The sequence below is a fragment of the Mixophyes fleayi genome, chromosome 6 (assembly GCF_038048845.1).
Source record: "Mixophyes fleayi isolate aMixFle1 chromosome 6, aMixFle1.hap1, whole genome shotgun sequence".
NCBI lineage: Eukaryota > Metazoa > Chordata > Amphibia > Anura > Limnodynastidae > Mixophyes > Mixophyes fleayi.
In genome coordinates this window covers 172,933,178-173,061,111 of record NC_134407.1, presented here as the reverse complement: position 1 = coordinate 173,061,111, position 127,934 = coordinate 172,933,178, and the positions used below count along the sequence as shown (strand labels likewise).

Genomic DNA, 127,934 nt, shown 5'->3' with positions numbered 1-127,934 from the left:
CCTATAGTGAGAATACGCTCTCACATCTGACTTGCATACAGATTAGTTTAGTCAGCACTTGCTCTGGCATCACACTCTGTCTTGGGGGGAAAAGAAGTGGCATGAAGCTTAGTAAAGCATTTTCTTGAGGTTGTCAAGTGGTTCAAACAAAGCGCATTGTGTTGTAATTAAAACCGATCTACTTGCAAGAGTGAAAAACTCTTTGTAGGTGTGTTAAAGGAAACACGTTGTATTAACTTTTTCATGTAAAGCTGTATTTGGCACCCCAATATTCCAGCATCAGTTTGACAGTAGCCTCATTCTGTGTTGTTATAAAGGAAAATAGGGACAGGTGTCCCAGGCCCTATTGCTAGGAGGGTCCTGCATGAGCCCTGAAAGTGCACTACTGTTGCTATCTGCAGCCAGTGCTATGGGCCCACATGTTCCCCTTCACTAGCCATGTACTGTTGGTGGGTCGTACTTAGTAATAGTGCTCATCCCTGGAGGCACCCACTACTTGTTCAGACACCGGTGCCTTCAGCGCTCCTTACTCCTGTATTTTCTATGCACGTTACAGGGAGGGTCCGAGCACAGTAGAGTGGGGAAGTTGGTGGGCCCTCCATCACAGTCTTTTTCCATGATTGCTGTTGTCGGCCCTTTGTTCTAGCAATCACTAAGTTCACCACCTTCTCCATGTGTCCTTTGATTTGTAGAATAAATACTTCATAGCGTGGATATAAATATTCCACACACCCTTTTTCTAAAAATTATCTATTTTTTTTTTTTTTATCATTTGAATAGTGATAATTACAAGGTCACATTAAAGGTGGAAAAAGGTCTGATTTATCTTTATTTCAGACTTTACATCACAAATGGCTTTCACTGGTTCTTCCGACCTTTTAATCCACAGTGAGACCATGAATGGAGTTTCATTTTGTATGTGCCAACCCTCCACCCCCTGGAGTTGTGGTTATTTTGCCACTGGTAGGGCATACCTAGCATCTTCCATTATTCCCATTTAAATGAAGGGAAAGCATACTCCCAAAACTTCAGGACACAGAATTGTGAGAAATTTGACCACCTCTCCCGATCCACGCCTTCTTACTGTTGGGCCATACTAAGAACAAGAAGGACGCACCCCTTTTAAAAATCCCACAACATTGAGGGCTATTGGCAGGTATAGATACAGGTTACAGCGTCCAGACAATACATTCTCTAATTTCACTGGGGGTTTCAAACAACCAATGCCAATAGCTTTCATGGCTTTCCAATATGTGCACTGATTTGGACACCTGGCTTCCTATGGACATATTTTGCCCTGTGTCTACCTTTATCATAATATATTAGCTGAGCAGTGTGCACGTTAAGTTTGGCACAATAATCTATCCAGTGCTCATCTCACAATATGCTGTTGGGAGGTATGGTCTTAAGTGATTCCACCTCTTATCTATTTTAACTAATGCTGTGCCAGCCTCAGTCAGTTACAATTATGTCAGTGCTTGTTTACACCACAGTGCCCATGTAGTGCTGTTTGACAGTGCTCAGGCCACCCCGTCTGCATGCAAAAATAGAGCACTTCTGCACTGTGGCTGTGACAAAGCCCTAATATATCTGTAATGCCAGGTTGCCTCACCATTAACATACTAGCACATGATTATATATACCTCGTTGTACAGAATGTAGCATTCCCTGTGCAGTTGATTTACCACATGAGAATGTTAATGGGGGAGGGGTACCAGTATTGATAGAATTGATCTGGGTACTGTATTTTCAGTGCTCAAGTAAAATAAAGGAGGAATTGAGATCTTTCATTCCACTGCCAGTGCACCTCTCCAGTTCACAAATGTGTGTGGTAACATCAACCATGCATCTGTGCTTTGGAACGCTAAGGAATGAACAAGCACGTAGGTCTTGTTCTGCATGCTCTTATTCAGCCTGATGTTTCAGCCTATAAGTGGTCCAAGATATCCTATATGGAAAATATCTGTTTCTTGTGAAAGGGAGAATTGGTACTGGTCAAGTGTCTATTAGCGACTAACTCTATATTGGCACTGAGTGAAAGTGTTGTACACACTCCATGGGTCTGGTTATAGCACATGGGTTCATTAGTTATCGGGGACTAGGTTATCTGATCACTTCTAACATCAGGGGGGAGATGTATCAAGCTGAGAGTTCTCCAGCGGGTTTGAAAAGTGGAGATGTTGCCTATAGCAACCAATCAGATTCTAGCTAGAATTTTGTAAAATGTACTAAATAAATGATAGCTAGATTCTGATTGGTTTTTCAAACCCGCCGGAAAACTCTCAGCTTGATACATTTACCCCCAGATCTAAGGCTTAATCTCCTCAAAAAGTGCAACTACAAGGGCTCATGTGCATTGAAAAACAAAACTGATAAAGGGACTAAACCTTTGAATGATCTGTTAAAAGCAAAGACAAACAATGTCTGTTCTCAAAGCTTCCTTGCAGAATAGGGTACTACATACTTAATGAGCATTACTATTGAACTTAATTATATTGTACAGAGCGCTAACAATGGTGAATGCTGCAGGCACTGTTAAAATGAAAGCAGACTTGTCAGAAAGTGTGTGTACAGGTCTGTTTGCTGACATTGTTACAATCGGCATCAAAGAGGAAATAAGAGGAGTGCTACCCATGCACTTTTGCCACTCTAGGAATGGGCATGTGTGGCCTTCCCACCAATCGGGCTTGGCTAAGCCCACTGAAACGGCTTTATAAACATGCCTGTTTGCTTGCCATTTAATGTCTGTATAGCAAAGGATTACAGCAGAAGTGCAGACCTTTCTCCTGCCAGAATGTAACACTAGTTTGCTCTGCAGGTTATATAGCATTTAATGGTCTGACATAAAATGTAATCATTTGTCAACGTTCAAGTCTGGCTAAGTCCTTTTTTCAGATGCGGTATTTGTCAGTGTAAAAGCCTGTCCCTATGCTGTGAGTCAGACTCCGCAGTGAGTCACTGAACACCAGAACGTCAAGACCTCTGCTCAGTACATGAGGGGAATGTGTAATTCCATGACTGTTAATGTCTGTAGCTCTGCACAAACTGTTGGTTTTACATTGCCTTTACCACAGTTTGAATGGAGCATAAACATCTCTCTCAATAGAGATCATTGGCAATAGGCATCTCGGTGCTTCCCAGCACACACAAATATTTAATATGAATGCAGTGTGGCATGCGAACATATGAAAATAGTGCAAACCTAGGCCTTTCACCTTTATAGAGGTTTCACGCAGATTTGACTTTAATTTTTAGCTTGTGCATGTGCAACTTTAACAAAAAATCTTATTTTAGATTTAGTACTTCTCTTTTGCATGTAGCCATGCATATATCTTCAGGCAGAGCTGTTTATTTTAATTTCTGTGGGATATTATACAAAGTTGTCGTACCCAATGCAGATATCATAGCAGAGTTGTGCCATAGCTGGTGACAAGAACATAGACATCGCTACCTAATATTTTTATTACACTACATGGCCAAAAGTATGTTGACATCTCTTCTTATTAGTGTACAGGGGCAGGCTGGACTGGGGGCCATCTGCCCACCCATAGGTCCCATAGTGGGCTATCTTGGACTGGGTCATCTGCCTTTTTTTTTTTTTTTAAATGTTCCTAATAAGCAACTGAGTCGAGTTTTACCCCCCCCCCCCCCCCCAGGCTAAAATTTGCCAGCCCTCTCCTGATAGTGTGCTTGGCCATTTCAACCACACCCATTGCTAACAGATGCATATATTGAACATACAGACATGCAATCTCCATAGTCAAACATTAGCAGTGTAATGTGTTGCACTATGGAGCTCAGTGACTTTCAATGTGGTACTGTCACAGGATGCCACTTTTCCTTCAACACCATTAGTTATATTTCTGCCTTGCTAGAAGCTGACCAGATCAACTGTAAGTGCTGTTATTGTGAATTAGAAACATTTAAGAGCAGCAACAGCTCATCCACAAAGTGGTAGGCCACACAAGCTCATAGAAGAAGACTGCCCAGTGCTGTAGCAAAATCATTTGTCTTCTGTTGCAAAACTCACTACAGAGTTCAAAACTACCTCTGAAGCAACAAGAAGTATTCGTCGGGAGCTTCATGGATTGGGTTTCTTTGGCCAAGCAACTGCATACTAGCCTCAGATCATCATGCACAATGCAAGTGTCGACAGGAGTGGTGTAAAGCACACTACCATTGGACTCTGGAGCAGTGATGATGTGTTCTCTGGAGTGATGAATCACGCTTCACCATCTGACAGTCAGACCAACTAATATGGGTTTGGCAGATGCCACGAGAACACTTCCTACTCGAATACCAGGAATAATGGTCCCGCACTGTTTTTCATGTATTGGCCTGGGCCCTAAGTTCCAGTGAAGAGAAATCTTACTTCTACAGCATACAATGTCATTCTAGATAATTGTGTGCTTCCAACTTTGTGGCAAAGGTTTGAGGAAGGCCCTCTCCTGTCTCAGCATGACAATACTCCTGTGCACAAAGTGGGCTTCAATAAAAAAAAATGGTTTCCAGAGAACTTAACTGATCTGCACAGAGCCCTGACCTCAACCTCCTCCTGAAACACCTGTAGGATGAATTAGAACGCTAACAGAAAGCCAAACCTTATCAACTAATATCTGTGCCCAACTTCGCTAATGCTGTTGTGGCTGAATGGATATAAATCTCCCCAGCCACATTTAAAATTAAGTTGAAAGCTTTCCCATAGGATTTTGAAATTTGATGTACAAGTGCATATGAATGGGATGTTTGGGTATTCCCATACTTTTGGCCATGTAGTGTATATGAAAGTGGCTCAGGAATTTGAGAAGCTTGCCTAAAGAGATTAGTTGTCAAGGAGCATTTGGAGGCAAGGGGAAATTCTTGTTGTGCCAGGGAGTGCACTCTTTGGAGAGTGCAGCCTGAAAAAGTCCTGTAATTGCAAATGAGAGCAGGTAATGAGTGTGAATGACAAGTGCAAATCTTGGGCAGAGTGGACGGTTTGAGCTGGGAGATAATCCCCACATGCTGTCTTCCACGAAGCTTTAAAAGCACATTGCCACTCTTTTTAAAGATCCTCAACCTAAACGTCAAAGAATTGGATCAGTTGGTGGACTTTCTTGGGCACAACATCTGGGTATCCTCCAACTTGCCGAGATCAGCAAACTTTTAATGCGCCTCGAGAGTGGCAAACTGGCTGAATTAAATGGTAAGAATTTGGACGAGATGGACGTTGATCCGGATGGTAAGTTAGAAATCTTCTGTTTGATGTGTGGTTTTGACTTTTACCTCGGTAATTTACATATCTGTTTCTTTTCAGAACTGGTCCAGCTACAGAGTGACAGGCCGGATGATGAGCAAGCCCCTCTGACAGAGGGTCAAGCATTGTCCATGTCCGAATAGAGACTGTGTAGGGACCCGGCAACATGGCACTTAGTGCCTAGTCAGGACTTACAGTTTCATTATGCATAAGCACTTTGCCTTCTCTGTATTTTGCAGATTCATAATGGATCACTCTGCTTCATTTCAGGTTGTAAAGAAGTGCGGAATAAAACCTGAGACAGAGAGGAGATCCAAGCTGTGGAGAAGCACATGATCAAGTTTATCCAAACATACCGAGTGCCTGAAAAGTGTTACTACGTCGCATGCCTCATGTCTGAACCATCAACACTGAAAGATCGGTAGTGGTTGGGGGTGAAATTCTACATAAAGAACCACATAACAGCTTTAAAGGTAGATTAAACTTGTTGAAGGGACCTGACTCTTGCTTTAGCGACGATTTGTCTGGAGCTACGATTCTACAGTCTGAATCCTCCAATGTCCCTGTGCTGGCAGACCACTTGACCTTTTGAATGCTACCAGCACTAGTTACAAAGTGCTGGATAACAATGACGGGTCAGCTGAAGGATATCCCCATGGCATGAGTGAATTTGGTCAGGAGACATGATCAGGGTTTTGTGGAGTTAGGGTTTTTGAATGGCATACCCACTGATGTGATCCACAGCAATGATTTAGGCCATGTCATTGTCAGCCAGTTTGTAAAATAATTTATCCACAACCAAGTCCAGCAAGAAACTAGCTTGCCAGCAACCTGTTCACCAACAGTACCGGTGTATCCAGCACAGGAGTCTCTGCCATCCAGGGAGCAATGAGAGGTGAGTAACCCTCTAATTGGCATGTCTGAATGTGGGGTAGACATGGGGGCAGAGTTTAGCACAACCCAACGAACTGACACCGACAGGATAGTATGGGAGGACAGAGTGTTGTACCGAGTGGCTGATATGCATTCCCCTCGCAAAACATGGACAGTGATATTGCAGCTAGTGGTTGCCTGACAGTATCGCTCTCAGATGCTAGTGCTGGTTCATGGCAATCTGGGTAGCAGGCACTGAAGCATCAAGAAAACTAGTGTGAGATTTTAATGCAGTATCTTCTGGCCAGGGATTATGCAGGATGTAAAGCGCTTTAGGGCCATCTGATGTATGCCAGAGGTCTTCTGTGAAAAGTTCCAGTCCAACCCATGCTAATCATAGGAGAACTGTTTCAACAGGTAGTGGCGGATATTGTTACTCCCCCTGCTCAAACCTATCCGGGTAGGAAAATGATTGCTTTGGCTGATTCTGTTACTGAGTATCCTGATGCGGTAGCTTTGGCATCCAGAGATACCAAGCATGTCCCTCAGGTCTTTATGATATATGGGATATATGTAGACAACATACTGGTGGGGCGATTGTATTTTGCCCATTGCTATTCAGATTCTTATCAATCCAATGGGAGGTCTCCTGGACTGTGCTATCCAGGGTATTGTGTGGGGTTCTGCGCAATTGGGTAGGAAGATGGCTATGGGTTTGCAACAGTCTTCCAGGATGACAATAGCTTTTCTGTGAACATTGTAACACTTTTACACTGTGCAAATAATAAAATATCAAATTGGAGACACAGCTACATTTAAGAACCTTCTGGGGATGGGCCACAGGCATTCTTCCTGACAAGAGGGTGATTGCAGGTGCGCTTAACCTTTACTGATCCTGCTTGGTCACATCCATGAAGGCTTGAAGTCAGGATACACTAGGAGTTACGGCTTCTACTGGATTGATCAAGAAGTGGAGGCTAGAAGAGAAGGACTGCAAGGACCAGAGACCTTTTTCCTTCCTCATTCCCTGTGGGTTTAAGCCAGAGCCTTGTTACCACCAGACTGTGCCTTAGGTGGATACCCCAGGGGTTGGCTATAGAGAGACAAGTATTTTAATGTATCATTTCCCTGTATGTTGTCTTGCAATGTAAGTGATCGCTTTAACCCTTTCATAAAAGTGCTATAGTGCTGTTGGTGATTTGCGCTAAATAATATTTAAGTATTCTTTATTCAGATATTTGCCTGCTGGTAAAAATAAATTTCACACTATGCGCCTTAGCAGTTGTTGACTCCACTCTGTGATTTTACGTGTTCTTCGGTTTCGTGGCTGAGTTGCTGTTCCTAAATGCTTCCTGTGAAGGAGGTCGCATTGTGTGTATGCGTGATGAGCGTGCGCACACGTACATTGTTCAACTGCGCATGCAGAGTACATACAGTGCGCGTGCATGGCCACACTGCAACTGTTGGTGCATGCACAGTTACATACCAGGATCCAACTGTGTGCGCTGATTTTAAGTTGGTACGTACACAGTGGGGAGAGATGTCAGAGGTGATGGCACCATCACCCCTAGCCACACACACAGCGTCCACGTGTATATAAGGATATACTATAGGGATACACTACATTACAGAAAATATATATTAAAATGCACTCAGGGGCTGGCTGGCAGACTGTAGCCCTGGGGGGCAAGCACATAGCACTAGCCCATAAGAAGCGGTCCATCCTTAAAGGGTGGATTTCGGTACAATATATATTTATCAAGATGAAAAGAGGCTATTTTAGTGTTGCTTAACCCTGCGATACCCTATTCTAAATCTTAATGAAAACAAATAATGCAACAAAAACAAACCTTTTTTTTTTTTAATATAGCATTTTATTTTATATGCTCTTTCTCCCTACAGCACTATATATGGTATTCAATTACAGTTCTGAACACTGGATGATTTATCAAAATGCAAAAAGCCCTTTTACTTTAAAAATCTGATGTTTTTTGCCAGTAAAAGAGGTTCCTTTGCTTTGCACTATATACTAATGGGGTTATTTGTTTAAGGGTTAACCTAAAACAAATATGAGGGATGCTTCTGGAAGGAGGAGCAGAGCCCTAGGTGTCAATCTGATACTCTGGTCCAGAGCTGGATTAAGGCTCTGGGAGCCCCAGGGCACTTTAGATAGAGGGGGGCCCTATGATGTAACATTGTTATCATTTTAGACAAATACACTGGTAATACTGTGTGCACTACTGTTAGGTGCACGCAGCTCTGCCTTCACGAGCAGTACAGTGTGAAGCGGGACATACCTCCCAACTATCCTTCCGGTTGGACCAAATCCTGACTAAGCGAGACAGTCACCCAAATTTGGGTCTGCCCCACCAGACTCGGGACAGTTGGTAGACTGTCCTGCTTTCTCCTACCTGTTCTTGTTACTTTCACCACCTGTGGCTCCTGTTTTGTTTAGATCAGTTGCTGCTTGCCTGAATCCTGGAATGTTGGAGGCCCTATTTGGGATAAAAATGGGTACATGAAATTTAGAAAAACTTCAACCAGCCCCTACATTAAATCAGTATAGCACCCTCTTTTTATAATTAGGCTTCCCTCCAGCACCAACATTAAAATAACAGTATTCACATTTGATAAATAGATATTTTCCCTCCAACTAGCCTGAGATTGAATTAATAGCATACATATTTAATAAACAAACAGCCCCAGCAATAAATTAAATGGCATTTACGTTTAATAAATATTTCCCACAACTATCCCAGGCATTAAATAATTAATATTCACATTTAATAAATATACATCATTTTCCCCCAAACAGCCCCATGTTTAATAGCTCCCAAACCACCCCAATATTAGATTAAATGTCCAATCACCCCATCTTAAACTCATAGTCCCCACTATTAAATTAATTTGCCCCACCATCACCCCACAAATAAAGTAACACCCAATAATTATCCCCCACCTGCACTCCACTATTAAATTAATAGACTGTCTTAGACATTGTATTGAGACCCCCTTCCCTCACACATTATATTAATGTACTGGCACACCTCATGCGCGCACACACAATATACTGGCACACCTCACAATGTACTGGCATATACATACACACAATATACTGGCACACCTCACAATGTACTGGCATATACATACACACAATATACTGGCACACCTCACAATGTACTGGCATATACATACACACAATATACTGGCACACCTCACAATGTACTGGCGCATACACACACAATATACTGATCCCCCTCATAAAACACTGACCCACACACACACACTATACTAGCCCCCTCATAAAACACTGACACAGACACTTAGGGGCGTATTCAATTGTTCCTCCGGCCGTTGGAAAAACGAGCGCTCTAAAACTATTACCGTTAATATGGTAATTACTCGCTGAATTTCATCTCGCAGCTCCCTGAGCTGCGAGATGAAATTCAGCGAGTAAGCTACCGTATTAACGGTTTTTACGCACAATATTACCGTATAAACGGTAATAGTTTTAACGCGCTCGTTTTTCCGCCGGCCGGATGAACAATTAAATACGCCCCTTAATATTCCTCTCCTGCACTTACCTGGTTCTATCTACGTCGTGCGCTGTGTAGTCTTCACACATGGGATGGCACCTGTCGTGGTGCGCATCCCATGTGACAGCAATTGGAAGCAGCATAGTGGAAGGAAGGAAGGAAGGGAGGGAGGGGGGATGGCCCGCGGTCAATGGGAGAGGGTGGCTGGTCCCAGAGGAGGGGACAGGTACCAATAGAGACTGGGGAGGGACCGGCCCAAAATAATCTTCTCTTTTTTTTTTTTTTTTTTCTTGGTCCGACACTAGCGCATTTGCCCCCTTGCCTAGTCCGCCCCTGACTATACTATAGGAATACACTATTCTATAGTAATATACTATACTATAGAAAATATACACTACACTACAGAAAAGGACTGCAGGAATGTTCCTTACATTGCAGACATAGAATTGGTTCCACGATACAAGGATTTGATAAGTATCATTGATGATATAAATCTATAAAGCTGTAATGTTGATTTATCTATTTATATACATATAACTGTGTATCATTTATCTGTGATAGTTAAATCAATATTATACATATTAATTCTTATTAAAGATACATATGTATCGAAAATACTGCAAGGATAGTGTCAGGAATAAAGGTGGTGAATCTAGGGTTAAATGTATATTGATATACTATGTTATGTTGAACAATGTTATGATATATGTGTGAACTGAATGCAGAGTTTTCTGTGAACTGTAGAATACTTTGATTTGAATACATACATATGTTGTGAGTATTGGTTATTTGTAATGAATATATATTGTGAAGTATTGCTGAGAAACAGTGGTTATTGGATAAATAATTCTGTAAAGCTTAAGTGTTTAGTGTGGTCAAAAGACTGAGTAAGGCAACACTGTTTAAGAAAAGGTGCCAAACCATGTGAGTTTTTTATAACGAGTGTATCTGAGAACAGAATAAGAGGATAGAGTGCGCAACAAAGGCATAAATATGGGTCTTTTAACACTTCCACTTTCTAATAATATCGCTTACAGTTGATCGTAGACTATACAGCAGGGATAAAATTTCACCAACCATCTTATTGCAAATGTGGCATCCTATCACAGTATCACGCTTGAAGTCACTGAGCTCTTCAGAACGACCCATTTTGTATCACAAATGTTTGCAAATGGAGTCTGCATGGCTAGGTGCTTGATTTTATATACCTCTGGCAATGGGTCTGATTGAAACACCTCAATTCAATAATTAACAAGTGTGGCCAAATACTTTTGTCCACATAGTGTACATACGCCTCTTCAATAAATGTATAAATAACAGATAATAAAAGATAAGAGTTGCATCTAACATGCCAAAATGAATTGTGTCTGATAGATGGTCAATTTTGAGAAACGGAAATAGAAATAAAAATTTCAGGGACACAACTTGGACTGCTCTTGGAAATTAGAAAGCATCTATGCTTTGCATGGTACACTATTTACTATCTTATCATATGTGTTGTAATTATTCCCCTAAATAGGTTCTATGGCTCATGTTGTAAAATATATTTTCAAGTTGGCAACTCTGTTGAACGTGTTCTCTCCCTTGGAAGCACAGCCCTCCGCTATCTTATTTCTCACATTCCCTCCTTTTCCAGCAGGACTGGGCATTTCATGACAGAAAAATACTGCTCAGGTAACCATGGAAACCAGCTCTCGGACTCAGCAAGTTCCCAGAACCTTCTGCGGTGGGATAGACGAGCGTGAGTGAAAATAGTATAAAGGGAAATGGAAAAAAATTGCTACATAAAAAGAGCAGAACCAACTTATGGGCTGGCATCGCTGGGAATCTTTTTTTTTTTTGTGTGTGTAATGTGCAAAAAGTATTTGCTCTTCAGACCAAGAATCATTCTATATAATATATATATATATATATATATATATATATATATATATATATATATATATATATATATATATCATTTTCTGTTTATGTACAACATCACAATTTTAATGTCCGTGTGATAATATTCTGCTGTGGCATTGCTCATGATTGCAATTACTTCTCTGTTAGTGAAATGATTTCTAAAAACATAATAAAGGGGGGAAAAATACAATTTTAACAAAACTTATTGACCTCAGGCTATTGCAATTGGCCATTAAATGAGAAAAGCATAAGCTTAATATTATCACGGTGTAATGGTTCAGGATGGTTATTGTCACAATATTGTGACATTTGGAATGTTTGGATTTGCAAAAGCTGTTCCACTCTTTAGTGTATTTATATTACACACAGTACATTCCAGGAACAATAGTATGAAGTGAACAGCTTGTAACAATCCAGGCATTCAAATGTGACAATAACTAGATCCATCAAGGTTCACTGATCATATAAATAACCTGTATGCTGGTGAGCTGTTGGGGAGGTGGCTGCTGCTTTAAAGAGATGCAGGCTTCCCGTAGCCACGCCCCTCATTTGCAAAGCACGCCCCATCCACCGACAGAAACTATTTTTAGGCTGTCGGGTCACGTGACTTGGGGGGTGACGTCACTGAATGTTGTTGTTGGTGGAGAGACTACAAGAAGGAGAGGGAGAGACATCAGGTTAGCGGGTGATGGACAGCGGTGCAGAGTGAGCCAGGTAGCCGATCCTCTACTAGCAGACAGGTGACAGCCGCTGCCTGATGTATGTGGCTTGGACACTCCCCTTAGAGAGACAGCAGATGAGACGGGAGAGACATCCATGCACTGAGAGAGGCAAGAGCATCCATCCACCGAGACAGTCCAGAGACATCACTTGCAGAGACCAGAGTCAGCCTCTGCAAAGATACACACCTAATGCAAGAGACCAAAGGCACCACTGAGGGAGGCAACGGATATCTGAGACACCCAGCTCCTGTAGGGTCACCTCACCTTGGTGCTCAGAGACTGCAAAGAACGCAGGTAACACCTGTTTTTGGAGTCAAAATATTATGAATTATTAATGTATGTAATCATTATTGTAATATTGTTGTCATTCTCCATTCTGTTTATTAAATTGTATCTATACAATGGATGTTGCCTAAATAGGACAGTATTAATTGTAAATATTTAGGAGAGATTGTGGCATTTTGCAGGGGTTTACGGCTTGTTTATGCATTGGGTCTACAAAGACCTGCATGGGCTGCATTGTTATAATTAGATAAAAACGTGTCGGTGTTAATGTCAGGCATAAGGTTATATGGATGAGTTGCATTAGGATTAGTGTATGAATAATTATATAGGACTCGTATGGATATTGCAGGAAGTTATGTCACAGACCTATGGTTATTTCAGGCTTACAGTGTATCATGTGGATGATGTAATTGAGTCTTAACATGCTCTGTGGACAGAGATAAAGTTGGTGGTACTGAAGTTAGAATTAACACTGATGAGTGGCATATTTTTTAGGGTTTTAATGGTGCAAAGCCAAGACTTATTTACACATTTCTCAATTAAAAGGTTTTTTTTATAGGTTTCGGCATCCAAGGAAAGGCCATGAGGACTATTGTAATTGAGAAGTATTATAAGGTGTTCTACTTCTGATTAGTAATATGGTTGCTGAGGTTTGTATGGATGAATATGTAAGGTTAAATAGTTATAGCAAGGTTATAATGAAACTTCAGTGAAACATGGCGATGCAGAATTACAGCATTTTCATTGACTATGGTTGAAGAATTCAGGATACTAAAGTAAACCCCTTGCCTACACACAATGGAGGTAGCCATATTGTGTTCTGAACCAACAATCCTGACATATACCTTTTATTAATTTAATGCACTTCATATGTACTTGCTGACGTTTTGTAGGCCCACTCCTGGAGAGGAGGTCCAGGTGAGAAGTTAAGGACGTCATCACAGCCCAATGTCTGCTACGCAGTACTGCAATTTGCATCACTGTGCAGCAGGGGTCAGTCACTATGACCAACTGCGTTAATCAAGCACTCCTTCCACTTTAGTGATGAAGAGGGCGGGTTCTGAGAGGGTTCTCTGCTCTTCCAGGAGTCCGGGAGAATTCCCCAAAATTTGGGAGTAAGCAAGTATGATTTCATGCCACTTGCCTCAGTAATGTCACTAGTTACTAGTGACTTCATAAGCAGAATATTGGTTCATCCTTTAAAATGGCTGCCCAGAGTGTATAGTGGTTGATCTACTTTAATGTTTGGTTGGCTTAGAGATGCAAGGTGTATAAAGTAATGATTCTGTTAATTGAATTTAATAGATGTGCATACATAAGTATTGTAAACTAACATCTATTTCACTATATGATCATCCCTTTCTTGCACATTTTAAGCTTTTGTATACAGTTTCTCCATTTCTGCTAATCTGTTTCATTGAAACTGCAGACCTCCTCCACCCATATTTTTACAGGCATTCAATTCTTCCATAGGTTCTCTTCCTAAGCCCACCCACTGTTATATTTAATGTTTATTTGCCTAAGGAGATGTGGTACTCATTATTATGTTACAATATTTTTATTATATCCAGTTTTCTAGTTTGAGTCTAAAGATAATTAATGTCAGTTATTGTTACCTGTTTAAGGGATACCTGTCAGAACAAGTGCCTGTGAGACTGCAACTTAGCAATTCCCTCGGATTCAGTGACATCAGGGGGTAAATGTATCAAGCTGAGAGTTTTCCGGCGAGTTTGAAAAACCAATCAGATTCTAGCTATCATTTATTTAGTGCATTCTACAAAATGACAACTAGAATCTGATTGGTTGCTATAGGCAACATCTCCACTTTTGAAACCCGACGGAAAACTTTTAGCTTGATACATCTACCCCCTGGTGATCTTGCGTCATTATGAGATACAAACAGCATGGGAATACGACTTTCTGTGCAGAATAAGTTCTACCCTTTTACCAAACATTATGCAAATTAATATGAAATTAAACCTTACTCATATGTTTAGTATATTTTTTTTCTTTAAAAATTTAAATGAAAGATGAGAGACAGTATTTTGGGCTTTTGTTGTTGTTACAACTGAGATAGTCCCTGTTTAAACAAGTAGACAATAGAGGTTCTTGAAGGGGGAAAGTTTACTTTTGTAGAACTTTCCTTCATTGTAATCTGAGCCCCCTTATAGCAAATGGGTATTGTATTGAGCTATGTGAGAACAGGGTGCATGGATTTAGTTTCCATGTCCTGTGAGCAGGAGCAGACTGGGCAGGGGGGGGGGCAGTCCCATAGTGGGCTACCTGGGGCTGGGTCACTGGGCCACCCTGAATTTTTTTACTTTAAAATTTTCCTACTAGTCTGCTGAGTCGAATCTTGCCGCCTGGGCGAAACTTTGCCAGCCCTCCTCTGCCTATGATCACATATGCTGATCAGTTTGTCGCATCCGGGAAAATGGAGGAAGGGAGGGAACCCCCAATGTGTCACATGTGAGGCTAAAGAGGGGAAGTTCAACAAAAGTGAACTTTCCATTTAAAGGTTGCGATCACCTGCTCCTAATAATGCATACTATTAGGGAAATTGTAGTTATATTGCTGATCATTAGAGTAAAGATTTATAATATTGGTGTTAGGGTTACATCAGTCATGCTACAGTTACAGAAGACGTAGGAACGATTTTATTAAGGTTATTGGTGATATAATTAAGCATACATGAGTTATGTAGGTGATATCATTAAGTCTATCTAAACTGCTGTAATTAGGGCTGCAGAAGCAGGGCCGTAACTAGGGCTGTGCGATAGGGGCGACCGCCCAGGGCGCAACGATGAAGAGGGGCGCAATTTAGGTATGTTTTAGGTTAATTTGGCTAAAATTGAGGGCTAGAGGGGCGGCATTTGTCTTTCTCGCCCCAGGTGCTAGAATTCTAAGTTACGGCTCTGTGCAGAAGTAGTGTATTTAGTGTATAGTGTATTTATAGTGTATAGTGTATTTAGTGTATAGTAGTGTATTTAAGATTACAGGAGTTATATAGAGGATATCATTAGGATTGCAGGAGTTATAGATCAGTGATGGACAATGTGAAATAGCTGGAGAGCTGTGTGCACAGAGGAAGGTGGAAGAGCCCAGCGCACTCCCTCCTAATCTGGATGTAGAGGAGGTCACGTGACGTAAAAGTCGGCTGCCCCCGTTCTGAAAAGAGCGGGAGCAGCTGTTTGGAGGGCCACAGAGGAGGGTGCGACGGGCTGCAGGCCGCCTATTGCCCACTGCTGTCATATATGGATAACCTTAATGTCATAGGATGTTATATATGGATGTTCTTAAAGTAGCTAGATTTATGTACATGATGGTACAAATGTTAGAGGAGTTCTATATGGATGATGCCAGAGTTACAGCAGTTTTTTTTGAACAAATGTTTATTGACTGTCAGATAACATACACAGTGAGAACGAAGAACATTTTACATCCTATAGAGTACATTAGTTGAAGAGCTCTCCGTGTCCCGGAAAGGACAGAAGTCAGATTCTATTCAAGATATGGAAAAAGAACGATCGGTAGTTTTTTATTTAGATTATGAAAGAGACCGAGCAAGAAAAAGAAAAGAAGAGCAAAAGAAAGAGATAGGAAATGAAAGAGGTCTGTAGAAGGGTAGTATGGCAGGGACCACCCCAGGGTTAGGGGGGTAGAAAGCATAAATGGGGAGGGGGGGTGAATGGAAGGAGGGTGTGACCTAAGTAAATGGGGAGCGGTACTGGAAGTAGGACATCCAGACTTTGTTAAAGGTTTTGGAGGAGTTGCATATAATGCTGGTCATGTACTCCATGCAGTGAGTTTGCCAGATCCTGTTAGTCACAGCGATGATAAAGCGACCTGCCTCCATTCAATGGCAATTTAACATGTGACCGCAGAAATAATGTGGTGAGCTAGTTTGTTTTGGTGTCTAGTGGCTGAGGGAAATCCAAGGGGTAGAAGAAAAATTTTAGGATCAAGAGGTGGGGAAATTTGAATCACAGTTTCTATCGGGGATTTAGCCTCACGCCAAAAGGGGATCAATTTTGGGCAGTCCCACCATATGTGTAGAAATGAGCCTACGCCAGAGCATAAACGCCAACATCTGTTGGAGGAATCTGGTAATATCTTATGGAGGTGTATAGGGACGTAATACCATCGATAGGAGTTTATAAATGCGTTTTTTTTATTCGGACACAAATTGAACTAGAGGCCGGCATTGTCCCCTATTTCTGACCATTCCTCATCTTCAAGTGGGTGGCCCAGGTCCCGCGCCCATGCCATTTCGTGAGGGTTACGAAGAGGAACAGAAGGGGAGGTTAATTCAGAATAGATAGTGGAGATGAGACCTGATGATGCTCGGCGCAGACACAATGCCTCGATGGTTGTGCGTGGGCGAGAGGTAAGGCGAGATTTGATGCTAGAGTGGAGGTCGCGAATTTGTAAGTATTGATAAAAGTTCTGTGTAGGCAGACCAAATTTCGCTTGAATGTCGGCAAATTGGGGAAATAATGTGTTACAGGTGATGTCATTTAAGAACTGTATTCCTCGAGTGTATCAGGTAGGGAACGAGGCATGGAGCATTCCTGGAGGAAACTTTGGAGAGTTGAAAAGGGGGACTAATGGGAAGGGATGTGGGGAGATACCATGCAGCCTGGAAGATAAGTCCCATATAGCCATGGAGAGGGAAACTGTGGGATGAGTTGGCTTTTTTTGGGACAACGTGCCGTTGGGAGCCACAGAAGGGAAGCAGGTGTGAGCATTCCCAGACCCTCAGCCTGAAGAGTTACAGACCCTAGCAGATGTAGGACTGTTCCATAGGACACATTGAGCTAGTTGGGGCGAAGCGTTACAGCAGTTTCATGTGGATGATGATATAATTTAGGTTAGAATGGTTGAATATACCAACAAATGTATCTAGAAGTTAAGAGCTGGGGTCAAAAGTCAGTAGTTGGCAATATTGTCATTTTAAAATTTGCGAGCTATTCAAAAATTCTTATAAGTGGGAGCCATGCATATGGACAGTGATTACATTCCGGTCCGTACCCCCGCAAAATTATTAATTATAAACAAGCCTATTTCCCCAATAAAGCATTACACACAGCTCACATGTCCCATTTGAAGCATTATAGAAAATAGCTTTGCACAGCAGCCTGCCTGTACCCACATAAAAGTTCATAAAACCAGCTGTCAGGATTACAGTAGTTATTCACATGGAATAATTAGCATTATAAGAGTAAACAGATGGAGTTCTAGGGTCACAGAAGTCCTTTAATGGTGGGATTATCGTAGTTCTAAATGGCTGACAATGCATAAAAAATAAATGATGGATAGTAGGAGCAACAGCAATTGTTCTAAGAAGATCCAAACAAAATCTCCCCATCCAGCTTAGCCCAACCCCTCTCGCCCCAGCAGCCCAATGCCACAGAGCACCCTCACACCCTTATCTCTTCCCTGCATGCTATTGACCCCCAGCCTAGCATACCTGCAGATTTATGGGCATTATTTGGGTTTTTGAAATCACTTAAGAATATAAGCGTTATAAAGATGCAGCTATGAGGGTCACAGGAGATTTACAGGCTTTACAAACAATTGCTCCTCAGTAGTTGATCATGATTAGTTATGGCAAAGACAACAGCTTGACAAGCACTTGTTTTAAAAAAAAAAACGTGGTGGTGTAAAAACCCAAACCGCATGTTTGTTTTTTAGCCATACGGCATGCTAAAACGTGAGTGAAACATCTGGTTTTTGTGGGTGGTTTGCAGTTCTTCGCGAGATGGCACATATCCAGCCCCACAGCCCAGACGCGTGCCATCCCAGCAGGCAAACCTTTTTAAAAATAGATAATTTTAAAAAATCGAGCAACGTGCCCACCCAAAAAATCCTCAACCAGCGCTAGAAAGCCTGGGCTGGCTTTCATTATAACAGTAAGAGGTGGTCTTTCTGTAGTAGAAACTAGCCCTAGGCTGATCAGTGCAGAGATCAGGCCTCTAAGGGAAAAGCGAGGGCTGCAAAAAAAAAATGTTTGCCCCAATTCCTGCTAGAAGTCAGATACCCCCTGTGCTGGATGAAGAGGGACAAGATTGAGACCCCAGAGTGGCAGACCGTGCCTCCAAACCCCTCATTAACCCAGTATATTATAAAATAAAATCTTCTTTAATTTTTCTTGAAAGCTGTAATCCAGTAGGTTAAAAAAAAAAAGTCTTCTGTCTTGATACGCTGCAGTCCAATTGGTTAAAAAAGTACAAAATGCAATACAGGCTCTGCCCTTTCACAGTGATTTATTACCACAATGACCAGCACCAGTCTATAGAGTATCAACATTTCATGATGCACCAGAGGTGGAGGGGTTTTTTTTTCCCCCCAGATTTTGGGAATCGTCACCTCCGGAAATATGTGGGGACAGCTACAGCTGTGCAGGTGGGGGTCAAAGAAAGAGGTCCAGGGGCATAGCGACTAATGCACTTCTTTTAACCTGAAAAACCCTGATTTGTCCCTAGTTACAAAGTGCTGGAAAACTGGATGACCATGGCCGAGGACAGCCGAAGGATATCCCCATCGTTTTGCAAAACAATGCCTTGAAAGCCATTCCTGCTTTAAATTTCCCCTGTAAATTCGCCGATACATTTACCCCCAGTTGTAATAGTGTGGTAGAATGGTAACTATAAATGGAACACATGATTATCATGGTGCCATTTCACTTTTCCTTCTTGTCAGTTTTGAAATATGCATACATGTAATACATAGCATGTACAAAAATGTTGTATAAGAATACCACACTGTATAATAAAATACAGTTTGAATATGGGTGCTATGCATCCACCCTGCAAGCTGGTGGTACTTTGGCGATTGTGTATTTTTTATTTTTTTTTAAACCTTCTGAGAATTGTTTGGCCAATATTTCATTTGTACTGGGGCGGGGGGGCGAGGGGGGTGCCGGTTCCTGGAATATTCGCTGCTCAATATATTCCCCCCCCCCCCCTTCATCACACTGCCTTGCTGCACCCCTGCGTCACCCTGTGCCATGCTGCTTTTACCCCTTTTCACACTCTGCCATGCTGTTCCCCCACCCCTTCATCACTCTGTGCCATGCTACTCCCCCCTCTTCTTCATCATCACACTGTGCCTTTCTCTATCAACCCCCCCTTCTTCTTCATCACCACACTGTGCCTTTCTCTCAACCCCCCCCCCCCTCCTTCTTCTTCATCACCACACTCTGCCTTTCTCTCTCAACTCCCCCCTTCTTCTTCATCACCACACTGTGCCTTTCTCTCTCAACTCCCCCCCTTCTTCTTCATCACCACACTGTGCCTTTCTCTCTCAACTCCCCCCCCCCCCTACTTCATCACCACACTGTGCCTTTCTCTCTCAACTCCCCCCCCTTCTTCTTCATCACCACACTGTGCCTTTCTCTCTCAACTCCCCCCCCCCCCCACTTCTTCATCACCACACTGTGCCTTTCTCTCTCTTCTCCTCCCCTCTTCTTCTTCATCACCACACTGTGCCTTTCTCTCCCCGCCTCCCCCCTTCTTCTTCATCACCACACTGTGCCTTTCTCTCCCCGCCTCCCCTCTCATCATGCTGTGCCTTTCCTTCGTTCTTTTACTTACCTTTTTTTATTGGCTTCTTTCATCTTTTCTTTCCTTCTGTTTTCTCTCTTCTATGCGCCGCTCAATCATGTCACGCCTGACATTCAGTGCAAACGGAGGAGGTAAGCCGCCAGCACTGCAGTCATGTGACTTTTTGTATACTCGCATGCCTCCACCCCCCTGTGCAAAAATAAAATAGATAAACAGACTAAAAAAAAATAAAGTTAAATAAACAAAACAAACGTCTGCAGTGAGGGCCTGGGCCCGGCCTTTAGTACCCCCCTCCCCCTTCTCGGCGGCCCTGCCTATGTTCCATAGAGCGCTACGTGCTCATCAGAACTCTGTTGCCCCCACGTCTTGCGTGTAAGGCAGTATAGGTTTGCTAGAAGCTGGTGCAAATAAGAGTTTTGGAGGTAGAACTTTTAAGTTATAAAAGTGACCTAAGGTGTAACAAATAGCACAGAAATACAATACAAAATTGTCAGGTACAAATCTAAATTCAGGGCTGGTGGCAAACAGAATAGTAGGGGTCGCAAAAAATATGGTCAGTGCAGACGGTAGATAAGAATGGTTAACAAGGTCTTTAACAAGTGGGGTACCAGCCCACAGCATAAAAAATCTCTCTGTGGCAACGAGTATGTGCAGCTGGTACCCTTAAACCGACCTGAGACCAATCCCAACAAATCAATCAGCCAAGCCATCACAGCAATAATGAGTGACTGCCTAATACCTGTTCACCCCTTGAGCCAGTAAAGGTCTCCAGGCAACCATTAAACAATTTAATTGACCTGAGATGCTGAGAACTACTTATTCATACCAATTGGAAGCTCACAAAAAGGGAGCTTCTTATTCATCTCAATGGGAAGCTAACGGAGAGGGAATTTCTTATTCATCCCAAAAGGGAAGCTCACTGAGAAGGAATCTATTTGTCCCAATGGCGCGCTCACAGGCAGGGAACTTTTTATTCATCCAAAAAGGTAAGCTCATGGGGAAAGTAATTATTTTTCACAAGCAGGGGACTTCTTATTTATCCTAAAGGGATGCTCATGATGAGGGGAGTCCTTTTTTATCCCAAAGGGAAGCTCATGGATTCCTCTCTAGTTCCACAGGTGGGGAGAAAAGTTTATTGGAAAAATCCTTCATGGAACTCTCCTTTAAGTTCTTAGCGGGGTGTAATATTTGCACTTCAATCTGCACAATAATCTGTTGTAAATCAACACAGTTTGTTAAGTAGTTTCCAGTACAAATGTACTGCTAGCACGTCTTCAGAAAATGCAAGTATCTCACTGCAAAAACTTAAATTTATACACTTATAATTTCTGGTATTACAATTACCTTCTTGCTGGTCTTTCCCTAACTAGACTTTCAACGCTGCAATCTACTCTTCTACTGACACTCAGCTCTGACAGTCCCTACTTTGGTTTACTCTACTTTTATCAGAGTCCAATATAAAATACTTCTGCAAACATATAAAGTTTTTAACACAACTGCACCATACATGTCTTAACGCTCAAAATACCTCCAACTCAATCACTCTGTGCTACCTGTGATCTTCGTCTCTTATCCTCTTATTCCCTACTGCCATTCCTGGTTACAGGACTTTGCAATTACCTGACTTGTACAAAATACTTTCTCCTAGTCCCCAAACCTTACAGCATTTATTTTAACACACAACAATCTAGGTAAGTGTATCAAATTCCTGAACTACCTTTTAACATCCATAAAATGTTTTATTCGGTTACCTCCACTCTATATAATTTACATAAAGCTTAAATTTACTTTCCTTTTATGCTCAAAACCACCTTCTGACCTCAAACCAATATTGCTGTGTGCTTGGATCATATAGCCTCATTAAGCACATTTTCCCGTCGCACTATGGCTGAACCATTTTGCAGTCTTTTGCACTTATCCTCAACTTGGGAGCTGGGCCCTCTTTGGTATCGACAGACAATAGCCAGTCTTGTTCAGAGGGCAGTAGAGTATGCTTGCACAATATAAATAAGTTAATAATAATCCCTATACAGAAACAACCTTGCTGGAGGGAGTCTGGTAAATTTTCAAGATGAATGTATAGAATAATGATATTTTTTAGGTACAGGGTATATGTAAAGATTAGGCATTAGAGTAGGAGATGTAGTGAAGTTACTTTCTTCTGCCCAACTGGCATAACGACAGATGTCCTATACCCATGTCCTCTTACTTAAGATACTTGCACCTAACTGTCAGTTCTTTGGGGGCTGAACAATGGATCCGTTGCTCAGTGAAAATATATTTCTAACGCTCATTAGACAGCACTGCAGATTTAGGCGTTAACAGAACGTCAGGGAAGGGGGGCGATTTAGAAACGTATTGCCAGAGTTCTCTTTTAATGCTCCTTTAATAACATTGTACACATACACAAATTTGCTGCAGCCTCTACCTGGGTAATACGGGCTGCCCATATATAAGTTCCAGCATTCTCATTAGGAGTCGTCTTCCCACAATATAGGGAGAACCGTGGTTTGTTGTAACTGATAATAGTTAATCAGGAATTTACCATGAAAGTTAAAACTATCTGGTTGCTCTGGGCTATACATTTTGCTATACTCTGTTCAGCATATTAAATGAGAATTTTTCAGATATTGTACAAGATAAATGTCTTGACATCAAGAGGTTAAAGAAAGGACTAGCCTAATTCTGTATAAAACACCTCTCCTCACTTTAGTTATTGTTGCCACTAATCCGTTCTGTCTGAGCACAAATGAAGGCATTGATTAATCCTTCTGTGCTTGTTGTTGGCACATGTTGTGACTAAAGTTCTTACTGGCACTTCAATATTGAAAATATTCTACCTCTGCTCAGAGAGGATGTGGTCCATCTCTCCACATAATTATCACCGGAAACCCCATGCACACATACTTAGTACTGATGAATGGGCAGCATGACGCAGATCACTCATGTCTGATGACTGCATACCACTATCGTGTAATAAACACTTTCTGTCGCTTTTATTGTTTGGCTGTATAATGGCAATTACAGCTGGGACCAGTAGGTCCAGATTTAAATGTTTTACTTACTTTATTGTAACCCTTTTCATTGCCACAGAGAATGTCCCTACTGCACCACATCCCATAGGCCATGTGTAAAACAAATCCGTGTGTGTTATAAGTAATTACATTAATTGTTGTTTTTCATGCTGGAAACTATAGTAAAGGAAAAATGTAGTATAGGGAGGACAAAAGACTGCTGCCCCTGCAAGTCTGCCACCCTAGGCTTGGGTCTAAGTAGCCTTTCTATAAATCCAGACCTGAGTGCAATAATGGAGCTGCTCTAGTATATCAGCTGTTTTTGGAAATTGGCCATGATATCTTAATTGGTGTGGCCTGAAAACAATTGAGTGAAAACCATATATTACTACAATTAGGTTTGCTAATAATCCAATGTAATCCGATCCCATGATTATCGGGTATGTTGGTAGATGCGGTTGGATGATGACCTCAGAACAGTCCCAGTCATGCCACCGGTGACCTATGCATGGGGCCTAACTGGACAACGGTGCTGGGCTGGCCCTTGTGTGGCCAGCTTATCGCTCTTGCAAAATTAATGCAATATTGTATTAGACGAAAGTGTAGTTTACCTGTTAAAGGGCCATAAAACCAACCTGATTAAGGCCGCTATGGATAATGTAAGCTTCAAGATGCTTATTTACACTAAGGATATTTAATAATAATAAAAAAGTTTCCCTGCGTACAGCAAATTTCCTGTCAATGAACTGGAACATGGAAGTAGCTTGTACTTAACTGTAAAATAAAGGTAAATACATTACCAAATATCAGTCAATGTATACATACAGCTGCTGCTCGTCCTTCTTCCACTGCTTATTTCTGGAAATTTGTTCTAGTAAACATTTACAACCTATGTTTAACTTGTGTTTTGGTGTGATCTGGCTACACTGGGGGCTTGTAGACTCTACCAGTCTTGACTGGTGCTCAGGAGCTGCTGGGCTGGGGAAAAGGGGGGCATATGTCCCCCAGGCTGGTCCCTTCGTGGGCTACCTTGGCCTGGGTCATTGGGCCACCTGTTAGGCTGCTGGCCCTGATCATCAACCCACAGAACTAGATGACGGAGATCTTCGCCTATAGCAGCCGCCTTTCCCTTAGAGCTTGACATGCTCACCGGTACTCGGATGCCACCAGGACTTAGCTCCACGTGTAGTGTGGGTTAGTAATGCAGCGGTGGGCCAGGAGACTGGTAGAAAGCAGCGGGTAGTCAAACGATAGCCAAGGTCACAGGCAAGCAGGGTAATTGATAAACACGCCAGAGGTCGGGGTCCAGGCACGGTAGCAAGGTCCAAGGGACAGGCAAGAAAGGTCAGGGTCACGAGCAAAACAGGCAGAGTCCAATAATCCAAGCAGGGGGGTCATACACAGGGAATCAAACAGAGTATCCACAGGACAGCGACTAGGAAGCAGGAGCAGGTCAGCAAGACTGGAACAGAGAAGCTATAACCGGCAGGGAGGCTAAGCCCTCCCTGCCTTAAACACAGACTGGCCAATCAGAGCCTAGCTCTGTAATATACCCCCAGCTTGTGCCTAATACATTTACTGGACAAATCAGCCTACAGGCTGAAACGTATTAACTAAAACCTACTGTGCACGCGCGTGCCCGGCTTCCTACATTGCCAGGACGCGGCGCTTGAACTAGAAACCGTTGCCTTGGCCAGAAATGACGTCCCGGTCGTCAAGGTGACGCCAGAGGGCACAAGAAGCGAGCCATGGCGGCTGTGAGTACTGCCGCGGCTCGTGACACCACCTTCATCTTTTTCCTTTAAAATGTTCCTAATAGGCTATTGAGTCGAGTCTTGTCCGCTGGGCTAAAATTTGCCAGCCCTCCCCTGCTGGGGAGAAGCTGGGTCCAGGAGTTGAACTTATAGTGTCCCCCTTTTGCAACAAGGGGAATAACAATTCAGCATGCCAGCAGTTGCAGCAAATACATTTTTATTATATCATTACATTTAGTAATCGCCAGCATAATTTGCAGCACTATAAAATTGGATGCTAACACAGGAACAGTCCCACAATATGAAAACTAAAATTGGGAGCGTTTGGTGGTGCTAGTGTTGGAATGCTGAGTTTCCTAGAATTTAGACTCTAAAATGACACAACCATGGTAATTGATGTGACAATTTTGCTACATATTGTACAAAAAATAAGTAAGGGTTGGCTGAGCCACTGTAACGTCATTCGACCTGGGTTTGGAGATTCACAAGTGAATCATCTGTCGCACACTCCAGAATGAGCTGTATTGGATATTCTTACCATAGCTCCTAAAACCTCTAAAGGCAGTATAAATCTTTTGCTCGCTGCCTAGGTAGCCGCAAGAAAAAGCCTGCTGAGTTGTGGGTCTGAAACGCCCCTTCACCTTTCTCGCTATTCCAATAAAAATTGTTTAATATTTTCTTTGGATGGATTGGCTGGAGGAATCATTGCACAAAGAAAAACAATCGCAAACATTTTTTGAAAGGTGGGAAAGCTTTGTCGTTACTCTATCTCCTTCCATGAAGGAACAGGTCTGGAAGTACTGTCTGGAATGTAACATGCCTATGTCTACAAGTACCTTCAGTGACTATAAATACTATTAGTGACTCTTAAATCTTGGGTGGCTTCCACTGGTCCCTCATAGATTGTAAACTGTCAAATTTGAATCCTCAATTTTAGTGTAAACGGAACATAACCCACAAATGTCAAGAAACAAAATAGTCCTGTTTCTGTACATTGTAAACCATTATGTTAAGCTCTGACAAATGTTTCCTGTTATGCATGAGAACACTGATACACTTGTTCCATATATTCCATACGGTTTAATAATTATTTGTAAACGGAGCTGATATGTCAGAACCTATTTCCTGGGTGCTCCACCCGGCTCTTGAAGCCCAACAGTCCTATTATACTAGGAGAAACAATGGTTTATTCTATTACAACATGCACTATGTGAGCACTACAACCAGCAATGTGTGTTAGACCACTGACCACCAGTCCTGGCAGGTGTGGGCAATAACCACCAGCTCATATGTATTGGCAGTATCAAGAATGAGCGCTAATGTACACCAGAGAGCAGCCTAAGTCATCATGAGAGGAGCCACCTGCTCCCCCAAACAAATATACACAACAAAAATGATCACTTACAGCGCTGAAAGGGTCACACAAACAGGAATGCCAGCATCAAACAGAAAGCTGTAACATAAAATTAAAATAGACATAGAGCAGTAAAGTTCCAACAAATTAATGGGGGTATTCAAATAGTTTGGCAGAAAAACCCTCTTCCAAGTGTGTTCCAGGTAGTCAAGTATAGGATAACCACGTGAAGGGGCCCCCCTTAGATGTATGCTTACAAACTGGTTTCTTTAAACACAGCACGTCAATCAAATGGTCGGTGAGGATGCCAACTGCTGACTTCACTGCATACTCCAACGATAAAACATGTGCACAAAGATAAAATCGTAGCATAATACCATTTATTGGATAACAATAAAATATCTTAATAAAATCCACAGAGTTGGTCTGCTTCTAGGAGCGTACCTCAAGGTAAAGTAAATACAGCATATATTGTAACAGGGTAAATTACCCAAAGTCCGATAGACTTGTAGCAGCTGCCGTTATCCTCAGGTAGTCCCAGCAATCGTCTCCCTGTTAATCCAGTTGGCATCCTCACCGAACATTTGATTGACGTGCTGTGTTTAAAGAAACCAGTTTGTAAGCATACATCTAAGGGGGGCCCCTTCACGTGGTTATCCTATACTTGACTACCTGGAACACACTTGGAAGAGGGTTTTTCTGCCAAACTATTTGGATACCCCCATTCATTTGTTGGGACTTTACTGCTCTATGTCTATTTTAATTTTATGTTACAGCTTTCTGTTTGATGCTGGCATTCCTGTTTGTGTGACCCTTTCAGCGCTGTAAGTGATCATTTTTGTTGAATAACCACCAACTGTTTTCAATATTATTGCAAAGTATTACATCTGCCCCCACCTGGCTACTTCTCAATGCCACCCGCCTGACAAAATTTTCTGGGGCGAACACTGTATGCACTGTATACTTTTAATATGTAATGTGAAAACGCATGTATTAAACTTGTTTATGCTTCAATAAAAAATAGTGACAATGACAGTGTTTAGGTGCAAAATATGGGTCTCCACCTGGTAAGCCCAGATTTTTGAACATAAATGAGCTTTAGTCATCTTCAGCAAAAAACACCTAGCACTTATTCGGACACGATCTGACTGCTTGGCCCCTCTTAGCCAGTAACTGTGATCACTGGGCATTGTTCCATATAGTTAAATGTTTTAATCCCCTTGTCGACTTAATTCGTGAGGGGGTATAGGAACAACGGCATCCTGATGCTTATGGTGGGGAAAAAGCACCGCACTGACGCTTGGGGTGAGGGAACAGCGGCACACTGGTGCTTGGGGTGAGTCAACTGCCGGAGAGTAACGTTTTGGGTAAGAGAACAGTGGCACATTAACTAGCTGCAAATAAAGTTGAGCATCACTGCCAAATAAAACTAATAAATGCTATGCTATCAGATATACATAATATTAAAATAAGATGAGGAAACAAGAGGCAGCCTGCCGCCCCTGTTCTGCTGCCACCCAAGGACTGGTTTATGTGGTCCTCCCACAAATCTGAGCCTAACTGTTTCTCTTTCACTTGCAGAGACGTTATTAGATAATTCCAACAACAAAAATCATATGTTATAGGGCTACATAACCTTAAAAGAAGTTAGCCTGCAATGATGAAAAGTTACCTTGTAGCATTCACAAATATGTATAACAAAATTAAGGATATTTGTAACATTGACACTACTTAGTACTATAATACTTGCAAACTTTGTAAACATGTCCTCTGGGGTATGCAAAGAGATGGGAGATTTGTGTTACCATGGACTGTCCACCGTTGCATTGCAACCCCCCCCACACACACACGTTCAATGATGTCATGATGTCCCTGTCCATGCCCACCTCCCCAGCCGTCCGGGAGAGTTTCAGACTGCGAGAGTTGGCATATATGATTTTTATATAATGCCAATAGGATATGCTATTTTTGCTAATTAATAGTTACTTGTTTTGCATACATGCAAAAATTCTAAACAAATGTAATTTTTATAGCGGCACCACATTGCGCAGTGCTTTCCAGAAAATATTGAATTATTCACATGGGAGTAAACCAGAGCACTGGAAACAAATCCACACACACTGAGAAAACATACAGATTCCACACAGATAGTGCCCTCTTTGCAATCAACCCTATGGCCCCCATCCTGTAAGGCCATGTGGGAACACTCATCACCATTTATTTATATAGCGCCAATTATTCCACAGCGCTGTACAGAGAACTCATTCCCATCAGTCCCTGCCCCATTGGAGCTAACAATCTAAATTCCCTAACATATACACACACAGACAGAAAGAGAGACTAAGGTCAATTTTTGATCGCAGCCAATTAACCTACTAGTATGTTTTTGGAGTGTGGGAGGAAACCGGAGCACCCGGAGGAAACCCATGCAAACAGGGAGAACATACAAACTCCACACAGATAAGGCCATGTTTGGGAATTGAACTCAAGACCCCAGCGCTGTGAGGCAGAAGTGCTAACCACTTCGCCACCGTGCTGCCCTATGTACATTATTTAAATTTTCTCTAATATGGTTCATATTCCTAAAAGGGGAAGATAAAATACTTTGCTATGCTTGAGGAATGGACAAAACAATGAAGGCTGCACATTAATTCTAGTGTAAAGTCCTGTTTTTGGGGAGAAAAACTCTTAGGTCCTGCATCATTATTATTATCATTGTAGATTTGTAAGGAGCCACAGTGCTGTACAGTAGGGAAAGAAGGACATACATAAAGCAGGGACATACAAGGTAGATAAAATAAATGCAGACATGATAACAATGGGTAGGGAGGACCCTTCTCATAAGAGAGCTTACATTCTAATTGGAAGTGTGCACATAAGCGGGAGTAGGGTAAGCTCTAATAAAGAGATGGGTTTTCATAGAGCATCTAAAGATTTGAAAGTTGTGTGAAAGCCTGATTGGGCGCGATAGGGAATCCGTAAGTGGGCAGCAGCACAGGAGAAGTTTCATAGGTGGGAGTGAGAAATGACTACCAGAGACTAAGACGAGGCACAGGCAGAGGTTGATTTAAGAGGGTGGGAGGGAAAGTATTTTGAAATGAGACGTAATATTTATGAAGGGGTGTTGTTGTCAATGGTAAATAATTTGAATAGGATTTTGAAGGACACATGGAGCCAATATAGGGATATATTGGGGGCCAAAGCTACAGGGAAGAACTTGTTTTTTCAGACTGTTCTTAAGCAGGTGAACAAAGTAGTCTACAAATAGTAAGCAGTGTATAATTCTTTATTACATAGGCAGGGATTTGCAATAGGAGCGAGATCTTGATTCCACTGTTCTGAACTTTAGTTAGAACTCAAGCTGCTCATGCTGCAAATATAGGGTTGTCTCCTATTTACCCTCATGGTATTGGGTCCCATGTGACTGGCTACTGAAGGCCAACTAGCCAGATCTGGGTGACCAGGTTGGACGTGTCTGAAAGCTCCGGCATCTGGCTCACACTGGGACAAGTACATATGATTGAATGATAAGCGCACGTACTAGCAGATCATGGTCATTTGCAGACTTTATTTTCCTGAAACTGGGTAAACTGGAATATATTAGGGATAGTTAGTCATGCAAACATTTTCGCCAATTTGGTTGAAAATGACCATATGGACTGGCCATGCATCTGCCTGCATGGGCAACATTAGAGCTTTGTGTTCAGTGTTGTTGGTAAAATAACTCTGGTACAAAGAAACTGCAAAATTGGTGCAGAGTCTTATGCACAATCATGAAATGCTTAATATGCATAGCTTGGTGGAAAAGGAGGGACTTATTTGAAAATATCAAAGGGTATTCGCAAGATTAAGTAGAGGAGTTTTTTATAAGAATAAATAAAATTTTCAATACAAGAAGACACGCTCCAAAATAGTGGGTGGAAATTTGGGATCAATGTTATTATGTTATTCTTTTTTTCTAAGTAATATGTTCTTCATACAAGCTCCCAGCAGATGTAGTTAAACGAACAATAATGTCATTTAAACATGCTTGGGATGAACACGCGGCTATTCTGATAACATGCTATTTATTTCAAAGAAAAGGAGACAACATGGATCACATGGTCTTAAAATTGCACCTAATGTCCTATTAATTTGATTATTTTAACTTTTCTTTTTAGATGTTGGTGATGTTTTAGGTTTGCCCCATCTGCACAGGTTCTATATTTTATGACCTGATTCCCAACTGATTCATTCCCCAAAATGGCTGTCTCCACTGTGTGATTCTAAAAGTGCATCCATGGTGCCTTTAGTTCATACTTACCCACTTTTGAAGGCAGCTGTCCGGGAGGGGGTCCGTCGAAGGGGCGTGGCCACGTGTGGTGCACCGTTAGGCTCCGTCCCTGTCAATCTTATGCAATTTTGGCTAATCACAGGAGGGGGTGGGGCCACGATGACGAGTTTAGCCCCGCCCCCACCCATCTTCAACAACGGAGACAGCTGGATCCGGGATTTTTGCCTGCTCTCTCGGGAGTCCGGGAGAACTCACAAAAATTCGGGAGTCTCCCGGACATTCCGGGAGAGTAGGCAACTATGCTTTAGTTCCTAGTGCATTTGTAGCTTGCATTCTTATGGTACTGCACTGTGTATATTGCAGGTAACACCGTATTAGTACTGCAGTCATCTGGATAAAGGTACCCAGCTACGAATTGTGATTGTGGCTCCAGAAATTCTATATGCGTAACATAGAAGAGTGAAGCCAAATGAGACTGGGATCCAAAAATGATGTTAACGTAGAATAGAATATATCTGGCATTTGCATTTTCATATTTTTCCATGTATCTAAACCCATGAACTTTTAAAATGCCAGAAGAGCAAGCTTACATATGCGAGCGTATATCTATTTATATGCACCATTGACGTGTTTATAGCATGTTGCAGTGACTGGAGATACTACATCAATGCCTCCCTCTTTATGCGTATGTCACAGTCAAGGAAATGTCTTCACCTACAATTATTTGTGCTCCACTGTCCGCAGCTTTTTTCTTGTTTTTCACCATATCTTATTTGCCTGTTTATATACTCTGGTCCTCTAATTTTGACTCTCATTCATTTTCTTCTCTGTCTTTCCCCTTCTGTCTGTTTCTGATGCATGTCCATTCATGATTCACTCTGTATTCCATTCATACTTTTCTCTCTCTCTCTGTTTCCATTCATACGGCGCTCTCCCTCCCACACTGCGTTTTCTGAATGCTAATGACTGTGCTGGTGCTGAGGGTCACAGACGCATGGAGACGTGATCTCCAAGCAGTATGGGGGTGCAGGCAGTCTTAACCCTCCGCTGCTAGATGAATACAACAGCATTGCAGAGGGACAGTTGGTGTAATTCAAATTGTTTCATATAATGGTCCACAATATGTTTGATAGTAATATGAAATAATGAAATATTATAAGGTACAATTTGTATTCTACTCCCTAATTCTATCCCTCACTATTTCTCTTGTATTAAATATCCTTCTAATAGAAATTCTCTAGATATCACTCCTGTCCCCTTCTGCTGCAGTAAATCATATATGTATATGTACTGTATGTATATCATTTCCTTATAACCTCTCACTGCAATATTATCCTGCAACTCCTCCTGTTACTCCATATATCCTCTGCCTACAGCTCCTCCTATTACTCCATATATCCTTTGCCTATATCTCCTCCTATTACTCCATATAACCTCTCCCTATAACTCCTCCTATTACTCCATATATCCTCTGCCTATAACCATACTTGCCAACATTTTTTTTTCCTTTTCCGGGAGATGCCGGCTGGGACGTGGGCGTGCAGGGGGCGGGGCTGCGAAATCGCGTCATTTTGGCCCCGCCCCCGTGACGGAATGACGCAAATCGCGTCATTTTACAGTGGGGGCGGGGCTAAACGCCGCGATTCCGGGTGAATCGCGGCGTTTAAACTAAATTTTTCCCCCTTCCTATCAGGGAGATTGCCACACTCGTCCGGGAGACTCTTGCAAAATGCGGGAGTCTCCCGGACAATCCGGGAGAGTTGGCAAGTATGCCTATAACTCCTCCTATTACTCCCTATAACCCCTCCTATTACTCCATATAACCTCTCCCTAGAAGCCCTCCTATTACTCCATATAATCTCTCCCTAGAAGCCCTCCTATTACTCCATATAACTTCATATATCATGTCACTATAATCCCACCTGTTACTCAGTGTCCATTGTACTTATTGTAGTATGAAGTGGTGATGTAGATAATTACTGCTGCTCATTCCTTGATGTTTTCCTTCAACTTTTTATCTTCAAGAAATTCAAAGAGAAATCACAGTTTATTATTACCTTTTTCTTTCAATTATAGGGCAGCACAAGCCGAGGGATGTGCCCAGTGGACCCATTCTGCTAACGCCGCAATTTTTGTTTCACCCTAAAAGAAGTCCTGGGCATTGGAGATCCAAGGTGGGGGTTCTTGTCCCCTCTTCATGTCTGTCCAACCATTGGACATTGGAATGAACCTTCCAACCCAGTCAGGTAAGTGTTGGCTAGGGGAGGGAAGGCTAAAATTATTATTATTATTATTATTATTACTACTGCTATCTTCCTTGATATAATACCACCATATTCCGCACTGCTGTACTGTTATAGATCATTTTTCAGTCAGGCACACTAAGTCCTGCCTCACTCTAGCTCACAAAATAATCTCCCTATCACAGCCTAACAAACACTTAAACACGCAGCAGCTTATTTAATCAGAGACCAATTATAACTCACTAGTACAGAACATACAAATGCCACAGAGAACATCCTTGTTGTTTTCTAGCCCAGGATCACAGTGCTGCGACCCAGCAATGCTGACCACTGTGCCAATGTATGTCGCTTCTAAAGCACTTACATGTTTCATGTACATTGCTTCCCAAAATCCAAATGAGCAAAGAGAGACTTTACATATAGACATGAATTTATACAGTTCTCGTGTTCAGGTGGCACCACACACGCTTTCACACATACCATTGTACAGGGCATTAATCACTGTAAATCTCAGTTAGATACAGATAATAATAATACAGTGTGAGGACACTGAGTATAGGATCCAGAAAGACAAATTTAGGATTTATTTCATAATATAGTGCAAGTAGAACACAAACTGTAACCTGTAATAACCAATCAAGTACTTGCTTTCATTAATGTGTCTACACAAACTGCTAAAGACAAAACTCAATATGAAAGTGACTATTTTAAAAGGGAATGAGTTGGGTTTTAGTTGGGGGTGTTGGAGGATTTTTTTCTCCATAAAAGGACAATGAGGTATGTCATGTATTAAAGAGGTGTTAAGCAATGAAGGATTATATTTTAGGAAGAAAGTTACAAGACTCTGATCCCTTACATCATACAGACAATTTAAGGATGAATACAAGGGCTGAAGTACTTGTTTTTTTGGACATTGGTTTCTGTATAACACAAAATATTTCTTAGTACATTATTAGTCAGTTGGTAAGAAGCAAAATTGTGAAACTTAGTCATCAAATCAGAAAACAAACAATAAGAGTAGTATCATCATCATCATCATTAGTTATTTATATAACGCCACTAATACTTTTTAATGCCTAAAAAATAAACTGCAATTGTTCTGGAAACAAAGTGTCAGCAAATATCTAATGCTGGCTGCATAAGTTGTGAGATCTGCTGCAATTCACCCCATAAGGCAGGGTGCGTGGCCACGAGACCCTGCTAATACCTGATGATAATCCAATAGAAATTGGTTGGATAATTTTAGTTCATAGTGGTTAATATGGTGCACTGATAAATCCATTAGCCTATCTGGGTGGTCATCTGCTGCCCGGCCACTGTTATACCGATAGTGGTTGTGCTGCTCAGCCTAAGGATAAATCTTACCCACCATGTGTGGCTAAATTGGCCTCTGATCCTGTCACTCAATGTTTGAGTCGAGTGGCTGGGTTGTTCCTTATGGAGACAGCATTACAAATGATGATGAAAATACACATATAAAGTAATGACATATTTCAAATGATAACAGGACTCAAGTTATCCTGTGGGTTTTGTCATTGTATGACACTTAAGAACATTGCTTACACAGATCAACTGACATCATCGGCTTACTAAACCAACTCCCAATTAAAAAGACATAAACATTCACACTCCTTTGATCTATCTTTAGGAACATTTTGAAGCAATAGAACCTTGGGTGTAAATTGCTAATACAATTACAACCACCATTGGTTAGATACAGTTTCTAGTAGGGTGTATCTAAGAGTTCTTGAATTTGATAAAAACCCCTCATTTTAACAAACCATTCACAGTAACATTCACTGCAATTTAAGCCCACTTTTACAAGTACATTTCTAGACCAAAAACATTTGTTTCTTATTTATGAATTCTTTGTTAAAGGAAAGATTGTGAAAAAGCTTGTCATAGTTTTGTGAATTACAATTAACGTGTTGCCTAGCTTAATACCATGTGCTGTCTTACTGCAGTATGATCTCCAGAGGTATTCATCACAATAACGGAGTTAGATCCTGAAGGGACAAAGAGAATTATTTAGAAGCGGTTTGCTGTTGGAAAGACAAACCTATCCTTTGTTCTGCAGGGAGAGGTTTAAATTGAGACTGTCAATTCTGAGACAATTAGTTGTTTACAAAGTACCTAACGCACAAGTGATTTCTCAAGCTGCGTCCCACACGGAGTGTACCTCCAGCAAACTGCTAGGGAAGCAATGTGGCATGGACAGTAGAAGCAGTGCTGTATAGAGGATCAGTGGATATCTATCCCACACTATTTCTTTGCTGATTCCATTTAAAACGCTGCTGGAGAAACTGGTCTTGTGGACAAGTGTAAGAAAAGATTGGATTTTCTGTGCTTTTTTTTGCTGTGGAGAGAGCATAGAATAACAGCATGTCCTGTATGCAGATATGATGACTTGGCTTGAGAGTTGTGTCATACTGCTTTATCCTCACTCCCTGGTGCCTTCCTCCCTGTGTCACAGCTCCCCCACTTCACAATCACTCTAGAAACATAAAAGCTGCTCGGGAGCACGTATATAGCGTTACTTGCGACATGTCTCAATCTGTCACAGCATTTGCATGCAGAGCGTGCGAGTTTTGTATGCTTCTTTACAAGTAAAGTGGTACTGTGTAAGGCTGATCAGTTTTTGATTGCACTAATGCAGTATGTAATAACAAATTGCCTGCATCGTGACAAGTGCTATTTAGGATCTAGGTCCTGCTCAGTGGTATTCCTTGGCTATGTAGCTATAGCCTCTGATGTCATGAGACTCCCCTCTTCTGACACACGGCAGCTTGTGCGTTGTCTGCTCGTCGCTCTCTACACGTTACAAGCCACAATGTGTCAAAATAAAGGAGCCCGTTAGCTGTCAGGAGGGGAAGTATTTTCCAATTAACAAGGGCCTGCTGTTCTGACATCAGTGGGGTGGGGTTTACCAGTAAAGTGGCTCTCAGGGTGGACATCTCATCATCATCATCATCACCATTTATTTATATAGCGCCACTGATTCTGCAGCGCTGTACAGGGAACTCATTCACATCAGTCCCTGCCCCATTGGGGCTTCCAGTCTAAATTCCCTAATATATACACACACACACACAGACACAGAGAGAGAGAGAGAGACTAGGGTCAATTTTTGCTAGCAGCCAATTAACCTACTAGTATGTTTTTGGAGTGTGGGAGGAAACCGGAGCACCCGAAGGAAACCCACGCAAACACGGGGAGAACATACAAACGCCACACAGATAAGGCCATGGTAGGGAATTGAACTCATGACCCCAGCGCGGTGAGGCAGACGTGCTAACCACTTAGCCACCGTGCTGCCCATTATTCAGTAATGGGTGGGTTTCATAATGAAACATTATATACCTGTCATTCTAAGCCACCCCCATCTGATGCTGTAAGTGCGTTGGTGTTCATCAGTCCCTCTGCGTGAGAAGATCCCATGTGTGGCCCTATAATGACATGTCAATAAATGGTTGTATGCCCACTTACCTATAGGCATCATTCTCTATCTGTTTCCATCATATGTTTCTTCATTTTATAACTTATCTGTTCCGAATTGTTTCCCTCTATGGGCCTGATGTAGAGCTGAATGTAATGATGCATCAATGCTTATGAACAAAAAATAAATCTGCACACTTACATTTTCATGTCTGTATCAAAGATGCATCTTTCTTCCATCATTAACTCCAAAACGTGCTCACCGTTTATGTAGGCGCAAAATTTACCACTTATAGCTAATATTTTCCCCAGATCCGTTTACCTCAAAATATGATGCATCACAAAGTTGCGCAAATGAACTTACGCGCAACTCTAGTTTCTAGATAAGGCTCTATCCTTTTCCCAAATTCACTAAATCTATAGTGCATCTCTCAGTTCTGCTATCCTACACTAGATGGTGTTGTTGAGAATAAAATGTTTTCCTAGATATGAACTCATCCTAGTAATGTAGGCACATCTGTGAATATCTGCATGTCCCTACCCTATGCCGCTACATCTGGCCTTTGAATATTATGCATCTGCTTCCTCCATGGCTTTTCAGTAGGAGCCAGGTTTTAAAGGGATCTAGTGAAACAACGAGTTTGCTTGTACAAGTCCAAGCATTACCTGCCAGGGAAGAGTCAATGAGCAGGCATAATGATAGGTAATGAGGTGTTTAACCCTGTGTGCTGGACATGGATCGTTACAGGTGTCAGTGTAGTGAGATGCTAGTCACTGCTTCCCAGGTACCAGATAGCCCTCTTCCCTATTAGTAATTGGTCCCTCTGGATTGCAGTTGCAGTTACTTGTCTGTCCTCCCCACTGGTCCCTTGTCATAACCACTGGTCCACGTTGTTTCACTGCATGCTGACAAGACAGGATCCTGCGCTGAAGCTCTGCAGGGGACAGGAGAGTGAAATGTGCCAGGTCAGAAGATTCGTATTGAATGCAGCACCAAACAGGAGCTGCAAGTACCCATTCCGGCACTCTGTTCTCACACACCTCCTATTGATAGCACAGTGAATCCTATGAACAGTCGGGTCTCCCTACTGAAGGAACTTGTCTTGCCAACAGTCGGTCGATGTGGAGGTATAAGGTAGTGATGAGTGTCACAGAGTAGGCATCTCAATACTATGCTCATAAACAGTGTTCTGTATAGTCACACAGAAGGTCAGGTGGATATATCAGATTGATGTGTCACCTGTGTGGAAGACTTTAAAACATGCTCTGTTCATGAGGTCTGAGGCTTGGTTTGAGAACCAGTGTACTGAGACAGTCATATCAATAGCTTTAATACCTTTAAATAATATTTACCCTACTTCACCATTTCACTGCTATGATCTCTGCTCCACCTGTACTGTGTCAGTGGCAGAGATGGACAATAAAGTGATTTATCATGCTGTACCCCTGGGAATCAGTTCTGAAAATGTATAGCTATAACCTCTTTTGGGTCTGCACTTGGTCCTGGTATATAGAGAAAACATGAGGGCACTACCATTTAGCAGACTTTTACATGTTGCAAAAAGTAGGGTATGACAATTGTGGTTGTGCGTTCCCCAGTGTGGCCATCGCTTTACAGTTTCAATATAGATCCACTATAATTATCATGACTAGTATATAATACAGAGATGAGCCCATTCTGGTGATCAGTATATAGCAGAGGGGACCCTTTTGGTGTTTTTATACAACACAGAGCCCCATCTTTTTGACCAATATACATATCCAAATACTTAAATAAAAGATAAGCATTTGGAGCCCTTGTTACTGTGGAGTCCTGTGTAGCTGCTGTATTACTGTGTATGTGTAACTGACCATTGTTCCTGTTGGTATCAGTGTATTGTTTACATGAGTCTTTACCTCTATTACGTGGTGTTGTTATATGACATTTAATGGTGACCTCCAGTGTGCATATTTTTACTATCTATGTATGATAATATTTTTTTTAGGACTGCCCTTGGACTATGTTTTGTCTGTAGGATACTGAAATATTGAGTCCTATGTTAGACTGTATAGGTTGTAACTTTTTCCAGTTATATCCGCTATATTTGTTGGACCCTACCTGGTTGCATTTTTATATGCTGTACCATTATTTTTAATGATTTATTATTAGTTATAGCTTGTCAACTATTGTATCTCAAAGCTGAGCGCACGGGATGTGAAAGAGTGAAACGTTTAATGTAGTATGGTCTTCACCCCTCAGTGCTGCATTGCGAATCTGAGATTTACTCTACTCCATGGATTGTAACTTTGGTCTATAACACTACAATTTCCAGTTTGTTCATCTTACAGGTGATAATGCTTAAGGAGAGCATATGTATGTTTTTTTTTTTTTTTATTACATTGATTAAATTCGTTTTTGCTTGATAAAATTACAACAAAGTTCTGCTGTGACACCTTTTTTTTTTGTTGTTGTTGTTAAAAATACTCATTTGTCTATGGCCCGAGAACATTGGTTGTTCAAATCTTCATTTCCTACTCATCGAGGTCTGAAATGAGCCATTCTAGAACCACCTGTGGTCAATTAGAATGTTCACAGCAGCATAGAGTATTTCAGGAGACAAATGTGCTGATGTGGTGGGATGTGATGTCCAAAAAAATAACACTAGAGGACCTGGTGTAAGGTCAGCTGTAAAGTAAAAGGGATCCTGTAGACCAGGCCTGTCCAACCTGCGGCCCTCCAGATGTTGTGAAACTACAAGTCCCAGCATGCCCTTCCAGCTATCAACTGGTTGTCTGCTGACAAAGCATGCTGGGGCTTGTAGTTTCACAACACCTGGAGGGCCGCAGGTTGGACAGGCCTGCTGTAGACTATGGTCCTGTGGGGGATGGCTGAGTACCCATGGTGCAGCTTCAGCACCTATGGTATAGTAAGCTCCAATCAGAATCAGAAGTCTGTCATTGCAGCTTCTGATTGGTCCTTACATTCACTTACAAGCCTATAGAGCAGTTTTTCTCAAATCCAGTCCTCAGGACCCCCTAGCAGTACCTGTTTTCCATATCTCCTTGCTGGAGCACATGTGTATTCATTACTGACTGACACAGTGTAGCAGGTGGTATAATTATTTCACTGGTCACCTGGCAATCCTGCACTGTTAGTGGGTCCTGAGGACTGGATTTGAGAAACACTGCTATAGAGAGACGCATAGCTTTTTTCGCCTGGATCTATGAGTTGAACCATGGTGCCCAGAAAATAATCGGCTGCATGTAGCAGCCCCCGGGACTCTGTGGAGGTGAAACCACCGGTTAGGGGATAGGTAATAATGCAGCTTTATGTAATACATTAGAATGTTGCTCCACTTTCAATGTTTCAGTTTCTCAATATTTCACACTTATTGTAATTTTACAGTCAAACCTATGTTATTTTTTCCACAAGGGATCAGGAAAAATTGGTATAAAATCCGATAAGGTGTAAAATGAAGAAAAGGTAAAAAATAGAAAAGTTAGGAAAGTAACACAAGACATTGCACTTGTCCAATATGATTTATTGTGCTTAACAGTTTGTTTATACTTAATTTATATAGTCTAAGGCCCCCACCACACACAGGTCCATTTAGTCCGCAGCAAATTAACCTACCTGTATGTCGTGTGGGAGGAAAACCCATGCAAACATGGGAGAACATAGTCTCCACACAGAAAGGGCCATGGTCTGGAACTCATGACCCCAGTGCTGTGAGGCAGAAGTGCTGCCCATATTATTATAAGGGTAGTATAATTCGGACTTGTGTCAGTGCGGATAGTCCTGTTTTTTTTCCCTATCCAAAACATTTACCTTACAATAACTATTTTTCCATCATTTAAACTCCAAATGAACCCAAAATAACACTATTAGTGGGGAAAGGTTTCTGCATCAGAACAGGTACTAAAAATTGCACCCAGCAAAAGGAATAATGAAGTGTTACTGGGCAAATGCGCACTTCTCACTATAAAATACAGGGACACTGTTAAGGAGAAGGACCTCAAAATCTGGGACTGCTAGGAAATTAGGCACAACTGATAACTATGCTTTAATGAATATATGACCTGTTTTTAACACCTTGGAATAACTGTAAAGTGGACCTTTGTTCTTATGCAAGCAGACATTTTGTGGGGACGACTGACATTCATTACAATGCAGCCTAGTTTCTATGATTTGATAAGCTGCAGCTTTATGAATGCTGGTTCAGTCCACAAAATGTCTGCCTCTAAACTGGACTTGTCGCCTACAAACAGTGATTAATATTAACCCTTTGGATATCCGGGCACTAAATTAACTGTACAAACTTAGACCATCCTACACTGCATATACGGTAACCTGGAAATGTTCATCTCAGGTGCTCCCTGTCAGATATATGTTTATACTATCCTCTTATTTATGGTAACCCTGTTTCCAAAGTGCTAGCAGGTCACACTTCGCTGTAATGCCATGTTTCTAGAATGAGATCCCAGCTATATATACTTGCACTGTGTCTAATAATACATTCATCTTACTATTTATGTGGGGGGAATTCAGAGTGACATCTTAATGACACGATGCAGATCAGTGCTCTGTGTATTCTATCTGCTAGTCTGTATTTCTCAGTGTGTAAAAATAGATACATGTTTTGTACTGCTGAAAATTATTAAGTATTTATACTGTGACAATTTATTTTTTATTGTTTTCTTATGGTCATCATTAAAGGGGCTTTCCAGATGATTTCATTGTATTTTACCTTGCACATGTTACAAAATACATTGCTTTATTTTTTGGGGCTGCCACATTAGGCACTATGTAAACAACAAGTGATCTCAGAACTGACAGGTTCTCTGTCAGATGTGTATTTATATCGTTAGGCAGAGTTGCCTGTTTCTGTTGCCCTGGGATAGGACACAGAGCTGCTCTCTGGATACAGTCATGTCCTATACACAAAGCACAGCAGAGCTGTGTGGTATCCAAGGGCAAAAGGTTTTATCAATCATGGCTAAGAATATGTAAAGAAGTCAAAGAAAAATAAATGTATTTAGTAAAAGTTGCAGAACATCTAAATGCCAATAAATGAAGTTATCTGAAGGTGGAGAACCTCTTTGATTATACTAATATAATAACATGTTTGTAGTGTGTATAGAGCAATTTATAATCTAGTGTCAAATGTAAACCCTCTAGAGATTTGTAAATGCATAAATTAAGCTCTGGGTAGTTAGCTTTGTGTGTGATCCTGTTAATATGACCATGCATTTGTGGGCTACCATCAATCCTACGATCAGATTAAGATCCTGTAGGACCATAGCATATCATTTATGGGCAGCACAGTGGCTAAATGGTTAGCACTTCTGCCTCACAGCGCTGGGGTTTATGAGTTCAATTCCCGACCATGGCCTTATCTGTGTGGAGTTTGTATGTTCTCCCCGTGTTTGCCTGGGTTTCCTCCGGGTGCTCCGATTTCCTCCCACACTCCAAAAAAAAAAAACATACTGGTAGGTTAATTGGCTGCTATCAAATTGACCCTAGTCTGTGTGTGTGTGTGTGTGTGTGTGTGTGTGTGTATGTTAGGGAATTTAGACTGTAAGCTCCAATGGGGCAGGGACTGATGTGAATGAGTTCTCTGTACAGCTCTGCGGAATCAGTGGCGCTATATAAATAAATGGTGGTGATGATGATTTATTGGATAGAATTCTACATGGTCGGCTAGTGGTCACATTGGAGTATGTATGGAGTTATCCAAACTTCACAGGGTCCCTTAGGACTAGTTGTTACAGCCCTAATGCTGAAGTACCATTCACCCACCTCATATTCCTGTTCACTCTCTATTCCCAAAACCACAACATACACTCCCACCACTTAGACACTGGTTATGGAAAATGTAGTGGCATTTGAGTTGAGGGTGATGAAGCCCTTCAGGCCAGCCTTGAACTTCTAAAAGATATTGACACTCCAGAACAGACAGTCAAACATAGTGTCCTAAAATACACTGCTTAATATGGGGGAGGAGGGGGTAATCATTTGTTTAGTTATCCCCTTCTTAATACACCCTTAGAGCAATGATGGGCAGCAGGCGGCCCTCCAAGTCTTCACCTGCAGCCCCCAGCTCCTTCCTGCTTTATTGTCAGATGTGTTTGTCATACCTTGTAACACTTCTTTAAATTGCCGGCTGATATGTTATTACAGATAGGTGTCTCTGTCTTTGATTAAATGCATTGTTTTAAATTATTACTGAGATTAAGGGTAATGTGTGGCTCTTTTATGGTTTAAAGGGCCGCTCCTGCTCACCATATCCTTACACGCAGCTCATATTCACTCATCCACCACTCACTATGCTGCTAGATGCGGCTTACATCCATACCCGCTCATACGCTCTCCTTATCCCCCCCAATAGACCCCTCCACATTAACTCCTAGTTCATTTGCTTCTCTTTCGATCTTTCCACCCCACCAAACCAGTTCTTACTATCTCTGCTAAAACTTGTTTTATACACCCTGCTCCCAAAACCTCCACCCCATGCGAAGATTTTCACTCCATGCTTTTAGATAATCTGTCCCAGCCACCTCCTCACAATATCTTCCTACGACACAGTGATACTATTGTATAGTATGATCTCTACACTCCCCTCGCTCGCTATTTACTCTCACAATTCTCTGCTCTCTCTCTGCAATGCTTGCACACTTATTCTCTTTCGAGTTTGCATGTTTTCTCCTATACACTGTACACTCTGCCTCTGCAACACCTGCACACGTATCTTCTAGCCAATTCATTTCTTGTATGTATTTTTGCATTATTTTCCACTTTTTACAGTTTATTTCTTTTCTTTTAACTCTGTTATTTTCCCTCTCATTCACAATTTATTCATTTTGTTTTGTGACACACATTATCTAACTTTTCACCCCCTTTTATTAATGTATTTTTTTTTCTGTCTGATTTCTCTTATTCCCCTGCATTTCTCTTTGTGTCTCTGTCTAGTGTGACACTTGGGCTCTGTTATTCCTGAGCAGTCTTTATGCTCCCCCCCCAGCTCTCTCCTTTCTCCCTCTCCCTCGTTCTGTCTCTCCTGTCTATTTATATCTGACTCCTCCTCTCCTGTTCTATTTCAGTCGCTCTGCTGCAGAACCTTCCACTTGCAGCCCAACGTTCACTAGGCAGAAGGGGGAGGGCAGGGTACAGGCCTAACTAAACCTCCTAACACCTCTGGCTCTGCCACCCACCATCCCGCTGCCACCTCCCTCCCTTTGGATATGAATGATCTGACCTCCATAGGTGCCCTGACCCTCTCTTAAAGAAGAACCAGAAGTGGAGGAGTCGTTTGGAACAGGGTGTGCTTTCTTGGGAAGAGAGGGGAGGGGAGGTCGGCTGGTTGTTGGTAGCTGGCAGCAGAGGGGGGTCTGGGAATGTTGCTGGTTCCCAGAGCCCTGGCGCTGCCTGACATGCTGCAGACTATTTATGAGACGGAGCCCTGTGTGTCCTCTGCAGATGGTGTTAAGGGGCGAGAGCCAGCGTTGGAGCTCCTCAGCCGGGCACAGGGGCACACAATGCCTACTGCAGGTGAGAAGCATTTCCTTATTCCACTCCATCCATACGGAACCTCATGCCTGTCATCCATCCACAGATATCACTAGTATCTGATTACCTCTCCTCATCTCTGCCTCCACTTGAAGGGACCCTGCTCTCCACCTTGACTTGTTTTTTTTTTAGAACATAATTCCCACACTTCTGTTACATTACAGCTAAAACATTAAACCCATACTGATACTGCACCTTCATCTCGAGCTTACTTTCCATCCTCATCATATCTTACACATCCATCACCTTCCAGATGGACTTCTACCCTCATTCTTTGAACCTTTTCTTCCTCATTATTTTTGCAGATCACTTATGGTGATTTATTGCTATCCCGTCTTTGTTTTGAAAGTCTTTTTCTCACGTTCTCACCTTGCTTTTATCCATCTTTACCTGTCGCCTCTACCAGTTTAGTTACATCATGGTTGGTGGGACCTTTATACTGTACAGCTCCTCTTATCGGCCTGCTTGATTTTCACATATTTACTTATTTGTACATATATGCTTACACTTGTTTGCTGTGGTCTCTTTACTTTAACATATCTTATCTTATATTCTATATTTACTGTTACAGCCTTATCTGTATGCTCTTACCTGTATTCTTTAAAAATAAAAACTTAATGTATTTCTTACCTACTGTTAATACACATACACCAGTACAGATACCTTTGTTATCGCCTAATACACACATCAGGGCATATACCTCTCATCTCCTAATATACAGACATCTTGGTGTATACCTCTCATCTCCTAATATACAGACATCTTGGTGTATACCTCTCATCTCCTAATACACACATCAGGGCACATACCTCTCATCTCCTAATATACAGACATCTTGGTGCATACCTCTCATCTCCTAATATACAGACATCTTGGTGCATGCCTCTCATCTCCTAATATACAGACATCTTGGTGCATGCCTCTCATCTCCTAATATACAGACATCTTGGTGCATACCTCTCATCTCCTAATATACAGACATCTTGGTGCATACCTCTCATCTCCTAATATACAGACATCTTGGTGCATACCTCTCATCTCCTAATATACAGACATCTTGGTGCATACCTCTCATCTCCTAATATACAGACATTTTGGTGCATACCTCTCATCTCCTAATATACAGACATCTTGGTGCATACCTCTCATCTCCTAATATACAGACATCTTGGTGCATACCTCTCATCTCCTAATATACAGACATTTTGGTGCATACCTCTCATCTCCTAATATACAGACATCTTGGTGCATACCTCTCATCTCCTAATATACAGACATCTTGGTGCATACCTCTCATCTCCTAATATACAGACATCTTGGTGCATACCTCTCATCTCCTAATATACAGACATCTTGGTGCATACCTCTCATCTCCTAATATACAGACATCTTGGTGCATACCTCTCATCTCCTAATATACAGACATCTTGGTGCATACCTCTCATCTCCTAATATACAGACATCTTGGTGCATACCTCTCATCTCCTAATATACAGACATCTTGGTGCATACCTCTCATCTCCTAATATACAGACATCTTGGTGCATACCTCTCATCTCCTAATATACAGACATCTTGGTGCATACCTCTCATCTCCTAATACACACATCAGGGCACATACCTCTAATCTCCTTTTACAAAGATATCCGTGTGCATTCTTCTCAACTCCTAATACACAGATATCAGTGTCCAAACCCGTCATCTACTAATACAGCATACCTCTCATCTGCTAATAGGGCAACAGGGTACATACTACTTATCTCCTAATACAAGGCACATAACTCCTCTAATAATACACAGAAAATGGTCCATATCTCTCCTCCTAATACACAGACAACGGCATACCTCTCACCTCTAAATACACAGACATCAGGAGCATATCTCTCCACCAAATACACAGACATCAGGAGCATATCTCTCCACCTAATACACGGACATCAGGAGCATATCTCTCCACCTAATACACGGACATCAGGAGCATATCTCTCCACCTAATACACGGACATCAGGAGCATATCTCTCCACCTAATACACGGACATCAGGAGCATATCTCTCCACCTAATACACAGACATCAGGAGCATATCTCTCCACCTAATACACAGACATCAGGAGCATATCTCTCCACCTAATACACAGACATCAGGAGCATATCTCTCCACCTAATACACGGACATCAGGAGCATATCTCTCCACCTAATACACAGACATCAGGAGCATATCTCTCCACCTAATACACAGACATCAGGATGCGTATCTCTCACCCCCTCAGACTTCAGTGCAGATATGTATATGCATTTTTGTACGTTTTCATCTTTCTCTCTTTATGAGTATGGGTGTGTAATGTATTTATGTGCATATCTAAAATGCCTATAAATTCAATTCGTATATGCAAAATGGTACACATGTGTGTTAGAGATTGTCACACATCACACAATCTATATATAATTCCATCTGTGTATTTTTAGCTCTACTGAAGTCTGCAGACAGAAGGAATGCTGCACGGACACTGCTCCCACTAACCCCCTCCTCTGGTGTGTGTGTGTGTGTGTGTGTGTACACGTGTATGTGTATATGTATGCATGTATGTGTGTGTGTGTATATATATATATATATATATATATATATATATATATATATATATATATATATATATAATATATATAATGTGTGTGTATGAATAAATATAATAATGTGTGTGTCTGTACCTTTATCTGTTTGTGTGTAGGTGAAAGTGGCTATTGCTCAATTAATGAAAAAAAATGGGTAAAGTAGTTACATGTTTACATTTAATAAATGTACAGCAGTACTCAATAATTGAATGCAAAGAACATAACATTTATTTTAATGATTGCTTCTGTTCGGAGACCAGCTTCAGTGCTCCGTAGCAAGCAGCAACTTATAGTTTGCGATCTGGTATGCAAGCGAGCTTGTCATATTTTATTTTAACCCATTATTCAAATGATATGTTGTGTCTCAGGCTTGCACACGTGTGCTTGCATATACAGATATTGTACAGGATGCAGGTGTATCATCTTTATACCTTTACAAACACACACTCTGCTCACTAACATTTACAATACCTCAATACCTGTCTTCACTCCCCCCATTCTTTTCCACAGTCAATATTTCTCACACTCTCCATGCAGCTGTTTTTCAGTCTATATTTAGCTCTGTTTTTCAGAGTGATCACAATGAAAGTGGTAAAAGGTGATTAGCACGCACCCTACAGGCTCTCTGCCTTCCTTGTATCTCCCCCTTCCTCTCTCACTTCCACTTTCTCTGCTTATCCTCATCCCATGTCTCTTACACAAAATCTTTATTCCCTCTTCACATTTTATATGTCCTCTAAGCTTGCTATTGCCCATTTCTGATTTTTTTTTTTTCTCCCCTCATTTTATTTACGGTATGTTTTTCTATGTTTTTATCTATCTTAGTGCTCATGTCAACTAGGCATGGTGGTGACAGCCATTTTGTGGGTTGAGCCAATGTTCATGGTAATGCAGCCTATTAATTTACTAGGAACTAGTGACATTACTGATGCCTCCGAGATGTCACTGGCTCCTAGTGAATTGATAGTTTGGACCCTATTGAATATTGACTGAGCCCACAAAATGGCTCCACTGTGTTCCTATATGGGCTTAGTTCACAAAATGGCTGCCTCCACTGTGTGCTTGCATGAATATTGGTTCAATCCGATAAAAGTAGGTGACAGAAACACTTTCAAGTATAGTCTATGACTTCACGGAAGCCTGAGCTATGTCTTTATGTTAATGATGGGCAGCAGGTGATACTTACATGCAAGTGGACACAATGACAGGATTTGTGCTACAGAACAAAGTAGTATTTTGCATTTGGACAGTATAAATAACAATGACCTTTCTAAGCATTTGGAGACCTGTCAGGATTGCTCTCTGTTCACCGCAGATCTACAAACTGGACTGTTACATTCAATTACAATTAGTTGGTTTCTACTATTGAGTTTTCAGGATTCTTTGCCAGCCAATGACCCATAATGAGTGGAGGACCAGAACTTAGCCTGCAGTTGTTGCCCGTTCTAGAAAGTACTGCACCTTTTAATAATTGCATAGGACATCACAGGCCAGAATTAGCTATAACACAGCAGTTTATGATAAAATGTAAAAGGGGAGAAAGTATAGTAGGTGGACCTGCTAGATAGAGCCCCATCTGCATCATATCCGATAGTGGCTTTTACTACAACCATCCATCCCTTTAATTTCCCCACCATCAAATCTCTTTGTGTATGGGAAGGTGCACTCTGTATTGATGCAGCTCCTCAGTCTCCATCTATCTTCCTGATGTACTACTAGGGAGTGTTTACTTTTATTGTCATTACTAGTGTTGAGTTAATTACATTGACATTTCATTGGACAGCAATAAATTAAAGCTTATTAAGTATTTGACGATCATTAGGTCATGTTCCCCACTGTCCCTTTCTCTAACCATCTGCCTTTTATCTCTTCCAAACAGTGGAGGTAACCCCGCTCCTCTCTGCAGCGGTGCCCTCTCCCAGCAGCCTCCCCCCAAGTCCCGGGGAGTTGAGGCAAGAGCCACGGGCAGCTAGTGGTCCTGGAGTGCCGATGGACCCTGTTAATCGAGAGCAGCAGCTGCAGCAGCAGCTTCTTCTCCTAAAACAGCAGCAGCAGCTCCAGAAGCAGCTTCTTTTTGCTGAATTCCAGAAGCAACATGAAAACCTGACAAGACAGCATGAGGTCCAAATCCAGAAACACCTTAAGGTAGGAAATACTGTTCTACACGCCATCTTCACTAGCAATACCTCTCCAGTATTTACAATACTAGTCTTGCTGATTTCTGAGAGCCATAATCATTGATGCCTCCCACCTCTCTCCAATGATAGCCCGTCTGTTTTACTGAAATTACAAGTGCATGCCATAGGCTTTTCCCATTGTTCTTTCTTCCACTCCTTTGCTTCCCTGCCCCCTGGACAGTTTACACTGCATGGTTCCCCACCACCATAGAGACTACTCCTGCACCTCATTTTACTATATAGATGATTCTGCCCACCCTCCACTGCAGACACTGTCATTACCACCCCCCTTTCCCCCACCATACCAACTCTTCCTTCCCCAATCCCAGCCTTCAGAGAGACAATCTGGTAACCCTTCTCCCACAGTTCTGGCCATCCTCCATGCTAGAATAATGCTGATCCTCTGCAATATACTTAAATTCTCAGTACCATAGAGTTTACTCCTCCCATGTCGCCTCCATGACTTTATCTGTCTCCTGACCAGCACTTTATTCTTAATTACATAAGACTGATCCTAATTCTCTATAAACTAGAGACATACCGTATTCCCACCTGTCAGCGTTCTGTTATAATATATACTGTTCTCTTTGCCAGAGAGAATGTCCTACCCTATTTCCCTGTAAACCCTGCCACTTGTCCTTTTTATTATCTCTGCAACTGAAAAGGACAGTTGTTTCATACCCTGAAATCTTGTTATCTATTTATCACTGTAATAGACATTTTAATCAGTTAGAACAAAACCATGGTTTAGTTATTTCCCCATACCCTTTACACCATGAAGACTGCTCCTATCTACCAATCTGTGACTACTTATATTCCTCTTCTAAAGTACATTGTAGTAGATTGATCTACAACCCTTACACCACATATATCTTGTCCGTTATGCCCTGATGACCATTGGGAAGCCCTCTCCTTTGCCTCAACAGCCATTACAGGGATCTTCTTTTCCTCAGTCCCCGCAGCAGTTACCAACTCCCCCCCCCTTCCCCCTGATAAGTTCCCAACCAACACGCTTCCCTTGTTGCAGTGCCTTGGTGTATCGCGCTCATTGGGGAACATTCTATAAAAGAGGAAGAATGGAAATTTAGCTTGAAATTGCCTTTTGTATTGTCCCAGTTTGCACTCCGTATTGTTTACCGTTTTTCCTTCCACTTTCTCCTCCTGTGTAAAAAGTGGGTGTGGTTTAGTCAATTCCACAATAAAAACATCACTTCAACAATGCACATAATTGTGTTTGTTTAATGTATTTTTCTCTGACTAAATCAGAACTCCACGTCACAAAAGTAGAACGTTTTCATAGAAAATAGAGAACTAAAATATATAATGTATATGTATGTATTTTCTTAAAAAAAAAACACAAGAAACATTGCTTGTTTAAGGGATAAAAAACTTTACATCCTACATAAATACTTGTTAATGGAATGTGGTGTAAAATTGTTGGTACATAGACATGTTTAAGCACATTTTCCGAATCCTCCACTTTTATACAGTAATCCCATGGACTTAATGCCTGTAAATCAAGTCTACACCTGTTATCCAGCACTTGCTCTATACCCTGATCCAGGAACATCTTTTTTACACAATTTGGTATATCCCTAATTTATACCCTCTGCACTATGTCAATGTTTAATCCCTGCGATCTGCGAGTTATATCTTCTCTGCTTACTCCAAGAGGTTTCCACTCTCATCTATCGATCAAGGGCTCATTCCCTCAACCATTTCCCAGTGCTTTTCTCCCACACCTAGTGATAATTCTTTATTCATACCCAGATCCAGACACAGTGCAATCCATTGACTGTCTTTCGGTTGTGGTCTTCTTCACATCTGTTCTTACATCCTCCAGTGTCTGTGTGCACTACCCTTACCCTGTCTGTCTTCTTCACATCTGTTCTTACATCCTCCAGTGTCTGTGTGCTCTACCCTTACCCTGTCTGTCTTCTTCACATCTGTTCTTACATCCTCCAGTGTCTGTGTGCACTACCCTTACCCTGTCTGTCTTCTTCACATCTGTTCTTACATCCTCCAGTGTCTGTGTTCTCTACCCTTACCCTGTCTGTCTTCCACATGCAGCAGCAACAAGAGATCTTGGCAGCCAAGAGGCAGCAGGAGCTGGAGCAACAAAGAAAGCGAGAGAGGCAGAGACAGGAGGAGGCAGAGAAACAGAGGCTGGAGCAGCAACTCCTGATACTGAGGAACAAAGAGAAGAGCAAAGAGAGTAAGGGAGAGTGGAGAGACAGAGGTGAAGTGGGGGACTGTTTCAGAACGGGGGTTACAGGTTTGATGTTTGTGCTATGGTGTTCTTTAACCTGTTGTGTTCCTTTTGTTCTTTGTGTCCTTCCAAGGTGCCATAGCCAGCACAGAGGTGAAGCTGAAGCTTCAGGAATTTCTGCTCAGCAAATCCAAGGAGATGCCAGGGAGTGCAAACCATTCCATCCTACAGCACCCCAAATGTTGGTGAGTTGGTTACTGCTGTCTTGTACTTTCCTTATTCCGGTGTTATTGCCCATACACCTTCTTTTCTTATATCTTTTTTTTCTTTTTTTCTTTCTTATTCCGTCTTTTCCAGTTTTCTTTTTCATGCTAATTCCACAAACCTTATTGCTCCTTCTCAGCACTTTCCCTTCACTTCTCTATAAACCTGCTTTTTGCTTTCTATCTGTGTATTCCTTCCACTCTAACATCGACCTCTGTGCCCCCTTACGTTCCTCTCTTATGCTTCACCTGTGACTTCTTCCTCTCAGTCTCCCATCTCGTCCTCTCACCACCTTTATGATAATGTCAACATATACGTCTTTCTTTCCAGGGGCACCCACCATACCTCACTGGACCACAGCTCCCCTCCTCAGGTCGGGTCACCAGCTACTCCCCCCTCTTACAAGCTGCCTCTCCTGGGAACTTGCGATGGGCGAGATGATTTCCCCCTCCGCAAGACTGGTAATTAAGGAGGGGAGTGATTTGATGTTGGAACTTAAGCTTTGCTCTTTTATATTTTCAAAGTTCTATTTTAAACAATGTTCACATATAAAGTATGTTTATTTTTAAAACGTCTGTTTTCTTGATTTTCAAATAAAGTACAAAGTATACAAACATCAAAGTTGTGTCGATCAGGCACATAATGTATAAGACATTCAAAACATGTTCAAGCAATAAAATACTCAAGATTATTGCGACACAATGTTCAAAGGGAGTGACATCATTATATCTCAATCCGCGTCACTTAGAAATAGTGAAACACTGATGCCATGGTCATAAAATATGTTTTTAAATATTTTTACATATTAAAAAAAACAACAGCTTTATATTATGTTGTGATTGTGAGAGTTAATATGCTCATCTTTATGTGCAAGGATGAAGGATATATGTTCAAAAGCTGCTTCCTTCATCTAAAACACTTTTTTTTTTCTATAGTGAACTTGTTCTGTAGATTACTAGTAGAAAGTCTTTGCATGTTTCATTAATGAAATAATAGCAGTGGATGGTAATCTTTAACAATATTGTTCTGTTCTACTATACACTGAATGGTACATTCTGCTCTCTTTCTCTTCCAAGTGTGTCAGCCTGTCAGAATCAGCTCCCACGCAATCTCACTTCCCCTGCACACAATTGTACATAAGTGCCAATCACAGACACCGAGAGGAAAAGTTCTAAAAGACTTTATTTGAAACAATTATTACAGTGTTCTACAGTAAATCCATCAATTAATCACTGATATGCTTATACGATGTTAGTTATTTCAATTTGCACTGCTTCCTAACATAAAATGACATTTTACATTTAGCTAGGATAACCATTATTAGCATTATTAGAGACCAAGAGGAAAAAAAAAAGGATACAATAAAAGAAAAAACATAAGCCTATATTTCTCCTTCCTTGCCTGTCTCCCCTTTCAGCCTCTGAACCAAACTTAAAGGTTCGCTCTCGGTTAAAGCAGAAGGTGGCAGAAAGACGCAGTAGTCCTCTTCTCCGCAGGAAGGATGGAACAGTCATCAGTGCATTCAAGAAGAGAGCTATTGAGATTCAGGGTATGCATCCATCCTCCTTCCCAATTCTAATGGCTTCTTCCCACTTTCTGAGTACTTCATTATGTTTCCCTTTGCCTCATTACGTATCATGTTTTACCTACAAAACTTTCATCATTGATGTATTGTAATTCCCCTTGCAGTTTCCTCTGTATGTAATAGTGCCCCAGGATCAGGACCCAGCTCCCCAAACAGCTCAAATAGTGCCATCTGTGAAAACGGGCTGACGGGGAGTGTGCCGAATATTGTTAGTGAGGTAAGTGAGAGATTTCCAGGAGAAACAAAGGCTCATAACTCTATAATGATGGGAAATAATTGAATAGGTTGCAAGGCGGAATACAGTTGGGAATTTTGGGAAAAGTTTTGTGACATTTTTTTGGAGAAGATCATGAAGTGCCTGGTATTAGTGTCTAATGATTGGTCAGTAATAGTGCTCTGCTCCATGCTTACCTGCACTTGCTTCCTCAGCAGAGAATTCTCACCTTGGATGGAACGGGAGGGCCTTTAGGGCTATATACGTCTCCGTCATTACCCAATATATGCCTGCAGGGAAGTGCCAGCAACCTCACTGTGAGTACCTGTTCCATAGGTGCTTGTTATATGATCATGATACATCTTAAAGGATGTTGAGAGAAGAAAATGGTAATGGTGGATGACATGGTTGTATTAACTATAGAATCTCTCTTCAGGGCCAGTTCACCTCCCAGGAGGGGACAGAGCGCCAAAGCCTACGGCCTGGTGGTCCTTTCATCAGCACTACGCCACTTCCAACCCTGGATGGAGGGGAGATAAGCCTGGGGGCTCCTTCCCTCCTACAGCATGTACTTTTATTGGAGCAAGCTAGGCAGCAGAGTGCCCTTATAACAGGTTGATATTCCTCCCAGAAATATCTTCAGCATTTGAATTTACTCCTAATATTTATAATTTGTCACCTTTTATTTTCTATTGCCTCATTTTCATTCTCCTCCTATTAATGGATCATTATTTTCTTTTTCCCTTAAAATGTTTTCAGTTTATTTTTTTTCATAAGTCTTTTTCATTCACTGCTTTTCATATATTTCTTTGTTCACTGTCTTCTTTACTTTGTTGATTTCACTCGGCACAATGTCTCTTTTCAACATACCTTCTATTCATGTCTCAGTCCCGCTGCACGGTCAGTCCCCCCTGGTGGGGGGAGAGCGTGTGTCCAGTTCACTACGCTTGGTCACAAAGGGCCCCCGACATCGTCCTCTAAGCCGCACACAGTCCTCCCCTCTCCCACAAAGCCCACAGGCCCTCCAGCAACTGGTCCTTCAGCACCAGCACTATCTTGACCAACAACAGCTCAGCAAGGTATTTGGGGTTGTATAGGAGCGTGCCTTTAATGTCATTTCCACTTGCGTCTATCCCTGATACAAACTTTTTCTTTCCAACAGACTGTGGAAGGAATACGCCAGCCACCTACCCACCCAGAGGAAACGGAAGAGGAACTGACAGAGCAGGATGGGGGGGATCGGTGTCGTGCTATCTTCACTCTGGATGGTGGAACAGAGAGTGAGGGAACACAAGAAGAGGAAGAAGGAGGAGAGGATGAAGAGGATGATAGTGAAGAGGGACAGAGCAATGGTTCAGAGCATGCATTCAAAAAGGTGGGGACTATTCATGGAGAATGCAGCAATTCAAAATAGGAAAACTATACTTTATTGAGAAGTAAGGTTGGACAAACTAGCTAGCTTGATTGACTTCTTCTTTTAGCATAAAAAAGGAGTTACTTTGTACCTGGGCAAAACCATGTTGCATTGGAGGGGGAGGTAAATTTAAAATGTGAGGACAGATTTATAGTTAGGGTAGGACATGTCATCATCATCATCATCATCATTTATTTATATAGCGCCACTAATTCCGCAGCGCTGTACAGAGAACTCATTCACATCAGTCCCTGCCCCATTGGAGCTTACAGTCTAAATTCCCTACTATAGACACACACTCACACACAGACAGACAGAAAGACAGACAGAGAGGGAGAGACTAGGGTCAATTTTTGATTGCAGCCAATTAACCTACCAGTATGTTTTTGGAGTGTGGGAGGAAACCGGAGCACCCGGAGGAAACCCACGCAAACACAGGGAGAACATACAAACTCCACACAGATAAGGCCATGGTTGGGAATTGAACTCATGACCCCAGTGCTGTGAGGCAGACGTGCTAACCACTAGGCCACTGTGCTGCCCCTAGATCATCTTTAAATTTCAGTGTAAAAATAAAGCTATCAAGTATTTGTGTCCTACATGACAAAGTAGCTAGTATTTAACTTATTGCCCTCCTTAATGACTCAGGCCCATATTGTCTATACCAAGTGCAGGGAGCCATTATATGTGGTAGTCCAATTCTCATGACAATTGAGCCTACCAATAGGTTGTCTCCACTGTGAGATGGCAACAGGTACATTAACCAGGCCACACATTTTTGACAAGGCATCCCCAAAAATGGAAATATTCTTGTTTTGATTGGAAAATCATGTAAAGAAACATATACACCCACACAAACACTGGGACAGTATACAGATAGGTAACAGGTTGGAAACAAACTCATGACCCCAGTACTGTTAAGTAGCACTGCTAACTACTGTGCCACTGTTATTATAAAGTCCCAAATGGCTATAAGGCAATGTATCTAGGTAAAAATATGGATAAAGTGCGGAGAATGTTTTACATGATTTCATGGGAAAGCAGGTAACCCTGAAAGAGGAAAAAGAGGGAAGGAATGAAGGTGAATTTTCCACTTTGTGAATAATGTCCTATAAGAGAAAAGAACAAATGAGGGAGAGTAGCATGTTGTTGACTTCTGGTCAGCGGAAGCGTTGTCAGAGAAACGGAAGGCAAGACTGAGGTTGCAGAATGCAGGACAGCTCTTTTGAAGTGTTGTAGGTGCATTTGACTAGGCTCCGAATACCTTTTCATTTATCAAAACTGACGGCACATCCAAAAAGCGCGAGATAAATGGATGGGAAAAGAACTGTCTGTACCAAATCAGAGCTTTAGAATACTAACAGCAGTACACAGTATTTCAGTCTGATCAACTCCCACGTGTCCTTGTGTAGCCAGGTTAGGAGGGACTATGCCAACATGTAGCCAGTCCGAGAACCTAAACTTTAACAGCACAGCAGAGTAGAGATATTTTTTTTGTTTTTTTGCATTAATTGAGATAACCAGCCTTTTGGAAATGGATGACATGCTGCCACAAATTGGTAAAACATATTTCATATAAATATCCTCAGGTGTGTTTTATTATAAGGTAAATAAACAGATATAGGCAGCACGGTGGCTAACTGGTTAGCACTTCTGCCTCACAGCACTGAGGTCATTAGTTCAATTCCCGACCATGGCCTTATCTGTGTGGAGTTTGTATGTTCTCCCTGTGTTTGCGTGGGTTTCCTCTGGGTGCTCCGGTTTCCTCCCACACTCCAAAAATATACTAGTAGGTTAATTGGCTACAAAGAAATTGACCCTAGTCTCTCTCTATGTCTGTCTGTCTGTGTGTGTATGTTAGGAAATTTAGACTGTAAGCTCCAATGGGGCAGGGACTGATGTGAATGAGATATCTGTACAGCGCTGCGGAATTAGTGGCGCTATATAAATAAATGATGATAGCGACCACAAAGGTGATAGATTGCAAAAGGAAATAATAGTGTTCGATGGAATGTTCTGCGGTTGCATGGCAGAAGGCGGAATGTTCTGCGGTTGCAGGGCAAGAGGAGGAATGTTCTGCGGTTGCAGGGCAGTAGGAGTAATGTTCTGCGGTTGCAGGGCAGTAGGAGTAATGTTCTGTGGTTGCAGGGCAAGAGGAGGAATGTTCTGCGGTTGCAGGGCAAGAGGAGGAATGTTCTGCGGTTGCAGGGCAGGAGGAGTAATGTTCTGCGGTTGCAGGGCAGGAGGAGTAATGTTCTGCGGTTGCAGGGCAGAAGGAGAAATGTTCTGCGGTTGCAGGGCAGAAGGAGAAATGTTCTGCGGTTGCAGGGCAGAAGGATGAATATTCTGCGGTTGCAGAGCAGAAGGATGAATATTCTGCGGTTGCAGGGCAGAAGAAGTGATCTGCTGGAGAAGAGAGGGTGCTTGGGAAGAAAGATTGGAGGAAGAGATGTTTGCAGTACGTACCCTCTGTGTTTTGATGTAAGAGCACAGTTCATTGATGAGGAGAGCAGAGTATGAGTCATTCATTAATGACTCACCCCCCTCCTTCCTGTGAGTCAGACTGTACTAACACCCCCTTCCTCCCTCTTGACCTGCTCTGAAATGCCATGGGGGGTGCTGCAGGTTCTGAGAAGTAAAGGAAAAGTGACATATTAGAGGTGAACAGTCAGTGGTAGCTTTTTTTTTATCAATGAAACAAGTGTTTATTATAAAGCACATGCAAATGTACATCATCATTATAATTAAAAGCTATAGGGTTCCATAATGTGTGCGGCTGTATTAGATTCATGAAGGTTATGCTGACATAACATACCATGTGTTTTTATAAATGTTGGTACGTACCATAGCATCCTTCTCTGTGATACAACAAAATGCTGCTTTGTGATACATAATTGACAACTGTCGCCTACATGCAATGGAGACAGCCATGTTGTTTACCTCGTGCCTCAGTGATAGGATATTACTAGTGAATGGATAGGCTGAATATTGGTTCAGCATACAAAGTGGCTGCCTCTGCTGTGTGCAGGTTATACATCCACTTGCATTTTGTCTGTAAGTCTCTATCATTATCTTTCTGTATAATGCATGGGTGCATAGTCATCCAGAAGGGATATTAAAAATACAAAACAATGTGTTCCTTATGCTTGTACAGAAAATGTATTCATATGTTGGTAACGATGCTATATACTTCTCTTTATACCGTATGCTGTCTGGCCTACCCTATGTCTCTATATTACTCTGATATACCATATTAACATAAGTGAAAACATTAGTAGTGGTCATTAAAGGTTATTTATAAACCAGAAACAAATGGAGAGTACAAATGCCATTACTTCACCTTTTATAACCTCCTTCTGCTCATTTGCGGTCATTCATTCAGATACGCTGATTGCTTAGTGTATTCAAATGGCGACAAATACAAAATATCACTTCTTCCTGAGGGGCTGAGGCGGGATGTTCCCATTTCAGGGTGGCGTTCGCTGCTTTTCAGTCCCTTAAAGTTCATTTGTACATGTCGTCTGAGACATTTTGGCAATCATATCTTATACACCATTCAGGAGTATACAATATTGTATTTATATGCACATTAAATATAATATTGCAAGATCTGGCATGATAATTCTGAGATACCCTCATGCTTAGAAAGTAGAAATTGGATTCCAGGGGCTAGAAGCTGTGTAGGAATTAGTGAGCAGAATAACAGTCCGTAGCAATCGGCAGCGTAAGATCCAGAATGGTCTGAAATCCACTGGGTTCAATGGAAAGAGGAGTCTGTAATTAAGCCAGGGTCAGAGAGCTGGGAAGGTTCGTCGGGAAAAGGCAAGGCCATACATTAGGGGGTATATTTACTAAACTGTGGGTTTCTGGAGATGTTGGCTATAGCGACCAATTAGATTCTGGTTATCATTTATTTAGTAAATTCTACAAAATGACAGCTAGAATCTGATTGGTTGCTATAGGCAACAGCTTCACTTTTTCAAACCCGCAGTTTAGTAAATATACCCCTAGGAGTCAGAGGAAAGTTGGATCAATGCTGGAAGCGCAATCATTGGCAGTTTGGGTGAGCAACAGCCAGACGTATAAAACCCCGGGAAGCAGGGGATTGGCTGCTTGCAGGAAGTGGGTGGATTGTTGAATTGATCATGCTCAAGGAGAATGTACTGAGCATTCTGCACTGAGGGCATAAATGACCTCTGCTGCTGTGGATCAAGTCCCACGTAGTAACACATGAAATAAGGACAGAGCTAAGGTTTACCTACCCTCTTGACTTATTTAAGACATACATGAGTTTCTAATTTTTGTATTCTGGAAAAAGTTGTAATTAATTAAGGTGGTGCAAAAGTGATACTATGCAGGACACTGAAGTGATGATTTTACCTTTGCCTCCATACGCTTTGCTGTGAGGTACCTCAATCCACCAAATTGCTGAGCAAAGTATCTGCATGAACGTAGAAAGTGAACAGTGGGAGTGACCTGTGTATGCATATGGTGCTTTTTCAAAGCCTAAAAGGAAAAAGCATCTGAACGAAACGCGCGTTGGCGTTTTGTTGCTCTGCTTCCTCTATTATTCTCTGTATATATTTTTGATCTCACCTAATTCTTTGATCGCTCCCGAGTTTATTATAGCCAGGGACCTCTCGCATATCTGTGATCTAGGTGATACATTTTGGAGGTTATTACTTTATTAATTTTTATTCTGGCGCCTGCAGCAAAGATATCTGGCGTCTCGCTTTAGACTATCTATGCTTTCTCTTTGGTGCCATAGTCTCTTATTGTTACTCAGAGACTTCTTCTATTTCAGATCGCTCCTCAGCTTTTAATAGGCAGGGACTTTTCACATATACAGCGATCTAGGAGAAATAATCAGGAGGATATCAATTTATCCATCCTTTATTGTGGCACCTCGTATTTAGGTTACCCAATGTAACCCTTTTGTGATCAGATTTGTCTATTCAGTCATTTAAACCTCCAACTTCAGGTAGAGAACAGCAATATATATTTTTTAGTGGTATCACACTGAAGATATAATCATTTCACCACTAAAATTTGTAACGATCAGCGGACTATATATATTTTATTATAGAAACATATTCTGATTTGTTTAGAGGCAGCAGAGCTATGCAACTTTGTTTTGCTTCTTTAACTCGTGATTAAACACATTTTAACCTCTTTATGTTTTTAATTATTTCGCTTTAAAAAATCTGCCATTTTCCATTTTTTTAATGCATGCTCAATACAAATATAAATTTTATCATTTGTTATCCCGGAATGCCCCAAAGTTAAACACACCTTTCTGTCCCTTTCCAATAAACTTCTACTTATGTAATTAAGATGATTCCTATGTCCCCTAACATATAAATGAGACTAAAAGGAACAGTATTTTATAGGGCTAATGTGTTAGCAGGTTGGATGCTCATACTGTTTCCATCACGCGCATTTTTCAAAGCATCTTAAAATGTGCTTGCCTGACAAGAAGACACACTTGTACATAAAAAGACTGTGGACTCTCAATGCTTCTTTATAAGTCTGTAAATGTCTTATTGTATTAAACCTCTAATGTATAAATAAATGGTGATGATGTATGAACATTTTTTTCATATAGCGGTGTAGTGAGACCACAATGTACCCCATCTGTGTGACAGGAGCCTCACAAATACTCAGTACTGTTGGGGACCTGGCTCCTGCCACTATTTAAGTCCATGGCCTACTTACCTTCATTTCCTCTATCATCTTGGCACTGCCCTTACTAACATAATCACATGAGTGGACAGGTCACTACCTCAAAATCAGCACACTCCTGCTGTGTTTTTTCCGATTAACTGATTGGCTATGCTCTAAACATTCCGACGATCTGATTGGATAATAAATGTGGAACACTAGGACAAGCATAAGCTAAAGGATATATGCAATAAAGTTGTCAGCACGTGCTGTCTGGCAAATTGGGACTGAGTTGGTTAGTATAAAGCATTTCCACCATTGTAATGATATTAACATATTTCCAATACACAATGTTGATGTATTTTGAACTACTTCTTAGAGGTGGAAGGCTGTACATGTCTATGTGCCTATATAGACACCATCACCTCTTCCTTCAAACTTATTTAGATTTTTCCATATAAATCAATCTGACTTATTATATATTATAACAAACTTCTCTCTGGTCCCCAGCTGTTCCCAGACACCCTCCCTCTGTATCAAGGTTCTCTTCCTCATTCGGCTTTAAGTCGTACACAGTCCTCTCCTGCTGCTCCTCTCACTGCCTGCAGTTCAGAGCCGCGACGCAGAGTCCTCAGCACCACAGGTTTGAAAACATATCTTAACATATACATGGCCTAGGATTTGACTAGTAGCCTTCTCTTCCAGCTTCTAAAGCTAAAGACTGCTAGATGAGGACAGTAAATCACAAAACTCCATTGTCTGATTAGTTATTGATATATAGTTCGCTTCGCATGTTAATCAGCTGACGCCTCCCAAATCAGTTATTTTGAAGGGAAAGACAAATTCAGGAGGATTGGAGGCTAAATTGTTCTGAAATCCAAAGTCAAACTTAAGTGTACACTGTATAAGCAACAGGTACACTTAAGCACAAGTGTGGAGGGCATATGTGTACTATACACCGTAAAAGTACATGTAAGAACATTTGTATCACTATATACCAGACAAAATAAAAAAAAAGCTGATTTGGCACATTTCTCCCGCCTTGCACCCAGGTACAAATCAAACGTATCGGATGCTAGAGAAAGTTATTTTTCACATTATTAGAGCTGTTGTCAGAATGACTTGGTAATATATAGGATAATATACCCCTACTGCAAATTATATATAATAAAATCACAGACGATATAAAGTCACAAGGTGACGGGCAGAGTGTTTTAATAGAGGGTTCAATATAAGGTGAAGGAGAAAATTTTCCCAAATAGAAGCTTCCATAGGATGTGCGTCATTTGTTATCCCAGAAGAAGCTAGGGTCATCTCTGTACGTCTGTTGTATGTGACTCCATACGTCACTACAGGCATCCCCAACTGACAGCTGATAAGGAGCAGTGGCAATAATCTGCAGTACTGCCAACTGTCTCCCACATCTCCCTAGTGTCAGTCTGCTTTATAGTGCTGACCGCAGTAGTACCACATCTCTCCTCGTTAATGTTAGTGGCTGGAGCTGGTAATGTTCTAGCTGTATCGTATTAATGACTACTGATATATAGATATGCTGTACATTTAGATAAACTGACCTACACGGCTGATATCTACGTAGTTAGTATTGTCATTTGCTAAACATTTCATATAGTAATGTCATTTTGATACAATTTTGCAAGCAGCAGTATCCACACAACCATTGTGCTGTAGTCTGTCTGATATACACAGGAACCGGTTTGATTTTATTCCTGGTTTTTATACTTCATCTTGATTCATAAATCTCAATAGCAGGTTATAGCGTGATCATGTTGGTTGTAAACGATTTTATTTTAATAGATTGACAATTATTGTTATAAAATGAATTTCCCATTACATAATTTAACCTGTTAACAAGACATCAGACACACATCCTATGAGTGCTTCTGTTTGGGAATATTTTTCTCCTTCAGTTTTCACTACATTTCCGTTTAGCACCCCTATCATAATTATTAACTTCTAATACTATGATGGGATTTTATAGCATAAATTATATACAGAGGTTTAGACATATATTACAGCCAACAATAACTGGATTAACGTTCGCTGGCATTTCACACTGCTATGTACTTAAGCTAAATAATTACCTGTTCTGTCTTAAAAACTATAATCTATTGTTAGCCACAGAAGGCTGAATAAGTTCCTCTGACACTGGAATCTATTTTTTTTGTAATTGCACATAGAATAATTTGACAGTTTTCTCCCATAGTTTTGGTAACTATAACAAAGTTAAAGATCTATTTCTTATGACTTATGGCAATTACCCACCCATCTATTTTACGTTTACTATTTTTCTTATCCGTCATGCTTTTACCTTTCTTCTCAGGCTTAGTCTATGACACTCTGATGCTGAAACATCAGTGTACATGTGGGGATACCAATAACCACCCAGAGCATGCTGGGAGGATACAGAGTATCTGGTCCCGTCTGCAGGAGACTGGTCTACTGAGCAAATGCCAGGTAATTTATTGGGGTATATGAACATTGGAGTTAGGAGGGTCGTGTGAGTGGATGGGTAGCACTTATCAGTAATATAAGAGGACGGAACGGGATGGGTCACTGAGGGAACTGATGTAAATAGTAGAGGGTGCGCAAATGATGAGATATGTTTGGCATGTATATATGGCTGTCACTGAGTATATGAAGGGATATCTTAGGGGCGGTCATCGGGGTGAGATACAGTAAGAGTGACATGATGTCCCTGTCACAGCGCGTGCGGGGCAGGAAGGCCACGCTGGACGAGATTCAGACGGTACATGCAGAGCATCACACCTTGTTGTACGGGACCAGCCCACAGAGCCGCCACAAACTGGAGAGCAAGAACCTACTGGGTGAGGGGGTGAATACGGAGGGCCTGGTTGTTGGCTGGGAGATCCCAGGGGCATCAGAAAGCTTTGACCTGGGTTGGGGATCTGGGTGAATTTAAAGGGAACCATTAAATGTTGGGCAATAAGGGGACAATGAAAGGAATCTAAGGGCACAATAGTGTGTGGGGGTGGGCATGATGCAGAGAAGGGCAAATAGCTTATAATGGGCAAATAGAGGATGCTGAAGTCAGATAGAAGTTACAAGAGTACTAGTAATGATATTATAATGTGTATATGTGTTTATATAATTTTAATTTATAGAGAGCAAGAGAGGTGTTAACATTTGTATGTTCGTAGAACTGTTTAATGGTGGGTGACATGTTCTTGGTTTATTCTGCCCTAAAATCATCTCTCTACCTGTAGGACCTCTCTCTCAGAAGATGTATTCAGTGCTGCCCTGTGGTGGCATTGGGGTAAGTCATCAGACACCACATCTCCTGCAGACACTAATTCTGTTAGTTTGTACCTTCTTTGTACCTTCTTTGCCAAAATCCTTTTAAGACCTTCTACAAAAGATATTGTCAAGGCTAATGACCCCTACATCCAAATTTTACCCCTAATACTCTTTATTGTCTTTCATCGTTATATATGAAACATTGTGTTTTGGGTAACAGGTAGACAGCGACACTGTGTGGAATGAACTCTACTCTCCGGCAGCTGTGAGAACGGCTGTAGGCTCCCTCCTTGAGTTGGCAGTTCAAGTGGCATCTGGAGAACTTAAAGTGAGTGGCTATGGGCAATGTAATACATTAAGGCATATTAGATATTCTTCTTTTGGTAACATGTACCTGCTAACATCAAAATTATGTATTCCTATCATTCCATTGGCCTTCATTCTTTGTAACTTTAACTTCTATAGAATGGATTTGCAGTTATTCGTCCTCCAGGACATCATGCCGAGGAGTCAGTTGCCATGTGAGTGTGATGAGGAGGGATCCAGATATGATGGCCCTGCCTCAGTAATTAGAGACTCCTACATTACTTGTATTTCTCTCCTGCCTTTATTGAAACCACTTCATCTCTTTATATTTCTACTGTTTTTCCCCTCATCTGCTCTATTCTGTCTTGCATTCATTTGGGTATATTTATTTGTCATTCTCATTTGCTAGCTATGCCTTCCTTTCTCCATCTGGATGCCCATTACCTTTCTCCTGTTCCACATTGACCAGCCACTGACCATCTTCCCCTCCCCTCTTCCTTTAGGGGTTTCTGTTTTTTTAACTCTGTAGCTATCACAGCCAAATTACTCCGTCAGAAGATGAATGTGGGTCGCATTCTGATAGTGGACTGGGTGAGTTACCGAAAAGTGAGAAGAGGTCACTGGGCACCTGAGTGACATTAACATGACAAGCCATTAATATCACTAATAACATACTTTATTCCCCTCATAGGATATACACCATGGTAATGGAACCCAACAAGCCTTCTACAGTGACCCCAATGTTCTTTATGTATCGCTCCACCGTTATGATGATGGAAACTTTTTCCCTGGCAGTGGCTCTCCAGAGGAGGTGGGTTAAGGAGGAGGTATGGGGTGTCTCCCAAAAGGTAAGTTGATGGAACCAGTAGATAACTGTACAATGTTTCTCTGTTTCACAGGTGGGTGCTGGTTGTGGAGTGGGATTTAATGTGAACATTGCATGGACAGGAGGAGTGGAACCCCCTGTTGGGGATGCTGAATACCTGGCTGCTTTTAGGTATTTTCCAGTTTCATGATTGGAAATCTCCATGTTTCTATTTCCCTCCAGTTAAGGTGCCCACACCAACTGAAATTCTGCGGGCCAATTAGGTGATTTTAATCCTAATTTCCTGCCAATCACAGTGCATATTGGCCCCGAGAAAACACCAATCCTGATCGACATCTGATTAAGATATTTTAGACATCAGGACAGTGGAAAATCCATTTGGGCAATAACCACATCTGACTGTGGACATCATTTAACCTGATGAATTGTGTCCCGTAGTATCTGTGTGTACATCCTAAGTAATGAAAGCCTGGGTATTTCCTATGCATACATACAGCCACGTAGTGCTCAGGTAGCTTGGCAGAATCTGCTTTTGTATGGACATATCTAGTGTAAATTCCCACTAGATTATTTCCTAACCACACAGTTATTTTGTTTTCCTCTTCATCCTTCCCATCCTTCTTGTCTTATCCCTTTGTTCTTTACCTTACTTTGTCAGATAATCGTTCCTTAAAATATGTAATCAGGAATAACAATGCTTTATTGTTTATAGTAATAGGCAGTGGACAGGAGTAGAGCACCAGCTGTTGTGGAATAATAAGTGCCAACATTCGCCACCGATTGTGCCCTAAAGAGACCCGTTAAAAAACATAAAAGGGTGTGGTATATGAACGAGCATAATCTCAAAATGAAGACACTTTATTGTTTGGGATTACCCATAAATTGAAGTGTAACTCTGTATCTGCATCTTGTGTAATGCCAGTTCTCCACAGAGCCTACAGTTCCACATTTCAAAGCAGACCATTTTCTTATCTCTTCTAATGGCAATAGTAGCGAACAGAGGTGTCACTTAATCCCATCTAGTCTGCATTGAAGTTTATGGGAGCCCCTTACGTTGTTTGTTTTCAATTCAGAAAGGGCTCAAGCTCACAGGTGGGTTGATTTGCACTACATTGACATGCGTTTCATTCACCATCTGGTGAGTGCAGATTCAGCTGACCACGAAATACTGTCTGTTTGTACACTTCATCCATCAAGTGCTCACAGCACAGCATCACAAGCACATGTCAGAGATGGTAAAGTCTACTCTGAGCTGCCATAATTTAAGGGTTTCTAGAAAAGCTGTTTTGACCTGTTGTTCTTATTCCACTCCCAATCGTTGCTCTTACTAACGTCCCCCCCTCTTTTCCCTCAGAATGGTGGTCATGCCCATAGCCCGGGAGTTCTCTCCAGACTTTGTACTGGTCTCAGCTGGGTTTGATGCAGTGGAGGGGCACCAAAGCCCTCTTGGCGGCTACTCTGTGACTGCAAAATGTATGAACGTCGCTCCTATTTTGCTTTACGATTGTTTCTTCGTCTACCTTGTATTTTATTTGTAATTTATATTTGTAATGTGTAATTTATATGTAAGTACTCCCTGGGCTGCTACTAGGGAAGCAGAGAATCAATCACACAGGCTCCAGGGGAATGTTTAACATGATTGCACAAATGAACCAGCTGATTCATCTAGTTTGCTCAATGTCATGCCTAGTTTACTGTTGTGTTACCATTTGTTTTATTTTTTAATAACTCGCTGCCTTGTGGTTATACTCTGTAATCTGCTACTTCCATTCCTGTTATTTACATAAATTGCCCTTGGTTTGTTATAATCCTGAGCTATGATGTCAGGTGACCCCTCTTTTTGAGTCATTATAATTAATATTCCTGGTACTAACGGAGCACTCCGTAATCTCCCATATGAGCACTGGGACTGGGGAATTATGGGTAAAGTAGTCGGTTTTAAATCCTGCGAGGCATTTTTACAAACAGCAATATGATATTGTTGCTGGGCACAGATATAAATTAATTTGACCACTAGGGGCACTGCTCTGTTGAAAATATGCCATGTCTGTTGTGAAAGCAGTATGGCAGTTCCCTTTAAGGCAGTGGTTCCCAATCTTTTTAGACTTGGGTACCCCTTTTGAACCCATTTCTATAAATTGTACCTCTTGTTTTTAAAATAGCTGTGTATGCCACGCCCCTTGGCAGAGACATTAAAAACAAGCAGCCGCTAAGCAAAATAAGCCGAAACCAATCATAAAAAGCCCAAAAAACCCCACAAAGTTTATTGTTCATTATTAAATAAGTACATATATAAATACATATACAATCTCTCTTTCCCTCTCACATGTCTCCTTGTACCATGTTCTCCTCTGTCCCTCTCACATCTGCAGCAATCATCCCCCTGCGCCATTCACGGCATACACATGAATTATAGATCTGTGAGGAACAGATATTTTGATCAAGATATACAGAAATTTGAATAAAGGATCTTTTATCTACCTACCTGTTATAGCTTGATCCGCTGGTTTAATAAATCCTGAACTGGTATCACAAGGCTTGACAGGGACGTCACTTGAAGTATTTTATTAATGGCTAAGGGTGTCAGTGTGGGGTAGTGGAGTGCTACATAAGGGTCTGACCTATCAGGCAGTTGGGAAGTTCACCTGTTGATTATTCCCCCGGGAGGAGACTGTCAAAGCGCCAACTCTAAATGGGCTGCTCTCGCTGGAAGTGAGGCGTCGGCGGTAGCGCCTGTAACAAATCCCGATGCAGGCCTTTCTTCTCGATTTTCGCCACTAGGCTGCGTGCACAGCTGCGGCTCTCTCCCAGCACAGGGTCGCTCACCAGCTCTGGAGCCCCAAACAGCTGGCCAGCAATGGGGGTCGGGGAAGAGACACGTCAGGCAGGAACGTCCTCCGATGTGATCCAGAACTGCAGGGGAAACTTGTGCCGGCTGGAGCTCTGCGTAAACGCGCCCGTGCAGTATGGTGCAGAAACCACACGCCCCTCCAATCCGCCATTTCTTTTTTTTTTATTATTGGTCATTGTTTTAGTTTTGGAATCTCAATGGGTGGTGATAACGGCCCATGTGCCCAATATCATCAGTAATATAGAAGCGTGTATGGCCAGCATTACTCTACTGCCTTACCTGCCACTCTTTAAATAATTTACCACTTTTTCTGCCTTTGTGTACCATGCAGGCTTTGGACACCTAACCATGCAGTTAATGTCTCTAGCTGGAGGAAGAGTTGTCATGGCTTTAGAAGGAGGACACGACTTAACTGCCATCTGTGATGCCTCTGAGGCTTGTGTATCAGCTCTTCTGGGCATGGAGGTGAGGGCAGGAGGGGGGGAGCCTCATCAGGAGGGGTGGGAGGGAGGGGGATGTTTCTGCCGTGCTTTTCCCTTGTTGTACCCCACTCTAACACTCTTTCTTGATCCATAGTCTGCATTCTTTGATAACAACATCCTACAGCAGAGGCCCAGTGACAATGCAGTGACCACTCTCGAGAGAGTCATCGCTATACAGAGTGAGTGATCAATGACCATAGATGGTCGTTAAGATGGTTAGCTGAGGAGTAACACATAGAGTACAAGAGATGTTACAAATATGATGAGAGGTTCATGTAGTGTGTGGACGGAGGAAGAGGATTAGAAGAGTAATAAGATGGTAATAAACTAGTTAGCTCGGAGGAGTAAGAAGGTGTGGTGAGGTTGTGAGCTAAGAGGTAGAAATATGAAGTGTACTTAGTGGAGGAATAAAGGGGTGTAGTTAGCGGAGGGAGTTCTAGGGAAGAAGTTTTGAGGTGTGTCTAGGGCATGTTGATAGAGAAAAGAAACAAACTTGTCTGCAACGTTTACGTTTTTCATATTACAGTGCTATTTTCCATTAACATTTTGTTTTACTGCATGACGAATTCAAAAACAATGTTAAAAATATAGGGAAAACATATAATCTGAGGGGAGGGACACAGGAGGAAAAAAATTAGTTTAAGTCAAATGTAATAGGACCAGTATTTCAATATCATAGTCAAAAACTTATAATAATGTCAATAAAACTACATTAATAAAATATGTTTTCTGTAAGTAAAGGAAAAGAAAAATACAACCACAAATTATGAAGTCAGGGGAAAGTCAGGATTTTGATTTCAGGGGAAGAAACAAAACCAGAAAGTTGCCACATAAGTTTGCAACAGAGCTGCGTAATATGGTGGCGCTATATAAATAAACAATAATATAGTAAATAATTAAACATTTTTGTAGACAAATTGTTTTACTGTAAATAAGAAGTGTAGATGAGTCACAAAGTGTTGCTTATTCACATCGTGTAAGATGTTATCTACTAACATTGTATTATAAATAAAACATTTTCTGTTAACTTATAGTAACTTAGGTTCATTTATAGTCAATATTTTTTATTTTTAAGCTACAGGGGTTACTTTATTTTACTCATTTAATTATAATTAGTGGCCATAAAAAAATAATGAAAACAGGGTAATATCAGCCGCACATAAGCAGCAGTCAACTGCAAGGTAATTTTTTCACTAGAAGAGGGGTATAGAGGAAGGAAGGGCCCGGGGCCCTCATACTGTGAATACTGGACATAAAAGCTTCACTAACTACGGAACAAAAGTAGAAATACTGTGCAGATATATAATAAGGGCTTTTGCATACTATAAAATAAGCCACTACACAGTGTGTCTCATGTATGTTCTGCACTGCGGTGAGTATGAAAGATACATTTACCATATAGACCAAACATCTGTATAATAACCGTTGTTCTTACTGGGTCTACCATGTGGGCTGCAGGTAAAATGCTATTGTTTTATGGTTACTTTGTGTGTTTGAGCCTTTAGAGCGCTGTAAATTGCATCTAACATACTGCATACCTCCCAACTTCCCTGATTTCAGCGGGACAGTCCTGATTTTAGGTCACTGACCCGTCCAGGGACATGTTTGTCCCATGGGTGGGAATTTTAGAGGAAGGGAGATATCTAATAGGTAGTCTAGTGCTTTACAGCGTTAGCAAGCCTACTGGGGGAGCGGCCATTCCCCCATCGTGATGTGACCACGGCTCCTGTCCCTCTCCCGAGGACTGACATGTTGGAAAGTATGATACTGTACACTAACAAACCAAGCAAAGTAAAATACAATCCAAGTCAAATGCCCAAATCACTATTACCTTCTCCCACCTTCAAGGTAAGCTTACACATTTGCAAACACAGTCAACATTAGTTACTAAATATAATGTACTCATAATGACAGTCACTCTGCACCATAAAAGCAACGTATATTATGCAAGTGCTATTTACAGAACTGGGAAACCCACGACAGAACTACAAACGCACTATCAGGACTGGGAGACAAGCAGACAGGACAGACATACTGACAGGACTTGAAGACACGCAGATAGACATAATAACAGGACTGGGAAACAGAGTAATAGCACAGACTGACACACTGATGACTTGGAGACAGAATGACGAGACTGGCATAACTGGGAGACATGCAGACAGGCTTATGAGACAGAACGACTGGCACTCTGCACACTCAGGTCTGTTCTGCTCCTGCCATCCCTTCCTCCTTCTGCATACAGTGCAGTCCATGGAGCTTCGGTGTTCATAAATTAATTTATAGGAGGATAAGCATTGCATATTATAAATATAAGTTGTTTTTTTCTTAGAACCACCTCTCTGTTCTGTAGTTAAAGTGCTGTATTATTACTCTTTATAACCTTTAAAAAACATCCAGACTTGCAGCACACAGGAACCCTAAGTGCACACCTGGCTGATGAATAGAGGTTGGTCACATGAAATATGTAATTTGGGAGATATGTTCTTTTAGGGGAGGAATATAATTAGATGTATGGTTATGAGGTCTGGTTAGGGGAGGGTATTGCAGGAGGAGTTAGGAGATTTGATTAGTGTTGGCGTTGTAGTAGAGTAAGATTAAAAAATAAATTTGAAGGTATGTTTGGAGTGTGAAGTGTAGTTAGGGGAGGAATTATATTAAATATAATATACACTTTTCCCCCTATGGTCAGTCTCCACCTGGTTAAGTAATGTTGTGGGGTCCTGTTCTGCTATTTACGTTGTTGTAGTTCCCTTTTAATTTAATACAATAGCATGATTAAACTAAATGGTTTAGGATCATTTCAAGGAAAGTTATAAGGAGCAGATACAATACTAATTCAAGTGTGAAAAGAAAACAGGAGAGGTTGAAATTGACTATTGATGGGTACCTTAGAGCATTAATGACATAGGCAGGATTGTGGGAGAAAATCATTGTTCTTTATCTCCCAACAGGCAAACACTGGAGCTCCTTAAAAGACATTGCTCTAGGCCACTCCCTCTTGGAAGCACAGCGAGGGGAGGCGGAGGAGGCAGAAACCGTTAACGCGATGGCATCATTATCAGTAGATACAGAGCAGAGCAATACAGACTGTATCTCCAGGTAACAGGCATAATGAACACTACAGTCTGTACAGTCACAAAACCATTCACGGCTGTGGGGAGTAGTGTAAATGTATGTTTTGTGTACAAGCGCTAGTAAGAACAGTCACACATATATATGTAAATGTTGTAGGAGCTCATTGGAACAAGACATACTGTAATAGTTTTCTGTCCACCAGAACACATGTGTGTAAGGCTAATAAAGGACTCTGCAGGACCAATATGGCTGTTAATGGTGGCCAGTAGCTTGCAGTGAAAAAAACAAGGTCACATAAAATATCAGAAATCTGAAAGCTGTCACCAGGTTCTACACTGGATTATTTGCTTACATTATAATACATTGTGCACTATGTAATGAGCTAAAACATGGGATCCTCCATTAGCCTTGGAGAAAGCATTATATAGAGTCCGCTCTCTATTAGCTATGCTTTCTCCCAGGATACAGAATATGATGACAGCCTGGCTTTTGAATTGAGCAATATTGTATGTTCTCTCCCACATGAATGGGAGCACAATGTGGAACCTGATGACCGCTTCTCTTAAACTTGGTCATCTCACTTTCCAATTTGGCCACATGTTGGAGTAGCCAAATTGGACAGATCCAGCTTGTTGGCGTTTTAGCTGAGTGGACAGATCACAGTGGATCCTTAGTGCGGTTGGCAAGTGGCTGCTGTCTCTCTGTCCAATGGTTTGTGATCAGATAATTTTCTGGAATACTGATCGGTTTGAGGTCATACATGCATGGATTTTGGACCAGTTTGCCAATTTCAGCACCAATGCATATCTGGTTTTACTTATATACTTCTCTGATCAGAGTGTTCAAGGTGTCTTTTAAGATTGGATCAGCTGGTATGTAGGTATAGTGACCACTAGATTCTTGTCATGACAATTGCACTGGGAAAGAGCATACAGTGGGGCAGTGACAAAAAATATACTGCACTGTATGTGTTACATTTAGTTATCTCTAATCCATTGACATGGTTTTGGCAAAGTAGTATACTATGTGTAATGTCAATACCTAGAAGAGACAAGGGGAGCGGAGGGGAGGTACTTGGGGGTTCCAGGTATAATAGTGGTATTGAAAATAAGAATTGTTGGGTATGGACATACTACAAAGTCATGATTATTGTAAAGTATTTGTTCAATATAAACATATGACTACCTCGTTTACCCCAATAATTAGTGTTCCAATGTGATTCAGTATTTAAATAAATCTTGAATTGTATGCATCCTAAAAACAATAACTATCCAAAACAAGAAAACTTATTTTGGATGGAGTTAGGTGGGATAAATTAGAGAAATGTACTTGCCTCTAATCCTGGGTTTCAGAAGGTCCCCAGAAGGCTGTAATCTGAGCAGTAGATCCCCTCTGCTGTGGAGGTTGGAAGCTTTTTACATTCTTAGCAGAATTGTCGAGGCTTTTTCCCTTGTGAGCTACTCATTTATCTCAATGGGATACTGACGGGGGAGGGGACTTGTTAGGAATTTGCAAAAACCTACTTTGAGCGGGAGCAGTGTCTTTTTTTATTTACCAAATTCCACCCAAAACAAAGGGCCTGATTCATTAAGGCACGCAAAACGAACATATTGTGCGGTTTTTTTTAAAAAAAAAAAAAACACACGTAAATCGGTGATACGCATGTCCATATATAACAAGGAGCAGATGTGAAGATATGTCTGTTGATGAATACTGCTCTAGGTGTGCTCCGCTCTAACGGACAATACACTACAGGATACGTCCAATGCATATGTGAAATATCAAGTAACAAAAGAAAACAGAGGGAAAAAAAAAATTAATCCCACCTATTAAGTTATTTTTTCCATAATACATTTATTCGGATGTCTACTGTACTAAAAAATGCATTTTTACAGTTGCTCCTGATTGCAAACACATGTTCTAGCATGCATAGAGCACCAGCATCACTAGTAATCGGCATTTACACCAGACCTGTAGCAGGTGCAAGTGATATGACTCAAAGTCACGTACCTTTGAAATGCCCAAGCTTCAAACGGACGTTGCTGCGTGTGCTCAAGCTTGGCACAACCTTACTGTACACTGATTATGTGCATATGCCAGTTCCACCCATGAAATCAGTCTTTGCAATTGAAGATGAATTGGAAATTGCTGCGTTCATTGCCATGTAGTTCGGTTCTGGGCATGCGCAGAGCGATTTTACGCAACATATGACATGTATTGGCATTTTATTTAATGAATCAAGCCCAAAATGTTTTGTTTTTGGTGGAGTTATCCTTTGATAAATATGGTATATGTTTGTATTTTCTTATCTCCTAAAAATCATAGCTTTTAGATCTTTTTATTTCAAATTCTGTAAAATATTACATCCTAAATGTTATATGAAGGGGAGGGTGGATATTTGTTAATGTTTATGGTCCTCCAATAGACATTTTTACTAAGCAATCCTGGCAAACACTAATTCCACCTCTCTGTCCTTGCAGACCATTAGAAGAGCCCATGGAGGACGAGCCAGTGCCCTGATCTCCCCTCCCTTGGACTCCACACGCCACAATCCTTTTTTTATTTTCCTTTCTTAGTTTTTGTTATGGTGATCGGTTTATTTTTTCTATTAAAACCATGAAACATAAAAAAAAAAACAAGAAAAAAAAACCACAAGAAAACTAAATGGATCAGATGTCCTGTGTCCCAGAGGGCAAGACTAGCACACCCACCCTCCCTATTCTTGGGTACCCTCACTGTAGCTGACACCCCAATTCTGCTGCTGAGCCTGGTCTCCCATTAACACTAAATGCTACTGCCAATGTCTCATTAATCTGTGCCTCATAGACCACTAAAACACGCACAGGCTCCTTACACTACTGCCACATGTCTTAGATTGTACTTGTCACCTACACACAGTGGATTTTGGCCATTTTGTGGCCAGAAACAATATTAAATACAATGCAACCTATTGTGTTAGTGATTTTGCTGGCTCCTAGTGACTTTAATAACCTGTGAATATTGATTCAGACTACAAAATGGCTACCTCCACTGTGTGTAGAGAACAAGTGTACATTCAATTTCTACATTATCAGTGCCTATGTTCAACATCCAAAAATTCCTTGTCTTTTTTCCCAGAAATTTTTCAATTTCATCAATTATTTAGTGCCAAGAAAATAGTTGTAAAATGCAGTATAATGAAAGCTACAGTATAGGAAAGTTAGAGATGGTCAAATCATTTCAGGACAAAGGTCAGTTTACCACAAATTTGTTTCTACTATGGCTTTTTAGCCACCTCAAAGGTTTGCAGATACTGCTGCTTAAACACATGTTTTTGTCATTAAGATAAAGATTAATGTGAATTAAGATTAATGATAATGTGAAATGGCCAGTTCAGCAAAATAGATATGAACGTACATTAATAAGATGTACGGAGTCAAACAATAGCCATGTTCTGTTCTTTATATAGTACCAGTAATAACCAGCATATTATAGTACAACTTACGATGATGTTATTATTTATATGAAGGGTACAGAAGCAATTGGAGCTTTCTGTCCTTCAGTCAAGCTCATATAAAGAAGCATTACATATACACATTAAAAATATTAAGTCTTTTGGTCATTCTCGAGATTGAAACATGGTGGCCATTTTGTTGATCTGCTTATAGTACACTTCGTGTTTATATGTTTGAGCTTAACCAGTAGAGTGAGAAAATGCACAATGTTCCCAGTTCTGTACATACAATCCATATGCAGCCGTCTTCTTCCTCTAGTCCAGCAGAAAATTAGCACTTCTTTTAATTTATCCTAAGAATGGTATTGCACTAGGAAAATAATATAAATAAATTCTAAAAAAAAAAAAAAAAAAAAAAAAGGCTGCCTAAACGAGTCAACACCGTTGACTATTATAAAATTTCAATCATCGGGACGAAAATATCCAAGGCTTTCTTCACAAAAACAAAGTATTTTCTTGGCTAATATTATCTCTGTATAAAACTACCAGTGGTTATGAAGGTTATCACTCAGATATTTTGCTTAAAGTGGCATGAAGGTTTAGGTTCAGATACAGTCTAGGGACATATCATTCATAGGTAAAATAAATCATATATTATAAAGTATACCCCATGACCTATACAACATGGAAGCAGGCATTTTGTGAGCTGAACCAATATGCAGATTGTAAAATCACTAGGAAATAGTGACATCACTTAGGTATGAGGAACTTTGTCATTGATGTCACAAGTCTTTATTGAATTAATATTCTCCTAAATATTGCTTTGGCCAACAAAATGGCTCCAGAATATTCAAATTAAATAGAAAAAAAATGCTATATGACAAATGAATGGTTCGTCCCTTACAACAAAATAATAATTCTGTAGTTGATAAATGTCCCATTGTAAGTATGTATGTGTGTATATGTGCATTTTATTCATATGTTTCACTTAGCTGTCACAAAAATTAAGGAAAAAAAAAAAAGAACGTAACACTGTATGTGCATCCGTGTTAATGTGAACATATACACACAACACATACATCTATAAATTGGATAGGCTATCCTACCAAGGACCAAATTCAGTATATTACACGTGTCTACTAAGTGATTTCACAATTTTGTAAGCTAAGTTTTGTAATCTTTTAGATATTTAATGTTCCCATCTGTTCTTAAAAGTAATTTCACCTTTCCCCTAATCATATATTATGTTAATAATGACATTGACTGCTATGCAAGTCGGTCCCTTTGTAACAGAAGTGTGTAGCCTTTGGATGTCTAGCTGTTGGATCATCCAGGTAGTAGAATAACATCTCGAGAGCCAGTGCCTGCTTTACACTCACTTGTTTGGATAGAATGCTTCTGTTACAAAGGTTCAAACTAAACAGAATCACACAAGTCACACACAGGAAGATATTCAATTGGCAAATGGGTTTATGGTTAATATGTTGAGATCTATTAATTGAATAGCCATTTCCTAGGATGGCCTAATACTGGCTAAACACTACTTTAGATGTGTACTTATTATTCATTTATAGTTAAAGAGCACCTGCCTTGTTATACACAATGGAGGCAGCCACTTTGTGGGTTGAACCAATGTTCATCAGAATGCAGCCAATTAATTCACTAGAAACCAGTGACATGACTGTGGCTTTTCTTGAGAAATATTTATGTAGCACTGATTTCTAGCTTGCCCTGTGCTGTTTGGCACCCTCAGGTAGCTGACAGTTCTGGATTACTGCTGTGTTTTCAGCTATGCATTTATACCAACAGGAAGTTGTTTATTTCCAGTACCCGGGATACATCGCTCTCTTGTGTTGTATACAACGGTATCCACGGGGCAGCAGTGTGTCCTATCCCAGGGCCAAAGGAAATAAATTACTTTTCCTGATTTATATAAATCCATTGCTGTACAGCAAAGAAAAAACACTAAAATAAACAATATTTAGTAAAATTGCAAGAATAGCCAAACAACAACTGAAGGTTAGGGAGTTATTAAACGTTACTGTTAAAATGTCATTATTATTTAAGACTAATGTATTTAAAATTTGACAGGACTGACATATAACGTATAGAAAATGTATGGTAACGGTTTTGGGGGTTGGCACTGCAAATTCCTTTAGAAAAAGAGAAAAACTCTTTCTTACTCATTTGGAGGAAGCTGTTCATGTTCTTGTTACTCTTAATAGACAATGTAGCAAGAACTCACAAAGACTAAGACACAGCAGGAGGATACTCTTCACAACCTGGACCTGAACTGTGTAATAACAATGAGCTTCCCCAAATGTGAAACAGCACTTACAACAGCAAATGTTCTTAAAACGTCTATATTGTACGCCTCTATGTGACTGTCCCTTAATCTTGTGTTAGATGACATCTAATATGTTATGCATAATAAATAGAAGATAAGGAATTATATCCTACCTGTTGCCCCCACCAGTGGAGACGGCCATGTTCTGGACTGACAGAGTATTCAGTCTATGACTTCTCTAGGAACCAGTGACCTCACTGAGAAATGAGGCACAAAATAGCTGCCTTCCATTTAAGAAGGTGACTAATACACTTTAAACTGCTAAATAGTGTCAATATAAGACTGGTAGTCTTATGAAACAGACACCTTTATGCTACAAAATTATTTGTACCAGATATAAATAACATTTAAATTGTCTTTCTGCATAAATAAAAAGTACCTTTTTATCACATAAGGAGCAACACAAACGAGGACATGTATAGTTACTTGGTTCAAAGTAGACCGTGCACTTTATTTTAGGCATTATGTTTTATATAGGAAGCAGAGGCCTGCACTTCGAGCGTCCACAATGTTAGTACCAGATGGCTTAATCTGGTAGTCTGTCTTTGGGTTTTCTTTTAAGAAAAATGCAATTGAGGAGATAGAAATGATCTTAACTGTAGGTCAAACGAAGGCTCCATTAATGGATTCTCAACATATTAAACAAGAGACTTGGTCTCAAACATTGTTTACAATTTTTTTGCTCTTACAAAAGCCAGAATGTTTCAGGGGGACAAAGTGGTATACAGTGTGGGTGGGTCCACCTTTTTAAAATGATGTCTTAAGGTTTCAATCCCTCTCTCACCATCACATGCAGTGGACTTGTGCAACTGTCTCGTAATTTGTTGTGTAAATAAATATATATATTTTTTTCTAAATTAATAATAAAAAAAAACCTCACATGTTGTTCGGCAGTATTACGTGCAGAGTTGGGAGCTCTGGGTGGACCCCAAGAAAGGCTGGTCCGCTGTAAACTCCTTTTTGTGTGTCTCTATGTCTCCCTCACATGCTGTGGGTCTGAATTTTCATCTGAGTATTTTGTAATATGTCCTGTTTGTCCTTGTATAAATAAAAATGTGCTCAGACTTGCAGGAACCTCTCTGGATGTCTGATTTTGGGGGCTTTTAAAAAATCTGAAAATCTATTCCTTTTAAGTGGGATTTCAACTTTGGAACAACTTATCTGTTTAGGTGTAGCAATCCAGTGGTGGTCCCCTCTGGAAATACAACCAATACATAAGAAACAAACACACCTCAAAAACTACCTGGCGGGGATCAAGGTCAAAACTGAAACAGGACACGTAGAGGTGAGTGGGCTTAACGCAACCTGTAATTGGACATATATTAACAGAACATATATTAACAGAAGCTGTACTTCATTAGATACACCACATTTTCCATCCAAAAGTATGATGCTTGCACCAAATGGATGTTTTTACATTTTGTTGTGTTGGGGGGAAAAAGGGCCAATAGTTGTGTTCACATACAGTATATTATAATGAAACGTTAGGCTTTTTTCACAAGAATAATAGAAAATGAAACAATTCACGCTGCAAAGTGTTTTAGAAAGTTAAAGGACAAAAATCTCACATTCCTAAGAAGCATGTTTCACCTCCACATAAAATAAGAAATAGAACAGGAAATTTGTACATCAGAACCGGTCAGTCTCTCTTGTGCGTGTTCACTGAGTTAAGTCTCCTTGTTATATAGGGGACCAAAATAATAACAACTATGGGACAGAGAGAATAGCGCAAAAAGTTCAAAAGATAGTAGAGCAGAGGGGGAGTTATTGGAAGAGGAAGTGATTGCTGGAGTCTCAGAAAGAGAATAGAGAGTAACAGACAAATGCCTCTTTCACGGTGTCCCAGAGTGACTGCATCCATTCTGTGGTATAGTGGACAGTGAAGGGCAAATCCCAATCCTAGAGCGTTCCCTGCACTCCTGGTCACCGAAGAAAAGGGTCTTGTCTCTGGCCGTATCCATTCTGACTTTGAACACCATTTATTGGCTAGATGAATAGACCTAACATCACCAGAGAGACGAAAGGAATATTTTAGAAGAGCAGAAAAGATGGAAGCAATGCACACCACTTATCCTTAGTCTTCATCAGTACAGTAGAACATCAGGTTTATCAGTTAAGATATGCTAATCCATAAGTAGATCCCAACATCTCACTGTGTGTCACAGTGATCCTGGCATGTGCCGGAGGTCATACTCACCATGAAAGGTCCATCCTGAGTGCGCTCATTCCCCAGTAAACGAGAAGAGCCCCGAAGAGAAGAAACAGAGAAGCCAGTGCAAAAAATCCAAACCCATGGTCATGGGGAACACTACGTGGCAAGATGTGTCCTAATAGCACTCCTAGGTGGGACAGATACAATTCATTTGCTTGGATCTTATTTATACCAGGGTTATCCACCATATAGGAACCACTAAACACATACAAGCAAAAAAATTAACTTTTTCGTGTCTAGTAGCCCTGGTTACCAGAGAGCTCATGAATTACACTATATAAGCAGGCACAGCAGCATGTTTTAATAGTTTCTGAAATAACCATTATATTGTTGACTAATTAGATCAGTGACATATTAGCACACATATTCAATTCTTGGCGGTTTCCGCCTTGGAAAAACTATTAGTAAGCCGGATTTCAGCTCGCCGCTCTCTGAGCCGCGAGCTGAAATCCAGCGAGAAAAGTGCAGTAATACCGGTATTTACGCGCACTATTACGGTAATGATGGTAATAGTGCGCGCGCCGCAAGATTTTTGGCTATAATGCCAACAATTGAATATGCCCCATAAAATTAAATATGTTATACAATCCAATCATTAGTCTGCTAGATTGATCAAAATATATCACTTGGATCCAACATATTAAAATTCACAAAAGTGCACCAGATTATTCACATTAAAATGTTCAATCAAAACAATCAGTTATTGTTTTAAACAATTAGTTATTGTTTTAAACAATTTTGTCACTCAGATATGACTGTTAACCCTTACATGAAAATATTTTTTCATTGCAAGTATTTTGGACTACCAAAATAAAGAGCGTAGCCAGTTTTAGGGAGCAGATAGCTGACATGGAAACTGTTCTAATTGATGATGGAGCACTGTACTTCCATCACATTGTTGCCTTTATTTTATACTTCCCTTTTATTTTAGTCTAAAAAATTAATAATGGTTATTGCTCATAATGATTTCCTCCTGACAGTTTGTTCATTGTGAGCGCTTACTGCTCAATTTCATTTTCCTAGCAGAGAACTAGTTTAATGCCACGTGCACAGAGACAGGTTATGATAAAAAAAAACTGCTGGCTCTGTGATTAGGAGGACAGGAAGCTGAAAAGTGATACACGTTCTGGTATGAAATACATTTAATAAAACACATTTCCCAACTTGAGCTTAGTAGTTGCTCCACCCTGTAATGGGAATTCCCTGAACATTTAATTTAGAACAGCTGTCTTGATCACTCTCACATGCCATTCATGCCTCTATGTTACTGTTCTTCATAGACTACATACAATCTGGGCTATATGGGAGGAAACAAGACAATGGAAATAGGTAACAGTGCAACCGCAAAGCAGTTCCATTCCTGTATACTGCCTCTGGTGTCATAGAATTTCCAAGCTCTTTGAAAGTGCGTAGGGTGCTTTGTGGGTATCTCAGGCATGTATAGAGTGATGAATGAACAGGAAAAAGACGGTGACTAAAAAGGGGCACTCGAGGATGTGTGGATTGAAAAATAATAACTAGATAAAATAAATTAACTTTATTAATATTCATTAAAAATGATAAATCATTCTACTAACAAAAAGCTAAGCAAAATATAAAAACAGGACATACACAGTGAATATAAAATTGCAGATCAACTGCAATATTGCTCTGTGGTCAAGGTCTTGGAACATTATTAAAGACACTATGTCTGAGTTAATTATAATTATGTAGAAATAGCCATATCATAGACTATAAGTAAGAAGAATTGGGATAGAGTATGGGATTCATGCCCTGAATGAGTAGAAATATTGTAATATAGAGAATTTATAATGAATGTGTCACGAGCCGCGGCAGCTCGCTTCCTGTGCCCTCTGACGTCCCGGCCGTCACCTCTTCAGCGCGGCATCCCGGCGCGCACGCGCATATTGTTAAAATAATCAGATTCAGCCTGTGGGCTGAATTGGCAGGCATTAGCCTGCAAGTGTGTATCCAGGGGCAGGCCCTGATTGGTCCATCTGGGTAATTAAGGCAAAGAGGTCTGTGAGGTCGCTCTGTTTGTCAAGTGTCCAATATTATATAGGCAATGCTTTGGCTCTCTTTCCCCTCATTTCAAGATAATACTACCAAGTTACTTTACTAGCCTATTAGTGGGGACTTTGAATGTACTAGCGGTCAGTGTTTTTGTATAGGAGGATTAGACTGACTCCTCTCCTGCATATCTGTCTTAGCTGGAAGGCCAAGTATCAAACATTATTTACTATTATTATTATTTATTATTATTCAATACTTCGTATTGAAAAGAGGGGTATATTAGTAAATGTGTTGCAAGTAGAATAATATATTATTACCTACTTACTCTTGTTACAAGATACAACTTTTGATGGTCATAGATTAGTTAGTATACTTGTAATTATCTCAATTATCTTGTGTGACTGAAATTCTATTGCTTTAGTGTGTTAGTCAGAGGCCTAGATAGATTAAACAGGTTTCTAGGCTCACCAAGACCTATACTTTCTAGGAATAAGAGGCTGCAGTCTGTAAATCCTCTCCTATCCCTCTCTGATTCCGAGAGGTCATCAGAAGAGGAGGGTGAGGCCTATTCTCGACTCAGATTCAACCCAGGTCACGGACCTGGAAGAATCCCGTAGATATCAGGGCATTGACGATCTGGTTCTGGCAGTTACACAAGCCCTGGACCTTATGGATTTGGATGAACCCAAATCTTCAGATCAAGGTCTTTTCCAAAAAAATGAGAAGGCGCGCTATCTGTTTCCATAGTCAGTGGAATTAACAGACATAGCAGAAGCAGCCGGACTGGAAGTTTACTATTCCAAGGAGATTCCTTGCCCTGTACCTGTTGCAGGAAGAGGATCTGGCCCTCTAGGAACAGATCCCAAAGGTCACCACTCCACTGACTTAGCCTACTGCCAGGTGATCCTGGATCAACCACCACTGAAAAGACACCCTCGCTTTGGAAGACAAGGAAGGTGCCAGGAACAGTGGCCCTGCAGGATGCCACTGACCACAAGGTTGAGGGACATTTAAAATCAATCTATGTAGCGGCAGGCACCATGTTTTCATTGGCGTGGAAGCATGGGCCGAACAGATGGCGGGGGGACTGCAGGAGTCAGACTTGCTTCCCCTTGCCCTGCATCTAAAGGAGGCATCTGGATACTTATGAGGCGGCCCAAAATGCAGCCTCCATTTCATCTTCCATATCTGCATCGGCGGTGGCAGCTAGAAGGACCCTATGGCTGAGGTCCTGGGACGCATATACAGAATCTAAGAAGTCGCTTGAAAAACATTACCTTATTCAGGCACAGTATTATTTGGGCCCGAATTGGACAACATTATCTGCCAGGCCACTGGTGGCAAATGTACTTTTCTGCCAGTAAATGTACCTGAGGCAAAACCACCTAGATTTGGTTCTTTTCGGCAGCCCTTTCAGGGAGGCTCCTTTGCCAGAGGTCAGACGAATAGAGGCAGACCGACTGGTAACAGGGGACACTCTTACAAAGGTAGGTCCTCCCACTCTATGAGACTCCTGTCCTCCAAACTTCTGGAGAAAACATCATCTTGACAGTCATCCACCCCTTCTTGCATCAGCAGGTGTGGGGGGACGCGGTTGAGTTTGTTCAGGGAACAGTGGATAGCATCCTCCGAAGACCATTGGCTTTGCGGGATCATGACGAGAGGGTACATGATAGACCTGTCAGGTCCAGCCCCTCAACGGTTCTTTGCAACCTCTTTGCCCTGTGATCCAGAAAGGAGACAGGCGATGCGGCTCTGTGTCGATTCTCTTCTTTCTGCAGGAGTCATTTGCATGGTACCAGTCAACCAGAAAGGACAAGGGTTCTACTCAAACCTGGTCCCGAAGCCAATGGATCATTCAAACCTATTTATAATTCAAAAATGTTAAATCTACACCTACGGGTGGACAGATTTCACATGGAGTCCCTCCAATCAGTAATCAATGGATTGGAGACAGACAAATTTTTAGCTTCAATACATAAGACGCTTGCCTTCGCGTCCCCATTTGGGAGGGACATCAGTCACTTCTCAGATTTATGGTAGTATTGGCCCACTACCAATTCAGAGCACTCCCCTTCAGCCTTTCCACAGCGCCTAGAGTGTTCACATAAATCATGTCTGTAATCGCGGCATGTCTTCGTTTCAGAGGGGTAAAAATAATACCATATTTAGACGACCTCCTCATAGAGGCCACATCAGCAAATCTGTTACAACAGCACCTGACTCTTACCATCAGGATCCTGGAGCATCATGGTTGGTTAATAAACCTGCACAAATCACAATTGATTCCCTGCCAGCGGATGACATTCCTGGGGCTCATCATGGACCCCAGAGAATAAAAGGTGTTTCTCCCGGAGGACAAGGCCAGGTCGTTGCAGGAAGTAACTACACGGGTCCTGGCCACTCCCAGTCTAACCATTCACTTATGCATGCGTCTCCTAGGGTAGATGGTGTAAAACCTTTGAGACAATTCCTTACGGTCGATTCCATTTCCGCTGCTTCCAGTGGGATCTCTTAACAAAGTGGTCAGGTTCCCATATACAGTTGGAACGCAAGAGGATCCACTTGTCTTCCAAAGCGAGGGTGTCTCTTCAGTGGTGGTTGATCCAGGATCACCTGGTTGTAGGCAGTCCTTTGCCCCGTAGTCCTGGATCATAGTCACCACAGACGCCAGCTTGAGGGGATGGGGGGCTGTGGCCCTTCACTTACGACTTCAAGGCCTTTGGTTGACTCATGAGTCTTCTCTATCTATTATTATTATCATTTATTTGTTAGGCGCCACAAGGTATCCGCAGCGCCGTACACAGTACAAACAGTAGACTATACAGGGTGAAATAGTACAGAACAATAAACAAAAATACCAATACTTCAGAAACTCTAGGCAGGCTGATGCAATAAGCAAGGAGCAGAAGAGCAGGTGAGGAGACAGGAGGGAAGAGGGCCCTGCTCATCTGAGCTAACATCCTAAGGGTGGGTAGACAGAACAGGCACAAGGGGAGAGAAGAGAGAGCGAGTGGAGGAGGTGAGGTGGTCAAGTAGATGGTTGGTAAGCTTTACGGAAGAGGTGAGTTTTCAGTGCGTGTTTGAAGGAGCACAAAGTAGAAGAGAGACGGATGGAACGAGGGAGGTCATTCCAGTGAAGGGGGGCTGCACGGGAAAAGTCTTGGATTCTGGAGTGAGAAGAGGTGATAAGAGAGGAGAGGCGGCGGTCATTGGCTGAGCGCAGGGAGCAAGCAGGAGTGTGAATGAAGAGGAGGTTAGAGATGTAGGGGGCAGTAGAGTGCGAGAGAGCCTTGTACATGGTGGTGAGGAGTTTGAAAAGGATTCTGTAGGGGAAGGGAAGCCAGTGTAGGGCGAGGCAGAGAGGGGAGGCCGAAGAGGAGCGGCGTGAGAGGAAGATGAGTCTTGCGGCCGCATTGAGTATAGAGCGGAAGGGGGAGAGATGGGAGTGGGGGAGGCCAGTGAGGAGGAGGTTGCAATAATCCAGGCGGGAGATGATGAGTGCGTGGATGATAGTTTTGGTGGCATCCTGAGAGAGGAAGGGACGGATGCGGGCGATGTTGCGTAGTTGGAAGCAACAGGACTGGGCAAGGGAATAGATGTGGGGGGCAAAAGAGAGAGAGGAATCGAGGGTGACACCCAGGCAGCTGAGTTGGGTAACAGAGGAGATATCTATCACCATTCTGGAGTTGAAGATCTTCGGGGCGCCCAGTCCATGCTTCAGGGATTCCCGGTCAGGTTACAATCCAACAATGCCATGGCAGTGGCTTATGTCAGACAGGGCGGGACCAAAAGTGCAGGAGCAATGACGGTGGCAGCACAGATCTTGGCCTGGGCAGAATGTTCCCTCAATCTCAGCAGTGTTCATCACAGGCATCCAGAACTGGGAGGCAGATAATCTAAGCAGTCATGCGGTGATGCCGGGGGAGTGGCAGGGAGTCTTGCATATCGAGCCTCCTTATGTCACGCCTACGACATCCTGGGATCTCAACCTCGTACTTGATATGCTTAAGGGGCTTCCTTATGAACCATTACATTCGGCAGATCTAAGGTTATTACCGTGGAAAGTAAGCATTCCTTCTGGTGATTGCATTGGCTCATAGAGTTTCACAGTTAGGAGCCCTTTTTTGTCATGAGCTATATTTGGTTTTTCACGAGGACAGAGCAGTTCTACGGACGATCCCTTTGTTTGTACCGAAGGTGTTTTTGGCCTTTCACACGAACCAAGAAATTGTGGTTGCAGTATTTAAGGCGTGGGCATCGTCCTCCGGACAAAATTCGAAGCAATGTTTGGATGTGGTCAGGGCTCTCCGAATTTATGTGAGGAGGACCTCCCACATTTGGCGCAGATTCTTAATTTATTATTTTCGATTCCCATAAACGAGGATGATGAGCCTCAAAACAGTCCATTGCAAGATGGATTACTGCAGCCATTAGGCAAGCTTATGTCAGTGCTAACCTACCTGTGCCAGGTCGACTTACTGCCCATTCCATCCGTTAGGTGGGGGCGTCTTGAGCAGCAAGAAATGGGGCCTCAGCAGACCAGCTTTGCAGAGCCGCCACCTGATCGTCCGTCCATACTTTCACAAAATTTTAGCAATTCCATGTCTTTGCGTCTACGGACACCAATTTTGGCAGTAGTGCTTTACGTGCCAGGCTGTCAGCTGTCCCAGCCTTAGTGGGGCTGCTTTAGAACATCCCCTAGGTAGCAGTGTCCCCCAGATAGGATGAAAGAGAAGAGAGGATTTTTATACTTGCGATGAATCCGTTTCTTGGATTCCATCTGGGGAACACTGCGTTCCCTTCCTTCTGCTGTATGGTCTTTGATTGTTTGGCCTATCTTCCTTGGGGCTTTATCATTAAACTGAGAAGCTACAGGGGGTTGCAGAGGGGAGGGGTCTGTCAGCATTGATACATTAAACAAGTTAACTAGTTAAGTGCCAACTCCACATTCCCGTCATTCAACCCATGGTAGTAGTGCCCCTCAGATGGAATCAGAGAAACGGATTTATTGTAAATATAAGAATCCTCTTTTCAAACACTCCTAGTAACTAGAACTGTCCATGCCCTGCACAGAATTAATTCTGTGCAGATAAATTGATTATATGATGGGAGTTGGCTGCACAACAATTCTCACATGTCTACATACTGTAATATCATAAGGATTTATACAGTGCTTCTTCTCTTACCAGTAAGGATCCCAGCCAGGACCTGGTGAGGGAAGTGTGCTAGGATAAGCACCCTGGAAACGGCAATGCCCACCATCAGTAGAATGTACAGAATGAGTGGAACAAACCGTTCCATGCCTCTGTAATAACATAATTCATATATTAATGTTGATAAAGTGTAACATATGGCAATTAACATGTAGGTCAGGATCATTAATTTCTATACAGAATGAGCAGGCAATATATATAAGGATTAAGTTTTACACATCACTACAAAGAGAGGAGGCAGCTGTTTTATGGGATAAACCAATATTATTTAGAATGTGGCTGATCAATTGACTGAGAACCAATGACCTCATGGAGGCATGAGGCTAATGAATTGATATGGTGATTTTTTATGAATATTGGTTCAGCCCACAAAATGTGTGTTGGGTATACTTTTTTTGCCTGCAAAATGAATGTATGCGAGTTGTCTGAAAAAAAGTATCTATATTATTGTAAATGTACTGTATATCCTAGAAGTCACACTGCTATTCATTATGAAGGTTACCACAGATTGGAAGTTGGCCAATGTCAAGTATGGTGCAAATCTTAGTGAATGCTCTTGGAAAGTGTGTGTACAGGTTCTTTTGCTTACATAATTTTTTGTACTACCAGTGTCAAAGCGAATTTAACAGTCTTTAATTATGTGTGTTAAATGCTTAAAATTAACTTGTGAATGAGGTCCTATGGTTAAAAGCAAGATTTATAAGCCACATGGATGTCCCAAGGCTACCTAAGATTCAGCATATCCAAAACAGAGCTTATCATCTTCCTTCCTCCCAGTCACCTCCCTTCAAGTCTCCCTCAATGTCAACATCATAATTTCCTCAGTTTTCCAAACTCACTGCCTTGGTTTAACACTTAACTCCGCCCTCTGCTGGACGTAGAGCCGTAACATAAAATTTTAGTGCCTGGGGCGAGAAGGAAAGTTGCCGCCCCCCTTGCCCTCACTTTTAACCAAATGAACCTTAAATATTCATAAACTGTGCCCCCCTTTAGCGTTGCGCCTTGGGCGGCCGCCCCTCCCCACAGCCCTAGTTACGGACCTGGATGGACTCTACAAATCCACCTTCAAAATATTGCTAGAATGCAAACTTTTCTTACCTAAGATGCAACAAGAACTCTTATCCGTTCTCTTATAATCTTCTGCCTTGACTAATGCAACTTACTCTTTCTATCTGCCATTTCCTCAACCCATATATCTCTGCTTCAATCCATTCTAAAGGCTGAAGCAAGACTGACTTTCCTCTCTTGATGCTCCACATCCGCTGTACCACTCAGAAAATCCCTACACTGGCTCCCCAGATCCGTTATGATCCAATTCAAGTTACTTTGCCTCACCTACAGAGCCCTTAACAACACTACCCCTTCATACATCTTAAACCTTACATTCTCCTTCACGCCCTCTAAGATGTGTCTCTGACCTTCGCCTCGCCTCTGATAACCACATCTCACTCCCACCTACAAACTTCTCCCATGCTACTACCCACTTATGGAATTCCCTACAATACCCAATCAGACTCTCCCCAGTGTTCAGATCTTTAAATACTCTCTGAAAAACACCTCTTTATTAGAGCCTACTCTACTCCCGTCTATACCGACACTGGCACACCCCCACAACTATCCCAATCTCCACACCTAAGCCACACTCACTCCTCTTGTCTCAGCTTTGCGTTTTTCCTACTAGATTATAAGCCAGTGGTAGGCAACAGGCAGCCCAAAGGCCTACAGCAGCCAGAGTCTTCACCTGCAGCTCCCTGCTGTAAAGCAGAGAATAAGACAGAACAGGAGCAGCTGGCTTCCGTTTCACGTGACCTCCTCTGCACAACGCAGGGAAGTCACCCAGCAATCAGAGGACGAGAGTGCATTCTGCACCATGTGCTCTCCCTTCTTCCTCTTCAGGCTCTGGCTGTGAAGGTAAGGTGTTTTTAAACTGGAGATTAGCCTGTGAGAGGGGGCAATGTGGGGAGGTGTGACTGACAGGTGGGAGGTCTGAGGGACATGTGAGGAGGTCCAAGTAATGTGAGGTGGTATCTGAGGGTTTGTGGGAGCATTTTATCACAACTGGGGCAGGGGGGGGGGGGGGGGAGGTTGAGAGCTTGTGGGGCTATTTTGGAGCAGTGGAAGGTCAGAGTGGCTTGTGATTGAATTTTGGAGCAAGTGAGGGGTAAGTGGGGGCATTTTGGGATGAATAATGTGGGGGTGTCATGGACATTTTGATGCTATTTTTTCATTCTTAAAATAAAGGGTTTTTGTTTAAGACTTAAGTTTTCTACTTCAACTACAAAAGTGATATTTCCTTGTTACTCACCTCTGTGAACGGTTAATACAGAACATCATTATGGGCCACAAAGCAGCTCCTGTGATCATGCAGTGTCCTGAAGGGCTTCCTGAGAACAATGTATATGGGGTTAGCGGCCATACAGAACTCAACGTTAGCACTTATTATGGCTCACTGCAAGCATATAATAACCCTGTAACACAATTCAGATCTAGAAGGAATACATTTTTTTGTGGTCCAATGCCTTACATGGTTCTCAAAATAATAGACAAACTATACTGTAAGGTTGCCCAGTTTAACTGTTGCTTGTCCTCACCGGGGCCTGTCTCACAAGTGGAAGGGAACTGCTTCAGGTTATGGCTATCAAACAGGCCTGATGCATGGACCCACCAAAATGGACGTTCTCCAAACAGTAACCTGTGAGAGGAGAGTAAACAATTAATGAAGGGTAACAGGTTATATAACATATGAGATTGCAACCAATGCTTTTACAAAATAAACTAATGATAACTTTAAGCCTGATATCTGTTTATGAAACAATTTGTTCTAAGATCTTTCAAAACCAGCTGTTGGCAAAAGTATTGCTCTGCTGTACAAACCCGTGAAAGTGCAAATAATCTAGTAAATTGTACTGTACTATCTTATCTTTCTTAACGTTATTAAGACATTGCCCACTCCATGTTTCTGCGAATTTATATCCTGCATTGTCAGTCACTGATTTTGATCAATAATTACACTGCTATTTTAGTAGCTGTGTATACAGCAGGTATTTTTTTCTTTTACCACCCCTGTGTTTACATTATTGCACCTTAATAAAGAACATATCCAATATAAGACTTTCATTTGCTTTTATTATATAGAGCATAGTATTATTAACTTGAAGATATATTATTAAAAGTAGTCCCCAGTCAGCAAAAACTGAGATTGTAGAATCACTTTTGCCATAAAACCCATTAGTTAACAACCCCTAAAGTTAGGTATGCTGCATGACTGTACTATAATTCATTTTCACTACAGATTTTACAAGGCAAGACATGCAACATGCGTATTAACCAGTTGCAATGACACCAGGCAACTTATGCATTTCACAGATGGTTGATTTACAGGACTGATCTAGGAACCTTGGCTTTAAGCCCAATTTATTATCATGGATGTAGTTCTTCTTTTAGTCTCCTAAACATAATGAAGGTCAAACAAAAGCTTACGTATTTACAGCTCACCATTTAAAGACAAGATTTAGCCATTCGCATATGATGCCTAACCACAGAACAGTCACTCCCAGTTTGTGCTGTAAAGCATATGCCAGTGGGAAGTATAGGAGAGATATGCAGCCAGGGTCTCCGAGATAGGTCACCCAGAGCCAGAAATCTTCAGAACCAGGGAGGTGTTCCTGCAGGTAACCAGCCAACACAACACCAGCGGTGTGTACTTCATCCATCTGCAACAGAGCAGACTAATGGCATTGACATGATCATTAAAGTGCGCCTATCACCATCAAATCATGATCTAGGACTAAACAATTCAATAAAATATCCATGTTACAGCTGCAGGTTCCATGAACACCTATTTGTCCCTCATTTTTTCTAACCTTTCCCATCAGTCCATTCCAAATGCCATACACTATGCATGTTACCCGACTGTCAATAAACATTTGTTTTAAAAAAAATATAAAAGAAAAGAATTAATATTCATGAATACGAAAGGTGATAAATAAACAAATTGATGATTTAATATAATACAGTAATCCTATCATATGAGAAATTGTAATATTCTGAAATTGTGAAAATATTCAAAGCAATTAAAGAAAAGTGAGAATCTGGTGGCTATATGTACAGTAAATATAATTTGGAAAGAATCAGAATATTTTAGAGATGCTCAAACCCAGTCCTCAGAGGCTGCTGGCTGGTCAAGTTTTCAGGACTTCTGTCTGTAAAAATGCATGATTACAGAGATCCTGGAAACATGAAATGTTGGTGGCTCTTAAGGGCTGAGCACCTCTGCAATACTAAGATACCACATTAGGTCAGATAATACAATTAGAAATAAGTCAGGTAATATGTATCAAAAATAAAAACAAGAACCTCAAAGTGTATACAAAATAAAATTAAATAAAGGAGAAGAAAAAAAAAAAAAGAGAGAAGTAGTAGATGGATTTTGCAGGCTATATAGCAGACAGTTGGAATGCACATATGACAAGTAGTCTAAACTGTGTTTGATGATTTAAAGATATAGGTCACAGGTCCATTAAATTATGCACATGGCTAGAGTGGCCTAAGGGCAGCGATAGGTTTGTACATATCTTCATTCTTTTGTATTAAAGGGAACCCCATGCAAAACAGATTTTTTATTTTCACTAAACCCCCCTTTCACCTAGTTGAAGCATGGGGAGTTCCATGCCCAGAGTTGCCAACTCATCCCTTTATTTACCCACATGTATCCATTATCTATATTCTGTGGCTGATTCACAGGGTATGTATTACAAAGCTTTAATAAACCACAGGATATTTATAATTTATGTGTCAGTAATTAATAAGATGAGTTGGCAAAGCTGCCCTGGACACCTGTGGATTGGGACAAACTTCCGTTGGTGCGTACTGAGTACCTCTGTCCAATCAGTTTTTGACTGTAGACAGCTGTATTCAGTATTTTCCAGGTTAGAGAACCATCTGATGCTGGCACTGGAGGGGGTGAGTGCCTCCTGTATATCAGATGTCCTGGGCAGGCTATTGCTCTATGTGCCCATTTGTTTTTTATTTTATACCTTGTCAAAAGAAAATTTCCTTCCACTCCTAACTTGGTGGTGGGGAGCATTTGAAGTACTGCACCACACAAAGCTGTGAAGGAAGGGTACTGTGACCTGATAAGACTTTTACATTCATGTTCTAAGCTACTACAAAATCCCAATTCTGCACAGTTACTTGTGGAGCAGTTCACACAAATGTCCTCCTCTGTGTCTGCCTAAAATAATGCTTTTCCAGTGAGGACTGTGTTCATTTTGTTTTGATCCTTACACTATCCACCGAAGCAGAGATTTAGAAAGCCAATTTGGCCAGCGACACAGATCAACAAATAATTGGGATCAAACATAATATTCCATGATTCCACAATATTCCATGATTCCATGAATCGCCCGCATCCGACCCTTCCTCTCACAAGACGCCACCAAAACCATTATCCATGCACTCATCATCTCCCGCCTGGACTACTGCAACCTCCTCCTCACTGGCCTCCCTCTCTCCCATCTCGCCCCGCTCCGATCTGTACTCAATGCAGCTGCCAGACTTATCTTTCTCTCACGTCGCTCCTCCTCTGCCTCCCCTCTCTACCAGGCCTTACACTGGCTCCCTTTCCTTTACAGAATCCTCTTTAAACTCCTTACTACCACTTACAAAGCTCTCTCCCAGTCTACTGCTCCCTCTCTAACCTCCTTACCATTCATACTCCCGCTCGCTCCCTGCGCTCGGCAAACGACCATCACCTCTCCTCCACTCTCATTACCTCTTCCCACTCCCGAGTCCAAGACTTCTCCCGAGCTGCCCCCCTGCACTGGAATGACCTCCCTCGCTCCATCCGTCTCGCTCCCATTCTGTGCTCCTTCAAACGGGCACTCAAAACTCACCTGTTCCTGAAAGCCTACCAACCATCCACTTAACCCCTCATCCACTCTGCTTGTTCTTCCTCCTCTCCCCTGGTCCCTTTTTCTCCCTTGCATCACTGCCTCCCTTCATGCCTGTTTTGTCCACCCTCCCTTAGGATGTAAGCTCGTATGAGCAGGGCCCCTCTCCCCTCCTGTCTTCATACCGACTCTTCTGCTCCACCCTCACTCCATGTCTGCCCGGAGTTTCAGAAGCATTGGTACTTAGTGTTTATTGTTCTGTGATGTTTTACCCTGTATGGTCTACTGTTCGTATTATGTAAGGCGCTGCGAAAACCCTGTGGCGCCCAACAAATAAATGATAATAATAATAATGATTATCCTATTGAAATTCTGACCATTCTTATTACAGATGTGAGTAAATTTCTGCACACCTCTTGTTTGAGAGTAAATTATCAGCCTATGAGCTATCTGTGTGATATAAGAATTGTGGCGGTTCCTTCAACATGATCCCAGATTAGTATCCATAGCCATTATGGGCAAGTAACACTAGTCACTTACAAACAGTAGAGGCATTCATTTTGTGAGCTAATCAATAGTCATGATAATACAGCTTATTGATTCCCTAGGCAACTTATTAATACAGAGCATAAAGGGCCTCAGTGTGATTATTATTATTATTAATCTTTATTTATAGGGCGCCACAAAGTATCCGTAGCGCCATACAAGGACAAACAATGGCACAGTACAAGGTGAAACAGCACAGTACAAGTAACAGTAAGCAATATAACTCTGGGGGCTCAGGCACAGCATGCAAGAGAGGGAGGGAGGGGAAAAGTGAGTATAGGCAGGTAACTATGGCCCAAGAGGGTGGGCACGGATGACAGGTTGAGAGTCACTGAGGGGAGCGGAGAGAAGCGAGAGGAGGTGAGCTGAGTAGCTGGAGAGCGCAGTTAAAAGTGATGGGAGAGAGGAGGTGGGGAAAGCCCTGCTCAAAGGAGCGTACAATCTAAAGGGAGGGGAAGACAGACAGACACATGGATGAGACGGAGAGATGGGAGAAACGGAGACGGAGTCGAGGAAGGGGGAGAAGGGAAGAAGGGATGAGAGAGAGAGGTAGCCGATGACTGGTGATGTCACCAGTTCCTTTTGACAGGCTGCAGTCTCATAATTAATATTAATTAGCCAATAGTAAACATACCTGCCAACTCTCCTGGAGTGTCCGGGAGACTCCCGGACTCCGGGTGGGTCTCCTGGATTCCCGGGTGAGTTTGACAGCCTCCCGCATCACCCACTTCCTGGTTAAATGGGTAGAATTAAATCCAAAACGCTGTGATTCCGAGAATCGAGGTATTTGGCCCCGCCTCTTGTTGTAAAATGACGCGTTTGCATCATTACATCACAGGGGCAGGGCCAAAATGACACAATTTTCTGAGAACCAACCCCCCTCCCCCTGGGCACCGACTGCCATAAGTTGGCAAGTATGATATTACTGAGCGACACTGGAGAAAATCCCGCTCCCTGGCTGATTTTCTCCATTTTACGTTCATCCTATCTTCCTACAGCTCCGCCCTCTCTCTCGCCAAACAATCTTTTTTTAAATCCCTCATCTCCTCCCAATCCTCCAACCCCCGCCGCCTCTTCGCCACCTTCAACACCCTCCTGTCCCCTCCTCTACCCTCCTCCCTTACCGCCGCTGACTTTGCCTCCTTCTTCTCCTCTAAAATCGAGGCCATCCGACGTGAATTCTCCTTCTCCCCTCCCTGCCCTCCCCACTCTTCCTCCCTCTCCCCCCAGCCACCAATCCCTCTTCTCCTTCCGCCCCACTACGGGCGAAGAAGTCCACTCTCTCATTTCATCCTCCCCCCCGTCTACCTGTCCCCTTGACCCCATCCCCTCCCACCTCCTCTGCTCCCTCTCCCCCACCACCTGCTCCCACCTCGCCCACCTCTTTAATCTGTCCCTCTCCACCTGTATCTTTCCCTCCTCCTTCAAACACGCTCTTGTTTCCCCCATTCTCAAGAAACCTAATCTTGACCCCACCTCTCTCTCCAACTATCGCCCCATCTCTCTTCTCCCCTTTGCCTCCAAAATACTTGAGAGACTCGTCTGCAGCCGCCTCTCCACCTTCCTCTCTGAGCACTCCCTCCTTGACCCTCTCCAATCTGGCTTCCGCCCTCTCCACTCCACCGAAACTGCCCTGGCCACAGTCTCCAATGATCTCCTCTCTGCTAAGGCCAGGGGCCACTTCTCCCTTCTCATTCTCTTGGATCTCTCAGCGGCCTTTGACACCGTTGACCACACCCTTCAATCCTTTGGCCTCTCTGGCTCCGTCCTGTCCTGGTTCACCTCTTACCTTGCTGACCATTCCTTCTCTGTCACCACCTCTGGATCTCTCTCCCCCCCCTCCTCCCTTCCAGTAGGGGTCCCCCAAGGCTCTGTTCTCGGACCCCTACTGTTCTCTCTTTACACATCTTCCCTGGGCAAACTCATCAGCTCCTTTGGTCTCAAGTACCACCTTTATGCGGATGACACCCAACTCTACCTTTCCTCTCCTGATCTCTCTCCCTCCCTCCTCTCCAGGGTGTCAGACTGCCTCTCTGCCATCTCCTCTTGGATGTCCTCTAAATTTCTCAAACTTAATCTTGCGAAAACCGAACTAATTGTCTTTCCTCCCGCTCATTCCCCCTGCCCTTCCGACCTCTCTATCACTGTACTCAACTCCTCTCTTTCACCTGTTCCTCAACTTCGCTGCCTCTGTGTCATCCTCGACTCCTCTCTCTCCTTTGCCCCTCACTTGCAAAATCTTACCGCTTCCAGCTGCGCAACATCGCGCACATTCGGCCATTCCTCTCCCAAGATGCCACTAAAGCTCTTGTCCACTCTCTTATCATCTCCCGCTTAGACTACTGCAACCTCCTCCTTACTGGCATCCCCCGCTCTCATCTCGCCCCCCTTCGCTCCGTTCTCAATGCTGCCGCTCGGCTTATTTTCCTTTCTCGCCGCTCCTCCTCTGTCTCCCCCCTCTACCAATCCCTTCACTGGCTCCCCTTCCCCTACAGAATCGTGTTCAAGCTCCTTACAATTACCTTCAAGGCCCTCTCCAACTCCACCGCTCCCTACATCTCCAGGCTCATCTCCATCCATGCTCCATCCCGCCCTCTGCGTTCGGCCAATGACCGTCGCCTCTCCTCCCCCCTGGTCACCTCCTCCCACGCTCGCATCCAAGACTTCTCCCGTGCTGCCCCCCTCCACTGGAACCAGCTCCATCAGAACTTCGCCCAACTTGTCCAGCTTCAAACGGGCCTTAAAAACCCACCTCTTCCTTATAGCATTCCAGTTCCCCACTTAACTGCCCTCCTTCCTGTCTCCCACCTCCTCGTCGCTCTCCTCTTCCCCCCTCCCCTCCGTCTTTGCCTCCGCTCTCCCCCTTTCCTCCTCCTACCCTTGCGTCTCTGTCTGTCCTACCCTCCCCTTAGATTGTACGCTCCTTCGAGCAGGGCCTCCTCTCCTCCTGTTCTCCACCACCTTAACTCTGCTCTCCAGCTCCTTGTCTCTTTCGTGAGGCCCTTCTACCCCTCTAGCTACCCCGCTGGGGCTCTCGCCTGTCATCTAGCTGTACTTTGAGCTTCCGAGTTAATGTGCTTTTTGTTAACTGTTCCGTGATGTCTCACCATGTACTGTATTTCTGTCTGTCCCTGTACGGCGCTACGGATACTTAGTGGCGCCCTATAAATAAATAATAATAATATTAAATAATAGTGGCCAAGCACTTTAATAATGTTTACCCCCCAAAAATTGTAACAGTAAAGAATGTGCCATTCTCATCAACCAATGAAGACTCAGTATCTTTGGACCAGCCATATTCACTACCTGCCACCTCAGAGAGTCTCACATAGAACATCACCAGATGGGCGATTTGGAGTACTGTGGACCCCATCAACATTTATTTATATAGTGCCAGCAGACAGCTTTATATTGTTTCAATCTCTTGATTAGCCTCCTCATATTGATGCACTGACATTGATTTAAAAAAAACAATAATAATGGAGGTGTGACGTGTCAGTACGTCCATACATTTTCTTTTACCCTGGGCAATCACATCTAAGTCTGCTATGGATGGTATATGTTACAATGACATGCTGTACCGACTGTAATAGTCTGACATAAGTCACACTATTGACACATAATTCGTGACATTTGCATGTGGCAAAGCACAATTACTAGGGCATAATATTTGAAGTGCAGAAATACAATTGAAGTTGAGAAAGTTACACCGGCTCCAGCATGCTTTGCAACTATGTGGTTTCCCACTTTATTGTGGAACTACAAGTCCCGGCATGCCCTGCAACTTGCTGTCAAGATACGCAGGGAATAGTGTTCCATACCAGCTGGAAAGACGCACTGGTACACTACACACCGTTTATATCCAGTCAGTGTCACTTGCGTGCGGCAGGTATACAATGTCCTGACAAGAGAGGAAGTGACACGACGTCACGCACACACTTACTACGTCAGAAACTAAGCTTTCGTCTCCTAGCAACGCTGAGTTCCCCACGTGACCCGCCTCTAGGGCTTACCGTTACCTCCGCCTGCCGGTAGGTGAGGTCAGTAATAACGCTAGAAGTTTGAATGACCCTTTTCCCCTCCTCCGCGCTGAGTTTCCCGTCACTTCTCCCACCCCCTCACATACGTCACACGCCCGAATCCATGCTTCAGTGTCCGCGCCTCCTCTTAAACCGCCTCTGTGACGGGTAGAAGATCACATGACCAGAGCGTGGCTGGGGTAGGTGGGCGGAGTCTCATTATAATAACCGTTCTGTTGTAATCACTTAGATGGTATTATTATTATATTGTTATTATGGCATGTGTGCTTTCACATCCATCTTTATATGTATTGGTGCATTATTGTTTCGTGTATGTGATTCTCCATAATTGTCTTATTATTAATCATCATTATTTATTTATATAGCGCCACTAATTCCGCAGCGCTGTACAGAGAACTCACATCAGTCAGTGTAGCATTGTGGCTTACAGTCTAAATACCAAATTTGCAACCAATTAACCTACTAGTATGTTTTTTGGAGTGTGGAAGGAAACCGGAGCACCCGGAGGAAACCCACGCAAACATGGGGAGAACATAAAAACTCCTCACAGATAAGGCCATGGTCGGGAATTGAACTCATGACCCAGTGCTGTAAAGCAGAAGTGCTAACTACTATGCCACCGTTCTGCCCCCATTAATAATAATATACGTACAATACTTTGGTTATTTCCCTTTCCTCCAATTGTATTATGTGTACAGTGCATTATTATCTGTTAAATCACTGTATTATGACCATTTTTTTATTTTATTAACATCTACTTATACTCTATAGCACTTTACAATTGGAGACTGAGTGTGATGAAACAAGACTGGTTATTATTACAGACAGATAAAGCAGTTAGAGAGCCATCCTTCAAAGCTATAGGGGAAAAGGAGTTTGATACAGGAGATTAAGTGCCATTAGATAGCAATAAATGATGATGATTATTGCTACACAGTACCTCAGGGTATTATTGCTATTATCTCTTCCTGGCAGTTTATTATTACTTTATTATGTTCAAAGCATTTACTATTATAATAGTATACACGGATATTAGTATGGTTTCTTATTTACTTCTGACTTTTTGACCAGTTAATTGATGTCTAACAAACCTTTTAAATCAGTGAGAATTTCAGAAGTAAATACGGACTAATACATGTTGGGAGAAATGGGTCAGATCTACTCTGATGTAGCTTGTATCTGAAGAGCTGTATAATATTATATTACATTGCTCTCCTTGGGGGCTTCGTCCTTGAGGCTAGCACTATCCCTTCCATTATGCCCCATGTGTTGGTGCTCTGAATATGCTCTGTGGGCTCATCCATCTACCCATAGCGCTGTGGCTAGGGTAGGGAGAAGATTAGTAAAATGAATCTACTATATGGTTGTACAGCTTTACGCAAACTGTCCATTTTCTGATAAGTCTGTTTACGTTTTTATTTGTCTGTTTACTTTTTTATTTGTCAATCTGTGAACATTGTTTTTTGTTTCTAGAAAGATATGATTAGTTTTTGTAGAACACTGACTAATAAATATTCTTTTATTTGTAGCACCTAGAGACAAATATGCATAAACAAGAAAATGATACACTGTTCTGTTATGCTATATTTAACAAACAAAATACACTCTGAAACGTACTGTGATACTTCTCTTAATTTAGGAAATATTTTCAGGAATTGTGCATAGGACTCGGTATCTATCTATCACGTCACAGCTTGACAAGCACAGATGATACAAGTTCACTGAGATGCAATCAGGTGATCACTGACATAACAGAGACAGGGTGTTGAACTTCCAAACAGTATTTAAGCCTGCTCTGTCTATATATTTCTGTTCTGCGCTCCTGAGCTGTTATCCTGATTACTTCTTGGCATGTTCCTGTTTTTGTGAGACTTGGATCCTGAATTTGTACTGTGCTGACAGATTGTTTTTCACCTTTGGCTTTCCCTGACTATTCCTCCTTTTTCTGTTTTGTGTTATCTGCATCCTGCTGACCTTGGTTAGTCTGACCGTTCTGCTTTCTAAGCTTCTACTTGTAGTGCTGTGCTCACCACGCTATGGACCAGTTCACTGGGTCTCGGCCTGGTTACATCATGCAGCCAAATCCATCCCTCTTGCCGAATCTGGTGAACACCATTAGTAACGCTCTCTGGATGTATCAGTCCTAACTGCTGTTGTTTCCTGATAGATACTAAAGGACAGAAAGTGTATTGGGTTCATAAAAATGACACGTGGGTGAAAGGATGAGTATTAGATTTGTACAAAGTTCTAAGTTTTATGGGATATTTGGTTCCATCTTCATTCTGCATTGTATTCACATTATTTTGTAGCACTGTTTGACACTCATGCAAAATTACTAATTGTCATGCAAATTACCTTGTGAATCCTGGTTTTGATTACATTTCTTTGGTTTTTATTTTAGCTTCTCAAACACTTTCTTTCTTAGGCTAGGTACGCACTGGCCCGATGATTGCACGAAAAACCTCCAATCAGCAGACATCCGACTGTTTGGTCAGATATCGTGTGAGTGTGTATAGTGACACGATGGTCTAAAGTCATCCCAAAGTGCCGATCATCGTTTCATTTGGTTGGTTGTACTGTTTAATGTGTTCTGACCAATCAGTGACTGATCATGTAGTGTGTATGCGCTCATGCTCAACATCTCCATAGAGTTTACAGAGTGGTGTATGAATGAATATTGTGCTGTTATTTTCTGAAGACTAAAGGACCAGATGAAGAGCACAGATCTGAAAGTAAATCGTGTTACTGTGTATGGACGAATCGTCAGACTGATCAGACCTTGAGTCATACGTTCAATCGTTTGAGATAACACGTGGATCGGAAAATTCTTCAGTGTGTACCTAGTCTTATAAGGACTGTCTTCTATGCTCCCAGTATTATTAGATATTGTATGAATCTAGTAGTAACTGATATACCTCTTTCACATTGGCTGTGGTGGATCATGCAGGTATTGGGTGGACATTGGCTGTCCATAACCTCCCCATTCAAGTATATTGTACTCAATTCTTTTTAAATTACCTGCTGGATGTCAGTTGGTGAGGCTATGAGTGTAGTACTATAGATGTACTTTCTTTGTTTGCCTATATCGGTGATTGGTGGTTGACATTCTACTAAATACACAGGGGTTCATGTAGAGTTGGATGCATTTGCACCACGAATTTAGTGTCACTCACCGGGTCTCTGGTTCCTCTAAACCAAGACCCAGGTCTCTCACTTCTCTGCCGGCGTCCGTGCAGCGCCGCGGCCGTCCACCATCTTAGCTATGCTTCTGCACATGTGCAGACCGGAGGAGTGTTTAAAACCTTTTCTGTCTTCTCATTGGCCCACTAATTGCCTCTCCCTATGTAAGGCACCTCCGACCTACTCCCAATGCCTGTTCTTGGTCCTTACTCTGCCGAGGTAGCCAAAGGTTTGTCACCTCCTGGTTCCCGTTACCTGCTACCGTACCTGCCATCTGGATAACCTTGTCTCCACGCCAGTGGTAATAACTGCCAGCCGCAGTACATCTCCGCATTACCTGCTACCGCATCTGTCGTCTGATAACCTACTCTCCACGTCAGTGGTAATACCTGTCAGCCGCAGTACATCTCCACGTTGCCTGCTACCGTACCTGCCATCTGGATAACCTTGTCTCTACGCCAGTGGTAATACCTGCCAGCCGCAGTACATCTCCGCATTACCTGCTACCGCATCTGTCGTCTGATAACCTCATCTCCACGTTAGTGGTAATACCTGTCAACTGCAGTACATCTCAGCATTACCTGCTACTGTACCTGCCATCTGGATAACCTTGTCTCCACGCCAGTGGTAATACCTGTCAGCCGCAGTACATCTCAGCATTACCTGCTACCGTACCTGCCATCTGGATAACCTTGTCTCCACGCCAGTGGTAATACCTGCCGGCCGCAGTACATCTCCGCATTACCTGCTACTGTACCTGCCATCTGGATAACCTTGTCTCCACGTCAGTGGTAATACCTGCTGGCCGCAGTACATCTCCGCATTACCTGCTACCGCATCTGTCGTCTGATAACCTCATCTCCACGTCAGTGGTAATACCTGTCAGCCGCAGTACATCTCCACGTTACCTGCTACTGTACCTGCCATCTGGATAACCTTGTCTCTACGCCAGTGGTAATACCTGCCAGCCGTAGTACATCTCCGCATTACCTGCTACTGTACCTGCCATCTGGATAACCTTGTCTCCACGCCAGTGGTAATACCTGTCAGCCGCAGTACATCTCAGCATTACCTGCTACTGTACCTGCCATCTGGATAACCTTGTCTCCACGTCGGTGGTAATACCTGTCAGCCGCAGTACATCTCCACGTTACCTGCTACTGTACCTGCCATCTGTATAACCTTGTCTCCACGTCAGTGGTAATACCTGCCAGCCACAGTACATCTCAGCATTACCAGCTACTGTACCTGCCATCTGGATAACCTTGTCTCCACGTCGGTGGTAATACCTGTCAGCCGCAGTACATCTCCACGTTACCTGCTACTGTACCTGCCATCTGTATAACCTTGTCTCCACGTCGGTGGTAATACCTGTCAGCCGCAGTACATCTCAGCATTACCAGCTACTGTACCTGCCATCTGGATAACCTTGTCTCCACGCCAGTGGTAATACCTGCCAGCCACAGTACATCTCCGCATTTCCTGCTACTGCATCTGCTGTCTAATAACCTCAACTTCACGTTTGTGGTGATATCGGCAGTCTGCTGTTCCTATCAGCAACCCATTACCTTACCAGCTTCTTGCATGCCTTCTCTCCACGTTGGTGGTATACCTGCCATCCGCAGGGCATCTCCGTAATTGTTCCCATCATCTGCTGTCCGCAGATCAGTCTCACTTTTCCGTTGACATTACCTGTAGCTATAGAGCATCACCAACAGTCTAACCTGCGCTATCCTCTGCCACCACCTTCCTTGTATGGCTGTATGTCCGTTAACGCTGACATACTCTCCAGAGGACCACGACCCGCACAGCGGAAACCGCTAAACCCATACTCCCTTGCGGGAGTTCCTGGGGAAGACCAACCGCTGTGTTAGACTCTGGTGGGTAAAGTCAACTATTGCAGATTCTGGGTCGTGACAGTTAGTATCAAAAGATGCACACATTAAAAAGGGTATTTGCATCCATATGCTCCCAACTCTCTAGGATCCATCTCCACAATACTAGTATATACTCCAGGTTAATGACGGGAGCATCAAGTGTATTGTAGAGAACGCATAGAGATGTGGCTTGACAGTATTAGTAGCAAATGTGCAAATCGTATAACTCTATTTATACACAATATGGTAATGTAATGAAGTGTCATACACAACAGATGGTAGTGTCAATAACAATGGCATCAGTGACTCCAATCAGTATCCTGTGCCATAGAGTTATTTATATGGTGAGAAATATCTGTACAGAAAACTCCTATTCCTATGCAGTATTTGCATCCAGACTGGGTCAGGGAAGGAGCAGGTAAAATGGGGATAGTGATTCGCATGGTCTGTATTGATCGGCTACGGGTGACGGAACACAGAGGTTATTTCCTGAATGGGGGGTGACCTCATTACAGGTACCGGGAACATCTTTCCCTATAAACGACCCGGCAATTTGAGCATGAGGTTCCAGAATGAGTCTTGGTGACCGGTATCCAGCATACCTGTCTGGTATTTCTTGTGCACCTGACTTTGGCTATGTCCCTGACCACCAATTGTCCTCTGTCCATATATCAGACCTTGGCTATACCTTTGATCATATCTTCTCCGCTACCTGCTTATCATACCACTGGCTATACTTCTGACTACCGCTATTTGCTGTTTGTGTACTTGACCTCTGCTATATCCCTGATCATTAATTGTCCTCTGCTTGCATATCAGATCACTGGCTATATTTCTGACTACCGATGTTTTCTATTTATGTACTCAACCCCGGCTATATCTCTGACCACCGTTTTGTCCACTGAGCACTGTGAGATCGCTACTTGTGTTCCAGAGCTCTGCTCTCTTTCTGACTACTGTTTTTTGATACCTGTATATTACATCAAGCTTAGGCAGCACAGTGGCGAAGTGGTTAGCACTTCTGCCTCACAGCGTTGGGGTCATCAGTTCAATTCCCGACCATGGCCTTATCTGTGTGGAGTTTGTATGTTCTCCCTGTGTTTGCGTGGGTTTCCTCCGGGTGCTCCGCTTTCCTCCCACACTCCAAAAATAAAAAATATACTAGTAGGTTAATTGGCTGCTATAAAAAAAAAATTGACCCTAATCTCTCTGTGTGTGTGTATATTAGGGAATTTAGACTGTAAGCTCCAATGGGGCAGGAACTGATGTGAATGAGTTCTCTGTACAGTGGTGCTATATAAATAAATTAACTATTAACCATTTCTTATCCGTTATCTGCATACCATATTCAGCTTGGGACTTTTAACCATTGCTGAATCACTACTAAGATCCCATATACAGTTTGAAACTTTAACTATTGCTTGTCTGTCTACTGGGCCTTGCTTTGGAACTTTCACTACCATTACCTGTGACCTGTACATATGATATTGGCATGCAATCCTAATTCCTGCTTGAATGCTTACTTCTGCATAATCATTATTGGAATCCCTGTATAGCAATTTTCATAAGGATTTCTGTGTCGCAGACAATCTGGCTGTAGAACTGGTCGCAATTTCAGACCAACCATTTCCTTGACCAGGTCTGCCTTTTGTTTTATGCATACATTGCATATTCTACATAGATATAAATTCTGAAACTCTGCATTGGGTGTCAATGGCCTCCAGCTATCAGGGGTCTGCTTATCTTAAAATACATTAGACTGTGCCAAATAGTGTCTGGCCAGAGTTATTAATGAATATGAAAGTCCAGTTTGCCATATAAATATACTTAAATACAATTGAAATTTATTTGAATTAAGCGAAATAAATGAAATTCAAACATTTGCTAAGGTCCTCTTTAAAAATCTTTTCCTGTCAGTGTCCAAATGGAAATATCAGTTAAGTAATGCAAATAGATAGGCTGAACGTTTTATAATATGGTGGCTAAACTAATTGAATTTAATACTAGCTAGAGAGGTGAATTCACAAACATCCAGTCAGTAATGGCTAGCTAGTGTTACTGATTGTCATCGTTCCATCTTGTTGCACCGGCAACAGATATGTTTCCTGACAGTTGTATATGCATTGGTGTCCAGGTAGACCTAAGTCGCAATTACGCACCCATGCTGTGAAGATAACAAGGTAATGACTAGCTTGGCTTGCCCTGCCAGCCAACTGGTCTGCCTACAGGTCAGCCCTGTGCGTCTCCCCTGGCTTCCCGGTACCTTTACATGGGCTAAATAAATCCCCAAGGCAAATAGTGGTAGTGGGTGAATATATATATATATATATATATATATATATATATAGAAGATACCAGGATATTATGGTAGGCCCCCAAAGGAAAAGAAGGATACAACTGTACCTTTATTACAAAAGATGAACATCTAATGCAAACAATAGCCACAAAAAGATCTATACTTTAAATCAACATCTCAAGTGCTTGCCACTCTCCAAATCACATCCAAAAACCTCCCAGTGTTATTAACAGAACAACAGTTATAAACAGAACAGTCCTTGGATTCCAGATATGCCAGTAAAAGGGTTTTGGTTATTCCGCAGCCCATCAGTGGGGTAAATATCACTGTTCTAAAATCTCAATCGCGTTGCAATGGAAATATCTCAACGGTACTTCTCGATCTCTTGATTGGCCATTCGACCAATGCTCTCTATCAGCATGATAGGGATCTGAACCCCAGTCTCTCTGCTCCAGCGGGCGCACCAGATGAACAAACCCACAAGCAACTCTGGATGGAACAGAGATTTGTGGAAACCATGTAGAGTACTTACTTGCAGGTTAGATGCAGGATAATATCCAGGAATCAGGATGGAGCTGGTGAGAGACGACAATCTATGCCAAGCTCTGGAATTACACCCTTATTCCCCCCCCTCCAGGCTGTTTTAAAATGACCAATTTAACCATGGTGGAATCCCACATGACAGGGGTAGTCTTAAAAACGTTTGATTTGCGATTGGTTAGAATGGTAAAATGGGTTGGTGGGGGGTGAAAGCTAGACTCTGGTCCAATCCCACAGAAGAGCTACTGTAACAGAAATTGCTGAAAAAGTTAATGCTGGCTATGATAGAAAGATGTCCGAACACACAGTGCATTCATCACAGCTTGCTATGTAGCCTGCAGACCGGTCAGAGTGCCCATGCTGCCACATGTCCACAGACAAAAGCACCTACAATGGGCACGTGAGCACCAGAACTGGACCATGAAGCAATAGAAGAAGGTGGCCTGGTCTAAAGAATCCGTTTTCTTTTACATCAAGTGGACAGCTGGGTGTGTGTGCGACGTTTATTTGTGGAAGAGATGGCACCAGGATGGACTATGGGAAGAAGGTAAGCAGGGCAGTGTGATGCTCTTGCCAATGTTCTGCTGGGAAACCTGCCATTCATGTGGATGTTACTTTGACATGCATCACCTACTTAAACATTGTTGCAGACCAAATACACCTCTACATGGCAATGGTATTATGTTGGAAGTGGCTTGTTTTAGCAGGATAATGCACCCTTCCACACTGCAAACATTGATCAGTCACAACATCAAATATGCACATTGCATATTTTAATATTATTGTAAAATGTGGATGGGAACAGAAACTTTGAACTCTAAAATAGTACAGCAGAGGGGGATGGAGACTGGGTATAGTCACTTCCAACCCAGACATTATCTCTCTGAATCAGCCTCCCCATAGAACCACCTCTACTTAGGTAATGAAAACTAGGATGGCCCAGAAAAATAAGCAGTCCAATTTTTAAGCTTAGATGGCCTACCTCTCCATGAGACCAAGATGGCACCTGACTACAACCACAGCCCATAAAGGAAGGATCCACTATGGTAGACTAACAAAATGAATTCCATGAGCAATGTTGCTCAATTAACAGATGTTAATTCATTTATACCAGAGCAATGCCAACACTTCTGCAGTCTTTGAAAACAGACATAATGTCTGATATTAGAGGCTCATTGGGAGCCATCAAATCTGATATAAGGATTTGGTGGAAGAACCGGCTACACTGAACTTCAGTTTTCAGAATTGGCCCTCTCTCATAATGAGTTAATTGCTGAAGAAGAAGCAACTAAATAAGAACTCCAAGTAAACGGAGACAAACTTGTGGAGGGTAGTTCCTGTTGAAATAACATGAAACAGTGGGGAGTCCAAGAGGTAAATCTGCAGGCCTATGTTAAGGAATTGCCCTTACCATCCCAAGCCTCAGATAATTATCTCCTTATCGACCAGATAGACGTGTTGCCTATAATGCATCATTCACGGATAACTACATAAGATTCGTCCTCATGAGGCTTTACTTCACAACATAAAAGAGAAAGACTTAGTAGAAGCCATACTCCTTAAAAAAATCATAGGGCCCCTGGCATAACCTGCAGTTGTTTTATATCCCCTGTCCAGCTCCTACTACCCTCAAACCTCCCATGCAGAATGGAATAGCCATTTTCTTTAGATACTCCTTCCATTAGAGAGAGAAATCTGGTTGCTACACTACTCTAATTGGTAGGATGAGTGTTTACTAACATTGATGTCCATCTTGTGCTCCCAGTAACCACTAAATTCTCTTTGAATAAGGTGAACAAGGGTTTCAAACTCACCCCCTACCATAAACTAGAAAGATCGTCCTGTTCCCCTGGATCACATCTCTCCACAGTTTTCAAAACATCCAAATAACTTCTTGAACATAGCCGCTATGACATATGGAGAACCCAACACGTGGAGGAAAGGAATTAGACTTTCTTTTGTTTAGCTATTAATATACATACTAGAATAAATATGATGTTGGCTGACAAAAGGTACTATAACAATCCACTATGCTTCCTAATTTCTGTCCCTATCCCAATCCATTTAGAGTGCATGGATATCTATTCTCTCCCAGAGCACAAGAAGTTCTCAAGACCTTACTAATGTTATATCTACAACTTAAACTTCCTAGAGGATACCTCCTATTATAGTACAGCAATACAAATACATGCCCTACTAAAAACAAAGAGAGGAATACTGAGCAGAGAGATCTTGAGACCGAAACCTTGAAACCGATTACTGGCTTGAATACCCTAAACCAGTGGTTCCCAAACTGTGTCTAAGCCAGGGCCAGTGGTAAGCAAGGCGGGGGACTACTTGATAATGATTTTGGCTTAGGGGTGCCTTGAAAATAAATATGGAGACCCTAAGGGTGCCTTGAACTGAAAAAGTATGGGTTTCACTGCCCTAAGCACACAAGCTAATAACTTCTTTAAGACACAAACTCCAAACTATTTGCACAACACAAATCGAACAAGACTAGACTCCAACATACCTTTTATATAAAAAGTAGCTATACTACTAAACAACTAGCCTACAGGCTAAAAGTAGAATTCTTAAAATAATTTGGTGGTAAACTATCAGATCTCTATCACATAGAGGTACCTTACTACTTTAAATGGGAAACCATCAGAGAGGACTCTTAATACGCCTCGATCTTCTTCAGATTATATTCTCTACATTTTTACACTCCACTCCATAACAATTCCCAAACCAGCTTTCCAACTGTATGGCAAAATTACCACCCTACAGCCTTGCTGTATATGTCAAACTAGTTGTAAGTGGCTTCAACCCAATTGTTCCCATTTTCATTAAAAACAACCAAATAGGTGTCATTCAAGAGACACAAGCCCCAGATCATACCTCACTCATTATTAACCTGATCTCCCCACAATCTAAGAATCTCCCTATGTTCGTATTATACCCTGGTTTGTGGACACAACACCAGCTAAGATTGACACAGCTAGAGAGTGGGGGGGTGTAGTCAGTTACTACAAGTATTCACCAGAGCCCACCGCAAAGCAGGATGGATTTGGCTGTGTGTAGCAACCAGGTAACGGTCCACTGAACTGGCCCTTAGAGCAGTGGGCGGATAACTACAGGCACGTATCTCTAAAGGCAGAATAGTCAGACTAGCCAAGATCAACAGGATCAGGTTAAAAGAACAAAATCACCAAGCAGAGGAATTCTTGGGAAAAGTCAAATGTCAAAACCAATCTGTCAGCACAGTGCAAAGTCAGGATCCAGTTATCATAAAGTCATGAACAAGCTGGGATAATAATCAGGAACAAAGCAGTGAACTGGATAAGACACTCAGAGCTGATACTCTGGAAGGAAATGACATGCAGAGCAGATTTCTCCCTGTCTCTGATGTCAGCAATTACCTGATTGCAACTCGGTAAACTTGCATCAGCTGTGCTTGCCATACTGTACAGTGAGAGTTCAGTACTGAGTCCTGAATACGGACTCCTGCATCCAAATTTAGGATTCCGGACAGTTACTTTTATCCCTTGACACCAGAAGGCGTCTTGACTGCCTCCATTAGTATTACCCCCACGCAAGTAATATGGTTTTAATTGCCATAGAGATCTGCAAAAGTATTTAATAATGACTTCAAATCCAACACATTTTTAATTGCCAAACAAACTAAACAGGAATGTCCTCTTAAACCATTAATTTTTGCATTAACTAGAGTACCATTAGCTGAAGCAATAAGAAACTCTAGGCCCACATGATGTGTGTCACAATATTTGTCTTATTTACCAACAATGTTTATATTAAGTAAATACAACCATGCCTATACAATGTTCTTTTACCCTCACCTCGTTTACCTTATGCAGGAAATATAAGTAATTCAAGTATTTAGGTATTCTAATGCCTGATAATATTAACCAGATGTATGACCTAAATTACAGTACTCATCTTAACAAAATCAACCATATGTTGAAATCTTGCCTCACTTGTGAGGTCTCTTGGCTGGGTAGGATTGCTACGGACAAGACGATGTTACTCCCAAATCTACTTATTCGTAACCATTCCCATTCCCTTTGGGGCAGATTTAATTTGGACACAAGGTGACGTAATGTGTCTCCGAACAGAGCGTGGAGATACATTGTGTCATCCATTAATCCATACACTCTGCCTCTGTGACGTTGAATGTGCACCAGCGGCGCTATGATGAGATTACAGGTGGCTAAAACTGAAAATATTGCACTGCCTTAGTGCCATTGGTACGCTAACACATCTGAATACTGCACCTTATTAACAGAAGTAATAGTTATTGTCTATTTTGTATAAAAACAAATGCAAAGTATACTCTATTGCTAGAAGCTGCAGCTGTTCTTGTAGCTGTGTTGTCACATGTTAGCTGATAGTGTAATCTTTATACTAGATAGTGTGACTCAGGATAATAAAGAGGCAAGAATTGATCATCTGGTGAGCCCGAGCTCTCTTGTACATGGTTTTTGTGTGGACCTACAGATTAATTCAATCTAAAGAAATAAAATAAAATAAAATGTTGTGTCCTTTTGAAATCAGTCATGTGAGTAAATGTGTGCTAATGTATTTGCTCTCCAAACGCAAAAGAATTAGGAATCAGGAGCCTGTGTGACCATTTGAAATAAGGTTACCTTTGTAATATAATTGTATTCACCAATAAATGTAATGTTTTGCAGATAAACTTTTCTTGACTTCATTGTTTTGCCAATTGATTAAGTGAGGGTGAGACACCTGAGAAATCTATGACAATTAACTCTATTGTTCACTTGTATTCCTCACATTCTGTGTAACAGAGGTAAGGATCTGACAATGCACATTACGTTACAAGTGTTTGTATATGATTGGTTGTGGTAAGCAGCTTAGATGTTACAATGAACTTCCTCTTGCATAAGTGCTGATAGTTTCCAAAGATTTTGTATTTGACCATAGTGATTACTCATAGCATACTTGCCGAAAATACTTTGTTGCTGAGCTGGTGCACTTAGGTGAACCTTGAAGCACTGCAATCCCCATCATGGAAAGCTTACTAAATTGAATAACATCATTTTTTCATTTTAAAGACTCATTTTAAATAAATATTGAATTAGGAAGCACAGATAATAAAAATAGACGGTAAAAACTGCATTGCACAAGCAGAAAAAGATTTTTATTGTGCAGTTGATCAATATTGAAAATTACCATGGAGTCCATGGTATACTTTGTCCATGGCATGGACAAAGGTATAAAATCTGGTACTCTCCCTGGAAATTAGGGACAAATGGCAACTATTCCACATATGTTGAAACGTGTTAAAAAAGAGCCTCTTATTGTTTTTCTACATAGTTTTATGTATTTAGTACGGTGGCTCAGTAGTTAGCACTTCTGACTCACAGCACTGGGGTCATGAGTTCAATTTGCGACCATGGCCTTATCTGTGTGGAGTTTGTGGACCTCATTTAGAGTTGGACGCAAAGTCTGTTTAAAAAGTGTAGGAGTGGGAGTCTGCAGCAGCTAGGTACGGTATTACGAGTGGCAAGCAACCCCAGTCGAGTCCCACTCGTAATACTATATCGAGCTGCGAGCAGTTCCTGCAGCTAGCTAACCGCTTGCGCCACCTAATTACTGCCGCACAGCTTTAGCCCTTTTTTGACGTGTGTTGCGACTAGGATGTATTTACATGGTCACGCCTTCACAATTCCGCGTTCCTCCCATTCTCTCGCAGTGAGTCGCAAGCTGTCGCAAGTGTTAATTGCGTCCAAGATGCAGGCGGATTTGGTGCTTGCTGCACATGCGTGATAGTGTTTTTTTGTTTAATGCGCCTAAAACGGACTTTGCGTCCGACACTAAATGAGGTCCTGTATGCTCTCCCCGTGTTTGCGTGGGATTCCTCCGGGTGTTTCGGTTTCCTCCCACACTCCAAAAACATACTAGTAGGTCAGTTGGCTGCTATTAAATTGCCCTTTGTCTCTCTTGGTCTGTCTGTGTGTGTGTGTGTGTATGTATGTTAAGGAATTTAGATTGTAAGCTCCAATAGGGCAGGGACTGATGTGAATGAGTTCTCTGTACAGCGCTGAGGAATTATTGGCGCTATATAAATAGATCATGATGATGATTTAGCTACCGAGTCTCCTATGTTATATTTGAAGAAAATGTATTGTTTCTTGTTCACACTGTGACTAATGTAGACTTGGATATTCACCCGTCAAGAGGCGTATTTTTTGTGGGTGCTGGAGAGATGGCACACAAAACACAATGATGATAATGAAGATCAGAAGCAGTAACTGGCCTCTTCTGACCCTAGCTGATCATACTTAAATCATTAGTGTGGTTGCTATTCTATATTAAATTGCGTGTTTATTTGTGTAAATGAATTGATATTTTGTATTTAATAAAATTTTATTTGTGTTTTGTATTTAATTACATTTTATATGATAAATGCGGCATTTGCATTTAATAATTGTGAAGACATGACACGCCATTGTGGGACAGAAGTATACACACTTATTACATCTGACGTACACCTGACACAAACGTTAGTGATGTACAGCTGGATGCATCTAGCTGAACATATGCATGTAAATGTGTTTTTTAATGCATGCATCTTTTCCTGTGTATGCTTCTATCTCTACATGAGCCCCAATAAGAGCACTATATTAATGTTGAGGAACCTTATTTTGCTTTTTTCTAAATGCATAGTACACAAAACATTATGTAGTGATGCAATACACTAGTGATTGTGCACCTGGTGACGTGTTCACACTCTAGACACCCTCAAACACGCTCTGCTTCCTTATGTCTAGTCAAGAGTAATGCACGTTAAAGTTTGATATCATTATGTAAGCTATGGGCAGATTTAAGGGGCACCTGTATTAAAGCTGGGTAATACCCTGTAATAGGAATATAGTATCCATTTAGATAAATGGCTTTTATGTTTTGATGTACTGACCAGGACACCATTTAATTGAATGACTGAAAAAATGAAGAGATTTCTGCAGCTAGGAGGAGTCTTGTTGAGTTAGAGTGTAAATAGGATAAAGTAGTGGAGAAGAGATTGCTGGTAATGGTCTGAGAGGGGAAAAGGAGTGTTAAAGAAATCAAATAGAGCAAAATATGGAGAAAACAAGGTCAAGGTATTGGTATTACGATGAGTAGAAGAGTCAATGTACTAAGAGATTTTGAAGGAGAAGGTTAGAGAGTAATTTGGGGGTAGCGCTTAGCTAGGAAATGTTCAAGAAATTTATCAGGTGAACCAGGTGGATGGTAGATCACAACAACACTCAGACTGGGTACACATTACAGCAGTGGTTCCCAAACTTTTGCAGTTTGCGGCATCCTTAGAGTCTCCATAATTTTTTCAAGGCACCCCTCCAAAATAATTACTGAGCAGTCCTATTTTAGAAGTAGTTGGGTCAAAAAAAATTAATAAGTATTTAGGTCAGGACAGAAATACTTATTTAGTTGTATGCAAAAATGCCCCTCTGCATCCAGACACACTGTCCCCTCTCACGTTGTCCCCCCTCCTCTGCATCGACACACTGCCCCCTCTCTCACGCTGTCCCCTCTGCCCTCTCATGCTGCGCCCCTCCTCTGCCACGCTGCCCCATCCTCTGCCCTCTGTCACGCTGCCCCCCCCTCCTCTGCCCTCTGTCACGCTCCCTCTCACTCTGCCGCGGCCAGCCAGAGAAAAAACAAAACAAAAACTTACCAATCCACGCGGCACCGGGATCCAGCATCCTCCTCTCTCCCGCGGCTTGTCACTGAATGTCGATATTCAGTGACAAGCTGCGGGAGAGAGGAGGATGCTGGGTTCCGGCGCCGCGCGGATTGGTAAGTTTTTGTTTTGTTTGCTTTTTCTCTGGCTGGCCCGCGGCACCTCTGGGAGCCGCGGCGCACACTTTGGCAACCACTGCACTACAGTGTTTGCAGCAGATTATCGGACCAATCAGACGATAAACGACTGATTGGGCCGATATCAAAGTAGTGTGAACCCTGCAATGATTATCATCATCAACATTTATTTATATAACGCCAGGAAATTCCGTAGCGCTTTACAAATGGGAACAAACATTTATAAAACAATACTGGGTAATACATACAATCAGAGAGGTAAGAGGACCCTGCTTGCAAGCTTAAGCTGGGTACACACTACACGGTTTTCGTCCAATAATCGGCTAAATCAGCCAACATACGACCGCTCGTTCAAAAGTCGGGTCAGTGTGTGCAGTGACACGATGGTCGAAAGTCTGCCCAAATGGACGATTGTCGCCTCATTTGGTTGGTCGTACCGTTTAATATTTTCGTTCCAATCTCGTTTCCGTTGTGTAGTGTGTATAAACTTCCGATCGATCCACAACAGTGAGTACGAAATTACAGTCATTGTTCACGACAACATGGCTGTAAAAAAGTCGCTAAAGGGACGTCCTCTCTTCCCTTTATCGTCCTAAACAAGGCTAGTGTGTATGCAGTCCATGGACCGAGCGATCGGAACATCGATCGCATGTAAAATCGATCGGCATAAAAAGTTGGTGGAAAATACTGTAGTGCGTACTTAACTTTACACTCTATGACGGATTATCGTTCCTAAGCACATTTTATTGTTGATCGAAATTTGTAAACTGAAGTAAAAATCTAATTCAACAATGAAACGACAATTTAGCTATCAGTGTGCAATCACTGAGAGGAGACTATGATAGTGTGCCTCTACATTCTCTAGAGACATGTGGCTGACAGCGGTTTACAAACTATGTTTACCACCATCAGGCCCGGTTGTAAGCAAGGTGAAGGACTACTTGGTATTTATTTTGGATTAAGTATGCCTTGAAAAAATTATGAAGACCCTAAGAGTGCCTTGAACTGAGCAAGTTTGGAATCCACTGGGCTATGGTATCCTTCACCACTTCTTTATTCTTCTTGCCCCTGGGCCAAAGATTGCCAGTGCCTATAATCTGCAACATTTATCACTTGCCTTCTATCAAAATAATCATAATCATTATTTATTTGGACAATCATCACAGATATGACATGTATACAGTAAGCATAATAAATATATGAAAACATTTACACAAGATAGCAACATCAGGTACAGCATGGAAGAATAGGAATGAATTCTCGTCACACACAGTACAATCATAATGCATTCATATGGCTACAAATATCCATTATGTTGGAATGTTAAACTGTAGCACAATGATCCATCTCAATAAAGTTTTACCAAAACGAATCCCTCTTTCAAAATGGCGAACTCAGCCGCAAGCACGGAAGTGTGGCCTGATTCAAAAACATCAATGTCCTTACAATGTGGCAAGTCCCGTGTGAAGATGGCGGCCGCACTTCCAATCAATGAGCGTGACTGCCCCTCCCAATATGGCAGAGCCAATGTACCGCGAGATGGGCGTGGTAACGGGACGTCACCAAGGTGATTTCCCGGCAGCACCCACGTTTACGCTGACTTTAAGGTTGCGCGTTGAGGTCGGGGCAGTAAAGCACGTCACGCAGGCCGGCTGGAAGATGGCGGCTCCGGGGGAATATTTCAGCGTTGGCTCCCAGGTCTCATGCCTGACCTGCCAGGAGACGCGGCTGCAGGGAGAGGTGGTGGCCTTCGACTACCAGAGCAAGATGCTGGCGCTCAGTATCCTTTCATACGAGAGTGATCCGGGGAGGGCAGAGGCCGGGGGACGGGGGAGACACCACTGGGCAAGGTGCTGTCTGCAGGGCAGCTGATGCGTGCAGGTGGTGGGAGGCTGGGGCACCGGGGAGGAGCGGGAGTCCTCCATTCATTCTGCCTGTGCTCTTAGATTACTAACACTCATGATGGGGTAAGAGCCAGCGGGCAGAGCCTGATCACAGCAGTCTATGGAGACATCCATGTCCTATGGATGCAGCATGCTGGAGCTGTGGGGATGTAGTGTTTATGCCAGGGAGCAGCAGGGGCCAGTCACCGTTGTTGCTACGTGCACCGATGCATGCCCAGGTTTCCTTTCGATTTATTTTGGTGGGGATGAGTCTTGTTTTTGTTGTCTAGTCAGACGTACATATGTGGTTGTAAGAAAGATCAGTATAGTAGAATTGTGTTATATATTTGTCTGTTTTTGGTGTAGTTTTGCAATGAGACTAAATTGTCTGGAAGCACATATTTTAGTTCTCTATCTCAAAGGCTGGTGTTTTGTAACGATTTGTGCAGGATAGAAGTTTTATCAGTCTTACATATACTTGTGGACATTATGAAGTGGAGTTCTTGCTTGTTGCAAATTTAGTCATCTGCTTATTCTGGTACAAAAGTGATGGTTTGTGACTGGAATACATATAACACTTAGCTAATAGAGCTGCCCATATATGTTAAAATCTTAAGAACCTACTGTTTTTAAATTGTAAGAAAATGTGTGGCGATGGCAATTATGTTGGGATATGTGTCTGAGACGGGCGATAATATCTGTAATGGTAGATCATTTTTTAACTAGAAATGGTGAAATGCAGGTTATTTGAAGCCTGTATCTTCTAATCATATTGTAGAAGACTAATGGGCAAAGTGATTGTTCACATCTTAATCTGATAACTTTTGAAATAAAAATGCAAGTGCTGTAATTTACAATGTCTCAAGTGCACAAAGCCCATAATCATCCATTCTCTAAGAAAAACTTGTATTTGTGTCTGCCCATATCTGAAAGGTCTGGTTCTGTTTAAATGTTCATGTGCTAATCACATACATGGCTAGATTCTGTTATTGTCTGACCTCATCCACAATTCATCCTCTTTGAATATTTCTTTATTATTTTGTTGTTGTTCTTCTAATTTGTTTTTACGTGCCCCACCCTGGTCAAATAATAGATGTGGGGCTGTTTTGAATTTGCAGTAAATTAGCTTGTTCTGTGCTCCAGCTTGAAGGCAGCATAGTTTTGTTATTCTACACGGCATACCACTAATATGGTATCGCGCTAGTGTGACTAGTGATGAATCATTTGACTTCACACCTGATTCCATCGAATATTTTTAGTGTCTTGATTTTTGGTCCCCCTGGGTACATGCAAGTCAAAATAGAACTAGACCTGAAAAGTTTAAAGTAAATATGCACAGTATCACTACTTCACATCTTGTAAATTATTTTATATATATTCACAAATTATTAAACTTGCACACCTGCTATTTTTTTTATTTCATTTACTAATTCCAAGATGTTAGTACCTAATAGTAGAATGTGAACTGAAATTCTCCTTTTTCCTTCAAAACTGCAGTATGAGATTTTGTCTGCTTGAGACTATCAATAACAGTTTGGGTGTCGCTAGTGTGAATGTGTTTATCTAGGCTCTCATTGTTTGTTTCTAGGTGTTAAATGTGTTTTTGTTATTGGCACAAGTGGTTTTTTTTACTGCATAGACTAGATTACAATGTTTGTATCTCTTCCCTACTGTAGGTATTGGTTTTGTCTTTGCAAAGTATAGTAACTGAACTCCCACTAATTAGTCTCCCTGGAAGTTAATATGTACATTGCTATTTATGTTATCCATACTATGCTGGTACATTACTCAAAATAATGAAGAGTGCAAGCTCCAGTGGCAATATGAAGAAATTGGCTAAATCGGGTTCCTCAAAGGAAGTTCTAAAACCACACACTTTCTCCTAGTAAGGCTTAGCAGCACTAAAAGCGGTTACAAATTCAATTAAAAATTAATATTTGATCACTAGACAGCATAACATCCAAATCGGAGCAATAAAAATAAGAAAATAAAATCTATCTTTATCACAAACATTCTAAATGTTACCAAAACGCAATTGTCAATCCATATGCCTAGGTACATATGCTTAATACATTGCATCTGTAATTGTTACAATTAACATTGCACAATAGTAGCTCGTTTGAGTACAAACTTTAAATCTAATAAACATATTAATTTGCAAAGATCCTGTAGATAGAAAACTCTACTGAAGTAATAACATGTTTGCCAATAGAAACTTAAAGTATTGGAGACTATTTCAGTAGTGTAGAATGTTTGGTCACCTTACTCTGCTGTGTAGCACAATAAGATATTTATGGCATACAGTCCCCTTATGAACTGTCACACTACGGCCTCAATGTGGAAAAGTCTGAACAGTACTATCAGGACAAATCACAGGAAGATGACTTTATTCGAAAGGCCAAATGTTAAGTTCAAAATATTGAATGTCAGTGACTAGTTTTGTAGCTCAGATTGTCATTATATAAGATGGTAGCTGCAATACCTGGTCAGGTTTCTGGTGTAGGTTAAGGTTTGTAAATTTGTTTTCCTATACATTGAAACCCGCTTCAGTGTCTGTTTTGTGAATATGATTTACAAGAATGTGTTGCCGTAACCTGGCCTAACAATATGTAAGATAACATTTTAGACCCACACAAGCTACTGTAGTTGAGCTGTGATGGAACATTCTTGTGATCAGTGCTACATTTAATGGCATGTAAGGTGTTTATATGAACAACCGTTGAACAGTACGTGTGTAGGAATATTGAGTGTCTCAATTATCTATGAACGCCCATTGTGTATTTTCCTTAACCTCAACATTCACAGAGTGCCCCTCGTCTAGTGGAAAACCCAACCACGCTGACATTCTCCTGCTCAACCTGCAGTATGTGTCTGATGTAAAGGTTCTGAATAATCGCACACAGACACCTCCGCCTCTAGCTTCCCTCAACATCAACAAGGTAGGTGGCATTTTATGTTTAATGTGTGTTGTTAATTTACATTTTAGACCTGAACTAAAAGTAGGAAGTTTTCTGTTGCAGTCTCGGCTATAATAGTAACACTAAAGGTAGTAGCATTATTTTGCTTATCTGGTTTCCAAATAATCCTGATCTAGACATTATCATAGTTTTTCTATGCATGGCCTTTTTGGGAACAATCGGATGATATTGAAGACCAGAAATAACCTTATAGCTTTCCTTACAGGTAAGAAAGGTGACAATAGCCACAACTCTGTTTAAGGCACCCTGCAATTCTATTATGACTTCTTATTAAAGTGCTATTTCACTTCAAGTGAATGCAGAACAGACACAGAGTGACTTCTGTAATTGGTGTGTAAGGACCAGCATGCATTTGTCTTGTTTAAAAAGTTCCCAATATTTTTTATGGGCTGCCACCTACCCATAGTCTTATGGATTTTTTAGATTAAATAATGCAAGAGTGGATGGATCAGTGGCCTAGTTGTTAGCACTTCTGCCTCACAGCACTGGGGTCATGAGTTCAATTCCCGACCATGGCCTTATCTGTGTGGCGTTTGTATGTTCTCCCTGTGTTTGTGTGGGATTCCTCCCACACTCCAAAAACATACTGGTAGGTTAATTGGCTACTATCAAAATTGACCCTAGTCTCTCCCTCTCTGTCTCTCTGTGTGTCTATATTAGGGAATTTAGACTGTAAGCTCCAATGGAGCAGGGACTGATGTGAATGAGTTCTCTGTACAGCGCTGCGGAATTAGTGGTGCTATATAAATTGATGATGATGAAAAGTGCATGAGGTATTCTATCTGTGTGCTAAGGCAGGCACATCAATCTACAGTTAAAGAACAGCTCCACTCATAATGGAATGTCTCCTGTTATCCAGCTTCCCTAGAGTAGGCCACAAGTGTCTTCAGTCCCAGGAACCACTCCCTGGTATTCACCAGTTGCGCATAAGCAAATGCCATTGTCTTGTGAGGCAGAGCCGCTAGGTGGAGTTCAATCTCTGGTCAATAGAAAATATGCACAAGGTGCCACCTTGATCCCATCTGATGCATCTATTGGTTGAAGGTGTTGGGTTTTACTTTTGTTGAAGTGAGAGAAGATAACTTGCCTAAGGGTGACAATCCAATGGAGATTTTTTTTATGGTATTTGCTTACAATAGAAAGTTTAACCCAATTTAAGAGTATTGCATTTAAATATTCTAGTGCAAAAGATACTGTTGGACTGTATGTTACTTTAGGTACATTTAAAGCTGTCTGCCAACCTTAATGGGTAACATTGTCTTGTGATCCTTTACACATGAGTGTTCTTGGATTTGAATTAGTTGAACCTTTATTTGTCTGTTTTTGTATGAATTGGTCATGTACAATTGTTGTACTGCAAACTCTTGTGTGTTTCACTGCCATTCACATGGATAGGACCAGACATAACTAAAATTATTGTTCCTTTTATTTAAACGTGACTACGGTCGTTGCTGGAATCTTTTTAAAGGAAGTCGGACAATTGTGACGTGTACAACATTACAATATGTAAAACAATTGTTCAGTGCAAACAAATCTAATTGGGAAGAATGGAAAATCTATTTAGTTGCTTATTCCCTTTGACATTCATATGAGTATTTGGCTGAACAAGAATGTGTGGACAATTTGTAGTGGAGCCTACATCAGCACATGTGACCAGCCTAAAGTATAGTTGCACATTAATATTTGACTGGCATTTTTTACATAACTTTCAAACCATTGAACAGAGTTTCCTTTTCCTGATGGGTCAAAATCTAATCAGCTAAGAATTGGTCTGTCATGGTGTTTTTATTGGATCAGCAAAGTGCCTCCATTAGTGCATGTTTAGAGGTCACCTACCGACCTAGGAATAAGAGGGGAGCACAGAGGTCAAACGCAGTATGATCAGCTCACTCAGTGCTGTGCTTCAAATGCTGTCTTACTTTACCATTTGGCTTCCTGCATATGTAACCAAAGTGCCATTCACTGGTTCAAGCAGCTGGACTGCTTTATATCTGGCCCAGGATATTTAGAGCTTTGAGCCTTAGGTGTATGATCATAGGAGAAATACTTATACGTTGGGAATTGTTGGCCTTGCAGCAGGTTTCTTGTGAACATACCTCTCAGTGTGTGTGTGGTTGTTTTTTAACTTTTTTTTTTTCCTCTTCTAATGACCCACTCGCAATATGTGAAACTACTCATCTGGGCAGAGTTTGAGTTTCTTTGAACATTACTCCTCCCTCCAATAATGACCCGTGTATCCATCACACCAGGATACCCAGTGCTCTGTGTTGATCTTCACTCTTCCGATACAAATGTTGAGTGGAGAGAGCAGATTTTGTAGGGGTACTTCTCAGAAAAAGGGTGGTTAAAAAAACAAATGTACATTTGCAGCATGTGGTAAATTTAAGAAATAGGCATGCGGAGTTGCAGACTCTGTCCATATGTAAGCAAGACAAAGCGCAGAGAACTGTACATAGGGGCACTCTGAGGCAATCCGTTAATTAATTGTTTATAATAGTAAAGTTGATAACAGACTTTATTGGCACACACCCTTCAGATCATCATCAGCATTTTATTTATATAGCGCCATTAATTCCGCAGCGCTGTACAGAGAACTCTCACATCAGTCCCTGCCCCATTGGGGCTTAGTCTAAATTCACTAACACACACAGACTAGGGTCAGGTTTTTTTTTTTAAGCAGCCAATTAACCTATCAGTATGTTTGTGTTTGGAGTGACAGATAAGATATAGATATTGTGTATAAATCTGAGATGATACCAAGGGTGATACATACTCAAGATGTTAAGCTGTGAATTGGGTATTCAAAAAGAAACCAATGTGTAGTAGGTGCCTATGTAAACAATATGGATGTAGTTTGATAGTGAAATAATTGGTAGGTTCCTAATTTATCAGGCGTATTGCTACAGAATGCATTGCTTTAACTCTTGGCTTTCTTTGTATTTAACTATCTATTTGTCTCTGATTTCTGTAACTTTATTAGTAAAAGTTGATGAGCGTATCAATAAAATGGTCATATGAATGTAGCACGGTGGCTAGCATTGTTGCAGTCATCCATGTGATGTTTGGAATGTCTGCCTCCCCCTCTGTCACACTAGGACTCAAAGTACTTTACATTGTTGCAAAGATGCTATATGAATGTTTTGTGTAGGTAAGAGCGATCTTTATTTTTATTTAATGCTGAACAAAATATTCATACTCCTAATTGATTGCTGGGCTGCAGTAAGTGTGATAATCTATAATCGGCAACTGAACCATTACCACCTCATGAAACAACTGATGGGAGTACTGTCCTCTGCAAATCTGTAAGTGTTTGTGCATTCCAGCCTCAGAATATAGGAAGCCTGTGATGGGCATCTTAAGAAAACAAGTAGAACTGTCTTGCTTTGTGCAGAGCCAGTAACCGCGTTGTGCTGTAACTGCGTGGCCTTTTTGCTTTTAACACCTGCATATTTGGGTATTATGTGGGTTAGTGATAACAGAACCATGTTTATTCTACATTGTAAACATCTTAGCATGAGTTTTCCCTTTTGTATCTGTATGTATATAATATAATCCAGTCCAGTTATTTGGTGACCAATCAATATGTATGTCAGTGCTGCTCACTTTCTGTTGAATTACATATGTATATAACGTCTGATTGCTAGTAGTGTAGAAAATGCTGCCATGCTCATATATAAACCCTTTGTTCCTGCAGCTTGCCAGCAGAGCTCGATTGGAGAAGGAGGAGAAGATGAGCCAGGCTTATGCTATTAGTGCTGGGGTTTCTGTGGATGGGCAACAGCTATTCCAGACCATACATAAGACGTAAGTCCTCCTGGCATCGCCTTGTTCTGTTCTGCTTCAGCTTTCTATGTCTATACCTGACTTTCACTTGGACACTAAATGTGTGTTCTTGATTAAGAACATAGTGGAAGGGGGTGCCAGCCAACAGAGGATTTAAGGCAATGACCAAACAAGCCTGTCAAAGGGATAATACCTGTTAAGATTTGGTGTAATAAAGTTTGTTTGTTGCTTTTTATACTGGGACACTGTTAAAATAATTCTGACCTGAAAATAAATAAATGTTCAATGTCATCTTGTATACTCCTCAGGATAAAGGACTGTAAATGGCAAGAGAAAAACATAATAGTTATGGAGGAGGTAGTTATCTCGCCCCCTTACCAGGTTGAACATTGCAAAGGAAAAGAGGGCAGCGCACTAAGCCATGTTCGGAAAATAGTGAGTACTACGTTTCTGGTTCTTTCAATTTCTTTATCTTTTTATTGCATGTATGTATGAATGTCTCCAGCTTTGTACCCTGTTTGTGGCTTTTAGATGTCAAAAGGCCAAACAACCATGCTAAATTCTGTATGGTAGCAAGGCTCGCTTATAAAGGCATTTGGGTGTACATTGCTAAAGGGGGATGTTCTAGGGGTCCCATCATATTAATAATTGTTTCAGCACAATAGATTTGCATATCCTGATACCTTTTGCTACAGTCTTTAAAGGGACAACAACCGGAAATCATCTTTACTCAGTTGTGTTCAGCACAGTTGAATGCATATTCTAGATGGAAAACTCTGGATTGGTTCTGTTACACCTCCCCATTCTTTCATCTTTTTCAGTCTTTAATGTACAAAAAACTTTTTGGACAGTGGACGAGAGCCACTAAATAAAATAGGGCTGGTCCTAATGAATTAAAAGATCTATGGATAATAGAGTTAATTATGTGAATTAACATATAAACAAGAGCTCTGCTATAAAATCCTTGTTGAAACAACAATACAAGCAATATGGCTAATTGCTGAACTAAATCCATGAAAATATTGCCATAGCATACCTTATACTGCAGATTCTTGTGCTTAATACATAAGTATAATTTAAAAGGATTTCTTTCATGTCTGTGTTTATGGATGATTCACAGTGTGATTGAGTTGCCAACATAGGTGCCATGGCCTGCAGAATAGACTTTAAGGAGGGGATTCAGTTAGGCACATTACACTCAAAATAACGCGGCCTGCGCACTATTACCTTTACTACAGTAAAAGTGCCTATTATTGCAGTAATTTTTAACGATTATTTTTGCGGGTTCAAATTACCGTATGAATCGTAATAGTTCGAAGGCTGTGTTACTTTCGAGAGTAACGTAGCTAATTAAATTCATCCCCTAAGGCAGTGATGGTTAACCTGTGACACTCCAGGTATTGTGAAACTACAAGTCCCAGCATGCTTTGCCAGTAGATAACTAGCTGATAGTTGGCAATCTACTGGCAAAGCATGCTGGGGCTTGTAGTTTCACCTGGGGTGTCACAGGTTAACCATCACTGCCCTAAGGGTTAGTGGACTTGCGTGCGTCCTATAATTCTGACTTCTGCTCCAGAATAGTGACCACACAGGGTTTGGGATCTCATGCAAATTAGCTTGTGTATGTGCCTCAGATACGCATGTAAAAACATGTTTAATGTTTTGCAGACCTCTTGTGTTTACTTAGTATCTCTCTTTCTAGGTTGAGAAACACTTTAGAGATATGGAAACTCAGAAGGGGGTGCAGAGAAACCCAATCCAGCCATCACAGAAAGAGACCAGCACATCCTCCTGAGCCCTCAGACACATCAGCCTAGCTGCCCCCGAGCTGCCTGCTCCTCACCCCACTGTGGTGGGATCCCTGGGAAGAGCTAGAGAGGGACGGGGTAGATGACCTAGGCACAGGGGGTCAATTGGGGTGGGAATGGGTAGCTTTTATTTCTGGACTAGTCCTTCTCAACCCCTTCGTACAATGGCTGCTCTACATTCCCGGTTATGTATTGAAGGGGCTGAGGGGATACTGAGCAATAGAAGACCCCATGGGCTCCAGTTTTTTGTTTTTGGCCATTCAGCTCCAAATCAGAATTTTTCCCGGCATTACATTTCTTCCTCAATGGGATTTTTTTTTTTTTTTTTTAAATCTCTCCCCTTTCCTTTCTTATTCTTTATTTGTGTAAAAGTTATGTTTCTCTTCTGTTCTGTTGCTGGAGGAAATATTCAACCCTTTCTCAGCCAGCGGGCCAAGGCAATGCTTGGCATGCCTCCCTCTGGCCGTGAAGGGGTTATAAAATTGCCTGTAAAAAGGAGAACAAAAACTAAACTTTAAAAAATAAAATAAAAAAAAAACAATCATAAAAAACAAAAAAAATAAAATCGAAAAAACAAAAGTAAACGCTGTCTGCAAGGCTCTTAATTTTATTTGGGTTCGGTGCAATGTGACTAAATCTGATAAGTTACCATGTTCCCCGATAGGTGACACGCTGGGAAGTTCTGTGTAGATAAATGTATGTGTGCAGTTGCATTAAAACATTTGTGTTTTTTTTGTTTTTTTACTATTTTCTTATCTTGACATACCGCTTGCATTGGGCCGCTAGTAAAGAACTGGATCAGTAAGTACTTTGTACACATGGCTAACATATTGGAGGTATCGCATACTAACGAATAAGGAAATGTTGGCCCCTTCACCTATATTGTAAGTTTATAGTCTTCGCATCTGGCAGCACCATATCAGTTTGACTCTCTTCTAAATGTCATAATGCGCTGCAATGACTTCTTTACTGACTAATGTATGGTCCGTGTGGAGTTTGTTTATAGCGTGGACAGTGGTTTTCAAACATTAAATACCAAGCAAGGACAAATCTTCACCTGCATATAAATCATTGTGTTCATGTATATATAATTTATAGTCTGTTCCATAATAAATTCTAAGTTAGAGTCCTCTGTTGGGTGTTAATGTTGCTGTAACTTCTATTCAGGCACACTGCTTATCAAATCCTAAACTGATCTTGGATATTCAGGCATGTAATGCAGCTTTGAATAACAGTCAGTTTTGCAGCAGACACAAGATCAGAGCTCTCTGCTGCTCTACACCAGTTCCTCTTACACAGTATCCAATAGATTGATGCAATTGTTCTTGTGAATGAGGAGATGCTACTTTTAAGCTCAAAGTGGAGTTCTTTTGAAGTACTGTTTTTAAATGTACTAGTTTGACAGATGTATAGTAATGTGTAATCTGCTGGGTTCTGGGCACTGGACAGCTGGATCTGTAATGGGCATTGTATAGTAGAGGTCACGTTAAAACGATTGTCCTGGGAGCAAGTCTTTCCATTTGGATTCATACTGAATTAAACACCCATTGGCTTTGTAACTATCTGGAACTGTGCTCCTCTTCAGTGGTCTAACTTTGGGGGAAGCTTAGTCCTACATATCCAGTGTCCTTTTTGCGTAGCGTCCCAGTTGGTATCCTTTGTACCTGGGCTTGGCCTTTGGCCATGTCTTGGCAGCTGTCAGCAACAACTTACATAGCATGAGGCTATCTCTCCAGTTGGTCGGAATTGGGTTGTTCACCAAGTATTAATATGCCTTCATTGGGCCAGAACCATGGTACCATGTAAATATTGCTGGAAATTGTGTGCGAGTTGATCAGTATTTACTTTCATTACATGGTTCAATTAATTTATTTGGTGCACACATGATGGTGATGATGATCTCAGTCCAGTCATTTAAACCTTTTTTTTTTTTCTGTTACCATGAGCTACAAATACATAAGCAGTAATAAGTCTATATGTTGTAGTACATGTGTGTTTAATAAATTAGCTGTCCCTTTGAAATAAAATAACATGGTAGTCTTCAGCTTGAAGAGTTACCATACTCTGTGATCTCCCCAGAAAATGTTGCCAGACGGGGTGGGTAGTAGTAATACTTTGCAATAATAATGAAAAATGTTTGAGGTTATTGCCCACACCTGCTAGGACTGGTCAGCTTGTGGTTAGTCGTCTAACACACATTGCTGGCTGCAGTGCTCACATAGTGCCTGTTGGAATAAACCATTGTTTCTCCTAGTATATTATAATAGGAGTCTATTGGGGTCCAAGACCCAGGTGGCAAGTAAAAACAGCACCCGGGAAATAGGTGCTGGGGAGAACACTGATGCTAAATTGTATGCAAGCAAAAATGCTTTCTATAGGCATAATTAATGTCTGCTAATAAAATCCTTCAAGGCCAGATCACTAGCACCAATCCTGATAGACATTTGACAGCTTCAGAGCTGAAACTATTGGGGTAGACTGGCCCATTTTGAGCCCACACATGGTAAAGTCCAAGACTCTCACTGGCCCGTAGGAGTGTTTTGGGGGAATTTATCATGTGTTCTGTTTGGTACATGATACCAGAAAAGTGCCCAATAAAATACTGCAGGTAAAGGGATCTGCTGTTCACAAGAGTTTTCTGTGTAAACTTTGAGAGCAAAACATTGGAAAATACAGGACACACGTATGGCATTGTGATAAAATCAGAACTAGCACTTAAAGGGTTTCTCTACACAAGTAAAATACTATGTACTCTATGTGGGAAGTACATGATAGTGCTCTCCCCAGCTGTTCCCACCACTCGTTGAGGCGCCAGTACCTTTCAGTGCTCCAGGCACCTGTGCTATTTATGCACCAGGTAAAATCAGAAGGGCTAGTGAGATTCGGCTTGAACTGGTACAAATTGTTGAACTTTGTCATGTTGTAATTAAAACAGCAATTAACATTGCTGTACTAGTGTCTGCTCTGTAAAGGGGCATAACACATCACATGCGCTGATTTAAATGGATGGCAGGGGCAGATGTGGGTGAATATTATACTACATATTGCCCTTGAGCTGTAAATGGTTGGTTTTAAACCTGTGTGGAGGAAGCCTTTAAGATTGTAAGCTTACAGGTGGGGTTTTTTGTACAATTTTTACATTGGTCATTATTGATTCTGCTTTCGCTCTTCTGTTCATGTGAGCAGCATTGAATCACGGAGGCGGTTTATGTAGTCATCCGTGTGAACGTAATGGGTGTACAGGTAGCTGTTTAATTTAGTCACAATCTGTTCAAAATGCAGTGTGAGCAAATTCTGCACAAATCAGGTTGCCAATTTTAATCTAGACACAAGTGAATGCACATACTGCGTGTTTCGATTGGATTTGTATGCCTGCAGCTGATGCAGTACAAACATGCAGTATGTTTCAACTATACAAAAAAAATCAATTCATATGCTGAATTGACAATCTAGTAACTGGCTCTTTAAGGTCACCAACAACTGCAGCCAATTGGCCACTTGAATGTAGAAGACCTTTTTATTTGGTGTTTACACTTGTACACTACCTCCATGTATTAGTTTTATGTAATTGGCAAAATATGTATGTAAGCCACATAGTAAATGTACTAAATATGGATCTGCCTAAAGCTACGTTAGGCTTTTGACACAGCCCTCTTTCTATGCTGTATGGTAACTGCTTAAGGAATGACATTCCAATTGGCTATATGTTTCAAATATTGAAGTGATACGATACCGCCATCTTGTGGTTCTTGGTAGTAGTATTTGGCTAGTGTAGGTCTGGGTATGTGGTGGCTATCTAAGGGATGTTTTGTTTAGATTATTAAGAAGCTGTATGAGCGAAATATTTTTTATATATAGCTTAGCTGTAAATGGCGCTGTAGCAAATTAATGAAAATGAGTAAGATGCATTGACTGATTTGTCTTTAGTAATTGTGATATTCATAATGAGCAAAAAAAATACAAAACCATGTTAAACCCTACATCCAGCAATCTAAGGTATTGGAACCTGGCAGCCTGCCCGAGTCACTGCATACTGGTCATAATATAGGACATGAGTCTGAGCCCTACTGTGTCTTCTACCACCAGTCCGGAGCCCTGGATTTCACCATACAAAGTAGAGAATTAGAACGTTTGTGTGTATGTATACATGTATCTTAGAGCAGTTCTCGCGTCTGATGTAAGATCTAAAATAGCGGTCACACTCTGGCTGTGACAAGTAGGTTACAAACTACACGTTAAGTATAAACATCTCTCCTCTGATGGTGTGTTGTTGTTTTTGCTTTTAATATATAAATAGACCTAAAAAGACCCCATACCTCTATTTCCACAAAGTCTGTCTTTGCTCTACTATTAGACAAGGATCTTCTGCAACTGTTGAGTGGGTGATCAGTTTGCCCCTCTAACTATATTTCTATATAGATAATGTATGTAAAGAAATAGTGGGCTTAGTGGCTGAGGAGGTGTGTAGTATTTTGCCTATTGTTTGTTTATAAGGTATCGCAAGGTTGCCGTATAAAAAAAAAAAGTTGCAAAATTACATAAGGAGAGGGCACTGCTTGCAAGGGCTTACATTCCAGAGGGATGGGCAGACACAGGGGGTCTATAAAAACATTACAATTCTAGAATAAAGAAAATAGATTTTTTTTTTTATTTTATTCAAACTATTTTGAAAACCTTGGAACAAGCTAAATGAAGTATTACAATAGATAGACTCAAATGTGTTTGCCATTGACAAATTATTTTTGTTTGTAGTGAGTTCTTTCCTGCTCCAAATAATAAAAAAAAAATCCTGAAACAAAAAAGAACTATTGAACAGTGTATGCAACAATACAAAAAAAACAGATAGGCAAAATCTCTGCATATAGAAGGCATAGTGAGTTAGACTGTAGACAACCATAGTAAACCTGTCCATAAAGTGAACAATAGACTGTAAGGGAGGAGTTATGCGTGTCAACTTTTAATTAGGAGTTTGGGTATATGAAAGGAAGGATAAAGAGGGAACATGGGAAAATTAGGTGCTTGCGTCAGGCACTCAGGTGGGGACTGAAGGCGGTGAACAGAACTTTGAGTGCAGGATCCCCAGAAATTGGTATAGACTACACACTGGGCAAGGCCTGATGGGAAGCGATAGAAGCTTCCTCATAATACTAGGTATATACTCCATTTGATACATATTGCATTGTTAAAGTAGGAGGTTGGGACTTCTTTCATTATGCTGCTACCTGGCATGTGACTGCATTGAGAATGTGTCTGATGAATTTATATTAATGCTTAGGGACATCTGGGATTGGCGAGGGGTTGAAAAAGAAATTTGGAATAAGTGAGACTTGTACCAGTGGCTGGAAATCATG

At 41.6% G+C, this 127,934-nt stretch overlaps 3 protein-coding genes across 16 annotated transcripts; 2 read left to right on the top strand and 1 right to left on the bottom strand.

Annotated features, from left to right (window-relative positions):
• The first annotated feature begins 12,165 nt into the window (after positions 1-12,165).
• On the top strand, positions 12,166-77,545 carry HDAC5 (histone deacetylase 5). Of its 8 annotated transcripts, XM_075177253.1 has the most exons (27): positions 12,166-12,566; positions 32,594-32,763; positions 43,652-43,723; positions 48,232-48,497; positions 50,600-50,768; positions 50,872-50,983; positions 51,333-51,463; positions 52,420-52,551; positions 52,692-52,804; positions 53,017-53,118; positions 53,238-53,415; positions 53,690-53,880; positions 53,964-54,176; positions 60,387-60,519; positions 62,218-62,351; positions 62,602-62,722; positions 63,122-63,171; positions 63,373-63,480; positions 63,618-63,673; positions 63,962-64,049; positions 64,150-64,269; positions 64,358-64,455; positions 65,639-65,757; positions 67,467-67,600; positions 67,712-67,796; positions 70,572-70,719; positions 73,176-77,545. In XM_075177253.1, exons 2-27 carry the CDS (start codon positions 32,715-32,717, stop codon positions 73,213-73,215), a joined length of 3,162 nt encoding a protein of 1,053 aa, XP_075033354.1. In that variant the 5' UTR covers positions 12,166-12,566; positions 32,594-32,714; the 3' UTR covers positions 73,216-77,545. The 8 variants fall into 8 exon arrangements, with proteins under 8 accessions (XP_075033354.1, XP_075033353.1, XP_075033356.1 ...); XM_075177252.1 differs by lacking the exon at positions 12,166-12,566 and having other exon boundaries at positions 32,591-32,763; XM_075177255.1 differs by lacking the exons at positions 12,166-12,566; positions 43,652-43,723 and adding an exon at positions 39,608-39,658 and having other exon boundaries at positions 32,591-32,763.
• G6PC3 (glucose-6-phosphatase catalytic subunit 3) lies at positions 76,902-96,525 on the bottom strand. 7 transcript variants are annotated; one of them, XM_075177258.1, is made up of 7 exons: positions 96,367-96,525; positions 89,412-89,644; positions 88,508-88,608; positions 88,222-88,300; positions 85,890-86,008; positions 78,673-78,814; positions 76,902-78,475 (listed from the first exon to the last, which is right to left on the bottom strand). In XM_075177258.1, the coding sequence occupies exons 2-7, from the start codon at positions 89,627-89,629 to the stop codon at positions 78,115-78,117; spliced, it is 1,020 nt and encodes a 339-aa protein (XP_075033359.1). In that variant the 5' UTR covers positions 89,630-89,644; positions 96,367-96,525; the 3' UTR covers positions 76,902-78,114. The 7 variants fall into 7 exon arrangements, with proteins under 7 accessions (XP_075033359.1, XP_075033358.1, XP_075033360.1 ...); XM_075177257.1 differs by having other exon boundaries at positions 89,412-89,629; XM_075177259.1 differs by having other exon boundaries at positions 89,412-89,629; positions 96,373-96,525.
• A 17,208-nt stretch (positions 96,526-113,733) lies between these two features.
• LSM12 (LSM12 homolog) lies at positions 113,734-123,316 on the top strand. Its single transcript, XM_075177248.1, has 5 exons — positions 113,734-113,911; positions 116,820-116,953; positions 120,687-120,796; positions 121,084-121,210; positions 122,478-123,316. Exons 1-5 carry the CDS (start codon positions 113,791-113,793, stop codon positions 122,568-122,570), a joined length of 585 nt encoding a protein of 194 aa, XP_075033349.1. The 5' UTR covers positions 113,734-113,790; the 3' UTR covers positions 122,571-123,316.
• The last annotated feature ends 4,618 nt before the right edge of the window (positions 123,317-127,934 follow it).

Bases quoted from the DNA above. Each gene is read 5' to 3' on its own strand.
- HDAC5 (XM_075177249.1), top strand. From the start codon at position 43,570: ATGTTGCTGGTTCCCAGAGCCCTGGCGCTGCCTGACATGCTGCAGACT. The intron at 54,177-60,386 runs GTGGGGACTATT...TCTGGTCCCCAG, and splicing joins CAGAGCATGCATTCAAAAAG to CTGTTCCCAGACACCCTCCC. The intron at 65,758-67,466 runs GTATGAACGTCG...TGTACCATGCAG, and splicing joins CTACTCTGTGACTGCAAAAT to GCTTTGGACACCTAACCATG.
- G6PC3 (XM_075177258.1), bottom strand. From the start codon at position 89,629: ATGGATGAAGTACACACCGCTGGTGTTGTGTTGGCTGGTTACCTGCAG. The intron at 88,301-88,507 runs GTGAGGACAAGC...CATTGTTCTCAG, and splicing joins CACTTGTGAGACAGGCCCCG to GAAGCCCTTCAGGACACTGC. The intron at 86,009-88,221 runs GTGAGTAACAAG...ATGTTATTACAG, and splicing joins TGTATTAACCGTTCACAGAG to AGGCATGGAACGGTTTGTTC.
- LSM12 (XM_075177248.1), top strand. From the start codon at position 113,791: ATGGCGGCTCCGGGGGAATATTTCAGCGTTGGCTCCCAGGTCTCATGC. The intron at 113,912-116,819 runs GTATCCTTTCAT...CAACATTCACAG, and splicing joins GAGCAAGATGCTGGCGCTCA to AGTGCCCCTCGTCTAGTGGA. The intron at 121,211-122,477 runs GTGAGTACTACG...CTCTCTTTCTAG, and splicing joins TAAGCCATGTTCGGAAAATA to GTTGAGAAACACTTTAGAGA.